The 144,179-nt window shown below is 41.8% G+C and overlaps 1 protein-coding gene and 1 long non-coding RNA gene across 6 annotated transcripts; one reads left to right on the top strand and one right to left on the bottom strand.

The window, feature by feature from the left end:
* Positions 1–2,594: 2,594 nt before the first annotated feature.
* Positions 2,595–60,224, bottom strand: RAI2 (retinoic acid induced 2). 5 transcript variants are annotated; one of them, XM_053306655.1, is made up of 2 exons: positions 59,190–60,224; positions 2,595–4,759 (listed from the first exon to the last, which is right to left on the bottom strand). In XM_053306655.1, the coding sequence occupies exon 2, from the start codon at positions 4,653–4,655 to the stop codon at positions 2,994–2,996; it is 1,662 nt and encodes a 553-aa protein (XP_053162630.1). In that variant the 5' UTR covers positions 4,656–4,759; positions 59,190–60,224; the 3' UTR covers positions 2,595–2,993. The 5 variants fall into 5 exon arrangements, with proteins under 5 accessions (XP_053162630.1, XP_053162633.1, XP_053162632.1 ...); XM_053306658.1 differs by lacking the exon at positions 59,190–60,224 and adding an exon at positions 58,884–59,020; XM_053306657.1 differs by lacking the exon at positions 59,190–60,224 and adding an exon at positions 58,774–58,893.
* On the top strand, positions 58,966–79,982 carry LOC128349758 (uncharacterized). The gene is made up of 2 exons (XR_008318975.1): positions 58,966–59,329; positions 78,256–79,982. It is a non-coding gene; the product is annotated as an uncharacterized LOC128349758 (long non-coding RNA).
* Positions 79,983–144,179: the final 64,197 nt, after the last annotated feature.

Below are 144,179 nucleotides of genomic sequence, written 5' to 3' on the forward strand. Positions count from 1 at the left end.
AGGTTGCTTATATGATTAAGTTGACTCTGACTACATGTATGCTCTGCAAGGACAACCTAAAATGCTGGAAGCCAACCATAGTGATGATACTGGCTTACATGATGCATAGCACTATGGGATGTAACACTGCACCCAGGGCTGTTGCAGACTCCTAGGGCAGCCGCAACATTGTTCAGAAGCAATGGTTCCACAAGCAGCACTACCACCGTTTTCCTGATGGCAGCAAATGGGAAACAGTTCTAGCACAGCTTGCAGAACTGTTGCTTCTGAACAGCACTGGGACTGCCTTAAGAGTCCACCCCATCCCTGGGCCACAGTGCTACAGAATCTTCATAACACTAAGCATAATGTAAGTCATTATCTCCAGTGGCTGAAGCCTAATTGTGATTATAGGCACAGAAATGGGGCCTGTTGCCACAATGAGAGTGTGACACTGATGCTTTTGTATTACATCAGTTTTATAATGTTAACAATTCCATTGACTCTGTCTAATCAATCCGTGGAACTATTACACCTAGAATGGAGGGTTCTGGATACAATGTTTGGACTATTATCTAGAACAGGCATGGGCAGACTACAGGCTTACATGAGTTTGTTTGTGTTCTACTAGAATGTGAAGGTTCACCAACAAGAACCAGAGCAAAGTAACGGCTTAGAGACAGATACAAATGTTAAGATAGTGGCTTAGGGGGCAGAGCCAATTACTGACAGCATCCCTTCAGCCATACACTGGGTTGACCTACATATGCAAGTACAAATGTACATATGAGTCCCAACATGTCACGGATTGTAAACAGCCTAATTCAGAAACAAAAAGCATTGTTGTTGATCTTGCAAAACAATGTGGAATCAGACACTTTTGCTGGAATATTATGTTTAGAACAGTGGCGAGTGGCACAGGGGTTGAGTGCAAGAGGTACCTTTAAAAGTCTTTACCAGCAATCCCACCAACACCTGGATGCTGTGGGGAGCAGTAGCGCCCCACCCGGCATCCCACGTGGCGGCTGCCCCACCTACGGCACTCACCTGGCTGCCATGCACAGTAGCTGGGTGAGTGCTATCTGTGGGGCATTCGACACACGGGTTGCCAGGTGGGGTGCTGCTCCAGGTGCTGGTGGTATCGCTAGTAAAGACTTCTAAAGGTACCTCTCCCTGCACTGCCCTGACTAGCCACCACTGATTCAGAATATATATATACACACACACATTCCTGTCAACAAAATTTTGCACAGCAAAAGAAATGAAAAAAATGGTTCCCTATCCCAAACAAGCACACAATCTAAAAAGAAACACAAGGGAGACAGCAGTACAACTTGGAAGTAATTTTTTTTAAATGTCAACCCACAGATGCTGCTGCTCCCTCACCTCCAGGAGTGAAAATAAAGTTCTGTGCTGTCTCCTTCTGGATTAGTAAGTAAAGGGATAGGGTGGGTAGTGATGAGCAGGGGAGGGGGGCCCAAAGCTTTGGTCCAATTTGAAGCAATACCATTGAATTGGGCTGAAGTGACGTGGATTGGACCCTCTCAAAGCACCAGACCGATTCAGGGGCCATCCAAAGCACCAGGATGGACCCCCAATCTAATTGGCAACAAACTGCACAACCCTATCGCTTAATAATCCACCATCACCTCTCAACCTACCTTCTTCCTGCTCATGGTCTAGTATACAAATGTAGCATTAGATAATACTTTGTTTAGTAGATTCCACTGTCAAGAGACGGTCCTAACTTTGACTTTGAAATGCAAGAACAATAAGTTTCAAAGTGTTTTAAAACATTTAAAAAGTTTTAAAACAATGTTTTAGAATGACTTTACAAGAGACTGGAAAGATGATGCATGAGTACAATTCAACAAAGAGGAGGGGACATTACCATTTTTAAGGTTTCAAAAGGATTAATCTGGTGCTATTGCAAGCTTGCAATGAGAACTGCTTAATGTTTCAGGCAAGCAACAAAGATGCCACACTTGAGTTTTCAGAGTTTACTGCTCTTAGCCCTACTAACAGCTGCATTGTAAGTTCTAGAAGGGAGAATTTCTCTCTCACATAAATACAAATGCTACCTAGCAGGCTCTTATTTTAAAATTTATAATGTTCCCCATTTATGTGAATGGTTTTCATACTGTGACATGGCATACTGTTCTTTTTCATGTGAATAAGATACTGAGAATTGACATTTAGTCTATATAACTATATTCCGAGTAGGCAGAAAGACTAAGATACTTTTTCTGACTCATAGTATGAAAACCCAGCTTAGAATTTCAAATCATCCTTTTAAACTAAATTTAGATGTCTTTTGTGGGACTGATTAAGACAGGGCTGATATTTGTTGCTGGTTGGACTATGTTAAATCTGCAATATCAATATAATTCATTTTGTTTCAGTAACACAGTGCAAAATGCATCATTACTAGGGATGCAGAGGAGAAGGGAGCCCAAAGATTCCAGTTGAGCAATAGGATGTCATTTTGCTTGGATTACTTTAACAGCTCAGGGATATGTCAGATAAATGTGTCGTTGCTCTACAGTTTTCAGATTTATACCCAGCCTTTCCAGCTGAGAGCAAATTATAAAGAGGAACAAAATACCACAACCAAATTAACACATACAAACATTTATTCTGAAAGATCCATTCTACCCACCATTGTTCAGAAATACATAATCAAAGCACTTTATGGCAGTGAAAATAGCTCTTACCCAGCTGACTCACTCATCCATTATATTCCATTAAAGCTGCAAAATGTGCAATCCACTTGAAAAATATGTTGCTTTTTCTTTACTTTTAATGAAAAGTTAGAACGCAATAAGATTTAAAAAAAAAAAAAGAGTATCTACTGGGAAGATATATTCAGTCCTCTCCTGCAGTTTTCCCCACCCACCCCACAGCTGTCCATCTCCAAATAACTTAAAAGATAGTTTAATGTTTTATATGTAATTTAAAAGGAAGTGCATCTCTTTATTAATAATTATACCTTCAACATTCTAAAAGCTCATAAATTACTTTCTTGGAAAAAAGGCCGCAAGCCGCTGCTTTTTGATTGGAAGAATATGTATTTCCTGCGAGTTCATTTTCTTTAACTTGACACTCCTGTTTTTGATGGGTTTCCTAAGAGCTTCTGCATTATCCCGGGCCTCTGGCTGGTTCTTCATGTCATAACACTGCAGCACTGAGTCCTGGGGCATGTCCCTTTTGAAGGAAAAGTTCTTTGTGGAAACCCCTGAGAGGCCTTTAATCTTACCACAGAAAATAGTAGGCACCGCATCTTTGACGGAGACGATCACTTTGGCCGTCTGTGAAGTGCTCACAATCTCAATGTTATTACCAGCTGAGGGCTCACAGGGTGCTATACTAGTCTGATCCACCAGCCACTTGGGCTGCTGCCTCAGGAGTTCAGATGAGCTGCTGCTAATCACTCTACTTTCAACCTTTGCAGGGGCTTCATGAGGTTTTGAAGGAACAAAGGGTGACACAGTACTAGAAAGTTTATCTGCTATAGAATGAGTAGCGCCATCCACCATGGATCCAGAGCGAATGGTACTTGTTAATTCTGTGCTGCTAGCCTTCCGACAGGAAGGAATTGAGAGGTCCAAAGCACCATCTTCAGGTGAGAGCTGGCAACTGTCCTCTATTTCCTTAAGCAAGGGTGCTGTTTTCATGGACAGATCAAGGACCTCATTCTCATTCCCCATCTTGATGACAGTGTGTCGATTCAGTTGGGAAAGCTCCCTGTGGTGAATGACATCAAATGGTTTTGTGTCTTCTTTCTCCAGGGGAGTCTGGGTGCCTTTGCAGGAGCGCAAGATACATGAAGCAGCTGGCTTAGGACAGTCCATGTAGGTCTTCGATTCAGCATTATGGGGGACTGGGATAGGGATGGGGATAGGGATAGGAACTGGGACTGGCAGAGGAACAATCACAGGATATGGTACCAAGAGGGTGGCTGGGGGAACCAATGGAGACAAAGGGGAACTGAAGGGCTGTGGGGGAACAGAAGAGCAGTCTGGTGTGGGTGGGTAGGGTGATGAACCTAAGGCGCCTTGTGTGGGAAAGAGGTCCTGCAGCACTGCAGCAAACCCTGGTGTCTGAAACACAGGAGGCAAGATGGGTTCCTGACTTGTGTTGGATGGTTTCTGATCTAGCAGCTGTGGCTGTCCAACTGGGGTAGAAGATCCTTGAAAGATGTTGCTGTGGATGGGGTTGGCAGCACAGGGAGAACTCTGAGGTAACACCAGTGGAGAATTCAAATGCTGAAATACATGTTGCTCTAAGAGGACAGGCAGTGGGACTGGTCCTTGAGTTGTCATGACATAGGGAGTATTAGTATTATTAGCAAGTTGAGGGGCAGTGCTTCCTGCTACTTGCAGATGGATTGGCAGAACCACAGGGCTGTCCCCTAAACAAATCGGCTGAAGCACTGTGGCAGCTACCTTGAGTGCAACCCCACTTTGAGATTCTGCCGGTGGGGCCAATATTGATGGAGCAGGGACAGTCACTAGTGGCGAAAGTGCTTTCTTCATCAAGTCTGCTGAATTGATATTCCATGCTTCTGCAGTTATCAGCTGGGCAACTCCATTTTCTAGCTTGTTGCTTGTTATAGCTGAAGGCGGGTTGGTAACATCCATGGGCAGGTTCTGTGTGTCCTTATACAGTTCCTCCATTTTACAGGATTTCTGAAGTGTTGCAGAATTGCAAGTTTACATAATTGTCACTGGCATCCACTTTTCTCTCCAGGCTGCCCAAAGCATCCACATCACTATAAGGCCTGCAAAACAGAGACACATTTTAAGCACTGCATAAATCTCTCACTAAAAATAATATTTGCAGCTTATTTTTAGAGCACCTATCACCAAAACAGCCATTAGTGTTTCCATTCTTTGGGGGCAACATACAGTGCCCTAGGTATATGTGTATAATCTATACGCATATACAGAACATACATCTCTGAGTGTTATATGAAGAGTCCCTCGGGAGACCTAGAGTTAGCCATAAACAAAGATAATTTAAGGACTAAAGCAGCAACAGTCAAATGGAAGACAAGAGCTAGAGTGCAGAACAAGAATTCAGGCTGTTCATTTTATATTTTTTAAACAAAGCTTCGTACAATGGCACCATGTAACACAGGGAAGCAGCTGCACTGTTTACACTCAACAAGAAGAGCCTCTGAAATGTCCTAAAAATAACCTGCAATTAAAAATGATGCATTCTGGAGTTGGAAAACTTTGCTTGCACTGGAAAAATCACACACTTTCTGCCTTTCTAACTCCTCAAACCTTCAAGTTTAAGCGTACTGCTTGTGAAACGTTTAAAGATTGCATTAAGCAGACATTACAGAGCCCTCTATAATTCAGCAATGCACACAAGCACTTTGTTCATTTTACAGGCTCTCCCCCCACCCCGCCATATTTGAAAAAGCAACTCTACCCAATGTCAGAAATATAAAGCAGAAATCTTGTTAATAGAGGCATAAAGAATTAAAATCAAAGCTGCTTTAGGTTTACTTTGATGGGCTAATCTTAACTGTGCAGACGTCAGAAAAAAGCAGATGCTCTTCTTCCTACTGTAAACCACAAGAGGTTGAGCGTATCTTTGAGAGCCCTGTCTTCTTGTGCCCCCAGCCAGTAAGCACAAACCATTTGCCCCATGAAAGCTTTCACACTCACAGTCTACTGTTCTCAGATGTCCCTTATTTGGAAGGATGTTTTTAATGCAGAACTTCAAAGACCCAAGTCCTAAAATGCAGAAGCATCACTAGTCATCTCCCCAACAAACTTGCATCTTTCTTTACATTCCACCTTCCTCTGTCCAGAGACTGAAACTGGTTTACCACCATCATGTCTGTGTTAATCTGCTCTAAGTCTTTAGAACAGGACAGTATGCAAGGCAAATCAATCACATTCTGCAGCACTACTCTATAGAACACCACTAAAATGACATACTGGTGGAAAAATACTCCATAGAAATCCCATTCTTGCTTTCTCACAGTGGAGAAAGACCGAGGCTGTTCTCATGCGCAGGCAAAACTTGGCTAGGGAAGCCCAGCCTGGTTTTGCCTGCATGTGAGAACTGCTGGGAGACACATGGCTCCCGGCAGTGTCATGGTAGGGAGCCCTGGCTGTTAGCCTGGGTTAAGGGCTAACCCTAACTTGCACCATTAGCCCAGGCTAACTGACTGTGTGTCGGTGCCGCATGGCTCCCTGTGGCATCCACGCACCAGAAGCCTCCCGGCCAACATCACAAAACTCCCCATAATGCACCATGCTCTTGTGCAGTGCTTTATGGGAGTTCCAGGGGCCTCCTGCCCCCCAAACCTCCCTGCTGCAGGCAGAAGCCAGCAGTCATTTGGGTGGGCAATCCATCCACCCAGCAATATGGAGAGGATTGTCTGTGGGGGAGGTAATTTTACGAGGCTTCCACCCCTCTCCCTTTCAAGCTTTTCTCATGGATCGTGACAAAGAGCTCACTATGTTTCACAGACAAGTTAACTCTGGATAGTTTCAGGCTGTTCGTAGTCTTTTCTCTTACAATTGGATGTCAGAGGTGGAATGGTCCTGTTAATGTTACAACAGCTATACAACAAACATTAGGTTTACAAAATCTGAGCACCAAAAATTCTAGAAGTACTCTAGCTCCATTATATTACACATTTTAAATCCAAACCCTGACAAACACAGAGTAACCCTTATAATTTCAATGACATTAGTCCATTTACAAATCCCATGACATTTTAAAATATTAGTACAGACTCTCACCCCATTCACATGTAACATGAAACTGGAAGGGGACAGAATTTGCCAAACATGTATGTCCAAATGCAGGACACCCCATCAAAATTCCACTTTGATGTAGAGAGTAGCCCAAAGTTTTGCTATCCAAACTCCAATTTGAACCCTCGGGGTTTTGCCGCTCCAACCACAGCCTGCATGACATGCACATGCAGAACTGCAGGCTTGGCTGTCTAGAACGAGAGTTGAAGGAAGAAGCTCCTCCCTCTCTCCGGCTATGATTGGCTGTGCAGTTCTGTATTACAGTCCATTAGACCCTCAGTTCTGTGTTACGTGCGAATGCATCCTCTGGTAACACTATACAGTGTTCCCTCGACTTATGAACTACTCAAAATAAGTATTTTTCGAGTTACAAACGGCAGTTTTAGATCCGGTTTTAGATGCGGTTTTTTCGACTTACAAATTTTTAGATGGGGTTTCCTCGACTTACGAATTTTACATGCGGTTTCCTTGACTTGCCTGCCTGTTTACTGCCTGTTTATTCTTGAAAAGAAATGTTCCTGTGCAGTTTGCAAGCCTTACTGGGGGTCTGGGTCTTTTTTCTAGGCTCCGGAACGCATTAATCCATTCCCAATGCATTCCTATGGGAAACCGCTTTTCTACTTACGAACTTTTCGACTTACAAATGTGCATTCGGAACGGATTAATTTCGTAAGTAGAGGGACCACTGTACAGTTGATTTGTTTCAGCTGAAACTGAACACTAAAGATGAATAATATGAATTTACTGTGTTCAACAATGAGTTTTTAAAAAAAAACACAGAACAGCCAGTGTGTCTATGGGTGGGGAGAAGAAATATAGATCTAGTTAAAATCACCACAATAGCTTCTTAAACAGAGAGAAAAATTAAGATCCCACAACTGAACAGGGAGTTCTTGGTATTTAAGCCTACTGATGTCAGCAGGCTTCAACACACCTATGTTGGATAGAGACTTAGGAGTGTTGCATTTAGTTCTAAAAGGACACCTGTTACATTGCAGTCATTGCTTCTTTGTCCCATTATTCCCTGATTCAACCTGTGATCTTGAACACTGGGCATAATCTGGCCTAATTTGTTTGCACAGAGTTTCCTCAGTTACTATTTTAAGACAGTAACATAACGCATGCTGGGCTTCCCTACCCTCTGTCAGCTCTTCCCTTCCCCCCTTTTTTCTTCTGTTGTTTAATATGAGTCCTGAAGAAGAGTTCCCTGAAACCATAAGCTAGTTCACTGATTTGTGATTAGGATTTCTGATCCTAATTAAAGAGAAATTGTCTGGATATCTTAGGTTCTCATGACCTGTGTGATACCTCCGAACCAGGAAATGGGAGATTCACGAGCCATGCTCCTGATTCCCAGACATATTTTTTCAGTCAGGTAGGGTTGGCACCACACCAGCCTGACATTTAACAGGGACAGCAACCTAGATCAAATCCTAGATCACTGAACCTGGTTAAGTGTCAGGTTGGTGTGGTGCCAGCCCTACACAACTGAAAAGCTATGACCAGGAATAGGGTTGTGAATCATCACCAAAAAAAATTATGTCCAGGAATAGGGAACATGGTTCGTGATGAATCATCACCAAAATTTTTCAGATCCTCACAACTGGAAATTGGGAGCAGACACAGCTCACAAATCTCCCATATCCTGCTTTAGAAACATTGCACAGATCGTGAGAACCCACCCATAGTCTGGATATTTTAGCACATATTTCCACCTGATTTACACAGATTGAAAAACACCACTTAGCATTTGTATAGCTCTTACAAGAGTGAGACATTATTTTGCTGTAATCCTTATAGCAACCACCCTGTTAGGTATATCTCATTATCCCCACATTACAGCTGGGGAGCTTTAGCTAAGCAAGACTGACTTGCCTAACACCTCCAAGGGACTTCAAGGCAGAGGCAATAGTCAAACTGGGGAAGTACCAATTTGCAGCTCAGTCTCTTGCACACTACACTACACCAGTACTCAGAACCAAATATTTTTAAATACAAAGTTAAAAGATGGGGGATAAGTGAGAACAGTGGCATAGCAGGAGGAGGGAAGGGGTCGTGTTTGCCCCTTTCCCCAGTGGTCCTTTGACCCTCTCCCAGGTGGTCCTTCATGCATGCCAGCAATGCCCCCTGCATGTGACATCACATGCAGAGGGTGTGGCTAGTCCCTGGAAGGGCCTGTGCAGCCCTCTTGAGTTCATTTCCCAGATGGCTTCTTTGTTGGCTGGGTGCTTTGTTCATTCTCTTGGAAAGAGGGACAGAACAACAACAACAAACCCCCAGCCAACAACGAAGCCAGCTGGGGGCAGCTGGAGCCTGATGGATTGAGGCAAGAGGCAAGCCAGGCAGTCTATGGAGCTGGGCAGCTTGGGTTCAATTATAGCTCTGCCCCTGCATGGGAGTCCTGTGACAACTGTTAAGAGTTGTACTATTTTATTCAGATTGGAAATCATGCAAGAAATTCATGCCTCAACTCTTACTGCAGTCTAAGCCTTGTTAAAATGTTATTTTTCTCTCTGAAGAATTATCCTTCAGTGGCAAGAGACTGTCTGATTAGGGCAATGTTAGCCTCTCTTCTGAGAACGCAAGTCAACAGCTCTGATCAGTTAGCAAAAACACAGCCCAAACACACAGATAAAGTCATCCTGGTACAAAAACCTGAATAGCTGACACATAACAAGGTAACATTATAATAGTAAGCCCATGTACCTGTCTGCCTTAAATAAATATCCATCCATCCATCCATCCATGTCTTCCACTAGGCTTTGGACCAGTCCTAGGGCATATACTGTCTACAGGTTCAATCATGTCATGAAGCTTGATATTATGCAGATACTGCAAATGTGCTACAGAGTTATTGTACTAGTGATAGGATGTTGCAGATGTTCAATGGACAGGCACTAAAATAGCCTAAGTAAAGGGTTCTATTTTCCTTCTAATAAATATGCAAGTCTATTCCTCTAATAAAACAAAAGAAAATTACAAGTGTATCAAGCATCTTGGTCTAAATTATAATGATAGTTTAAAATGATTATTTTCTTCATGCTTTGGGTTGTTTTATCTGTTGCTGCTTAATTAATAGTGATCTCTATTTTCATGGGAAACTAATGACCTTGTAGGACCCAAGAGACCTCCCATTCCCCTGCCTAATCCATTTAACTATGAAAAATAGAGAAATTATAATGAAAATGATACTACAAAGGAGACCCGTAAGGTAGGCTAAGGGGATTAGCATGCTGCACAGCACAACGGGGAAAACAGATAACTGAATGAGATCAAAGAAAAAAAATACAATAAGGACCACAACTCATTGGCTTGCTTCAAGGTTTGTGGTGCTGAAGATGAGTCAAATGATAGTTAGAGTAAGCAGATAAGAAGTTGTTTCATAGAGAAGCCCCTTGAAGAAAAGCTTCTAGGTTTTGCTTTCCTTTTAAACACAGTCAATATTTTGCTGAATCTATTTCTGGCACCGCTTTAAGTTTTGGTTGCTACGAACAGAAGAGAAGGATTTTAGAAGTAGAATGGGAAAATAGAGAAATTATCTACATTTTTAAAAAGTTAGTAGATAAACAACATAAACCTCTCCCTCCCTCCCTCCATGCGCATGTGTACATCCACAAACACAAGCATCCCTTTGTTGGCTCCATTGTTCTTATGGACTGAAATGAGAGTTTACAGAGCCCTGTGAGAAGCAGTTGGGTTGTTTTTCTGATTTCCTCCTTTCTAATCATGACTATCCTGTTTCCACAATGCAGTAGCTTTTTGAGGTGGAGAAATGGCCCCAACTGTGGCTCATCAAAGGCCTGTGAATTCAGACATGATACAGCCACACTTAGCAGAAGCTGCAATTTCACACTGTTGTTTCAGATATTGGTTGTTGCTCCCAAAGCAAAGTTTGTGGGCAGGCTCAGGTTCAGACCCAATGCAAAATCATGGCTATGTGTTATATTTGAACCAGCCAAACACAAACAACTGTATATGATGGTGCTTTTAATTATGACTTTTGGAAGGCAAAAATTGCAGCAACTAAACTCCCCAAAAGGACGCATTTGGAAGAAGCATGTTCAACTGGCAATAGTTTATTTTAGCTTTCTGTCATTTCTTATGTACAGATTAACACATTCTGCACTGGAAATACATCTGCTTGCATGTCATCCATGATTGCATTCTATGGTAGTAGCTCATTACTGTGTGATTGCAGGTGCTTGTATGTTACGGTTGTAGGTTAGTACATGGAGGATCTTGTTTTTGGATGGAGGGGTTTGATCTTCAACTCCTACCCAGCTTTTTGGTTCTATAATGCCCAGGAGAGACAGAGAAAGCATGCAAACATATGCCCCTTCAAAAGTGTCTCATAAGGATTACAAATCTACAGCATTTGGCGAGCAAGACTGAAAAAACGTTGACATGTAGAGAGGGCCATAGTGGGAAATGATGGAACTCTTCCCCTGTATTGTTGATAAAGCCTATAGTTCAACACAGCTGTTTCTGGTTTCTCATTTTACCCATCTTAAAATATACATGTTAAATCTGGAAGAAAAAAAAGAGTCATATTATTAGGTACTTGCAACGTAACAGTCAGAGACGCACAAGTTGTTTGAAAAGACTTAAACAAGCAACAAGCTACCTTTCCAAATACTCCACTCATCCCCACCCCCACTTACAAATCTGGTTAATGTTTAATTTCTTACAGCAAGGAAAATCCATAAATACTGCTAGTCTCCCAAAATGGCAGTGATAGGACAAGTGCATGGTTACTATTCAGTGATGAATGATATTTCATAGGAATACAAAATGGAAATACCGTTAAAGAAAGGGATGATTAATCCTATCTTGTGTTTAGTTCCTGATGATAGCTGTGCAATTAAGTCATGGAGCACAGTTATGTGCCATAAGGTCTAATCACAGGGTTCGAATCAGTAAAATCAGCAAGCATAAATACCCTTATTACTGTACATGCTCACAGACACTTCAGATGCTGCTTAATCCTCATTATTATTCATTTTGTAACTCATCTCTATGTCAGGCATTTCTGTACAAGACTCCTGCCCAAATGGTTAAGTTTTGATTATAACTCCTAACATTTTCACTTCTGCAAGTACAAATGCAAGATGTGTGTAAAAAAAGGCAGAGGGGTCTTAGAAAACAAAGATGACAGATGCAGAGAAAATAAAAACCAGTTCCCACCTTACAATAATGCTCACTAGGACAACTGGTATACCATAGTGGCTAAGAAACTTTGAGCTGCTGATCAGGGCTTCCCTCTGCCATGAAATCACTAGGTGGCTTTACACAAGCCACTCCCATCTCACATCCCCATTGCAATATGGGTATAATACTACTAACCTATCATAGAGGGTTGTTGTGAGCATTGCCTCAAAATAATGTGGAGTGCTTTGCATAGTGCCTAGAGATGTACATATCAGGCGGGATAAAATATGATAATAAATAAATAAATAAATAAATAAATAATATTCAAAAAGCACCAGACAAATGCTGTTCTTATCTCAGCCATTAAAAGAAAGGAAAAGGGGTAATATACAACAATTCTGGGCTTTTATTTAAACCATTTGTGCATCAAGACATCAACAAATGGCCATGCAGGCTGGGATGGGGAAGTGGAAACAGGATATAGATATAAAATACACTACTTTTCATAGGCAAATTTGTATTCCCCCCCCCCCCGGATAACTTTTAAAAGTGGAAGTCATGGCTATCATCCTGCCATGTGGCTACCATTCTAAGGCTACCATCCTGTTATCTCATATTGAAGAATAGTTGTGGAATAATCTCACAGACTAGAATGAGTAGTGCATGGAATGAACTGAAATTAAAAGCATGCAGCCGTAGTATCAGATGCCTCTTGGAATCCCAATAGCTTCATGAAATAGTCATTTGCAACTTGCTTTTCAAAATTATCACTACTGAGGTAAGGCACTGTAAAGCACTAGCCATAAATAAGGACTGTACAAATGCAATACACTTTATTTATTTGGATCCCCACTTGCTTCTCTCTAATGCTTAAGTGTCTTGGGTGTAAATGTGTATATTTTAAAGCACAAATGGTTCCCTTTAAGTCAGTCTTGCCCTCCTCCCCCACCACAAATAAACCACCTTGCCAAGAGAAATGCAAAACTCCACTCTGCTGGTGGCAGCTAGTTCAATGCTAGTTCAAAACAAACATGAAATTTAAAAAGTAGCATGACATATGGCACACCAATGATAAATCAAATCAAGCAAGCACACTATATTTCTTGTTAGCAGATTCTTGAAACCCTTGGCTTCCTTTCCATTAAGAATCTTGAGTCCACCAAAAAAAAAAAAAAGCCATAGAGTTGAATTGAAAATATTGTGTGAACATTTTGAACAAGATATTTTGTTTTGTTGATCTTCTATGGAAGATTCTGATTCACTGCAAAACTCATCATTTGGAACTGTTGGCTCTGCAAAAATAGTCACTGCAGTAGAACTTGTCTGTGGATTCAGGGTTCTGGATGGTTCTCTAGTGAGAAACTCTGAGAAACCTCAGACATTCACAGCCAACAGCTGTGGTTTTTCCTATATGTGTGAAAGTAAATTCTACCCACATCAAATTTCTACCCACATAGAAAAACCACCCATGTAGATTAATGACTGATACAGTCATTTCTAGTATCACACATAAGGATACCACACTGCACCACCAAAAGGTCTCTTCAGTGTTGCTTGTCAGTATATGGTGTTCCTATACTTTCTACAGAAAGTTACTCCTCTGAAAGGTAGCCCTACATGCATGGAATTCACATATTTAAACCTAGCTTCAAACCCCATATACTTTAAATACCCAATAAAACTAGTTATGAAGGTAGAATGCCAGCAGGGGATGGGCTGCTTCCCAGTGTATTGCACAGAATGTCACATGTATGACTATCTGCCTGAGGGGCAGAAGTCATGGGTGAGAGCTCTTGGCTCTCAGGGAACAGGTTTGTTTCCTTGAAGCCAAGGTGGCTGACCTGGAGAAGCTCAGGAAGGCAGAGAGGTTTGTGGATAAGACCCTCAGGGATGTGGTGAAGGCACCCCACTCCAAGGCTGAGAGCACTTCTGCTGTCATGGAGAATGAGGGTCTCAGGGAAGAAGGGACCCCTTCACTGGGTGATGCAACCATATCCTCTCGCACAGAGGATACTCTTCCAGGGGGTGGAGGCCTCTTAATAGTGGGTGGTTCAATCATTAGGGGCATAGAGAGATGGGTCTGTGACTCACGTTCAGACCACACAATTACTTGCCTGCCTGGTGCGAAGGTTGCAGCCATCATGCTGCATCTAGGTAAGTGGTTGGGCTGTGTTGGGGAGGAGTCAGCTGTCGTGGTGCACATTAGCACCAACGCTATTGGGAAATGCAGTCAGGAGGTCCTGGAAGCCAAATTTTGGCTGCTAGGTAGCATACTGAAGTCCAGGACCCTCAAGGTAGTATTCTCTGAAGTGCTACCTGTTCCACGTGCAGGGACAATGAGACAGGCAGAGCTGAGGGGGGTCAATGCCGGGAGGTGGGGTTTCGATTCATTAGGCACTGGGATACATTTTGGGGGAAGCAAAGCCTGTACAAAAGGGATGGGCTCCATTTGAACCAAAATGGAACCAGACTGTTGGCGATAAAAATCAAGAAGGTCGCAGAGCAGTTTTAAAATGACGCCTGGGGGATTGCCGGCAGGAACAGGTTGGTATCTGCTTCAGCCGGCAAAATCCCCTAAGGTGTGAGAGTGAACATGTTTTGGATAAACCAGAAAGGGACAGTACAGAGCCAGGAGTTGAGCAGAAGGGAACACAGGACAACTTGCCAAATAGGTCAAATGGTGGTAAGGGGGATAGCACACACCAACACCAGGTGAGAGACCTGGTGTATAGGTGTCTGTATACCAATGCCAGAAGCCTCTGGGCCAAGATGGGTGAGCTGGAGTACTTGGTTACTAATGAGAACATAGATATAGTGGGTGTGACAGAAACCTGGTGGAATGGTGAGAACCTGTGGGACACAATTATTCCTGGATATAAACTTTATAGAAGGGACAGGGAGGGTAGGGTTGGGGGAAGAGTGGCACTGTATCTCAAAGAAGGGGCAGAGATTCCAATAAGCTAGAAAACCCAGGTGGACCAGATTTCTCCACAGAATCATTATAGGTAACATTATGAGGACTGAAAGGAAATGTGTTACTAGGGACATGCTATTGCCCTCTGGATTAAAGCGCTGAGAGTGACCTGGAGTTGGAGAAACAAGAGAGGCATCAAAGAGAGACAAGGCAGTAATAATTAGTGACTTCAACTACCCACACACAGACTGGGTAAATTCACATTCAGGTAATGAGAGAGAATCCAAATTTCTAGATGTGCTAAATGACTGTGCCTTAGAACAGTTAGTTGCGGAACCAACCAAAGAGATGGTGTCTTTGGATTTAATCCTGTGTGGTACTCAGGACCTCGTGTAAGATGTCAGAGTTACAGAACCATTGGGTAGCAGTGATCATAGTGTGATCCAATTCAGTGTGTGTGTGTGTGTGTGTGTGTGTACACACACACACACATACGAGTGGAGAATTGTCAAGGAAATCCAACACAGATGCGTTGGACTTCAGAAAAGGAAACTTCTCAAAAATGAGGGGACTGGTAAGAAAGAAGCTGAAAGCGAAAGTCAGGAGGCTCAAATCACTCCAGAAAGAATGGAACTTATTTAAAACCACAGTACTAGAAGCAAAGTTGGAATGTATACCAAGACGGAGGAAAGGTACCACCAAGTTCAGGAGGATGCAAGCATGGCTAACAAGTAGAGTCATATAGCTATAAAAGGGAAGAAGACTTCCTTCAGAAAATGGAAGTCCTTCCCAAATGAAGAGAACAGGAAGGAACATAAACTCTGGCAAAAGAAATGCAAGGACACAATAAGGGATGCAAAGAGAGGGTTTGAGGAGCATATAGCTAGAAGTGTCAAGGGGAATAACAAACACTTCTTTAAATATATCAGAAGTAGAAAACCTGCCAGGGAGGTGGTTGGACCCTTAGGTGATGAGGGTGTGAAAGGGATTATTAAGGAGGATAAGGAGATTGCAGAGAAACTTAATGAGTTCTTTGCATCTGTCTTCACAGCAGAGGATACTGACCATATATCCTCTCCAGAACTGAGTTTTAGAGGCTGAGGAACTGGGTGAATTTTAGGTGACAAGGGAAGATGTCCTAAACTGTCTTGAAAAGCTAAAAATTAACAAATCGTCAGGGCCAGATGGCATCCACCCAAGAGTTCTGAAGGACCTCAAATGTGAAATTGCTGATCCCCTAGCAAAAATATATCACTTGTCCATAAATCAGGCACTGTAACAGAGGACTAGAAAGTAGCCAATGTGACTCCAATGAAGGTGATCTGTTTGACATAGTATACTTGGACTTCCAAGAAGCTGTTGATAAAGTTCCCCACCAAAGGCTCTTGAGTAAACTTAGCAGTCATGGAATAAGGGGACAGGTTCATGTGTGGATTGGTAACTGGTTGAAGGTCAGGAAACAGAGAGTAGGAATAAATGGACAGTTTTCATAATGGAGGTAGGTAGGAAGTGGGGTCCACCAGGGATCAGTACTAGGACCAGTGCTCTTTAACTTGTTCATAAATGATCTAGAAGTTGGGGTGACCAGCAAAGTGGCCAGATTTGCAGATGACACTAAATTATTTAGGGTAGTAAAATCCACATTGGATTGTAAGGAACTCCAAAAAGATCCCTCCAAACTCGGAGACTGGGTGACAGAATGGCAAATGCAGTTCAGTGTAAGCAAGTGTAAAGTGATGCACATTGGGGCAAAAACACCAACTTCACATAGATGGGATCTGAGCTGTTGGTGACTGACCAAGAGATAGATCTTAGGGTCATGTGGAGAGCTCATTAAAAGTGTCATCTCAGTGCGCGGCAGCTGTGAAAAAAGCAAATTCTATGCTAGGAATCATTAGTAGGGGGATTGATAATAAAAAATGCTACTATTATAATGCCCTTATACATAGCCACGGTGTGGCCACATCTGGAGTGCTGCATACAGCTTTGGTCACTGTATCTTAAGAAGGATATTGTAGAACTGGAAAAGGCGCAGAAGAGGGCAACCTCAATGATCAGGGGCCTGAAGCACCTTATGAAGCTAGGCTACAGCATCTGGAGCGCTTTACCTTGGAAAAGAGGCGACTAAGGGGAGACATGATCGAAGTGTATAAAATTATCCATGGAGTGGAGAGGGTGGACAGGGAGAAATTTTTCTCCCTCTCTCACAACACTAGAACCAGCAGTCACCCCATGAAATGGAAGGTTGGGAAATTTAGGACCAACAAGCAGAAGTACTTTTTCCACACAGCACATAATTAATTTATGGAATTCTTTGCCATGGGATGTGGTGATGGCCACCAGCTTGGTTGGCTTTAAAGGGGGCCTAGACAGATTCATGGAGGACAGGTCTATCAATGGCTACTAGTCTGGTGACAGAGGGCCATATACAGCCTCAGAGGCATGATGCCACTCAATACCAGTTGCAGGGGAGTAACAGCAGGTCAGAGAGGGCATGCACATACCTCTTGCCTGTGGGCTCCCCAGAGGCATCTGGTGGGCCACAGTGTGAAACTGGATGCTGGACTAGATGGGCCTTGTGCCTGATCCAGCAGGGCTGTTCTTATGTAATCCATTCCCCAATTCTTTTCAAAATAGATATGCCCCATGCCTGCAGTTCCCTGATAACTGCTGCTCCACCCCACCCTCACTAGAAATCTCAACTAAATTGTAGGATGTCAGTGTAAAGGGTCTCTGTACTTCTAGCACCACAATACACAGACCTTTCAAGAAAAGATGCCCCTGTGATAGTTCAGTTTTGATGTTTACTTTGGGAATGAGATTTCAGGAAATACATAGGACTAGGCTAGTATTAAAAGGCTTAATGCTGGAAATTTAAGAAGCATTATTTTCCTATGGGAAAATACATTTTAAACAAATTATGCTGTTAGTAATTAACGTTTCCCTGTTGACTGATTATTTAGTATCATTTTTCACTGTGATGATAGTCACTAGTAAAACAAAGAGAAATGAGCTGTTCTGAGAATACAGCCACTAAAAACAAAGATGGATTCTTTTAAAATATAACTCCTGAATTTTGTTTCCTTAGTAAGTTGATATCTTAACAAAAAGATAAAAGGATGCTATTCAAAATGCAAAAGAAGGGAAAACAGAACCTTTTTCTGAAGCTTTGATGGTTTTCTTGCAGTTCAGAGCTGCAAGAGGCCATTGGCAATAGTCTGCACTCCATAGAAATCAAGAGACCATTTATTCTAATGGTAGATAAAATGTAGTGGCTCAATCCAGTGTGGTGCAAGACATTCTCATGTAACTAGAGACATCTTGCAGGGCAATGCCTCAGAGGAAAAGATTCCAAAGACTAAGTATTGTCACAGCAGCTGGAAAGGATGGGATCGCATGACTAAATTAGAGGCTGTGCAGTTCTGTGCATAAATTTCTTTATTGTGGTGAACTTGGTAAAAGATAGAGATCTGTCCTGGCCAGCATTAGGAAAGTTCAGGTCCATTCGCTAAATATGTTCATTTTATTTTAAACTTTATTCTTTCATCTCTTTCAGTTTCATTCAGTGGAAAGAGTAAGTGACCTTTTCTCCTTGACACTGACATGTGTGAAATTCCAGCCTTCTGGTTCAGTTCAAGGTAGCAGCACAATAATATGCAACCCTTTGGTGTTGATATGATGAGAGTAGAAAGCATCCCAACTTTTCTCTAATGCAGCGCCTTTCAAGATTAAAACGTCACTGTCCTTGAGGTTCATACACTGAACTGTGAAGTATTTAAAGATATATGTAAGCCACAACAATGTATTTTTTTCTTTATTACAAGATACACCCTGATGAGTAGACTACCCTTGAGGTTTTTTTATCCTACAACTAAGCTAAACAGAACTGCATATGTTCATCCTAAATAGTCACATTATGCTACAGAGAGAGAGAGAGAGAGAGCGCGCGAGAGAGCGCGCAAAAGACTGGGATATATGAACATATCCTAGGAATTTGGGGACTCAATTGCTGTGGTTCAGTGTTCCATGGATCACAATGGCATAAAGAGTCAAAACTGAGCTGAGTTGTGAATGTGGCAGAGAAATGGGCTTGAAATAGCTGTAACCACATTTTTGGACAATGTTACACTTTTGTGTTAGGTTATGAATACATGATGTACACTGTATATATTATTCTGTCTCATCTTTAGAAAAGGAGGGTGCATCAGCAGAAACTGCACAAGAAGACCACAATTTCATTTTTCATAGATGTGGCTGCTACATTAATGGATCAATATAATCCATCATCATCAAGCCAAATTCCTACATCAGAAAGCCACACAATATCCTTTTAACAACAGGTTTTTTAATTTGACTTTTAGACTCATCTAGACAATTAACCACGTACGTAGTCAGAGAAGACTCAACATCTAGAGCGTCTTGTCCTAAAAAGAAGTTGTTGAAATAAATACTACTAAAAATATAATGTATATGAAATAGAAATATCAGGAAAAATGACAGAATGCTAATTATATGTAATGCCTACATCTTTTTTCACACAAATGTAAACTGGGAAAACTGACTATGGAAAAGCAACAGTATTAGTGTGTGTGTGTGTGTGTGTGTGTGTGTGTGTGTGTGTGTGTGTGTGTGTATGTAATTCTCTAAGGTGTACCCATGGCAAATCACGTGTGGCAGCTCTTGCAAGAGTTTGTGAACAGAAGCACCGTGGTGATTGGGCAGTTGAGATTCCATATGCAGATAGGGAGGGGGACCCTGTGATGGTTAAGGACAGGAATAGACAGACAGACAGACAGACAGGATAGTGGGCAGGGGTCTGCGAAGAGAGGAGGCTGCCGTTGTGTGAATTAGAAGAGGAAACAAAATGAACAAGAACTGTTACTGTAACTCAGGAAGAGAGAGAGAGAGAGAGAAAGAGAGAGAAAAGAAGGGAGGGGAAGAAAGACAGAGAGGAAGAGCAAGTGAAGGAGAGAGAAAGAGAGAAAAAGAAGGGAGGGGAAGAGAGAAAGAAGGAAGGGCGAGGGATGGGCCCAAGTGGGGAATGAACGGCCGTGGCGGCACCTACTGGCAGCAAGGAAGGGCCCAGTCAACCACTGCTGCTGTTTGGGGCTAACGAGGCCATTGGATGAGGAAGGCTGGCAGGCAAGGGTCAGTGGTCTGCAGAGAACGAACTGCCATAGCAGTGGCAGCAGCGAGGAAGGGCCTGGTCAACTGCTGCTGCTGCTCCTGTGGGGAACAGCAATGGGGCTCAGGTGAGGGTGGGGAGATCTCTGGGGATAGGGGGCTGCAGCTTAGCCAATAGGCGCTAGCAACGCTGCAGCCACAACCAAGAGGGGTGAGGGGGGTGGAGTAAAAGGATGGAGGAGGAGCAAAAGTGGGGCTCAGGTGAGGGTGGAGAGATAGAGATGGGGGAGAGATAGCTGAGTGCGGCTGTGGCAGGGGATGAGGGTAGCAATCAAGTACTAGCGCACAGATGCTCTGCGTGGGTTAAGCTAGTTAATAATTTGTTGAGTGTCTTTGGAATCTAAGATAAGTTGCTTTTAATTTATGCACAGAACCTGGTACGTATTAAATAGTTAATAAATGGTAAGTTTTGGCATGCAATTGTGCAGACATTATTTACACAGTATATTCAAGCATACAGAAAAATATTGAATTAAATGTGACTGTTTTGTCATTTTATTCATGAAGAACATATGGAGAGTTGTGTTAGATCCTGCCAAAGGGTCTAATTCCATGAGATCATCAGGGATTATGAGGTATTAAAGTTTTATTCATGGGGAGACGGACCTCTAGCTACTTTCTCTACAACATTATAGCTTTATAAACTTCTATCATATGTCCACCCACCCTTATTCATTATTTTTATAAATTAAACAAGCCTCAAACATAACCTTATCTTATAAGGAAGGTGCTTAGCCCCTAGATAATTTTGACTGCTCTTTTCTACAAAATTTTTGTTTAGCTGCAGTGATATAGTCTTCCAAATGTGGCTTTGTATAAGAACATCATGATATTTTATTTAAAATATTTATATGCTGCCATTCTTCATGAATGAATTCATGGTGGCTTACAACAAAATTCATTAAAAACCAGAGTAAAACAACTAAAATCATAGAAGTGCAGGATAAGACAGTCATTATAGCAAGGCAATCACAAAACTAGGGGGTAGGCCTGCTGAAATAAAAAAAGTTTTCAACTTTTGTTTAAAATTAAACAGAGAGGGGGGAAGGCTAAGATCAAGGGGCAAGGAGTTCCAGAGAGTCAGGGCCACTACTGAGAAGACTCACCCACATGTTGTGCTTCAGAACAGACAGTTGTGCTTCAGAAGGTGGCTTGAGGGGCAGTAGAGCCTCTCTGCATGATCTTACAGGCCAGGCAGAGCTATGTTGGGGTAGGCAGTCCTACAGGTATTGTGGCCCTAAGCCATCAAGGGCTCTAAAGCCATCAAGGGCTTTTTTACATGCTCCCCACCGCACGTTAAGGTCATCTGAGGAGGTCCGTCTCCAGTTACCACCGGTTCGTTTGGTGGCGACGCAGAGGTGGGCCTTCTCTGTGGCTGCTCCCAGGCTGTGGAATGCACTCCCAGCAGAAATTTGTAGTCTTAATTCCCTACTGACCTTCAAGAGAGCCCTAAAAAGCCATCTGTTTGGCCTGGCCTTTAAGGGTTTTAATTAGTTTTAATTGTTTTAACACTAACCTGATTTTCAGGGTTTTAATTGTTATGATAGTTTAATTGTTTTTAAAGATGTTTCTAATTGGTGTTAATATTTATATCTGTTTTAATTGTTATTGGTTTTAATGGTTTCTGTTTTTAATTGTAAACCGCCCTGAGCCTTTTCGGAAGGGCGGTATAAAAATCGAATGAATGAATGAATGAATGAATGAATGAATAATAAAGTTCAATATCAGCACTTTGAATTGCAACCAGAAAAACACTGGCGACCAGTGTAGCTGGTGCAGCAGCAGTGATATGAGCTGAGTATTTGGCCTCTGCCAGAACCCTTGCTCCTGCATTCTGCACCAACTGTAATTTCCAAAGGGTCTTGAAGGGCAACCTGACATAAAGCATGTTACAGTAGTCTAACTGTGAGGTGACACGGGCATGAATCATGTGGCAAGGTCAGCTTTATTAGCAGTTTTATTTCTGATTCGTTTCCTAATTCTCTGCACAATGGAATTCACTTTTTTTGGATCATAAGATTATCCAAATCAAATTTAAAAAACTATGTGAAAATTATCATTCATGATTTCCAATTTTACAAACATTTCTCCTAACAGTAGAACTTAAATGGTTACCACACTATTGCTGAGGACCTCTTATTTGAACACTTTGTACTCCATTTGTAAGCAATGATAACAAAACAGCTTACAATTAAGATGGCTATGTTAATAAGCAATACTAAAAACATCTGCTCTCATACTGCGCAGGTAAAGGCAAATGGGCGGAAGAGGCACCCACACTGCTCCAAGGCTCTCCCAAGCACGTCAGTGATGCTGCCTAGGCAGGCTGCTCTGTGCCTATTAAGTGCTGCTCAGTAGCAGTTGCATCACTACTCCCATTATTCCCAATGGAACATCATTCAGAACATTAAATCACAGAGGGGTTTTTTTTTTAAAAAGCCTTCCACAATAAGAACGCCTTGGGGCCAAACTAGACCAAATATGGGAGTTCTGCGATTGGAACCCCAGCTATCTTTTTCAGATAGCTGTGCCTGCCCTTGAATTGGATCAGGGCCACAGAGAGGCTTAACCCTTTGCCCCATGCCAAATATCCAATTTTAAATGGTTTCTCCAAAGCTAATTTGCTCCTCTTTCCAATCCAGATTGGGTGGGGGACGGGAGAGCCTGCAGCTGCTTCTTAACACAACAACAACAAATTAATAATGGGCACCTAGAGCTCCACTGGAACTCTATGTCACATCTAGTTTGGGCTCTAACTGGGAAATACAATGCCCCAAGAAATATTATTAGCAATCGAGTATTCAAATTCTAATTAAAACAAGCACTGATTCATCTTAATAGACCTGTGTTACTAGACTTCCCACTGGGAATGTAATTGTTATTGTTATTGCTTGCATCTCTAGCAATGGGGTTGTGGGGTTGGATGTAGGATCCAAGAACAAATCCTGGCTTCAAAAAAGAAAAATTCTTTTTTCACCAGTATATCTAAATAGCAATAGCACTTACATTTATATACCGCTTTATAGCCGGAGCTCTCTAAGCGGTTTACAATGATCTAGCATATTGCCCCCAACATTCTGGGTACTCATTTTACCGACCTCGGAAGGATGGAAGGCTGAGTCAACCTTGAGCCCCTGGTCAGGATCGAACTTGTAACCTTCTGGTTACAGGGCGGCAGTTTTTACCACTGCGCCACCAGGGGCTCTTTACTAAAGGCACCGATTAAAATATATGCATCATATATTGATGGCTACTTTAACCAAATTAGTTCTAGTGAGGGAGCTGAATAGAATTCCAGATGAATTTGGTCTGATCCTAATTAATCTAACATCAGTAAAAAAACAAATCAACCGATTAGTATTGAATCCATGTGTATAACAGTTTAACACAGATTGAGATTCATTTCCTCACAGAAAAAAAAAAATCAAAGCATTTTTACAAGAATACAATTCAGTCCTAAGCAGTATATCACCACAATACGTGCACCTGGGAGGCTTCTTGACCATTGTGTTTTGATATCAAAGACTGAAGTTATACTTGCATGGGAGAAGTTATACTTGAAGTTATACTTGCTGGGCTATTTTGGGTGGCATGGAGATTTAGAATCAGGATCCAGTGGTTCCTTTCATATTTATAAAGTTACAGCTTGTATTAATTATCTCAGTTTTCATGTGAAGGGTGATAATTCACAGTGCTGTAATTTAAATCCACAACAATCCACCATATTCATCAATTTCAGATAACAATGTTCCCTTAGACATTACCAAAGTGTAAAAATGTGTACCCTCAGAAATACCAAGGGAAAGGCTGTGTTTCTTTTTCATGTAATGCACATTATGAAGCTTGGGGGGATGGAGGCCTATTTTGATAACTCTGATCCTTCAAGATGTCTCTCTGTGTCAGCAGTTATGATATGCTGAGAAGAAAAAGTAGGGCAGATTAACACCCTTTTCAGCTGCTATCAGTGTACTTTCAGAATAGCTTAAAGGAGCCAGTTGAAACCAAAACCATTCTGGTCTGTAAAATAAAAGCATTTTATTAAAAAAAATTAAGAAATGTTTCTGTAACACAGAGCAAGCCTGAAGGCCAAATTAGAAGGTTATGCTCAACTGCATATCTGTTTACAACAGCACCAAAATGATGCAATATTTTCTCCTCATGCTAAACCACAGAACAGAGATTACTAATTTTCTGAGTAATAAATATCCATATACTCTTTTTTTAAAGTACATTTAGCTTTTGTTTCAGAATAAATCTGCTACAGTCATGCATTCCTCCAACATACATCCACCAATTTAGGAATAGTAAGCCTATCAAAAATATCTCCAATATGAAATGCTTTCATGGCACAGACTCCCATTATGTCCAAATGGCACAGTTTTACTTTTCTCACCAATTCATGTATTATGAACTTCCGGCCATTTATTTATCACATTTGTAAACCACCAAAAACATGAAGTCTTGTGGTGGTTTGCATCAACATGTAAACAAAATTATTATTGGGTTGTAAAACATACATGTTAGAGTACAAAAAGTAAATGATTATACTTTTATCTTCCTCTAAGAATTCAACTTCTCCTCCACCATTTTTTCCTCACAACAACCCTGTACAGTAGTTAGCTGAATGTTGATTACTGACCCAATACCATCCAATAAGCTTCATGGCTTTAAACCCACTATAGCACACGGATGTGAACAAGGATTGGGCCCCAACCACAGCGGGAAGGCTCGAAGGCGGCAGGGGTGCTGCTTTAAGAGCGGGGGAGGGTGCACATAACCTTCCCACCGCCTTTCCCCTACTGGTGTCCATTTTTGTAACAGCTAATTGGGGTGGCAATATAGCTCCCTGCCGCCCCATTGCCCCCGTTGGCTGGATATGGCCGGAAGTTCCAGACGCTCCTGCGCACGCCGCCCACATGCCCATGCACGTGCCGGCATGCACGTCTGGAACTTCCGGCCATATCCGACCAAGAGGGGCAATGGGGCGGCAGGGAGGTACGCTGCCACTCCGGTTAGCTCTTACAACCATGGACACCAGCAGGGGGAAAGCGGCAGCAGGCATAAGTGCACCCTCCCCCGCTCTTAAAGACAGGCCCCCGCTGCCGTCAAACTGGTGGAACCACCGGTTCTTCGAAACGTTTCAGAGGCCCATAAAGGGCCTCCGATCTGGTTCTGTGCACAACCCTAATTTTAAGCAGAAGTCTTTGCCAGCACTGAGAAGAATTAACTTCCCATTCAAATTAAAATACAGTTCCTTTGATAGAGTCTGGGTATTTACAATATATTGGTTGCAGTAGTACCATGTATTACCATATTTTCATTCCTCTATTGACAACTGTTATTGTTCATAGATAAAAATTCTAATTCTTTTAGGATTTATTAGCATTATAGCTAAGCACGAAGCATGGTTAAGTACTATCAGATAGTCATTATTTATTTCATTTCTATCTCACCTTTCTATACAAAAATATAAATACCCTGTTTGTTTAGTGAGTAGGTATTTTTGGCATAGTACAAAAAAAAAAGTAGCGGTCCAGGGATCCAAAAATTTAGGCTTAGGTCACTAGCCACTAATTGTGGTTTCGACCAATCCCCTTTCCCAGGTCTTCTGTCATTTGCACTGGGATATGCACTTCGTAAGTAACAGGGAAAGCTCTCCTATTGCTCAGAAAGGATTCCTGCTGTTTCTTACCTTCTCAAAAATGGCTGTGGAAATCAGACCTCTGGGGAGGAGATCTGGGTGGTGCTGAGTGTCCTGCTTGTCAGAGGGCTGCGAGCATTCACCACTGGCGAGCTGGCAAGTTGATTTGTAGATGCCTGAAGGGCACTAGTACAAGCACTACTAGGTAAAGTAAAGGGTGCCGTCAAGTCGATTTCGACTCCTGGCGCCCAAAGAGCCCCGTGGTTTTCTTTGGTAGAATACAGTAAAGGTATCTAAAAGGAGACTCAGCTACTGTTAGGACAATATGTGACAGGCTTTTGCCTGTAAGATCTAGAATTTTTGTCTTCCTCTCAACTGTTTCCATGGGATTACAATACTAAATTCTGACAAAAAGTTTGTGGAAGAGTATTTGTAGAGTTAAAAAAAGAACTTGAAGGAAATCAGACCTATTGAGTCATGAGCCTATGGAAGAGATGTGGGAGGGACAGGAAAGCCAGGATTATGTCCATACAAGCAGAGTAAAGTCAGAATGCACTGTTGCCAACATAGTGCAAATCCAGGCTGACTGATGAGGACAAGACATCGCCTCTCATCTCTGCTTTTCATAGCAAAGATTACTGCTGCTGTTAGGTAAAGGAATAGCAGTGCTTTTCTATTGCTAAACTACAATTATCTCAGAAACTGATGCTGAGACCATTGGAAGCCCTCACCCCTCCCTGACTTCAGCAGGAAGAGAGGAGAAAGTACTCAGCATTTTACAGGGTTGGTCCTGCCACTGCTGATGCAGAAAGCTTACAATTGCCCTGCAATTACTAGGATGTTCCTGTCACAAGAACACTAGGTTACAGAAGTTGTATTACTGTGATCTAGAGTTAATTACTTCCTTGCTTTAAGTATCAGCTGAATAAACTGGAAATGAATAGGAGTGAAATCGTTATTTAAGCCAATGAGTGAGCCCCCCCCCCAAAGCTGTGATAAATGTTATCTAGTGAATAAAGAAAGGGAAGACAATTCTCCCCCCAAAAAAAATTTCATGTTCCCTTTTTGGCAAAAGCATTTGATTATTTTAGAAATATAGTGCAGTTTGTCAGTCATATCATTTGTGACCCACTCTTCTGCTTTCTCCGCTAGTAAATTTGATACAGATTAAAACAGAGACAGGGTAATATTCTGCAAACCTTTGATACTGCATGTTTATGATTGATACACCTTTTCTTTGAAAGACTGTGCCTTTAAACAACTTGGCCGACAAGCAAAAAAATCAACATGGATAGTTTCCCTTGGCATATGGGTACAGTGCTGACAAGCACCTGATCAATTTCTACTATACCACAGGCATGAAGCAGGAAAAAGTGACAATCCTATGTGGTTGCTTTGGAGCTGGCAGCAGGAATATTGAACACCTCAGAAATATTTCTCATGTAATGCAGTTTCTACATTGACAATTATTTCAATGCAAGAAACAGCAAGAAAACCACATATAGATAGTCCATGTGCAGTCTCATGCATGTATTGCACTACATATATTTGAACAGGCTGAACTGGATTCCACAGTCACTGCAGAGTCTAACTGTGAAGGTGTCCATCAACTCCTCTTCTAGGATTAGATTGGATTGCTTTCCGTTTGTAACTCCTGAGGATGTGGAAAATCGGCTTTGGGCTGTGCATTCCTAAAACCTGTTCTCTTGACCATGACTTATCTGGCAATCCGAATCGTTTTATCAGAGAGGGTCTCTCTGAGAATACTATATATGAAGCAATATTATATATGCTTATCTGAGGGAGGGCAGGATGCCTCCTTGTCTTAAGGAGGCTATTGTTATACCTTATTTGAATAAATCTGCATTGGACCCCACAGAGTTGGCCAATTACAGACCCATTTCCAATCCTCCATGGTGGGGCAAGCTGACTTGAGCAGGTGGTGGCCTCTCAGCTTCAGGCAGTTTGGGATGAAGCAGATAATCTAGATCCATTTCAAACTGGCTTTTGAACAGCCTATGGGATTGAGACTGCCTTGGTTAGCCTGATGGATGATCTCCAATCGGCTACAGACAGAGGGAGTTAGACTCTGCTAATCCTTTTGGATCTCTTAGTGGTTTTTTATACGATCAACCATGGTATCCTTCTGGGTCGCCTGAGGGGGGTAGGATTGGGCGGCATGGTTTTACAGCGGTTCCGTTCCTACTTCTCTGGTTGATTCCAGATGGTGTTGCTTGGAGACTGCTGCTCTGCAAAGCGAGAACTAAAAGTATGGAAGTCCACAAGGCTCCACACTGTCTCCAATACTCTTTAACATTTACATGAAACTACTGGGGGAGATCATCAGGAGATATGGTGCAAGGTGATCAATATGTTGATGGCACTCAAATCTATTTTTCCATATCAATCTCATCAGGAAATGGCATAACTTCCCTAAATGCCTGCCTGGAGGTGGTAATCAGATGTATGAGGGAAAACAAACTGAAGTTGGATCGAAATGAGAAGGATTGTGGGACCCAAGGGATGATTTAGATATGTCTGTTCTGGATGGGGTTACACTCCCCTTGAAAGATCAGTAATGTGGCTTGGGAGTGTTCTTGGATCAAAACCTCACCCTGGTTTCTCAGGTTGAGGCAGTAGCCAGGAACACTTTTTATCAGCTTCGGCTGATACATCAGCTACGGCCATTTCTGGAAGTAAATGACTTTAAAACAATGGTGCATATGCTGGTAACCTCCACGCTTGACTACTCTAATGCATTCTACATGGGGCTGCCTTTGTATGTAGTTCAGAAACTACAGTTGGTAGAGAATGTGGCAACCAGTCTGGTCTCTGGTATCACCCCGAAGGGACCATATAACGCAATTTTAAAAGAATTATAGTGGCTGTGGATATGTTTCCAAGCAAAATAAAAAGTGCTGGTTATTGCCCATAGCCTTCAATGGCTTGGGTCCAGGACATTCTTTGTCATTAACCCTGCTGCCTATTAAGATCATCTGGGGAGGTCCTGTTATGGTTGCCACTGGCTCATTTGGTGGTGACTTGGGGCCGGACATTTTCTTTCGATGTCCCAGGCTTTGGAATATGCTCCCTGTCAAAATAAGAGCATCTCCATCTCTGATTGCTTTTAGGAAGACCCTCAAGACACATCTGTTTTCTCAGGCTTTTAACTGAAATTAATTTTAAACTGTTTTAATTTGTTTTTATCTCATGACATTGTTTTAGCTTTTTATTCTGTTAAATTGTTTTACTTGTTTTTACTCTGTTTTATATTCATTGTTTTAAATTGTGTACACTGCCTAGAGATATACATATCAGGCCGTATATAAATATAATAAATAAATAATAATGTATGGGATGTACATAAGCTGAGATACTATTTCTAATCAGAGGGCTTATTGGCACATGCACACAAAGTGAAGTATACATCTATGCAAATATCATGTACATGTATGCACACACAAAATAATCAACAGTCATGTTTCACACTATTTGAAGCTTAGGATATTGAAACAGATTGAGATAGAGGCACTTGCTCTTCGTGTGCATACTTTTTTTTTTTAAGCATATATACAGCAGCTGGCTAGGGCCATCCGTGAACTGGGACTGTGGTGTGCTGGAGTTTTTAACCCCTCTGATCCCTCTATGGTTCCAATTGCCTCTTCCTTATTGGTGCTATTTGCACGAAGAAGACACCTCCTAGTGGTGTAAGTGTGAGCTTTCCTTCTTATGAAAATAGCAGCCATGGGGGTGGTGATGATGGTAGCATGGCAATCTGGACCAGGACTGGGTGGGGACAGAAGATTAAAGCTTCCCTCGCTGCAGGGAAATGCTTGACTAACAAGCAGAAGGTTGCCAGCTCAAATCCCCACTGGTACTATATCAGGCAGCAGCAATATAGGAAGATGCTGAAAGGCATCATCTCATACCGTGTGGAAAGAAGCGATGGTAAACTCCTCCTGTATTCTACCAAAGAAAACCATAGGACTCTGTGGGAGCCAGGAGTGGAAATCGACTTGACAGCACACTTTACCTTCACCTCCCATGCCATGATCCTGTTCCACATGGTGCCCAAATGCAACTGCTGTTTAATATTAAAAAGAGTACACATCTGAAAAGCATGTGCTTAAACTAACACAGTAGTCCATCCTTATGGCCAAAACCTATTTCACACTATATGAGTTTTTTTTTCCCAACTAGAAAGCAATTGTGAGATTGCTTTGAATTGTAAATTCTAATCTAATTCACCTGCTCAGCACAGCATAGTATAACTGATGCCATCTAATCGGGTAAACAAGTGGTGATGTAAGAGTCTCCGCTTACCCATAAACTCTCTTCATTTTAAAATCATTTTCCTATACTTGTAGTACAAACTTGCCTATGTACAGAAACAAGGATAGATCAGATACAAGGAAACATTAACCAGATGATCTTTTCACCTTGTCTTAATCATCATTACCATCATGAGTACTAGTTGCTTTTATCAAAGACAGAGTTATGCCAGTTTGAACAAATGATGTTTGTTGTAATGTCCTTCCTTAGCCCCTTGAACCTTCTAGACAGTTTACTGGCACTGTCTCTCCAAGAAGACCGCCTTGGGGTTTTCTTTTAATGAAAGGCAGTATAGAAATGTAAAAATAAATAAAATAAATAAAAATATATACAGTATGCCCAGCTAGCATTAGCATGAGTGTTCTTTCTTGCACAAGCATACATGGCACTTCTGTCCTCTCTGTTTTATGTTTCCATATTACAGTTTAAATTAACATAACTACTACTGTGTATTTTGGACAACAGCCTGTGACATATAGAGTTTCTATACCTGCAAATTTAGTTGTTAAAGCTACATCTTTTTAAAATTAATCACTGCTTTATGCTAAATTAGTATATGCGATGCAATAAAATGACACTACCAAATAACTTTATGTAAACTGCATCATGCCCTTGTGATGGAAGTTTGATTGGACGGGTTTGATGTTGTTGTGTTTTCTTTTTCCTTAAATGACACTCAAGACTGATCAACAATAACTCAAATCTGAATATGAAACTGTGGCTCTGGCAATTCTCAAAAGTTTCACTGCAGTGTTCTACATCAGTGAGCCTCTCTATCAAGTGATGGACTCATTTTCATAGTTATGGTCAAATACACAGACATATAATTGGAAAAGCTGTAATCCTATTGTTTGCCAAAAAATATTTCCACTTGATGTTCTACATAACCTCAAAAACTACAGAAGACACAAGTGAACAGCCATATTAAAGCAGCAGCAGCAGCAGCAGCACAGCCATACTAAAATGTCAGAACCAACCAGTTGCAGTGAAACTAGTTAATCTGCCAATCTTGATGACTGCCATAATGTTAACCTGATTGCTGAAGAGAGAAGCTAATCTCCTAAGGATTACATCTATTTATGTACATTTCAACTGAAGGCACTTAAAGCAATTCCAGGAAAGGAAACCAGTTCCAGTATTTGATTCTCAGTGTCCTAGTGCACTTTAACCTCTTCTGATGAAGTTACCCCGGGTTTACACATATTGATAGGCTTAAAGGCACATCTCATTAAAAATATGTACCAACACCTCTCTTCTATTTTTTAGAGCTGGGTTTGTCTCTAACGTTCCAGAGCCGCATGATTTCCATTCATATACACATTTTCCTCTCTTTATAGTGGTTGTGTGCCAATCTGTTGATCATTAATTGTTGATCGTTTTGTAAATAGTTTTGTAAATCGTCCAGAGAACTTGCGTTTTGGGTGGTATAGAAATGTATTAAATAAGTAAATAAATTAAATTAAATTAAATTAAACAAAAATGTTAAATATACCCACAGATGTGCATTTTTATTTGCTGGCTTTGTGGAAAAGGTACATTTAGATATATTTTGTAGATTATCAATTAGCAAAGGATTATGAAAGATCAGGAGGGACCTCCCTCCTCCTGCCACCACAAAAAGCAGGAAACAAGATTTATTTCTGGTGCTTACTGGATAAGTGGGCACACATCACGTTTTGTGTGTGTGTGTGTGTGTGTGTATGTGTGTGTGTTTGGTGGGGTTTTTTTAATGGTGGATAATGGCTGGTCTTATTTCAGTACTTTTCAGATAACTACTGTATTTCTCATCCCCACACCCAACTTTGAATTAGCAACAAATACTAAGAGGATAATCTGAGGTTCCTTGGAACAGAATATTATGTTAGAGTAATTCTATAAGCATTTTATCAAACATAAACCTACCTAAATGTTGCTCTTTGACCAGTTTTGGATTAGGAATGAAAACTTTACAAAGCACATTTGAAGGAGGATTACATTATAATGACCACATCATCTTCTGCTACTTTTTATCACATCCCCATTATAATTCAATTTTCATGTTGGTGGCTACAGCACCAATGATTTTGATTTTTCTTGAACAACAGCTAATGCAGTCATCCTTATTGTTTTAGACTGGTGCTATTTTCCCCTTGCCAACATGAATTTAATATTTCATATTTTTGGCCATTCTCCTGGTATTACGAGATCAATCTGTAGGTTTTAAATAATATGGGCTTTCTAAAAATGCTGGATTTCATCGTTCCCACTCCCCATCCCCACCCCAAATGTGATTAATGGATATATGGGGGGGAAATGTCCTTGGACCATGTCCCTCTGTTTACCTCTCTTCACAGTGAGAGTTTACCATTTTTGATCCCTGACTTTTGATCCATTGCTGTTTGTCACAAAGGACATTAGCTTTTATGCCACAATGATGTTTCCTTGTGTACCTTTGATGAATAACCCAATCAAGGATTTTTGAAATCCAAGGGCATTTTAATGGACTTTTTGTTAAAAACCCATAGGTCTAGTTAAAAATTCACTTTAAATGCATCAACTTTTACCCATGGTTTTTGTGGAAATCAGGCATTACAAGCAAACTGGCTATTTGTCTGGCGTGTATCAACTTTCTAAGTTCACACATGACACTCTCTTGAACCATCAATATTATATAAGTGACCTTCAAATCCACTTAGAGAGAAAAACTCTCATATAGAAACTATTATATTTCAGACTAAGACAATAGCTCAGTGCTTCACATCCAGTTTTTATTTTTGTTTTTTGTAGAAGTCTTGGGTGAATACTATCTGGCATGACACTATCTGGCTTGATGACTCACTGGTAATCAATCTGCAAAAATGTTCTAAATAACTGCTATAACCATTTATTTTTCACTAGTTCCATTGCATTGTTATTCAAGAGTAATTTAGGCTGGCTCCTTAAAGACATTTTCAAAAGAAATTTTAGTATTTCTCTATAGAGTCACATCATCCACAAGTGCATTCCTATCCCCACAAGATGCTGTGAAGTGTAACAGCACGAGCCGTAGCAACAGAGAGGGAGAGAGCAGGCATGCACTCAGTTGCACACCTAGAGTCACAATAATCAGACCAGTTGACAGGAGGTCAGAGTGGGCTCATTAAAATGGCAGAGCCTGCCCCTTTTACCCCCCTTTTGGCCTGGCACAGCATGCAAGAAGAGGCAAAGCATGCGGTCAAGAGCACTGGGCAGCGTGGCAGTGGAGCCCGGGGTCAGGTGGGGGAATGGATCAACGCTACACACGGCAGAGAAAGGCCTTGCAAAAGGAGGCCGCCTGCTCCAAGTGACAGCCTACTCAGCGAGCTTGATCTCCCACCTCATTCCATCTTGGCCCACCTTAAAGCTGTTGTTGGGTAGGCCAGGGGCCAGCAAGTGGGCTATTTATGAAAGGGCAACAAGCAGTTCCCAAACATTCTGCATTGGAAGGTGACCAAAAAAGGAGTGTGCAGAAATCCAAATTCTTAAGTAGCTCTCCAACCACATTTGTGTGTTAGAAAAGAAGAGGGATAGGATGCAGTCTGACACTGCAACTGATCTGGTGGTACTACAGAAGGGAGTAAATTATGGTGCAGGCATAAATCCCTTTATACTTACACATCCCTCATTTTATTATTTTTAAAATACATCTTTTGGTGGGTGGAGTTCTGCGGGTTGCTAGTAGTTGTGGGCAGTGTTCCCTGTAACAGGGATTCCCAGATGTTGTTGACTACAGCTCCCATCACCCCCTGCCAAAAGTCTTGAAACCAGGGGTGATGGGAGCTGTATTAAAAAGGACCTGGGAATTCTAGTTACCGGGAACACTGCTTGTAGGCTGGAGCAACCTTGCTTCTTCCAGTGCTTTGGGGCAAGGGATTCCAGCAGCAGTGGCTCCTGCTAAGGGTAACCAGAAAAAAACACACATGAAAAAAGCCCACAAGAAAATCGCACACAGAAAAAAACCCCACTGTCATAAAAGCGCACAAGAAAAATGTGCACACGGAGCACTGCTCACACAGAGCATTGCTCACACAGGAAAATGCCCACATATATACTAGGCTCCAATGCAGGAATTTTTCTGTGTGGGCATTTTTCTGTGTGGGCATTTTTGACAGTGGGTTTTTTTTCTGTGCGCAATTTTCTTGTCGGCTTTTTTCATGTGCGTTTTTTTCACAGAACCTCTGCTAAGCAGACTCCCTTTTGGGCAGGCTGTGGTCAAGTATGTGGGGAGGGAAACAGAAGTCATCCGCCCCTTCACTATGGACTCTGCCCCACTTACATCTGCAGGTGTATAATTAGCTAGGGTCAGTAACACTGGGGCAGTGAGCCTTCTATATGGGGAAATTTCTATACCTCTTAGGAATCACCTTTTAAAAAGCAAGGAGGAGAAAAATTGGCAGAGACAATACATTGATGTTTTCTTGCCCCTCTTCAGAGAACCAGAGAAGCTGAATAGGCATTTAATTATTTCTGGGGGCCTGCAAGTTTTTTTTAAAAAATAATTGATTCCTCGGGTGTGTGTGTGTGTGTGTGTGTGTGTGTGTGTGTGTGTGTGCTCACGCTGCCTTGATAGTGCCGCCTAGAACAAAACTCATTCCACTCACTGGTGATAAAAATTAGAGGAACACTGTTTGGGCCTGAGTTCTGCAATAATCATGCTAATCAATGCATATCTATATTGTAACCTGAGTTGGCAAGGTTTATGTAACACTGAGATTCTGCCCACTTGACAAGATCATCGGAGGGGGCTCTGCTCCACGTGCCGACGGTGAGAGAGTCTCAGTTGTCAAGCATGCAGGGCAGGGCCTTCTCAGTCATTGCTCCCAGGCTTTGGAATGCTTTCCCAGCTGGCATCCACTTCTCAGTCTCCCTGACAGTTTTTAGGAAAAAAGTAAAGATGTTACTCTTCACCCAGGCTTTTGAATGAAAGTATTGTTTTTACTGCTGCTGCTCTGTGTTTTATGTATTATTTTTAATGGGTTTTTAAATTTGTAAATAGTTTATTTTTATATTTATATAATCTGTATGTTTGTATTCTAATTATGTATTGTTTTAATTGTATTGTAAACTGCTTTGAGATTATTTTAATGAAAAGCAGTATATAAATTGAATTAACTCTCTCTCTCTCTCTCTCTCTCTCTCTCTCTAATTTATATATGATGACTGTCAACAAGGATCAATAAGGTTATTTTGCATTTCTCAATTTCCCTTAGTCTCACTCCCTCACCCCATCTCTCATCTTTGGAGCTGCAAAAATTGTTGTACTTGAGTTACTCACAGAGAAACTTAGAGATAGCAAAATTTATGATATCTTGGCCGCAAGAAAAGACAATAGAGGCTGTATGAGGCTGGCAGAAGTGTGATACCTTTTGCAGTGATAAGACTGGTAAAGTCCTGTGTGAAAGACTTTTCCGAAGTGAGCAGCAGGACCAGTTTTTCACTGATACAGCATGAGGGAATTGGCTGAAAGGGGAGGCAGAGATTTTTGGAAAGAAGAAGAGATGTTTGGCTTTGACTTCTGGCTCTTTTGATTGGGTGCTGCGGAGCATGGTCCAAAAGGAGACAGTTGTGAGCCAGGTCTGATCCACAGCATGGAATCTCTGCTGAAGGGCAGAGTTCAGAGTACAGATTTTACCCTGTGTCTGATCCTGTGTTTTTCCCAGCCTATGCTGTCAAATAAGCTCTGAGACCTTCCAACATCCATGGCCAGCTTCCAACAAGACCAGCCTCAAGCCTGCCCCAGCTGCTGACTGAAGCCTGGTAATATGGAAAACTCAGCTCCACTCCCTCCCCTAATCCAAATCTTTCTATCACTCTCCACCTTTTCCCCACCTTCTTCCTTTAACTACAAAGTTAAGATGTTCTTCGTAGTTTTAATGGATTAGTTATTGCTAATTATTAAGGTAACATGCACACATACCACCCGCCAGCCGTTATTTCTCTGTAAAAGCTTCTATAGTTAAGTAAACATTTAAAAGACAGTTTGGGTGTCTATGTCTTTCTCATGTCTCTGGCATCTCGCTAGAGGACCAGAGAGTTCCCAGGGGGTAGTGTTCAGTTCCTATAGATCTGTGGTGCTTTAGAGCCTATGCAGAGTGCAAAGTGACTGAGAACCCAGCATCTGAGAGGTACTTTGTCTCAGACAATGTATGGACCCATAGTTGAAGACCTCAGACTGCATTCACTGGAATTGGACAGATCCTTGGAATAAGGCTCCTTGGAATAAGGCTGTACAAAAGGACTGGAAAGTAGCAAATGTAGCACTGATTTTCAAAAAGGGATCCGGGGGGGCGGGGGGGATCCAGGGAACTACAGCTGGTTAGCTTAATGTCTGTTCTGGGCAAACTGATGGAAAACATTCTCAAGGATAAAATGGTTAAGCATGTACAAGAACAGGCCCTGCTGAGGGAGAACCAGCATGGCTTCTGCGAAGGTAAATCTTGCCTTACCAACCTTTTGGAGTTCTTTGAGAGTGTCAACAGGTATGTTGATGGTGATCCAGTTGACATAGTATACCTGGGCTTCCAAAAAGCTTTTGACAAATTTCCTCATCAAAGACTCTTGAGAAAACTTAGCAGTCATGGGATAAGGAGACAGGTTCATGTGTGGATTGGGAAGTGGTTGAAGGACAGGGAACAGAGAGTAGGCACAAATGGAGAATTCTCTAAATGGAGGGAAGTAGGAAGTGGTGTCCCCCAGGGATCTGTACTGGGACTGGTGCTTTTTGATTTATTCATAAATGATCTAGAGGTTGGGATAAGCAGTGAGGTGGCCAAATTTGCAAATGACACCAAACTATTTAGAATAATAAAATCCAAAAGAGATTGTAGGAACTCCAAAAGGATCTCTTCAAACTGCGGGAGTGGGCGACAAAATGGCAAAGGCGGTTCAATGTTGGCAAGTTTAAAGTGATGCATATTGGGGCAAAGAACCCCAACTTCACATATACGCTGATGGGATCTGAGCTGTTAGTGACTGACCAGGAGAGGAATCTTGGGAGTTATGGTGGAAAGCTCATTGAAAGTGTCAACTCAATGTGAGGCCACTGTGAAAAAGGCCAACTTCATGCCTGGAATCATTAGGAAGTGAATTGTCCATATACAAAACTATGGTGTGGCCACATTTGGAGTACTGAGTGCAGTGCTGGCCACCAAATCTTAAGGAGGCCATTGTAGAACTGGAAAAGGTGAAGAAGACAGCAACCACAATGATCAGGGGCCTCCTTATTAGAGCATCTTCCTTATGAGGCAAAGCTACAATACCTGGGACTTTTTAATTAAAAAAAGAGACAACTGCAGAGAGACATGGTAGGAGTCTATAAAATCATGCGTGGTGTGGAGAAAGTTGATAGAAAGACATTTCTCTCCTTTTTACATAACACTAGAACCAGGGGTCATCCCATGAAACTGCCAAGAAGTTTAGGACTGACAAAAGGAAGTACTTTTTCCACACAACACATAACCTCTGGAATTCTCGGCCACAAGATGTGGTGACAGTCACCAACGTGGATGGCTTTAAGAGGGCTTTACAAAAGTTCATGGAGGAGAGGTCTATCACTGGCTACTAGTTTGAGGGTATAGGCCACCTCCAGCCTCAGAGGCAAAATGCTTCTAAATACCAGTTGCAGAGGAGTAACAGCAGGAGAGAGGGCATGCCCTCAGATCTCAGCTGTGCTTCCCAGGGGCATCTGGTGGGCCATGCAAAACAGGATGCAGGACTAGATGGGCCTTGGTCCTAATCCAGCAGGGCTGTTCTTAAGGAACTAAATTTGTGACACTGGAAATTGGTCTAGTCTGTCTTTGCTCTGACACAGAGAGATCGCAAATCAATCCTTGGAATTCAGATCAAGTATCTAACCTTTTGGGTTAAATATTTCAAATTCACCCTGATCTATTAGAAATCAATTGGACAAGACATTCAGTGAAAATTTCAAAGTGATAGGCACATTATTGACACTTAATGGCATAAGCATCACACACACACACACACACACACACACACACACACACACACACAGAGAGAGAGAGAGAGAGAGAGAGAGAGAGAGAGAAACAAGGTCTTCTGTGTCTGAAACTCATGACATTTATGGGAGTGGTCTTAAAAGCTTTGGTGGGGTCCAGTGTTCCCTCTAACAGGAATTCCCAGATGTTGTTGACTACAACTCCCAGCATCCCCAGCTGCTGCAGCCTTTGGCTGTGGATTATGGGAGCTGTAGTTAATAATATCTGGGAATCCCCATTAGAGGGAACACTGGTGGGATCTGGCCTTAGTTAAGTATCTTTACATTATTCACTGTGTTTTCAACTTTTGACATTAATTTGAATAGCCAAATGCTAGGGTTTTTTTTTCTTACATGTTGCCTTTTGTTTTATTGTAATTTGATTCTGTTTGTAATTGTATTTGGTTTTTTAAATACATTTTTAAAAATGGTGTGTTTACAGAACATACAGGCCAGGCCTAGTTATGATAAGACTTCTTGAAAAAGAACATTCTCCCAAGTTTAAATAAATAGAGATGAAAAAAAGTGATGGATTGGAGTCTGCTGCCACTGAACTTCCCTAGAACAATTACAGCAGTGTTCATGGCCACCTCCACAGATTAAAAAAAGAAAGAAAACATCTGTGATAGCTAGGCTATTATTTCATTTGTCTTGCCATCAAAGTAAATAGGTTATATCTGCTGGAAGCCAAAAATAGCAAGTGTATATTTAGGATTTATAAGCTATCTATACCTGATCAGGCTTCATCTACTTTGAAGGCATCAGGACATCCATTAGCAGTGGGGAAAGTATGGTTTCCCTTGGCAGGGGTTACATAATGGGCTTAGTTTAAGTTACTACAAGCTGCACAGGTCTGTTGCAAGACTGAGTGTTTGCATGGGCTGTAACACTGAATGTGAATTGTTTTCAGATGCAAGACTCATTGTGAATGCCCAAATGGGTGCTGGCTGGCACTACTACAGAATGGATTGTTGTGGACCAATTCACTAAGTCAACACCATTATCATACTGCACACTGCCTTGGCTGTGATGTTTCCAGAGCATAAGGGCTTACAAGGGATCACATCATTGAACATTGTGTTTTTCATGGTGCTTCCATCATTTTCTGTGCTTTCAGAGGGCTATGAGTATGCAACCAGCATTGGTTTGTTGCTCTGCACTGCTGCACCTCTTTTGATGGCTACTGAGCACCATCTCTCTCACCATAAAGTTCAAAGCTCCAGGCTGGAGTGGGCTGGTTCAGTAAACAATCTTATACTTGCAGATCCTTATGTTAATAAAGTGTCGTCTATTTTGGTTCCATCAGCTTGCTGCACACACATTTCACTCTTTCAGTGGCCTTTCTGATGCTATTACAGGCTTATGGTTTATAATACATTAACATTATTACAGTTTTAATCCTTCAGATATCCATTCCTTAGTATATCCCTTGGGCTTTAATGCAACCATACTAGATTGTTGATCTCATTTCATTGTGTCCATTACATGGCAAACCTCTGAATATCCGTTTTACATAAAAACTTCCCAGTCATCCAACTAGACTCATATTCTGAGACACAATATTCTATTCTTCAGCTTTAGAGTCCCTCCCTCAAATGATTTAACTACAATTCTCCCAAACAGAGGCGTAACTAGGGAAAACGGCGCCCGGGGCAAGCACTGAAATGGCGCCCCCCCACCGCGCCCCCCCACTGCTGCCCCACCATACTACATTATACATAGGTTTTTCCTCACAAGCGCCCGCCGCCGCTGCCGCGCCAGGCTACTGACTGGCCGCCAGGTGCCAGCAAAGCAATGGGGGGGGGCGCAGGCAGCGCAGAAGGGACCGCTCGTGGGGAAGGGGGCATCGACGCACTCCCTTGACTGCTGCAGTGCTGCTGCACTGAGCAGGAAACATTTGTATTAACAAAAAAAATTTTAAAATTAAAAAAAAAATTGGTCATGGCGGCGCCCCCCATGTGACCAGAAAAGATGGCGCCCGGGGCACGTGCCCCCCCCTGCCCCCCTATAGTTACGCCTCTGCTCCCAAACGTTTATCTCCACCACAGCGTTTAGTAGGCTTTGATTCTTCTGTTTATTTTATTGCCATGTTGGATCATTATCAGAATGAAGTTAAATATCTAATTCACTTGCCATCATTTTACTTCTGCAAAGTTAAGTATGATGACAGGGCAATTGTATTATGCCTCTAAATTCAATTCAACATTCGTTACTTCCTTCTTTGGTACATAGGTGCATTCTGTTCATTTGAGTATTAAAATTAAGTGGTTTATCAGACACTGGTAAAAGATGTCATGTATAGGACAATCTTCGCAAGCCATTCATGCAATCATTGCCACTTCCTTCCTCCCTTCTCAAAACTCACCTTATCTATGAAGCTTTGCCAAAAATCCCTGACCCCATACCCCACTGTAACCAAATCTGAGTATATGTAACTGAATTACATATACATATTATATTAATTGAAATATATGTCAGTTAAACATATTCATGTTCAGCCCTGTCTACATTTCCCTCACCTGCCTCTGTTTTCTCTTTTTATTTCTAGATTGTAAGCCCCTCATTCTAAGTACCATGTACATGGAAGGCATTATATAAATAAGAAAATTATCATTACTTGTAATGATACCACAGTTGTCAGCCACAGTAGTTCTCCACTACTCAAAGCCTGATGTTTTATACCTTTGAATCATCAAGCTCATATGTGCAAGGCATACATATTAACAGTTGGATATTATTGCGCTCAACAGCAGGAAATTCAGATTATTCCCTAATTCAAGACTATTTATGGGTGGCTACACTGAGAGTAATATTAGAAGCATGGGCAAAAATATAGATCTAAATTAGTGTACATGTATGGAAGTGTATGTATTACCTACATTTCATGAATAAGATTTTTACTAAGTTTCCAAAATAAGATGAAAAATTGATTCACAGGGCATATTTATTAGAATATTTGTATTTATTCATTTATGAGAATCAATTTCACATCAAAGAGCTACAAGTGCACTTTTGCACATGTGTGGGATATTGCCAGTCTTTGCGTTTATCTGCAGCCCCTTACACTGCGTTGGAGGCTGCACTGTAGAGCCCCCAGTCTACATAAATAGCTTGCAGAGAAGGAAAGCTCCAAAATCCCATTGCATGCATGGAAGAATCCTCATGGATATTAAACCCAATTTAGATTAATTTTCATTAACTTAAGTAATACATGCACCCCCATGCGGATCTTTTGCAGCGGGTACCATTGAACTCAGGGAGATTTCTTCTAAATACACATGCATAAGACTGGGTTATGGATTACTGAAATTTTAGTTATTAGAATCTTAAACAGTACTAGGAATGTGAATGGACAGTTTGGCTTGGTTCCGTCTGAATTCAAACTGATTTCAGTCTGAACTGCGGGTATGCAAACCAGTTTGGTTGAACTGACTGGCTAGCTGGCCAGTTCGGTGAACCAGCTTGAAGTGGTTCAAAGTGGGTCACGATCGAACCGCTCAAACTGGTCCAGTTCGCAGTGATCCAGTTCACAATCAAACTGGTTCTGCATATACCTGTTCAATACTCTGTTTAGCAACTATATGTTTTGCTATCCAGTAGGAGAAAAAGCGAAAAGACAGAAGAGAAGTGTGAAATTGAAGGAGAAGAGTTTGGCAAGAAATATTTGGCCATTGCTACTATAGAAATTTATTTATTTATTACATCCGTGCCATCACTCAATGAATCTCACGGTGGTTGAACAGAGGCATGAACAGAGTATTAACCCCTTCAACAATGAGCTCCTAAGTATATCTTGCCTTAATTTAATTATTTAATCCATCATTTACTTCAGAATTTGGGTGTGCTTCCACTAAAGATTTAAATGTAAAAGTCTAATATACAAAACCAATTAGCAAGGAAATGAAAGCCACTCATTGCAAGGATATTTAACTGTGTAATTGTAGTTGGGTCAAAAGGTCCAAGCAAAATGTCTTCATTTAATGGGATGTTTTAATGAATCTGTCTTTTGTGTGAGCATTTTGACTGCTGAATATACACCACTATAGAGTTCCAACAATTTCACACAGAGATTCACAATAGAGATTGATCTGCAGAAACAGAAAGAAAGCTCAAAATGGCCATGGGTACTAAATAATATTTATTGCCATGAATATGGTATGACATGACTTTGTGGGAGGACATTAGTAATGTTACATTACTAATGAGAGAACAATCAAGTGGCAATAAAAACTTTATGGCATTCCCACATCAAAACATATATTGTTCTTGTCATTTTATTGTGTTGCCTTTTGTCCTTTCCAGTACTCTTCACTGTTGCAAGTATGTAAGTTCTTCTAATTATCTCCTTCCCCATTACATTTTACTATTCATACATATTTTTCTCTCTCCCAGCCCTCTAATGCACAGCTTTAACAGCTTGCTCTTCATCTCTGTTTAATGTTGAAGGAGCTGAGTAGCATGCATTATGTGTTTTGTGTTATATATATTTGATGATACGGATTATCTAGACCCCTTTCAATCTGGCTTCCATTCTGGATATGGGACTGAAACTGCTTTGGTCGCTCTAGTGAATGAGCAACGCCGGGAACTTGACAGGGGGAGTGCATCCCTGTTAGTCTGATGGACCTCTCAGTGGCATTCGTTACCATCAACCATGGTAGCTTTCTGGACCACCTCTTGAATATAGGGATTGGAAGTACTGCTTTGGGGTGGCTTTGGTCATTTTTTGGGGGAAGGGTCCAGAAGGTGATGCTGGGGGACTACGGCTCGGCTCCTTGGCCACTGGGGTCCTGAGGAGTTCGGTTTTGTCCCCCATGGCTGCTTAACATCTACATGAAACTGCTGGGAGAGATGATCCAGGGACTTGGACTGAGTTGTCAGCAATATGCAGGTGACACTCAGCTCTCTCTCTCCTTTTCACCTGATCCTAGGGAGGCAATCGATGTCTGAATCAGGGTCTGGAGGCTGTGATGGGTTGGATGTGGACTGAATCCAGGCAAAACACAAGTGGTGTTGGTCAGTAGGAGAGCAAATTGGGATGAGGGGATGTGAGTAGTTCTGGGTGGGGTTGCACTCCCCTTGAAATAGCAGGTGGGCACTTTGGAGGTATTGCTGGACCTGCCTCTGCATTTGGAAGCTCAGGTGAAGGCGGTGGCCAGGGGTGACTTTGCATGGCTTCAGCTAGTGTGCCAGCTGCAACCCTTTCTAGAGAAGGCAGATCTGGCCTCCGCTTATTTAAGTGTTGTTTCTGTTACTGCTGCTTTTTATTTTATGGTAATATTGTGTGTGTTTTTTAAAATTTTAATTAGATTTATATTTTTATATTCCAATTTAATATTTTTATTGTGTAATATTTATAGTCTTATAAATGTTTTGTAAACCACCTTGGGATTGTTTTAATGAAAGGCAGTATAAAAATTTATTGACAGATAGATATTACATATTTATATTTATTCCAGTCCATGAATATTTTCTAAATATTTATTTCAGTCCGTGAATATTTTCTAAAGTGCTGAAGCTGATTTTCTTTGTAATTTGCTTCAAATATAACCACAAGAAAAGATAATGAACCAAAACTCTTGCTGGATTTGCAACATCTATTCTGTTGATAGATGTTTGCCTACTAGTCTACTTTGTTTCTATAAATCACATTCCTGGATATAGGCCAAATGCTGCCCTTGTTCACTGTGGCCAATTTCTGTTGGCAAGACATTAAGAACACCTCTACTACTGGAAGAGCACTGATGGGACAGATGATCATAAACATGCAAGCTGCTGAATTAGTAAGTCCACAGCACTGAATAATTCATTATTAAACTGCTGTGCAGACGCAGCAATATTATGACTAAAATTTCCACCCAGAGACGGACATTTGCTTCTCTGTACAAGTCCCAAGAAACATAATGGAAGACAGGAATGTGCATGCATGGATATGCAGTTCTTACACAACTGTAAAATCTCCCTAAGTGTTCTTTTCTGGCCTATAAATATGTAGCGTGTTACTAAAGGTCTTCAAGCCCCAGTCTGTTAGGTACCAGGAAGCTGCCTAGGACAGACAGCTCCTGAGTCCCTAAACTGCATAGACTGATTCAGCCAAGGAGAGGCTGAGGGAAAGGGTCATTGCTCAGTGGTAGAGCATACACTCTGCATATATAAAGGACCCAAGTTTAATCCTTGGCATCTCTGACTAAGATATCTCAAATAGTAAGCCCGGGAAATAGCTCTTTAGATGCCAGTCAAAGTAGAGCATAGGGCTAGATAGCCCAAAGATGTATCCGCTGATCCACTCAGTCCCTTACATATACCATTAGGTGCATACAGCCAATGGGTCAGTAACTCCTGTGCAAAGAGCACAAGTGGCAAAAACGTGGCAAGTGACTGGATTGACACCTATGTATATGTACGCCAAGGCTGTACCATTGTAGCCCTCCAGCTGTTGTTGGGCTACAATCCTCATCATCCCCAGTCACAGTGGCCAATAGTCAAGGATGATTGGAGTTGTAATCCAACATCTGCAAGAAGGCCAAAGTTGTGCAGCCCTGATGTACACACACATTCACACTAATTCAGGTTCCCAGATTAACCAGAGTTAGAAAGCATTGCCTGAGGTAGGTCTGTAACCCCTAGTTAAGAAGAAATCTTATTAGGACTAGCCATCTGCAACCCCAGTTAAGCTCAACAAGGGGAAATGAATGCCAAAGAGTGGTGGGAGAAGGAAGGGGGGGAAGTGCATTCCTCAAGCTGGTTCCCAGCATCAAAACCAAGCTTGCAGGGAGTCTCCACATCAAGCTTAATTTTGAAATGTCCCTCAAAACCTAAGCAGCACTATATTTAATTAAGAAACAGCTGTTAAGGGAAGCACCACATAAATAAACCTCTGCTGCAGCAATTTTGGTTGGAACAGGCACACTTCTTTGAGAACAGAGAGTAGAATGAAACTTGAGTGTCTTTGTTTCTTCATCATTTAGCTAACAAACACTAGACCATGTTCTGTATTCACATTTTTAGCCCTATTACTTGCTTTAAAACCTGACAGGTCAAATACCACAACACCGAAGTGTCATGAGCGAGATAAAATATTTCTGTCAGTAGGCACCTATCATTTCTCCAGTTTTAGCAATAGTAGGGATCAGCTATTCCTAATCATGCTAGCAAATCAATTTATTCACTAAAACTGCATAGCCAAGCTCAGTCAATGATGACCTTTTAACTGTACATACTTTACCTGCCCTATTGCAAACATCAAGAGAAAGACTAAAGAGGTGAAAGGATCCGCACCCCTCTGCCATGCACGTTCATGGCCTATGATGGGCTTCTAAAATATGTTAGTGATCATATAGTTATTTTGCCCAACTGTGAGGAATATGAAGCATGATAGACATGACAATGTACCATTACATATATTTTCATCCGAAATGATCAGGTGGCCAAAGTGGATACAATGCTGTGGAGGGAAATGTCTACAAGGAAGGGAAAGTGTTTTCAGATCATTATGGGTGAATATGGACACACGCAAGATACAGACGTCACTGAAGTCTGGTCTGGAAGCACACTAAACACATTGTTGACATATGTACTTACTCTCCTCTAATATTAAGCATGAGGGAAGCTGGTTTTGCAGCAGAAAGACAGCTGTGTATGAAAATGATTGGCTGGCAGCCAAAGTCCTCCTTCCCATTTTTCTCTTAGAGCGATTACAAATATCTCACAAATAGATTGTACTTCAGCAGAGAAATGCACAAATATTTATGTGACTTTAAAAAAATATATAAGTTGTACAATGTTGTAAACTATTGGTGGGGGGAAGACTATAGCTGACAGCCAATCAGAACCTCTGCACAGACAGAAGAACCAGCAAAGGCAGAGAAAGCTGGGTTCACCACGCAAGTAGAAAAGACTGTGGCAACAACTGTTTACAGCTACATCTTTACACAAAGCTTTTGAATTGAGCAAAGATTGCAAGATGTCAAACATAATGACATCTTGCTAAAAATAAAGACAAATATCTTGGAATCTTATTTACCAGTGGATAATCACAGTAAAATTGGAACAGAACTCAACTTCCACCCTCCACTATGCCCTAAACAAAGTAAAGGGAGGAGAGCTGGTCTTGTGGTAGCAAGCATGGATTGTCCTTTTTGCTAAGCAGGGTCCACCCTGGTTGCATTTGGATAGGGGACTACATGTGAGCCTTAGGGGATGGGGCTGCTCTGGGAAGAGAGCCTGCATGCTTGCATATAGATTGTTCCAAGTTCCTTCTTGGCATCACCAAGATAGGGCTGAGAGACTCCTGCCTGCAACCTTGGAGAAACCACTGTCAGTCTGTGAAGACAATACTGAGCTAGATGGACCAATGGTCTGACTCGGTATAAGGTAGCTTCCTGTGCCCAGAACAGAGCACTTGCTTCCCGTATTCCCTCTTTGCAGAAAGTGAGAGAGGGTAGCTGGAGTGAAATCATGCTCTGGCCTTGAGCAAGGCAGGGGAAGTAAGCATGTAGTTTCCTTCATCATTCTAAGATGAGATAAGATGATAAGAGCCCCTGGTGGCGCAGTGGTAAAACTGCCACCATGTAACCAGAAGGTTACAAGTTCGATCCTGACCAGGGGCTCAAGGTTGACTCAGCCTTCCATCCTTCCAAGGTCGGTAAAATGAGTACCCAGAATGTTGGGGGGCAATATGCTAAATCATTGTAAACTGCTTAGAGAGCTTCCAGCTATAGAGCGGTATATAAATGTAAGTGCTATTGCTATTGCTATTCTTGCCCCACCCCCACAACTAAGCTTTCATTTTGCTCTCTCCTTTGACAACACTATCTCAGCAGAGATCTCTTGTGGGGAAATGGGAGAGTATGTATGTATGTATATATTTTTATTTTATTTTATTACATTTATAGACCACCCCATCCAAAGGCTCTGGACCCAGGCTCTAGATCGAGGCCTTCACAACAAGTTTAAAAAGACATAAAAACAAACACCATTAAAAACACACTGCTTAAAACAATATAAAAACAATTTTAAAACAATTCAAAACCATTTAAAATCAATTAAAGTACTAAAAACAATTTCAAAACCTTGGAAGGCCCAGCCAAACAAGTAAGTTTTTAGGGCTCTCTTAAAGGCCAACAGCAAGTCTAAACTGCAGATATCTGCCGGGAGTGCATTCCATAGGCCAGGAGCAGCTACAGAGAAGGCCCGGTTCTGAGTCGCCACCAGACGTACTGGTGGTAACTGGAGACGAACCTCTCCAGATGACCTCAACGTGTGATGGGGATCATACAGAAGAAGGCGCTTTCTAAGGTAGCCCGGACCCAAGCCATTCAGGGCTTTAAAGGTAATATGCCAGCACTTTATATTTTGCCCGGAAACATATCAGCAGCCAGTGCTACTGTTTTAAAACAGGCATAATATGGTCTCTCCGGGTTGCCCCAGAGACCACTCTGAAATGAATGCCACATTTTGAACTAAATGAAGTTTCTGAACGATGTACAAAGGCAGCCCCACGTAGAGCGCGTTGCAATAGTCAAGCCTGGAGATTACCAGTTGATGCACCACTGTTTTGAGATTGTTATTTTCAAGGGATGGATGCAACTGTTGAATAAGCCGAAGTTGATGGAAAACACTCCTGGTCATAGCCTCCACATGAGATATCATGGTCAGGCTGAATCCAAGAGCACTCCCAAGTTGCGTACCTGTTTCTTCTGGGGGAGTGTAACCCCATCCAGAACAGGAAGATCTAACTCTTCCCTCAAATTCCGATCCCCCACAATGAGTACCTCTGTGTCCTGCTTGGATTCAGCTTCAATTTGTTATCCTTCATCCAGCCCATTACTGCTCATAGTGAATGCTATTTCCTGATGATGATGATGATGATAAATAGATTTGGGTGTCATCAGCATACTGATAACACCCTGCACCAATCTCATGATGACATCACCCAGTGATTTCATGTAGATGTTAAAAAGCATTAGTGACACAATTGTCCCTAAGGGACTCCATATAATAGTTCCCATTTCGAAGAGCAGCTGTCACCAAGCTCCACCATCTGGAATCTGCCTGAGAGATAGGAGCGGAACCACTGCAAAGCAGTGCCTTCTATCCCCAACTATGCCAGGTGATCCAGAAGGATACCATGGTCAATGATATTGAACACCGCAGAGAGATCCAAAAGAACCAACAGAGTCACACACCCTCTGTTGATGCCCTGGTGAAGTCATCCATCAGGCCAACCAAGGGAGAATCAACCCCATAGCCTGCTCTAAATCCAGTTTGAAATGGGTCTAGATAATCGCATTATCTAGGCATATTACTCCGTTTAACAAAAATGAGAGTGTCTTGGGGCATCTGAAAGACTTTTATAGGCTTTCACAGTCACAGCGATTTTGGTTAAAGAGTTAACCAGGATTGCTGAGCTTCAGGGAGCTAGTTGTGAGAAATTTTCCAGGCAATACTGGTCAAACTTGCTGTGGTTATACCACATTTAACTAGGACAGATAACTAGGATTTATCCTAGTTAAATGTGGTTTAACCACAGCAGTCTGACCAGGATTACCTAGGAAACCTGTGTTCTCATACAACCAGCTCCACAGGGCTCAGCAATCCTGATTAACTCTCAAACCAGGACTGGAATGAATGTGTGAGAACACATCCTGTTTTATTGTAGCATAAGCCTTTATGGACTACAGTTATCAATGCATGAAGTGTAATCCTTAGCTGGAAAGTTGACACATACACATAGTAGGGATGTGCACAGGACCAGTTTGGTGCTCCCTTTCTGGAGTGCTGAACCGGTTCCTTCCACCAGTGTTCAAACTGGTTCAGAGGGTGATGGTTGCTTTAAATGACAGGGAAGGTGCTGCCTATCCATCAGCCACCAGCCCGCCGCTCCCCCACCCCACCCCACCGTTGGTCTCCATAAAAGCGGGCGCCCTGGGTTGCAGTGTTCCTGCTTGCAGTCCCAGCAACATCACCACGCTCATGGCCAACATGCACGTGATGTTTCTGGAGAGCGCTAGCGGGGGGAAAGTGGCAGGGTGGGGGCTGACAGGCAGCGCCTTCCCTGTCATTTAAAGCAACCCCCCCCGCCCTCCTGAGAGTGCACGGACCAGTGCTGTGCACATCCCTAGCAAATTGGGGGCAGGATGACTGACATGATGAAGTCAATTACTCAGTCCTATTGAAAATGACAAGTTAGGTAAAGGACATTACCTAACTTGTCCTTTAATTTCAATGAGACTACTCTGAGTAATTTTTCTTATCATGTCAATCAATGTTAACAGATAGGTCAAATGACCGTGGAATGAAAGTAGCATAAGCCCTGTTTAGATGTCTTGCCTGGATGTGTGGAGAAGGCCAACAAGAGCATGCTGGCTAGCCACACTGCATCCACGCACTCAGCACTAATTTACTGCAAGCAGAGCCTTACTCTGTAGGATTCTAAACTGTACAAAGAACATCTTTACATGTTCAGTGCTTGCCTTTGTAGACAAGAACAAGTGCCCAGACAAGAAGAGCGCCCAGGTGGTATGGCTTGCCAGCACATTCTCATTTGCTCCTCCACAAATTTGTGAGGAGATGACAAGATGGCTGTTGTCTGTGACAATTCTATATAAAGTTTAAATATATATAAGTAAAATGACCACCTACAGCAGCAGTAATTGGTGATTATAAAATCTTTCTAAGTTGGTTAGTTAAGTAACACGTGCAGTGTGACAGGAAGCCATTATCTCAACTGAAGCCTGAATGGATAGAATCAAACCTCTCGATAAATTCGAATTCAGCAGTCTTACACTAGAGTCTCCCTTTGAAATTCCTTTTTGAAAATACTGACTAGCAAATCAGAAGCAGAGTGTTGTGGAAGACTCAAAAGTTCTCTCACTGATTTCTGAATGTTGCCATTTTTTACATCTGATTTTCATCCATGTATCCTTTTGTGTAGAGATTAACTTGTTTGTCCTACATAGACAGCAAAAAGGCACTATTAGCAGGTGACAGGATATATCACCCTGGAGGATGATCAAGTGAATGAACCCTTGATGATATGGCTGATGTTATCTGGTCCTATAACGCTGTTTCCCTGAGAGAAAGTTGAAATCTTCCTTATGGACAGTCCCCTTCAATCTTAAACAGCTACTCACTAGCAATAATTCACCACATAACAAATAAAGGGACCAGATCTTGCAGCAAACAGAGTGAGGAGTGAAACTGCTGTCTTAGAATCAAACTTCTTGATAAATTCTATCATTCAGGCTTGAATTGGAATAATGATTCTTGTCACATGTACAGGTATTAATAGCAAGTCTCAGAAGATTTTGTCATCACTAACTACTACTTTTTAGAATTGTCACTGTGCTTATCTCATACACATTTAAGCTTTACACATAACTAGCTTAATCTATGCAGAGCATCTGCGTGCTAGTACTTGATTGCTCCCCTCAGCCCCTCCCACAACCCCCTCACCTCAGAGATCTCTCCACCCTCACCTGAGCTGCATTCAGGTCCTCCATTATGTTGCTTTCATCCCCCTCACCCCTCTTGGTCGTAGCTGCAGTATTGCTAGCGCCTATTGGCCAAGCTGCAGCCTCATATCCCTAGAGACCTTCCCACCCTCACCCGTGCCTCGCTCCTGCTCCTCCCCACAGGAGAAGCAGCAGGAGCAGTTAACTGGGCCTGTCCCTTGCCTGCCTACTTGCCTCTGCCAATGGCCTCGGTAGCCCCAAACAGCAGCAGTGGTTGACTGGGCCTTTCCTTGCTGCCAATAGGCACCACCATGGCCGCTTGTTCCCCTCAGGCTGCTAACAGGCTCGGGCCCATCCCTTGCCCTTCCTTCTTTCTCTCTTCCCCTCCCTTCTTTTTTTCTTTCTCTCTCCTCCACTCACTCTTCCTCTCTATCTTTCTTCCCTCCTCTCTCTCCCTTCCTGAGTTAACAGATCTTGTTCATCTTGTTTCCTCTTCTAATTCACACAGTGGCAGTCTCCTTCTCCTGAAGTGGCTCCTTCCTCCCTCATGACCCCTCTTTGCAGACCCCTGCCCACTATCCTATGCCCACTATAGATAGATAGACAGATAGACAGACAGTCTATCTACAGTCAAGAACACTGTCACTATTAAGAACTGATACTGGTTCCAACCAGTAACAGTTGCATTCCAACTGTCCTTAACCATCACAGGCTCCTCCTCCCTATCTGCATATGGAATCTCCACTGCACAATCACCATGGTGCCACAGACTCCTCCTCCTTATCTGCATATGGAATCACCACTGCCCAATCACAATGGTGCTTCTGCTCTCATGGGCTCCTCCTCCCTATCTGCATATGGAATCTCCACTGCCCAATCACCATGGTGCTTCTGTTCGCGAACGCCCATGAGAGCTGCCACACACAGGATTAGCCATGGATACACCTTAGAGAATTTTATAGATAGATAGATAGTCACAGATTATACCTCTTGCATTTCACCTCTATTTTTATTTATTTTTCTCTATACTTATATGCATGTGATTATACGAGTATATCTCACAGACAGATTCAACTGGGAGAAAACAATGTGCATCTGGTGAACTGGACTACAGCCCACAAAAGTTATACTACAAGTAACTGGTTAGTCTTTAAGCTGCCACAAGACTCTTTGTTGTTGTGGGCGAGGTGACTGGATTGAGCCAAATCACCACTTTTACCACATCAGACAAAATAGTCATTCACCTCCGTCCAAAAGTGGGCAGCACAATCACAGTGTTGCTCTATTGATGGGTGGTTTGGAAGAATGCAACTGAAATGAGCCTAACTGCTAATTCCAAACCCACCCACCCCATCTGAAAGGATCATCTGGGGGCAGAAAGAGCATTTTCTTCCCTCAGCCACCACTGTTCCGATAGTGCTGCATCATTACTTCTGCGCCACCCCCCACAAACAGCACACAGCCTCTTCTTGTACTGACAGTTTGCAACTGCTGAACAGTTAGAATAGTCCATGACACAAAAGCAGTCAGCCAATTGTCAGGGAGCAGTCAGCCAATTGTCAAGGAGCAGTCTGCATTTATAACCAATATTAATATTAATATTAATATTAATATTAATAATAATAATAATAATAATAATAATTCGATTTCTATACCGCCCTTCCAAAAATGGCTCAGGGCGGTTTACAAAGAGAAATAACAAACAAAAAAGATGGCTCCCTGTCCCTAAAGGGCTCACATTCTAAAAAGAAACATAAGACACGCACCAGCAACAGTCACTGGAAGTACTGTGCTGGGGGTGGATAGGGCCAGTTACTCTCCCCCTGCTAAATAAAGAGAATCACCACGGTAAAAGGTGCCTCTTTGCTCAGTTACCAGGTGTGGCAAGAATACCAACACATCCACCAAAATGAAATCCACCAAAAGATTTCAACCCTATTCAAAACATATTTGAAATAAAGTAACAAAAGATTTATGGAAGGTGTTAAATTATTATATTTTTTCATTTTTATTATTTTCCATTAGGATAAAGGTTGTGAGCTTTTATCTTTCTAAGATACTTCCATCCATTCTAATTTTTAATCTATCCTCATGACCTTGCTATGACCTCCAGAAAACAGAAAGATACTTCTCCAGATGACATCTATGGAACTTTGCCATGGAAAGCATATTAGGGTGTTAGTATATACACTGCTATACTGCCAGGAAAAAGTACCACCCCTTCCTTCTCTTTCAAACCTTCAGGGTTAGGGCAGAATAAAACTGAGGCTGACTTTATGTTGTTGTTGTTAATTACTAATGCTGAATCTAGCTTTCTTAAACTAAAAAACAAGCAGGTATTTCATACATTTTGTTACAGAACAAAATAATTGAATACAAACCTTGGTTAAATTTCCAATGCAAGAACATAATTAGTTTCTTGCTGACTGAATGTATGTTTTAACAAGACAGCAACATATATACAGATTAAACATTTGTCTAATGAAAATTAGTAATTATGTTTTTTCATATATTTTTAAAAATATTGCCAGGGTTGTATGTATTCTGCACATACAGGCACAGAGCAGAAATTTACCTCTTGTAGAGAATCTGACTTTCTGAGAATCTGAATACTGAGGATCCAAGATCAAACTCCCATTCAGCCATGAAACTTACAGGTCAGTCACTTATCCGTCAGCCTGTCCTGCCTCATAGAGTTGTTGCAAGGATAAGCATAACCATGTACATTGCTCTGGGTTCCTTGGAGTAAAAGCAGGGTAAATATGTAACTAAAATACATAATGCTTCAAGCAATGATCTGAGAGGTGCTCCACTTGCAGTGCTTATGAGGCTGCAGGAGTTCAACTCTCAGGTTGTACACACAGCATGCTCAGCATCCCCTACAGCACAACAAAGGATCTTAGGGGCTCCTCTCTCAGGCCTCACAATGCTTCATTACCACCTCCAATCAGATGCATCTGTACAGCTTCTCATACACCACTGGTGTGAAACCTATCTCAATCAAGTAGTCACAGCAGTAGTAGATAGTCTGGCTGAAATGTAATATATATTTGTATTCTAAAGAGGTGAATAATCTTCACAGTGGAAATTGCTAAGGAATTGCTAAGGAAATTACCTCCCCCTTGCTGTTTTAAATTTTATCAGTTACTAACCAAAATGATGTTGCACCCAAACAAAACATTTCTACCAATATTTTTAAAGCTGAATGAGTAAAGAATAGGCCTGTGCAAATTCAGATTATATCCGAGATTGTCCAAAACGGGTCAGAGTCAGTAAATTCTGAATTCGATTTTTAGAATATCAGATCAGTAAAGTTGGAATTAATTCCAAAATAGCAAAATTAATTTCCGAAGTACTTTGGAATTTTGGAATTAGCAAAATGGAATAGGATTCTTTCCCCATAGAGATGAATGGGGAAATTAAAAAAGAAATCACTAAAAATCACCGGTTGGTCTTAGAGCACTTGTTCTTGACGTGGGATCTGCAAGATGTTGCTGACTACAACTCCCGATGCTGGGAGTTGTAGTTCAGCAACATCTGGTGGACCCCACATTAAGAATAACTATCCTAGAGCCTTGAAATTTGCCACCCATGTGGGGAAAGAGGTCAGGGCCCCCTGCAGCAAATTTGAAGATAATTGGTCAAATCCCTGATGTTGAGTTTTTGAAATTGTTGTTTACAATGGCTAAAAATGGTGAAATCTGGCTTGTTTCTCTGTACCTATGTATAAGTGACCTATATAGGTCAGGATAAGTAAAAGTACTTTGAATGTTTCTGTTTTTGTTCTTTTAATATCTTTAAAAGCTCTGCCTGTTCCTGCAATGAGGAAGAATAAAATTAATATAAAATTAAAGGAATGTCCTTTTTCCTCGGCATGGGGGTGGAATGATGGTCCAAGGAAGGGCTTCAGATCCAGAACCCTTTGTAAAGTTCTTGCTTGTTTCAAGCCAGATTTCACTATTTTTAGCCATTAAAAAAAATAATAATTAAAAAGTCACCAAAAATCAAAGCAGTGACCTACAGTAAGCATCGAAAGCCTTAATATCCTTAAATCTTAAACATGTTTATTTACATGCACATTACATTAACAGCAACTGAACATGTACTTGAGGGAGTATAGTGAGGTTTATAGTCTAGCATCCAGTTCTAAACAGATATACTTGGAAGATATACCCTTTGAGTTCTCTAGGATTTCCTTTCTACTTATTCATGTTCATTCATGTTAACAGCAATGCTTTCAATAGGACTGTGGATCAGACCTAGTACTAGCTGTCAATGTGACCACTTTGTTCCCTGTATCTCCTGGGCATTGGCCTCAGAGTGGTCGGAGGAGGATTACTTCACTCCATGCCTCCTAACTGCAAGGGGATTCTATAATTTTTTTACAATCTTTCACACCAGACCTCACTTTCCACTTTTCTGCCAGCTAGTCACTCCTACTAGGAGGGACCATGAGCAACACATGGCCCAGTCTAGTCTCATAATGCATCTTGTTATTTTCAGTCCTTCAAAGTTGAATGTTCAAGACCAACATATAAAATGGTCTAACAGAACAGGAAGCATATATGCATCATTATTTATTTATTATTTGGGTTTTCTCTCTTTTTTTTACTTAGTTTGGGAAGGTAGAAAGGATTGAGTTTCCACAAAATTTCAGAACACATTATGGGGTTCCTCAACCAAAAAAAGGGCTGAAAACCTTGAAAACCCTCACAGAATATGGCAGAACAAGCAGAAGGGTTAGGGAAGGAGCAGACAAGAGCCTTGAGACAGCAGACCTAGGGAAACAGAGTAAGTAAAATAAAGTTGTGTGGTCGAGCCAGTGTCAACTCCTGGTTACCACAGAGTGATGTGGTTTTCTTTGGTAGAATACAGGAGGGGTTTATCATTGCCATCTCCTGTGCAGGATGAGATGATGCCTTTCAGCATCTTCCTATATTGCTGCCACCCAATATAGGTGTTTCCCATAGTCTGGGAAACATACCAGTGGAGATTCGAACCAGCAATCTCTTGCTCCCTAGGCAAGTTACTAGCTCGCTGTGCCATTAGGTGGCAGAGTAGAAGAGCACAAAAAAGGGGTGGGGTGGGTGGGAGAAGAATTACCCAGAGAAATGAGGACGGCAAAAAGGGCTTAAGTTCTGAGTAAACGTATTTCACATTGTGCTGCGTGAAAAAGAAAGGTAAAGGTGAACATGTCCAGGAAATAAGTGCACATATTGGTTTGAAATAATCAGCTGCTATCTTTGCTTTGGGTCTCTTTTTAATACATGTAGCACCATGTGTGTGTAGCCCCTCCTGACACTCAGTCACATGATTTATGTAACAGTAATTGAGGTTAAATTATTTGCCACATAAAACTCCTTGCATCTAATCTCAGCTCTGCAACCTAGAAACATCTGAAATAAACAAACCCATATGCCATTTAACAGAGTCTGGGCAGCTGGGCCTAATTAGGGTCATTTTTATTTTCTTGCAGAAAATTTCTGCATTCAGCTCACTATCCTTTAGTCTTTAGCCAGCCTGGTTGGCTATCAATAGGGTGATTTTTGCAGGAGAAGGTTCACATGTTTCTGTCCCCTCCTTTACTGAAAGGAAACAGAAGGGTGACCATTTCTTTTGTCAATAATAAAAATAATTTTTATTCTCCTACAGCTAATTAAATTGGTGGCAGACTATAAATAAAACATAAGGAGTATGCATATTGCCAACCTTTCTATTAAAATGAAAATACAATATATGTTTAATCCAGAAAAAGGTCTATTGTAAATGTTTTTGCATTCTCATATGATCCTAAAATTCTATTGATGCTAAGTTTTCCTCCCATTCCCACAAACAAACAGGTTTTTCTGGTTGTGAAATAAGTTTAGCTTCCTCAAACAGAACTTTCATTATTTTACAAAAACATACCAAAGTCTCACCTTCTGTTACTTGGCAAATGTTTATCTTACATTTAAAATTTTAACTTTGGTCATGATAGGTGGGCTTGGCTGACTCAGTGAGGCCCCTAGTGGAGACCTCTGCCTATCACTGACAACTACTATACACTTGATGGAATAGTCAACAAAATATCAATGATATTAGAGGGAATACACTGAGTTAAGAAGTGTGGGTTTCTCGGAGACTCCACAGGAAATCTGGCAGAACACAATTCCTCTTATGTATACACTAATCATTCTTCTTCCATGAACAAGAACAAACCCTTCTCCTCATACCCGAATATGCAAAGATGGAGAAAAATTAAATATAAGCCTTTGTGAGGGGGAGGGAGGCATATTTTATCCAACATGATACTCTGAGGATGAGACCCTTCTATTAATCAACTAACAAGTCAGCATTGAACCATCCCCTCTCACTCTTATTTTAAGTTGTTCTATCAGAGAGAGAGGAGAGCGGAAGAGACCCTTTTGATTTGTATATATTGAAGTAGGATGGGAAATACAAAAAATAATTCACTAGAAGAACATACTGGAATTTTTACTTATCCAAAATTACTACCAAAAAAATCTCTTTTAACCTTTCTTTTCTCCCCCCCCCCGGTAAATAGTATTAATATAAAACAATAGCAAATAAATAAGCAAAATATGGCTTAAAAAGAAAAATGTTGCCACAAACATGTTCAGCCACATGTGTTTTAAAGAACTCTGCAAGTTAGCACTTTGGTTCATTTAGGTTCACTGAAATATTTACACATGCTTCAAGATGACAATTTACCTTCAAAGCCAAAAATATAGACAGGAGGACACAAACTTACAATTATCTTTTCCATAACAAACAAGAGGTGAAAAGAAGCAAGCGATTTTTTTTAATCGAGCAACCTTAGCCATGAATTATAATTATAAAAGAAATTTCTCATGAGAAAATGTTCCTACAATGATTACAAAAACTAATTTATTAGTTTGTTTATTTAATATCATTTACATTTTATTTCACACCAGCCCTTGGTGTGCACTGGAAAATATTCAAGCCAGTGTTGAAATATTGCTTACTAGTAAGGGCTGGGTTTTTCCTTTCTCCCCAAACCCATGATTTACCACAGCCTCCCCAAATTATTGTTTTTAAGAAGTTTAGAAGGGGCAGATCTATGCACCATAAATCTGCACTTGACCCTTGTCCCTCTCTTCCTTCATCGTTTACACACCATGTCATTCCCTATCCAAAACCTACTCCTGGGACCTCGGCAATTGAAACACAAAGCAGCAGCTGTTTGGCAACATTACTAACCCTAAACAGAAAATGCAATGAGATTTAATTTCACTAAACACGCAGACCTCCTTCAGTGCTGAGTGAAACAATAGCCACACTTTTATGGAAAAATTAAATACAAACACAAATACAAAATGTATTTGTTCCACTTAGCTCTTTACTCAAGGAGCAAAGGCATATGAAATATAGTCTATAAGCAAATTTTGTGCTATACATCAAATACCAAATAGGTATCTTCGTTGCACAGTACTGTTCTGATGACAGGGACGTAACTATAATAGGGCAAGGGGAGACAGTTGTCTGGGGGCCCACTGTCTTGCCCCCCCCAGAGGCAAGTCACATGACTGACTCCCCCAGCCGCGCACCCACTCGGGCTTCCTTCATTTGTATTCATCCTCTGAAACTGATGTGAGTGTTAAGACCTGGAGCTACCAGAACAGCATGTCTTTCTCTAGTAGCATTAAATGACTTGCATCGTCCACAATTTACAAAAGCTTTAAAAAATAATTTAGGATGATGTTCTTTTGTGGCACATAGGTTATATAGTATATTTTTATTTACTATTCTTTTTGTTACCACTGTTCAGCCTCATTTAAGATTTCTTTACTTCATGAGCTGAGCTTCGGGGGGGGGCATTTTAAAATCTTGTCTCTGGGCCCACTCCAACCTTGCTACGCCCCTGTCCGATGAAAACCATAGAATACCTGGTAAATTTGGCATTACCTCTTAGATTATCTCATCTTTCCCTGCACACCTTCCAACTGTTTCCCAGAATAAGAGGATGAGTCTCGTAAGGCCCAGCACATGAATACTGCAGGTCTAATTTGGGACCGATTGCAACATAAAGTCACAAAGAGGCGGATGCTGTCGAAGACACCAGCAGGATCCTTCCCCCCACTCTCATGATTTAGCAAAATACAACTTCACATTAAACCCTGCCCGTGAGAACCTTTGGGAAGCAGTCTTTGCATTTCCAAAGCAGCCCTTTAAAGAACCGATTCCTTCTGTGCAGCCAAACCCATTAGATGGCAAAATGGATGCTCCGCGACTACCTCAATTCTCCTCTTGTGTACCAAAGAGGATGGAAATCAGCCTAAACTACAGGGAAGGCGTCCTCCCCTCCCCGCACTTTCTGGACCAACCTCTATGGCGATACAGGGGGAAATCCCACTTTTGCGTTCCGATCTCTTTCCCTCCGCCGCATTAAAAGGGTTCATATTAAGCATCCTCAGAAAGAGGAGGAGAGAGCCACCTTCATCCCCATAGCTGGCATGCTCAGTGCTCCTTGGGATCAGTCAACCTGTCAGCCGGCTGCAGCACACGCCTCATCCCCGCCCTAAAAGGCTTTCCGGGTCCAGCGAAATCTCCCACCAAAGATCCAGCAGGCAAACCTGCGCTTCTCAACCCTCCCCCCACCGTTAACCTTCAGCTCTCGAACCCTCCTCCCTTCCACACGCTGGGCGAAGCGGGGAGGAGGCGGCGGCGGCTGCGTATCTCCCAGCGCTCTCCTCTGCTGATTGAGAGGTCCCCCATCTGCTTCCGATCTGCGAGCTTTTACCTCGGTCTCCTCGGCTTGCGTTGCGTCCATGAACCGGACAGGATCGGGGGCGGGGGTCGCCTTCCTTTCCTCCCTCTTCGTCCTGGCCACAGCAGCGACTCAAGGGAGGCGGGGGTCGCCCTCTCCTGCGTCCTTGTAGCGTAAGTATCTGTCAGGCTGTGCTGCTGCTCCTGCCTCCGCCCGACTGGCAAGGAGGATCCGGCTGTACGTTCCGCTATAACGCCCCCTTCCCTTCTGCCGCTGTCTAGCGTCTGGGTATCCCTGGCATGTATGCATGCATGTATGTGTATGTGTTGCGTGCGTGTATGTCTCTTTCCCTCACACTCGCTTGCTCCGGGGAGGGATGGAGGGGAGGGGCAGGAGGAAGCCGAGCTGCGCCCGCCTCCAGGGCGCGCGGAGCAGCGGGGAGGGTCACAGCTCCCGCCCCTTTCCAAATTGCTGCTGGGTGGCCACGGCGCATGCCCGCCACCAAGAGGCGAGGCGAATGCAGTGCGCCTCGGCGAAACCAAAGCTGGCACGCGCCACGGCAATCTGCTGCACAGCGGCGCAACTGTACTGCCGCGCGCGCAGGGACCAGGCAGCCGCCGCTGCTGCGGTGACTCGGGGGAGAAAGAACTAAAGGGGGGGGGGCGATTGCGCCTGCCTGGTTTCCTGAGTACAGCTGATCTCCCGGGGAGAGACTGCGAAGAAGCCCTGGCGAGGGGGGCAAAGGAGCCGAGCCGACCCGAAGACGGGGACATAGCCGCCGGGCCAACTGGGGAGAGGAGAGATGGCTGGAGAGCGCAAGCCAGCAAGAGTCCGTGCTCAGGGCTACAGCCCAGAGGGCGCATATGTGGGGCGCGGGGCAAGTCCGTTGAAGTCTGCGGCACTAAGTAAACGTGACGTGCCGTACGATCGGGACGCACGGTTGTTTGAATTCGCATCCTCTCTGGCCTGGCTGGCAGCTCTCGCCCTTAATCCCCGATCGTGAGCTGTGAGCAGGCCGTGGGAAAGAAAGGGCACGTTGCGCATGTGTGTCTGTGGCTGTCATCTCTCTCTTCTTGTCTGACGTGTGGCGAGCCTGTTTCTGGAGCTAAGGGGCTCCTGCTGCTGCCGCCAAAAGCACTGGGCGGGGAGCGGAGAAATGGAGCATGCAGCAAGCGCGAGGGAAACTTCCGGTAAATGCCGCCGCTCATAGAGGTCACGAACTTGCTGATTTTAAAATAGCTACCGCAAAGTGCTACCACACCACGCATGTCCAGTCCTCTCAAGAGGCACCTTCCTTGGCACTCCTTCGAGTCACTTCATGGGAAAGCTGGCACAGGCAGGTTTTCTGCTTGTGGGGAGACTGTCAAGCTTCAGGGAATGAAGTAAGAGGGGCTGCATCCTAGTCTGCCTGTTTGTTTATGTGCACCGCCCCAAACTCACATCTCTGGGCAGTTTACAACAGACATAAAACAAATTAAAATAGAAATTAAAACAGTTTACAACTGCAGTTTTCACAAAATGATATAGGGCTGAGAGAACTACATTTGCCTATCCTTTTTGGAACAGATAAGATACCCCTCTGCCTTAGGATATGACCCCTAGTACCTGCAGTACCTGTGTCTGTTTTGTAGACATTGCTGTTCAATGCTGCTTATCAAGAAAAACAATATCAAAGGAGTGGGTGGTGCAATTGGACCTTGAAAGATGTGAAGCAGGATGCCCTTGCAGGTATGATTATATATCTATATTAAATAAGTTAACTATGCAACTTATTTAACAATTAGTTACAATGAATTGTTACATAAGATGTAAATAATTGCCAGAAGGATGGGCTGTGTTCAGTTTTCTCCACATTAGCTTTGAGGGTCACTGCTCCATAGAATACCCTAAATGCTGCTCATGAAGAAAAGAAACCTAATACACACTTGGAATATGCCAGAAATAATAAAATCTAGTTATGGCCTAAGGGACCATGACCTTAATTTAAAATCAATCAAAAAGCCTTCTGTTGAGAGCGGCTGGTTGCCCCATTCACATGTCTGATGCTGATGTTCTCACAAACCTGCCATGGTCAATTTCATTAAAAAGTTGGGCTGGATGACTGGTGTGTCACTTTACTGCATGTCTCTTGAGGAAAAAGAGATATCCTGGCCTTGAGCATATAATGGAGGCAGAGAGCTGAATTATTACTGTTATGTAGTTGTTCATGGGCTCCATAGGTGTTCACCATCACATTTATCTCATGTCTGTCTGGGGTATTTATTATTATACCCAGGAATTCTTAAATTGAATTTTAATAACCCTAAATTCAACTTTCACAAAACACAGTTTGTGTAATTGAAATTAATTATGAAAATTGGGAAACACTGCATTCATACATTTATTCTTCCCATGAAGTATGAAAAGTACTTACATATGGAATTAGCTGCAGGTCTTTGAAACTTCTGAAGTGCTAACTGCATCTTTTCCTGACTGCCACTTTAGAATTGTTTCAAAAAGAAATGTGCCTATTCTACATGTTCATGTCCCTCACACATGCATATGTATTTTGAATTTGGGTATTGTTGTGAGTAAAGATATTTTTCTTAGGGCATTCTCTTCCCTTTTAAGATTTCCTGTGTGAGTTTACCAACTAGATGAGCAATATGGAAACCATTTTAAAGTACATCAACCTTCATAGTTCAGTGGTAGAGCAGCTGTTCTTCATGCAAATGGTCCCAGGTTCAATCCCTGGCATCTCCAGGTAGGGTTGGGAAAGATTCCTGCCTGAAACCTTGGAGAGCCATTACCAGTCAGTGTAGACAGTACTGGGCTAGATGGACCAGTGGTATGACCTGATATAAGACAGCTACCTGTGTTCCTATAATCCTTAAAAAACCACACACAGAGAGATTAAAATCCTGCCAATCAGCTGTTTGGCTGGGAAGGGTAAGAAGGGTGAATTTCATCTCTTAAACATAAACATGATGGAAGTAATGGACTCTCTCCACATGTAGCCCAGATGTTTGGTTGCAGGGAGTGGAGATGGTAATTGCATTCTCCATCTGGCTAGGGGTATGTCTGTGGCAGTTTTCCCTTACATATATAGTGGCCCATGCTGGATCTGACAGACTTTTGTACAGGTTATAAAAGCAAACTGTGCAGCAAATCAAAAGACAAAAGATACACCACTTGCCCTCATAACTCTCCAAACCTGTAAGTACTTACTGGGCAGGGAGTGAGAGATAGGTTACAGATAGTTTGTCTTGCTCCCAGGAGTGAGGAACCTCAGTGTTGGCTTGAGATTGAAAATGGCTTTCGGCCCGGTTTCCTTTGAAGTCCTAGAAATGGTGTGGGTGCTGCTGGAATAGCTGCTATGGTGCTGACAATTGCCCTATGGCAACGGATGTATGTTAGGTGACACAACAGTCATGCAAAATGGTCACACTGTTTGGCTGGTGTCGACTGTATGCTGCTTGCATACTTCCTGGAAAATCTTGGAAACATTGGTTACTCCAGAAGTCACACAACATTCAATATACCAAAGTTCAGTGAAAAAATCTGAAAAATCTAGCACAAAATTGCATGAAGCTATTGATTGATTGACTGATTGCTTAAGTGCTGTCAAGTCGGTATCGACTCTTAACGACCACATAAATAGATTCTCTCCAGGATGATCTGTCTTCAACTTGGCCTTCAAGGTCTCTCAGTGGTGCATTCATTGCTGCCCTAATTGAGTCCATCCACCTTGCTGCTGGTCACCCTCTTCTTCTCTTTCCTTCAACTTTTCCCAGCATTATGGACTTAAGGGAGCTGGGTCTTCCGCATAATATGTCCAAAGTATGATCGTTTGAGCCTGGTCATTTGTGCCTCTAGTGAAAATTCTGGATTGATTTGTTCTATGATCCATTTCTTACTTTTCCTGGCTGTCCATAGTATCCTCAAAAGTCTTCTCCAGCACCAAAGTTCAAAAGTGTCAATGCTATTTCTATCTTGCTGCTTCAAAGTCCAGCTTTCGCACCCATAGAGTCTCACAGGAAAAACCATTGTCCAAACGATTCTAATCTTAGTAGGTATAGAGACGTCACGGCATCTAAATATCCTTTCCAAGGGCTTCATTGTAACCCTACCAAGTGCTATTAAGATCTGTAATTATATACAGAAATATTCAGAAGTATGTTCCACTTCCTTATAGGCTAGTCCAAAAATCATTTGTGCCAGCACACTTTGCTTTTAAATTGGTTTAATCCCAATGGCTTCAAATCCAGCTGTTCTGATTTAACTGCTTTGCACAATAACCTTGATTTCTGGGAAGCTGACTACTTCTATGATCCCACATCCTACCAGATTGTTTTTAAGTAGAAAGAAGGCATAGCCTAGATCAGGGGCCTGCAACCTCCCCCCTCCTTTTTTTTTGGTCTTTTACCAAAATATTTCAAGAGCTGCCACGTATGCAAACACAATTAATCAATATTTATTGTGATTGATGTAAGAAAAGAGAAAAATGTAGAGAATCAAATGCAGCTCACAATAAATTCTTTCCATTCTATATTACCAAAAAGGTTTATAACTATATGCGTGATGTTGTTGTTTGTTACTTCCAACACCTTTCAGTGTGACTTCTGTTCTTGGGTGTCTTTAGAGAGTTTTTCAGCATTGGTGAATACGGTGTGCTTTTCAATTTCAGGCAGTATTCAAGTGTCACATCTTGACTTTTTATTCTCGATAAGTCATAGTAACAAAGTACAACATGTATATACAGATAACATGTGACTTAAGAGTGGCAGGTTTTAGACTCCTGACCTAGAAAAACTGAATTTGTTGCAGAAACAACATACATAACTAAAATGGCAAAGGTGAAATTGATACAGTACTCCAACTGCATAGTTGCAAAAAAAAAAAAAAAAGTAGGAAAGATTATCCAATAAACTTGATAATGAGAGGTAACTACTATCAGATCATAGGTCTGTGACAGTGCATATTCAGAAAATTTGAGCCTATCTGAATTTGACAATATCCAATTCAGACTCTATGGGTTCTGACAATGTTCGATATTGGATTAGATTTGGAATTTGAATTCGAATTCCAACTTCAATTTGGATTTCCCCTCATAGGGAAAAATTTTAAATCACCAAAAATATCCGGTTGATTTTAGAGGCAAATGTAAACTTGCCACACATGTGGAGAAGGATGTCAGAGTCCCCTGTAGTGAATCTTAAGAGAATTGGTCAATCCAATTATTATAGATGATTTTTTTTAAAAAGGGCTGGGGGGAAATGGGCATTCTGTTACTCCTTTTCATGAAGGCAAGGGGTAGATTCCTCCACATGCTTGAGGAATGATGGTCCAAGGAGGGTCTTAAGTTTCAGAAGTTTTTTGTAAAGTTCTGGCTTGAAACAAGCCAGATTTCACAATGTTTAGCCATTTTAAACAAACATTTCAAAAATTCACCAAAAATCAGAGGTTTGACTAATTACCTTCAAATTCACTACAAGGAGCCCTAACCCCCTTTCCCACATGTCTCACAAATTTTAAGGCTCTAGGGCCAACTGATTATCTTTAGTGATGTATTTATTTATTTCCCTTTTCATCTCTATGGGGGAAGTCCTATTCAATTTTGCTAATTCTGAAATTCTGAATTTTCTGAAATTAATCTTGATATTTAAGAATTAATTCCAACTTTACTGATCCAATTTTTAATAACAGATTTGGATTTTACCAGTTTTTAGCAATTTGGGGCAATTTCGGATAAAATCTGGATTTTTAAATGCACAAGGCTATCAAATCACCTAATGGCACAGTGGGGAAGTAAGCGGGGAAGTGCCTAGTGAGCAAGAGGTTGCTGGTTCGAATCCCCGCTGGTACGTTTCCCAGACTGTGGGAAACATCTCTATCGGGCAGCAGTGATATAGGGTGATGTTGAAAGGCATCATCTCATACTGTGTGGGAGATTGCAATGGTAAACCCCTCCTGTATTCTACCGAAGACAACCACAGGGCCCTGTGGTCGCCACGCCAGGAGTTGACACTGACTCGAAGGCACAACTTTACTTTATCAGATCACTCCATTGCTCCTTCCTTGTCCCACCTCCATTTCTTTGTTTATGGTGCTACCACTGAATCCTGCTGAAATATTGCTTGCAGAATCATTGCACTTACCCAGGATTCTGAGCTTACACAATTTGGGCCAAAGCCAGGTCACATTTATAGGTCATTCATGACAGGATGAAATTGTTATAAATTCCTGTTGTATAACTTACAAATTTATTTAATGCAAATACCTCAATTCGGGTACAGAACATTTGCAGCAGCAGACTGCAAACAGACCTATCTGCTAACTGGGCAAAGAGGCACCTTTTACCGTGGTGATAATCTTTATTTAGCAGGGGGAGAGTAAATGGCCCTATCCACCCCCAGGACAGTACTTCCAGTGACTGTTGCTGGTGTCTATCTTATGTTTCTTTTTAGAATGTGAGCCCTTTGGGGACAGGGTTCCATCTTATTTGTTTGTTATTTCTCTATGTAAACCGCCCTGAGCCATTTTTGGAAGGGCGGTATAGAAATTGAATTATTATTATTATTTATTTATTTATTTATTTATTATTATTTCTTGTTTACACAGTCAGACAGGTGTTATTGACTGGTTTGTTTTATCCAGACATCGAGTCCTTCCCAAGGACCTGGGATGCCAGAATTTTATTGTCAATGGTTATAGATATCGTCACAGAATATAGGCTGTTCCCAGTAAAGCTGCTTTTTGTAATTGGCTGATGGTGATTTCTGTGGCCCCTATGGTGTTGAGGTGCTCTTCAAGGTCTTTTGGAACTGCACCCAGGGCGCCAATTACCACTGGGATTATTTTGGTCTTCTTCTGCCACAGCCTTGTCCCAGTGTATCATCCCTGCTACCTTGTCATGCCTTTGTTTGTAGTCAGTCTGTGCGATCTTCTTATAACAGCTGATCAGGTGGTCCACTGTTTCATCTGCTTCTTTACAAAGGCGGCGCTTGCTGTTTGTGGTGGATTTTTCGACTTTTGCTCTTATTGCATTTGTTCTTAGTGCCTGTTCTTGCGCAGCCAGTATTAAACCCTCTGTTTCTTTCTTCAAGTTGCCATTCTTAAGCCATTGCCAGGTCTTGGTGATGTCTGATTTTCCACTTATATTATGTAAATATTGACCATGCTGTGGCTTATTTTTCCATTTTTCTGCTTGGTTCTTGACTTGTTCTTTCTCGTAGGCCTGTTTTGTTTCATTGGTGTTGAATAGTTTCGCGTTCTTGACCATTTGAAGTGCATCTTCTTCACTGTCCCTTATATATTCTTCAAGGCCTCTTTTCTCCACCTCTACTGTTTGATGGACTTGCAGCATTCCTCTTCCACCTGAGCTGCAAGGGAGGTATAGCCTATCTACATCACTGCGGGGGTGCAGAGCATGATTGATGGTCATGATTTTCCTGGTCTTATGATCTAGCGTCTCTAGCTCTGCCTGGGTCCAGTCTATTGTTCCTGCAGTGTATCTAATAACAGGTATAGCCCAGGTGTTTATGGCTTGTATGATGTTCCTGCCATTGAGTTTGGACTTGAGGATTTTTCTTACTCTCCTGATGTATTCACTTCCAATTTTTCTTTTAACTTCAGTGTGTGCGATGTTATCAGCCTGGAGAATGCCCAAGTATTTGTAAGGTTCTTTCTCTTCCAGGTTCTTGATCTTGCTTCCATTGGGCAGTTCTGTTCCTTCTGTTTTTGTTATTTTCCCTCTGTTCATTATTAATGCAGCACACTTCTCTAGTCCAAACTCCATTGCTATATCACTACTGAATATACGGACAGTGTTTAGCAGTGATTCGATTTCTGACTGGGACTTTCCATACAACTTCAGATCGTCCATGTACAGCAGATGGTTGATTTGACTTGATGTTTTAGATGTTTGGTATCCGAGGCTTGTTTTGTTTAGTATTTGTGAAAGTGGGGTCATGGTGATTACAAACAATAGAGGGGATAGTGAGTCCCCTTGGAAAATGCCTCTTCTAATGCTAACCTGTCCAAGTGCCTCGCCATTGATTGTTAACTGTGTACTCCACATGCTCATTGCTTTTTTAATAAATATCTGAATGTTTTTGCTGACACCAGTTGTTTCTAAACATTTTAGTATCCATGTGTGAGGCAATGAATCAAAGGCTTTCTTGTAGTCAATCCATGCAACACTTAGATTTGTTTTTCTTCTCTTGCAGTTTTCTAAAATCATTTTGTCAATCAGCAGCTGGTCTTTTGTGCCTCTGGTGTTCGGGCCATTTCCTTTCTGTTCAACTGGAAGCTGTTTGTTAGTTAATAAGTGTTGCATCACTTCATCTGGTATTATTCTAGTTAATAATTTGAACATGGTTGGCAGGCAGGTTATCGGTCTATAATTACTTGGAACTGCACCTTTTGCTGGGTCTTTCATGATGAGATGAGTTTTCCCAGTTGTTAGCCATTGTTCAATATCACCGCCTTTCATAATGTGATTGAACTGTTTTGATAGTTGTTTATGAAGGCTTGTTAGGTGTTTAAGCCAGAAGCCATGCAGTTCATTGTCGCCTGGGGCAGTCCAATTTTTAATTTTCTTTGCTCTTTCACTTATTAATTCTGGTGTTATTATTAGATCTTGCATTTGTTGGTTACATTTTTTGACCTCTTTCATCCAGCCTGCTTTTTTATTATAATCTATTGGATTGTCCCATAATTTCCGCCAGAATTGCACTGTTTCTTCTTTATTTGGTGTTTCTACGTTTCTTGCAGTTTCTCCTTCTATGCTTTGGTAGAAATGTCTCTGATTCGACTGGAATTGGAGATTCTGCCTGTGTTGTGTAATTCTGGCTTCATATCTGCTAATCTTCTTTGACACTGCTGTTATTTGCTGCTTTATTATTTCCAGGACTTCTCTAATTTTCCTTGAATCTAGGTGGTATTTTTGGATCAGATACTGTTTGGTGTTTTTATTCTTCAGCTTCTTGTCTCTCATATTTTTCAATTTACTAGCATCTGATCTAAGCCTGGAGATTTTATTTTCTAATCAAATCTTCCATTTAGGTGATGTACTGCTTTCTTTTTTTACAGGTCCACTGATCTTATATCCGAGCTTTTATGTTGTTATTGTTGCTGCACTGTACATTAGTTGGTTTGTTTCTTGCAAATTATTGGTTGTTATTTCTGCAAGTGCAGCATTGACATCTTTTAATGCCTGAGCGAGTTGTTTTTTGGCAACTGTTTTTAGCGCGGGAAGTCGAACCCTGGTGGTTGTTTGGTTCATGTGCTCAGTTATTTTTTGCTTTAGCTCTTGTTGATTTTCTGTTAAATGGCATTTGGGTTTTTGAGGTGAAGGCAAGGGGGAGGTTGCCTGGTTTTGATTTTGAAACAGTTCAGCAACGGTGGTATTCTCTATTTCCAACACCTCCTCCACCTGCGCCTGAGCAACTGCTTCAGTTGGTGGTAATTCTTCTTCCATATCTTGAGGCTGTGTTGCTCTTTGCAGTTCTTCCATCTCAACTCCTGTGAATACTTTATTTCTTATTATGAATCTTCTCTGGTCTGCTAGCCTTTGTTCTGTTATTTCTGTATCTGGATGCTTCTCTTTCCAAATTTGGTACATTCTTTTTAAATAACCTCTTCTAGTTGGACTAGACTTGTAATAGCAGATCATTATTTCCTTGTTGGCATTTTTTGTATATATTTTTTCGGTTAAGCGACGTTTCTTCCAGTAGCTTTGCTGTCTCCAGCCCTGGTTGCTCAACTGAAAATCCCGAGTCCTGTAGCCCACTTGCCACCAGATGTCCAGGGACTATAGCACCTGGCGCGGTCCTTGTTGACCCGGGCGACGACCGATCCGGTATAGATTTATTAAAGTTACGTCTCACCATATTGTTGATGGGAGAGACACTCTTTGTCTGGCTCCTCTGGTGAGACCTGTCCAGTATGGTTGGACCTCTGGCATAGCTCTCACCTTCCTCAGAGCACACAAGCCCCACAACCACGTCAAGGTAGTGCCTCACTGGGGGTTAATAATAATAATAATAATAATAATAATAATAATAATAATAATTATTATTATTATTATTATTATTATTATTAATCTTGTCCCAGTGAGGAAGAGGAAGTCTGTTTACCATTTTTAGATGGGTGCCAAAATCTGGGATAGTCTACATTTCAAATGGCAAATAGGAGCTTGAAGTGAAAACTATGTAACACTGTGTAACAGAATTCTATTTCCTGACAATGTTGGTAATCTTGCCCCAAACTTAACTATGTATAACTAAGGCAATCATCTCTGTGGATAATTGGAATTATCCCAGTACTTATTTGAGAGGCTCTGTCTTTTCCCACATATGGGGAATGTGTATTCTGGCAAAAATGCTGCTGAAAGCAGTAGTTTGTTGAAGTGATAAAGATCTTCACGAAGGCAAACAGAACAGCCTACTATACCTTTGAAGATGCAGATTCATCTGAAACTGACAGCTCAGGAGCCACTTCTGCAGTCTGCTTGCTCAATGGGGCTTAAGAAAATATCTAGTGTTATCTGGGACTTTTACACACAGCAGGCTTTACTGAACGTTTACTGGGAGGATTTACTGTGAACTCGAAGTTGTCCCCACAAAATGATGCAAAAAGTGTGCGTGTGTGTGTGGGGGTGTTTACCCCAGATATAAGTCAGGCTACACTCGTAACACGCAGTGGAAAACCCGAATTGTGTGTGAACTGCTCCCCGATAATTCACAGGGACTTAGGGGTGAATCTGGCCAATATGTGAACACACCCTCACACCCCTCCATGAGAGCCAGCATGGTGTAGTGGTTAGAGTGCTGGACTAGGACCGGGGAGACCCAAGTTCAAATCCCCATTCAGCCATGAAAACTAGCTGGGTGACCCTGGGCCAGTCACTTCTCTCTCAGCCTAACCTACTTCACAAGGTTGTTGTGAAAGAGAAACTCATGTAGTACACTGCTCTGAGCTCCTTGGAGGAAGAGTGGGATATAAATGTAATAATAATAATAATAATTCTGGAGGAGATGCGAGTTAAAGGGCTTTACACTTCCTAGCCCTCACTAGCATGCTTCTGAGGTTGGGCTATGTCTCCCCATGGCGTTTTTCATACAGGACCTTTAGCTCGCATCTCCTCCAGAATGGAGGGTGTTTATTCACATATCTGCCAGATTTACCCTGAAGTCCCTGCAAGCTATTGGGGAGCACTCCACACACGATTCAGGGTCTTTATTGCACATTAGAGTGTAGCCCAATTTATATCCAGGGTAAAAAATATCCACTTTTTGCGTCGGGTTTTTTGGGGGGGCGGGGGGGCAACTTCAAACTTGCAATGAAGCCTCTCAATAAGCTTGTGGTAAAGCCTGCTGTGTGAAAAATGCCCATGACTACTGCAGAAAACTTTACAGAGCTTTAAACATCAAAATGGAAGCAGCAGTAGCAGTACAGACACCTAAGAACAGCTATATAATCATTCTCAGTGCCCTCTTCAGTCACCAGTGCCTTCTTTTTGCTTTAATCATGATAATTTGATGGAAATGGAAAATGACCTGATAATTTGCAATGACGAGCCTGGGTGTTTTAGTGAAAATATAGTTTACATGTTAATAACTGCAAAGTTATGAAAATAGTTTTATAAACTATCTGGGCCATGTAGATGCTAATGTGCACTCATGAGGGGTTTTATATTATACTAGTATTTTTAAGCCCGTTAAAATAACGGGCGCTAGTTGGGGACGGTGGCGATGGCCAGGCGCCCAGAGCAGCAGCAGCAACCACGGCTCGCCCTGCTGAGCTGCTGCCTGCACCTCCCTCCCTGGGCTGGGCTTGAGGAGGAGCTGTAGCTGCTGCCAGGGGCGGGTGGGCGGAGGTCTTCTCCTCTGGGAGCTGCTGGTCCCCGCTTCTGCCTGCTGGCGCTCGGCAGGCTGCTGCCAGCGGCTCTTCCCGGGGGGACGACAACGCTGTCCTGGGAACCACCCGAGGGCCGGCTGCCGCCGAGCAGGAGGAGGAGGAGGCGGCTCCGCGCAAGCCCCCCCCACCGCCCGTCCGGCTTCTGCTGCTGCTCTCCTGGAGCCGCCCCCCCGCCAACATGGCTTTGCAGCCACCAGCCAGCCGGACCGCCCAAGGGACAGTCGCTGCCCCTGTTCTTTTCGGCAGGTGGGCCAGACCCGCCGCCGCCTCTCCTATCCCTGTGGCCAGGCTGGACCCGCCGCCGCCGCCACCTCTGCCCTCCCAGTGGCCGCGCTGCTGTCTTTTCTCCACGCCGCCGCTGCCTCGTATGTTCCAGCGGCAGGGCCGGTCCTGCTGCTGCCCTCCCCGTATTCCGTTCTCGGCCCGCCGCTCTCCTCATTATGGCTGCCTGGTGCCTGCAGCCGTATCTTCCTCGGACATTCTGGGCATGCGCTCCACGCATGCCCAGAACGGCCAAGGAAGACACAGGCGCAGAGACACGGGCGCACACACAGGCTCTTTATTATAGAGGATGTTCATAATGGCAAAGCTATGAATACAGTTTTAGATGCTAACATGCATTCATGAATTGTGCAGATGATCTGTAACACTTTAGACGTTGATGGTTCTTTGTGCAAACTGAGCACTCGTGGTTTGTATAAATTGTTCACACATAATGTAGCACTTTTGTTACACATTGTCATGTTTGAATAATAGACCAAGGGAAAAATACATTCTTAGAAAACACGGCGGGAAAAGGAAGCTATGTAAGCCTGAAACGAATCAGAAAGCTGGACAGCTCAGACTGATATGGAGTACAGAAGATAGATACAGCTGTCAAATAGCCATAGAGAAGTCAGCTGTAGTTTTTCTTTTTCTTTTTCTTTTTCTAAGCACATAGGTGTATCCATTAAAAGGCTTTGTCAAATACTCATAGCACAAAACACATATTTTTAGGAAGTTGCTCTGGGCGGAACTTGAGCAGCAGACTGTGTAGGCCAAGAAGCTTGCTTTGCCAATTAGGAATACAGTAAAAGAGCTCAGAGTTGGATTCTAGTTCAGGTATCAACCAGCCTGCCTGCAGCAATGGCAACTCTGCATGGCTGAGGCCATGTGCTCAGGTGGTCTTTTTGAATGGAGCTGCTATGTACTGAATCTGTTGATTGAAGTGAACAGTAAGAAATAAAAAGCAATTTAATTGTCACTTGAGAAAGCAGCTTTATTTGTCAGTGGAACTTGGCCATTTGGCAGTTGCTGTTGCAAAGGGGAATCACAGGCCTTTTTAAAAACTAGGAATACATGAAATATTGTACTTATGCCAATGAGATGTTTTCTAAGCAGTCTTACTTGGTCCCTCTTTAGGAATACGAATACAACAAATAATTATATCCCACTTTTCAACAAAAGTTTCCAAAGCAGTTTACAGAGAAGTAAGTAAGTAAAATAAAATAAAATAATATGGCTCCCTGTTCCCAAAGGACTCAGAATCTGACTGGAGAGATGCTGTGCTGGGGATGGATAGAGCCAGTTGCCCTCCTCCTGCTCAGTAAAGAGAAATGCTTTTTAAAAGGTGTCTCTTCGCTCAGTTAGCAGAATGCTTGAAACATTCTCAAGACCGCTCTAATGAAACAATTGCAGTTATTTGAATGTTCGTTTCTCAATTCTGATTTTTTCAGGGTTTTTTTTAATCTTGCAAATTGTTGGGAGAGATTTGAGGCACTATGCTAGTTTACTACTACTACTACTACTACTACTACTACTACTACTACTAAAACTTCAAACAATTATATACTACTTTTTAACAAAGGTTCTCAAAGCAGTTTGCATAGAAAAATAAATAATAAATAAATAAGATGGTCCTCTGTCCCAAAGGGCTCACAGTCTAAAAGAAACATAAGGTATACACCAGTAATAGTCATTACAGGGATGCTGTCCTGGGTTTGGTTAGGGTCAGTTGCTCTCCTCTGCTTGTATTTACAAGAGAATCACCCCTTTGAAAGGTTCCTCTTTGCTCAGTTAGCAGGGATTCTTCTAGATTATCTGGATATTATCTGGATATTTAATACAGCAGTGGGGACAATGATTTTAAATAAAGTGCTGAATCAATTCATTTTCTACTGTTAATTTTTTGTTAATTTTTAATTTTGTTAATTTTTAATTTTTCCAGGCAGTTTAGAACATTGTCTCTCATCACCTTTATCTGACTCAGTTCTTTAGCCTCTGCCCCTGAGAAGCTCGGTTTAGGCACAGGTACTGAGCATATGCTCAGTATGCTCTGCCATGAAGACAGGTACAAAGACTTGTTTAGCTTTTCTGCAATCTCCATATCCTCCTTAATAATCCCTTTCACTCTTTCATCATCTAACAGTCCAACCACCTTACTGGCAGGTTTCCTGCTTCTGATGTACTTAAAGATGTTTTTGTTATCCTCCTTGATGCTTCTAGCTAAATGTTCCTCAAATTCTCTTCTCGCCTCCCTTATTGGCTCCTTGCATTTCTTTTGCCAGAGTTTGTGTTCCTCTCTTCTTCATTTGGGCAGGCCTTCCAATTTTGGAAAAAAGTCTTCTTCCCCTTTATAACTTTACTTGTTAGCCATGCTGGCATCCTCCCAGATTTGGTGGAACCTTTCCTCCTTTTTGGTATGCATTTTAACTGGGCTTCCATTATTGTGGTTTTGTTTAAACTCCATGCATTCTGGAGTGAAGTAACTCTCCTGATTTCCCCTTTCAGTTTTCTTTACACCAAACACCTCATTTTAGAGAGGTTTCCTTTTCTGAAATTCAAAGTGTCTGTGTTAGATTTTCTTGGCGATTTTCTCCTTGCATGTATGCTGAAATTGATCAGACCATGGCCACTGTTCCCTAAATGTTCCACAACACTCACATTTCATACCAAGTCCTGTACACCACTCAGGATTAAGTCCAAGATTGCCTTCTCTCTGGTTGGTTCCATGACCAAATGTTCTAGGGCACAGTCATTCAGCATGTCTAGAAATGTAGCCTCTTTGTCCTTAGCTGACCGAATTTACCCAGTCTATGTGTGGGTAATTGAAGTCATCCATTATTACAGCTCTGTCTTTCTTTGGCACCTCACTGATTTCCTTCTGCAACTCCCTGTCACTGTCAGCATTTTGATCAGGAGGGCGATAGCACATCCCTAGTAGCACATTTCCTTTCAGGCCTTTTATTGTCACCCACTTCCTAGGTTTTCTAGCTTGTGAGATTCCAGCCCTTCTTTAATATACAATGCTAAAGGTAAAGTGTGCCATCAAGCCAATTTCGACTCCTGGTGCTCACAGAACCCTGTGGTTCTTTGGTGGAATACAGGAGGGCTTTACCATTGCCTCCTCCTGTGCAGTATGAGACAGTGCCTTTCAGCATCTTCCTATATAGTTGCTGCCTGATATAGTACCAGCAGGGATTCGAACCGGCAGCCTTCTGCTTGTTGGTCAAGCATTTCCCTGCTGTGCCACTTAAGGTTCTGCTCCACTCCCAATTCACCTCTCCCTGTCCTTTTTATAGAGTTTCCATCCAGGAATAACTGTGTCCCACACTTTCTCACTGTTCCACCATATTTCCATTATGCCCACTATATCTATATTTTCGTTAGCAAACAAACACTCCAGCTTGTCCATCTTGGTCTCAGAAGTTTCTGGCATTGGCATATCAGTAGCTATATGCTGAATCTCTTACCTGATATGTGCTATCTTTCTTTTGCCATTTGATCTCTCTGACCGTCTAGCACATCCTTCTGTCTACTTTTTATCTGATTCTGTTCTGTCCCCTTTAGGTTTATATGAAGGATTTACAGCCCAACACCTTAAGGGATGGCATTTGCCAAACCAGATACTGGCCAGCTCCTGTCAGCTATCCCCCAGGTGTCATTTTAAAAGCTGCTCTACAAACTTTTTGATTTTTTAAGTGCCAGCCATCTGGTTCTATCTTGGTTCAAGTGGAGCCTGTCCCTTTTGTACAGGCTCGTCTTGTACCCAAATGTATCCCAATACCTAACAAATCTAATCCCATCTTCCTGGCACCACCATCTCATCCATGCATTGAGACCCCTCAGCTCTGTCTGTCTCACTGGCCCTGAACATGGAAAAGGTAGCATTTCTGAGAATGCTACCTTGGAGGTCCTGTGGAACAGTAATTGCACGCACAACTTGTCAACAGCTTATGCTAGTGCAAGAACTAATCTCCCTATGAATATTCCTTTCTTTACACTACAACATCATTGTGCTATGTCCTTAAGCTAGCACAACAGCATTACACTAGTGCAACACTGGTCTAGAATGCAAGATCCCAATGTAGCATAATTTGCTTGTACAACTTTCTTGCAGAAACATAATATCTGGAAAATGGTTTTCTCTTATTGGCTTAATTTGATTTTTCACCCTATGGATACTGGAGGATGGTTTTATGACCCACTGAAAAAAGGATATCAATGCAATGTTAGCATCCTTGGGTTTTCCCCTGCCCCTGATTAGAACTTTGGGCCACAGCAAAGCCAAAATTGCCATAACCCAATGTATCTGGGACATGACAAACAGGGGGATGTTGCCCAAATAGGTCCTGGCCTGTTCCTAGGAGACCAAATCAGTAGCCATTTCCCCGCTGAATATTTACTTAGGATATCTAATGGGGATCATCGTAGGGCTCTTTCAGTGGCTAGACTTAACGCCCTTCATACGGCAGTATTGGAAGGACGTTTTGGGAAGGTGCCCTATGATCAAAGATTATTCCCCTGCCAGAACGGTGAAGTGGAGACTATGGAACATCTGATGCTGAAGTGCAGATTTTATACCGAATTAAGGGGAAAGCTTCTCTCCCCACTGCTAACTCATTACAATTCTAATTGCCCTTCTGGCAAGGACAAGGTTCTTTTCCTGGTTGCTGCTAAGTCAGAGTATGCTTACAGGAGGGTAGCAAAATTTTTATTCATAGCAAGCAAGATTTGGTTTAGAATGATTGAGGCACGAGATGCCGGGTTGTGTACTTCAGATTAACCAGTTCTATTTGAATGAAATTAGCTATGTATACGGTATCTGAAGGTATTAATGTTTTATGTATTTTATGTTTTATGTATTTTATCTATTCTGTGTATTTACTCCTGTTGTTTCTTTTTCCTTTGGTATTTATGCTGGCCTTGGGCCAAAATAAACCAATACATACATACATACATACATACATCAGGATGTCAGCCACTAAGAGTTTTGCAAATTTCTTAATGGGACGTGGATAGCACACAGTGTTGATTTCAGTGTCTAAACTGAAATCCTTTGCATACTATTTGGGGAATAAATTCTACTGAACCCAAATTTAGTTACTTATAAATAAACAAGCTATGAGCAGACTGTGTTTTTAAACTGCTGCTACTTTATATTTAGGAAAGTTATTTCTTAGCAATAATTTTTCTAATGTCATTATTATACTCAGTACATTACAAGATATGTTGGATAAATGGTTCAATGTGCAAATCTTACATTAAATTAATGAGAGTTCCACTTCATGGACTAGATTTGGATTAGTCCATCATTTTATTATTTTTGCCATATAAAATCCTTCAAAACCAGTGCTTAAAATCTCAGACTATGCTGGTACTAGTGAGCTGTTCTGTGACAGCTTCTACAATCAGCAGTCTCCAAATGAGTAATATTCATTGCACCTAGCAGCTAATGTCATGGTGATGGCACATGACATTATATTATGATGCAAATACAGAGTGATCCAAATAGCTCATAATTTATCAAACGTGTAATGTATGTAAAAACGATCCCAGTAGCACATGATATAAATAAATTTGTTATGACTGAAATGATATACAATTTAAATGTCACATCAATTCCTGAAAAATTGAGGCTAGAAGACTGCGACCTTTTGCATGGTGCCCCAATCATCCCTAGGCACATCATATCTTTATGAATTTATTACCCTCTTGCATTATAGTACATCACCCGAGAAACAGAATCAAGTGACCCATGAGTTAAATTTCTCTTTTTAATAATAATATTAAAAAATACAGCAATATCAATATTTTATTGCAAAGGCATTATGATGGCAATCCATGCACAACTTACTCTGAAATCCCATTCAAATCTGTGTGATTACTCCAGCAAATCAATTGGTGGCTTGCCACCTTTATAATTACAAATGCTGTTTGCTAACATGGTAGATAGATTCTAATCAAAGGAGACTATAGCAAAAGAAAGATAAGAAATAGGTCGAAAGCTAAATCTTCATTTATATACCAGTATGTTCCACATACACAGTACATGACAAAGAAGAAAAGCGCACAGCTATCAAATCACAAGAAGTTTCCAAAATGATGTGGGCATGATGGGGCAGGTTGTAGTGTGACATCATTCATAATGGCTGTATTCTCGGAATCACAGCAGTCCTGGTTAAAGAGTTAACTGGAATTGCTGAGCCCCACGGAGATGGTTGTGCGAATGCAGATTTTCAGAGCAATCCTGGTCAAATCACTGTTGTTAAACTACTGCTGCTGCTGCTGCTGCTACTGCTATGTACTACTATTCAGTCCTTACAGTAGGTATTTAGGGCAGGGCAAGCAGGGTGACTGCCCTGTACCCTGTTCTTTTAACTATCATTAAAATTAACTGGGGCCCTACACTGGCTGATTTGCCTCAGGCCTGGCACCCTGCAGGCTTTCTAAAAAACAGCCTTGCTACTACTATGCTTTCTAACCAAAGATTCCAAAGCGGTTTACACAGAAAAATAAACAAATAAGATGGTTAAATTGCATTTAACCATACTTAAAGCAGTTGAAGTTAAACTTAAAGTAAACTGCATTTAACTGTATTTTTTACTTTACAAGAACTAAAATAAATAGTGTGAATTAAGGAGGTTATGCATTGTTCCGTTTTATTAACTAGAACCTTCTTAAGCATGAGAGGCAATTTCCTGCTGACTTTTCCTGAGTCATTTACTACCACTGTGATATCAAAGAAATCTAAGAGACAACTGGAGGGTATTTTTAGACTGGCTCCCAGTCAATATAGCTGAAATTTACAGGTTAGGCTTACAATGTTTAGCTGTTTCCTTTCATATAATCTCTTCTTTAATGTGGCCTTTTTAAGTAATCATTGTACATCACAAACAAGATAACAATATATGTTCTTTCCATCATTTATTCCAATCAGAAGCGACATTGTTAAATGAAGAGAAAGAGAAAACCCATCAACAACTGAGGACTCAAATCCTTTGGAGACAAAAGACTGGAAAAGCCAGAGGAAACAACCCTGCTTTTGTTTGTTTTGCTGGTGTGTTAAATCTGTTGTAAATGGAGCATAAAGCTTGTCATATTACCTTAAAATGAACAGGTTTCATTTTAAAAAAAGAGAAGAAAAGAAACAGCTTTGAAGTACACTAGCCCTGTGCTGCCTTTAACAGCATAACAAGAATAAGCAAATTCATTAAAAATATTAACATCAGATACATCTAAATCATTTATTAAATCCACAGCCTGATCCTAGCCACAGTTGTTGTCATGCAGCCACCATGGATACCTGATCTGTGCCCTCATTGGAAAAACTGGTGCATGGATCATCATCATCATGATGATGATGATCATCATGATGACCATCAATCATGCTTTGCACCCCCGCAATGATGTCGATAGGCTATACCTCCCTCGCAGCTCAGGTGGAAGAGGAATGCTGCAAGTCCATCAAACAGTAGAGGAGGAGAAAAGAGGCCTTGAAGAATATATCAAGGACAGTGAAGAAGATGCACTTCAAATGGTCAATAATGAGAAACTATTCAACACCAATGAAAGAAAGCAGGCTTACAAGAAAGAACAAGTCAAGAACCAAGCAGAAAAATAAGCCACTGCATGGTCAATATTTGCACAATATAAGTGGAAAATCAGACATCACCAAGGCCTCCAGTGAGGCCAATTAGGCTCTATGGAAGATAAATTAATTTTACTTCCAGTAAAAGTGTATTTGAGAGTTATTTATCTTGTAATATAGACATGTGTCTTAACTTTAAAGTGAGCCTTCAAAGAACTTGTAAATTTAAGAAGAGGGAGTTGACTGGAAAAGGGATTAGTTTTCAAAGAGGAACATTTTTGGTAAAAGAAAAAGACTTGCGCCACTCACAGGCTTTCCATAAGGATAGACTGAAATAAGCTCTAAATAAATGTGTGGATTTCTGTTCTGTGGCAGCTGCTGAACTACACAGTGGAGAATTCAAGTCTAAGCAGAGAACTCAGTTTGAGACCTATGGAAGAGACTGAGACATGAAGCTGCCTCGCTGATCCCTGAGACTACCTTTGTGTCCATAGCCTTTGAGAGGGGATGGCAGAGTGGCTCTCTAGGGGCAAACCCAGATAGAAGAAGGTCTATGGAGGGCAGTTTGCCAAGGTTCCCCTAAAACCTGCTGTTTCCACAAGAGATACCTACTTGCTGCAGCAGGGGAGGAAAGGATAAACAATGGAACTGAAGAAGGACTGAGGCAGCAGTAGCCATGGCTACCTATTCATAATTTTTATGGACAGTTCATATTTGGGGATTCTGTCTACAAGAAACAGAAGGCTCTATTATCAATTAATATTTCCTGCAAAATTACCTAAATAGGCTTCAATTAGTAGACTTAACTACTACTACTACTACTACTACTACTACTACTACTTCTTCTTCTTCTTCTTCTTCTTCTTCTTCTTCTTCTTCTTCTTCTTCTTCTTCTTCTGTGTTTGAGTGGGGAAAGAGCTTCTGGAGAAAGCCAAAATAAATACTAAGTATGGTAGCTTTTTTTAAAAAGGGACTAACAAGTAGTTTGTTTTGTGAAACAAAATGGATTGTGATATGATTTTGTTTGTCATTGTCCCCCCTGAATTTAGCATGGGATAATAAAGGACTAAAATGACCATTCAGTATTAGTGACCTGTTTTTAACCTTGTACTTATTAAAATATATCAATGTTTCATTAATATACTTTTTCATTAATTTAATATAAACTACATCAAAGCTTCATTAATATACTTGGTCACAATTTATTTGATGCATACCAATTCTTGACTTCCCAATGTAGTAAATGACTAGATTTTCCATAATTTGCACCCTCAGAAGGCACCATTACTGCATTGCCTTTCAACATCAAACTAAATAGGTGTTCTCTGGAACCAGGGTTCCCAACCTTGTGTCTTCATACGTTGTCAGACAACAACTCCCATCATCCCCAGCCACAATGGCCATGATGGGAGTTGTTGTTCAACAACATCTGGGGACCCAAGTTTGGGAACCCTTGCTCTAGATATGACTTGGCAACCCTGAAAGAGAAACATGAAAATCTTAACAGAGAAGCAGTAGGCTTCTAAATACCAATTGCAGGAAAGCAACAGCAGGAGTAGGAGTTCATCTCCTGTTTGTGGGCTTCCCAGAGGCATCTAGCTGGCCACTGCAGGCAATAGGGAATGGATAGATCTTGGCCTGATCCAGCAGGCCTCTTTTTATATATGTACTCTTATATGTGTTCAAAGTGGACAACCTTAAATTTGAAGTGCAGTGGCCTAAAAGCACTGCTCTGTTGGCCAGACAAAGGCAGAAGGCAAAATTCTAATATTTATATCAGGGCTAGCTAATTTAGAGGCCTCATTCTGCCTGCCCATTGCAGGAGCGGATGTTGCATCCACTCTGTTCATTGCCCTTTTGCATTCCCCTGTGCTGGAGGAAAACAATACTGAGGTCTGAGGGCCTCAGATAGTTCTAGGAGCTCACTTCACTTGGCCTTGTACACTCCCCCTTGTACAAAGCATGTGGGTCTCCTTTTTAAAATCTCAGCACTTGTCTTAACATAATTATGCCAAGCAGATTCCTGTTCATTCAAATTTATTATGTGGGGCTGGCATTAAAAATTTGAGATCTGACTATTACATATTGATTTTATTGACATTTTGATTGTAGTCAAGTTCCATCAAAATCAATATGAAGAATTCCATCATTTCATGAGATTGGATTCCTCTAAAATCTGTATAAATTTGCAGAAATTGAGACTGAGAGATTATATATCTAACAGAAGTTGTAACTGTTGACTTTGGCTAAGATTGTCCCGTGGTTCTCAATGATAAAACTGAAATATGGGCTGGAGAATTATCCCCATAATCATGTTTCCTGTGAAGAAAGCCTTTGTACTTCTCAGACTTCAACTAATGCCATCTGCAGTTTTAGTTGGCAAATTCTACAACATATGACAGAACAACCCTGTTCAGATGCAGAATGTTCCGCTGTTCCAGATGTCCAGTGAAGAGCCTTATGGCAGTACAGGCGGCATGCATGAAGTACTTTTAAAAGTTGTTATTACCAATAATAGTCCAAGAAGCGGTTAGGAGCGGTGCCGTGCCGGCATCCCGCACGGCAGAGGCCCCTGAACCTATGCAGAGTTTCTACTGATTTCAATTGACTAGGATTCAATAGAGTTAGCTGTTCCCAAGGGTATAGTATTAGACTAAAGGACCATAAACAAATATTAAGTAATACATGAGAATAATTTTTGTGTGAGTTGTTCATTTTTTACTTTATGACCAGATTAAACTTAAATTAAATAAAGGTAAAGATACACCCAGTACTATCAGTATTCATAATCTGTATTCATATTCAGAAGGAAATTCTTTGAAATAAACTTGAAACTTGAACTTGAAAGTAGGTGGCTTTATGCATATAGCAGGTCTGCCCCAGATAAAGAAATTATGGAAATAAGTTTTAGATATAAGTAGAGATGAATAGGGTACTGTTGTTGTGCCTATGAATCCAGCTGTTGTCTTGGTAGGCTATTTGAGGGGGATAAAAAATAAGCTTGGAAGTTGCTAACAGAAAGAGAGCCCTCTAATTTTACTTCAGTTATATAAAATTTGGGAGAATCTCAGATTAATTTATGATTTGTATATATTTCATACAAGGTAGAGTACTGGATTATTGGTCCAAATTGATCAAATTTGTTCTCTGTTATAATAATAAGAGATGCCAAATGATACTGACTGACAGGATGAGGAAATTTACTTAGTCTCATTGAAATTAAAAGAACGTTAGGCATTGCCTAATTTCAATGGGACTACTTTCTACATCATATCAGCCACTGAGTTTATGTTGATTAAGATGCCTTTTGACTGAAGTTTTCATTCTTGAATGCATAAATATTCTAAAAAGATGAAAGGTAGTTTAAGAACCAACAGACTTCCTGCAATCAATCTCTCTCTCTCTCTCTCTTATATACAGATATGCTTCATTTCTTAGACTGGCTGGCTAAGTGAGCATCCTTATTTCTAAGGAGACCCCCTTCCTTTCCTCCCTTCCTTTCTCCCTCCTATGGATGTAACATCTTCCATGTAAGAAAGACCTCAACATTTCACAAGCAAGTGTGAATGTAACAGTGGGAGGTGAGCAGGATGCATGCTCTCTTCCAGCATGAAGTAGCATGGTTCTTTTATTTAATTAACTTGCACCTGCTATCTTGTTTCCGGGGGGGTGGCTGTGCCTATTTGTGCTTTAGACCAATAGGAAGACAGCAAGGTCACACTGCAATAGCACACTCCTATCAAAGAAATTTGGCAAAGCTTGTCTTTCCAGGTCCTGCCACAGGCATTGCTCATAATTTATTTTAAAGAAGCAAATAGAAAGGAAGGCTCAGATCTTCCAGATCTGGGATGCAGTTGTTACATTAGAGTGTTTTAATCATATCACTGCAGATATCTAAACTAGATTAACCCTAGGATGTGCATAGATTCAGATTTGTTTAAAAATAAGGGTCTTACTAAAGTTATAGCATAGTGTCCTAAGGGCTTCACAGTCTTTATCTACTCAATCTTTGCACCATCACCCTTACAGCTTAACCACATATTAAATGTGAATGTGTGCAACTGAACCCCCACAGCCTCTGCTTCCCCCACACAAAGCTGTTTTGGCAATGTGGCAGCCTGCAAAAATAAATACATAGGGTTAATGTGGCAACAGGTGAGTATGGTGGCAACACATGCTGAATCCTAAGGAAAGACAAAACTCTATAGACATCCAGGGCTGGCACAACCATGCAGGCAGACTACATACAGGAGGCCTGCCATGCCACACAAGGCCTGTGAATTTCTGGCTCTGTAATGTTGCAGAGAGGCTGGGTTACACTTTCATGTTGTGCGGGAAAAGCCTTATCGTGGCCTTGCCTTTCATAGAGCAGCAAACAAAAAACAAAAAAACCACCCCTGAACTGGGAGTATGTCATCACTGCGAACACATCCTTGTGTTGCACAGAGTGGGCCATTTTGCAGTAACTGCAAAAAGGGTGGTGACATAAGGTTTGGATAAAGAGGCTGTTCTTAACTATGACTCTTTGTTTTAGCGTCCTGTGTATTGATGCTAATCCTCATACCTTCCTTTTTATTTGTAGAATGAGTGTCTTATCATAATGGTCTATGGCTAAATGCAATAGAAGTTAGTTGGCTTGAGGATGTAGTCTACATACTTCTGTGCCTCTCTTAACTTCTCCAGGTCAGCCACCTGAATTCAGGGGAATAATTCCCTAATAGCCTGTAGCTCAATTAATCAAACAAACACACAAAGGACACATTCGCACGTAACATTCCCCACCCCACCCCTGCTTTCATGTCTGCAGAGAGGTGGGGGAAATGGCTTTACAGGCTTCGTTTTTGCATGAAGTACAGCCTGCACAGCCAATCACAGCCAGAAAAAGGGAGGAGCTTCTTCCCTCAATTTGAGTTCAGCCAGCCCAGCCTGCAGTTCCACATTCAGATGTACCAGGTGGCTGGAAACCTCAAGTATGAATGGCAAAACTCACTACAACCCAAGGTTTCACTTAGGAGTTTAGTGAGCAAAACCTCAGGTTGCTTTCCATACAGGACCAGAGTTTTATGCATTCAGACGTTCAGGTTTGGCAACCCCTGGCCTCTTTAACTCCAGTTTCCTGTAATGTGAGAAAGGGGCCAAACTCAATTTCTCCTCAGCAATCAGAGGTCAGTGCAAAACACTGGCTAGCCCACACACCTCTGCTGGATTTTTTCTCACCCAATTTTTTAATTGGTGTCCTCTTGAAGGCTTTTATACATGGAAAACATATGGAATCTTCAGTAAACAAGTTGTTTTTTCTGAGTTTGAAATCTGAAAGTCAGTCCACATTTCCCAGTTGATTCCATTCTCTGGTAATGACTGACAGGTATGGCTGAGAGGCCAGGGTAGTATCAGTTCTTTGGTGAAGGTACATGTGACAAAGAATTTTATAGACACAAAAATTATAGACAAATGATTTCCCACAATCCAGATCACTCTTTGTTCCCTAATAGTGGTTCTGGAAGACGACAACTATGATTCTTCTGACATAATCGACATTTCCATCCAGGTGTTTGGTTCCCTTTCTTCAGGAAACATATGAAAAGGACATATATGAATTACTCTCAAACAGCAGCATAACTAGAATTACAGAGCCATAGAATTTCTGAGTTGCAAGGGACCTTGGAATTCTTCTAGTCCTATTCCCTACTCAGGCAAGAAATAGCTGCAGCATCCCATTCAGCTGGCCATCCTGCCTCTGCTTGAAAACCTCCATTGAAAGTGAGCCTACGCCTGAACAAGGCAGGCTCTTCCAGTGCCAAACACAGTTAGGAAATTCTTCCTAATGCCTTGCCTAAATTTCCTTCCTAATACTTTCAAGGAAAATCCCATTGGTTTTAGTCCTGCCCTCAGGAACAACAGAAATCAAGTCTGCTCCTTTTTCTGTGTGGCAGCCCTTCAGATATTTGAGGACTGCTGTCAAGATGTCTCCTGTTAGTCTTCTCTTGCCAGGCTAAACATACCCAGCTCCTTCAACCGTTCCTTACCGGACTTGCTTCCCAAACCTCACCATTTTTGTTGTCCTCCTCTGAACCCGTTCCATTTTACTAGTATTCTTCTTAAAGTGAAGAACATAATTGTTTTCGAATGGGTAACGCAGCCAATTGCAAAAAGGTTTCGTAAAGCAAAGTTATAGCCAAGCTACCTTGCAATCAATTATTAGCCATTCTTCATATACACAGGAGAGGAAAAGAATGAAATAGCAGAGGATGTGCTAGTGACAGTTAATAACATTATGAAAATTATTATAAATATCTTTTGAAATCATATCAAATACAAAGCAGCAATGCTTTCCATGCCAGGGGGAGAAGAAGAAAAACAGCCCTATGGATGTGTGATACTGTGAAATTGTATTTGCATAATAGAAAGTGAATGTTTGTTTCCAGAGCTTAATAGTAAAATCTTCATACATACTCTCTGGACAATAATGCCTTCTGAACAGAATTTAGTCGATGCTTTGGTGATGCTCCCTTTTCTGTTACTGATTATTAGCACTGCATGGACAATTTACAATTACACATTTATTTAATCATTTTATTTACCAATCTCCATGAGATGTTGATGAGAACAAGTCTTGTTTTGCCTACCCTTCTATTTTACACAGTGATGGGCCAAAAACTGAAATTGTGGGGCTCAGGCGTCTGATTTCTGAGTCTGCTTATTGATCCATTTGGGATTGGTTGTAGAATTGCTTCTTGCTTCCTTAAATTAGGGACTGATCCAAAATGGGATCATTTTCATTCTGCCCTGTCTCAGATTCTGAGACTGCCACACATTCTGCTCTGCCACACCTCCGTGCCTCTTCTCTATATATGTGGTTAGTCACAACTACTCAGTACAACAACAACAACAACAACAACTGGACCGGTTTCCAGAGTATCACCTGGTCCAGTTTTGCTGGAAGAGTTTCAGTTGCCCAAGGATGTTGGCAAGGTGTTCAGTCAATTTCAGTCAACCCTGTGCATGCTTAACTCTTGCCCTTCATGCTTATTAAATCTAGTAGGGAAGGAATTTTTGGCTGGGCCTGGGTGTAGCAGGTTCTAAATGCCTCATTGAGAGAGGGAGTGGTCCCAGCTTTGTTAAATGAAGCTATTATTGAATCACTCCTTAAGAAACCCAGTTTGGACCCAGAGGATGTAAACAACTACAGGTCTGTGGCTAATATTCCCTTCCTGGGCAAGGTACATGAGTGTGTAGTGGCTGACCAGCTCCAGACACTCTTGGAGGAAATGAATTATCTAGATCCATTTCAATCAGGCTTCAGGCCTGGCTTTGGAACAGAAACTGCTTTGGTCACCCTGTGGGATGACCTGTGCACAGAGAGTGAGAAAGACAGGGGAAATGCAATCCTGTTAATTCTTTTTGATCTCTCAGTGGCTTTCAATACCATTGGCCATAATGGTATCTTGGATAGGCTGGCCAAGTTGGGTGTTGGAAGCACTGTTTGGAGGTGGTCAGAGGCGTAACTAGGGAAAACGGCGCCCGGGGCAAGCACTGAAATTGCGCCCCCCCCCCCACTCTCCTTCCCCCTGGCTGCCCCCGGAAATATGGAAATGTGTCACAGTCATAGTCAAATGTGGGTTGTGGGCTGCATCCGTTCAAGTATACTGGGACAGGAAAAAGGAAACATGAGGCTACAAGGCTCTTTAGAAATATATATTTTAAAGAAATGTCTTGCATACTAACAGCCTAAGTTTGCAGTCCTCATGGCCAGAAAATAAATGCTTTTAAACATAGTAATAGGTTTTGTGTCCCAAAATGGAAAAGACAAGACAGGTATTCTAGTCTTTTCCATCATAGATATTCTAGTCTATTCAAGATTTATGCTTATATTATAATAGAAACTTAAATTATAATAGACATATATTCTAGTCTATCATAGATATTCTATGTTTATTAATTCTATAATAATGTCTATTTGTAGCACACTTTACGTTGGTTGTATTCCTGGGAAACTCAATGGCCACATTCAGCCACCATTATTTGAGCCATGATCTCCTCCTCTTTCTGCTTCCCTCTCATACACAGTCTTAATAAATAACCTCCTGGTTTAATTAAATCACCGTTTGCCTATGCACCTGAACAGCAAAACTGAGGTTTGGGCCCTTCATATACCAGAATTGCAAACCACACTCTGTGATCCTAGTTTGGAGGGCTTACTCAGCAGTTTATTGGATGTAAGCTGTGAATATGAATGCATCCAACTGGATTGAACGTAAGGGCAAGTTATGGTTTGATTACGTAGGAAGCTGTCTACAGAGTCAGATATTGGTCCACCTAGCTCACTATTGCCCACACTGACTGGCAGCAGCTCTCCAAGGTTTCAGGCAGGAGTTTCTCCCAGCCCTACCTGGAGGTAGGGATTGAACCTGGGATCTTCTGCATGTTATTTGCAATTACATCTGACTTCCTTGAAATTACACAGGCAAATCAAAAAGATCATGAATAAGTAGGGGTGAGATTTTTCTTTGTTTTAAAAAAGCCTTCCCAATTTCCTCTTATTTTTAAAACTCTCTCAAAGGAAAATATAAGTTTAATATGTAAAACAAAATACACATTGAATGAAAAACCGTGATTAACTTTTAAAAAACTATTAAGTATGTAATTAGAAGAATTCCATTACATTAAGATACCAATTTCTTTAAAGCCAGAAATAATACCTACTGAAACTTTAATTATTTAAACAAGGAGAGAAAAAGGCATGTTATCTTCCCTAACAAAGATTAAAATCAATTTAATTGGTTCTCCACTGCCTTGACATGATTCTCGCTGTGAGTCAAGCAACCAAAAAGGGAAATTAATATCGCAGCTGTTAATCAAGTGATATTTGTGCACTCTATCTTATTAAAGCTACAGGGGCAGAAAGAAAAACTTCCCATTGCTACTTTTTGGACCAATTTGTTCACACTGTATTAAATGGGATTCCCCCCCCCCTTCAAAAATATAGATGCTGTACTTATGTTTTGGAGACAGAACATCTACAATATGCACCAAATGAACAAGGCTGAAAATGTTGTAGACTGTATGTTGCTAATAAAAATCTGCTATAAAGAATAAACCTAGTATTAATCCAGACAGACTGAACATTATTCAAAAATTATATTAATGAGTTCCAAATTAAATTGCCACCCCACCCCCCATGCTAAGGGATGATCCAGAAGTTGTAAATACTAGCAGAGCTGCAAAGATCTTGTGTACTAGTACTACTAGTTTCCTTTTGCAATCCCACCTCTGCAAAAGGAAACTCATGCATGCAAGCCAGGAGAGTGACTTGTGGCTCCACTTGCATTGCATGAGTTTCCTTTTGCAGAGGTGGGATTGCAAAAGGAAACTCGGGCAATGCAAGTGGAGCCACAAGTCGCTCTCCTGGCTTGCATTGCGTGAGTTTCCTTTTGCAATCCCACCGGGACTCACACAGTGCAAGCCAGAAACACAATGCAAGCCAGAAACACAATGCAAGCCAGAAACTCACACAATGCAAGCCAGGAGAGCGCCACTGGCTCCACTTGCAGGCAGCTACCCTCGGATTAGGGTGGGGGGGGAGGTGAAGCCTGCTATGCAAAGCACAGAAGAGCTAAAAGGAGGACGTTATGCAAGGGAGTAGGGGCATTCTCTCACACACAACACACACAGGGGAGAGAGAGAGATTTGAGCAATGAAACTTACTTAGTTAATGCAGAACAGAAGAATAAAATGTAGCCAGAGGGCAGTGTGGTGGGCAAACGGCAGGCAGGCAGAGTCAAGGAACGTCCCCAGCAGCAGCAGCTCTCGCAAGCTACTCCGCTCCACTCCTCCTGCGTGCAGCAAGCAGGGAGGGAGGAACTGAGACAACCAGCATTGTGGTCATGTGTTCTCCGGCAGCCAATGGGAGCTCCCGCCCACCGGAGATCTCCGTAATGACCAAAAAAAAAAAAAAATCACACAATTTTTTTTTTGCCAAAAGCAGGGGACTGGCAGGGGCACTTTTTGGCGCCCCCTCCCAAGTGGCGCCTGGGGCACGTTCCCCCCCTGCCCCCCCTATCGTTACGCCCCTGGAGGTGGTTCTATTCCTACCTGGAAGCTGTTTCCAAAAGGTGGTGCTGGGAGATCACTGCTCAACCCCTTGGCAGGGGTTATGCTTTGGGGTTCTGCTGAGTTCTGTTCTTTCCTCGATGCTGTTTAACATCTACATGAAACCACTGGATGAGGTCATCTGGAGATTTGGCATGAGGTGTTATCAGTATGTGGATGACACTCAGTTGTATCTCTCTTTTTCATCAGATGCAGGTGAGGCAGTGACTGTCCTGAATCAGTGCAGGAATGGGCTGGATGAGGGTGAACAAGTTGAGACTCAATACAGAAAAGACAGAAGAATGGTTGGTTAGTGGGTTCATCTGTCCAGATGATGAATGATGTTCAGCCTATTCTAGATGGAGTTGCAGTCTCCCTGAAAGACCAGGTTGACAGTCAGGGGGTACTCATCGATCCAGTACTGTCACTAGAGGCTCAAGTGGCCTTTGTGACTTGGAGTGCCTTTTAACAGCTCCGGCTGTTACTCCAGCTGTGACCTTACCTGGATAGAGATAGCTTGGCCACAGTTACTCATGCTCTGGTATCCTCCCACTTAGATTACTGCAATGCATTGTACATGGGGCTGCCTTTGAAAATAGTCTGGAAACTGTAGCTGGTACATAATAGGCTGCAAGATTATTAACTGGGGCTGGGCATTTTGATCATACCATACTAGTACCTCTTCAGTTGCACTGACTCTCAGTCCATTTCTGGGCCCAATTCAAAGTGCTGGTTTTAATCTTTAAAGCCCTGAGCAGCTTGGGACCAGGTTACCTGAGAGAGTACTTTGTCCCATATGTCCCAACTTGGACCTTAAAATCCTCTTCAGAGGCCCTGCTCCAAGTGCCCCTGCCAAACTAAGTGAGGCGGATGGCTACTAGGGAGAGGGCCTCTGTGGTGGTGGCACCCCATATATGGGATCACATCCCCAGTGAGGATCTCATGGCACCATCATTTTATTCTTTTAGATAACAGGTGAAGATCTTTCTGTTCATTCAGGTTTTTTAGAACAGATTTTTAAAACTGATTTTTTAAAAAGGTTTTAAAAATGTTTTGTATTGTATTTTGTAGTTTTTTAATTTGTATTGTGTGTGCATTGTTTGACATGTATGTATTTTTATTGAATGTATTTTAACATCATGTTGTTTGTTGTTGTTGTTTTGTGAGTTGCCCAGAGAACAATTTGTTATGGTGCTATCCCAGTGGCCCTGCATATTGAGGCAGTGTCCAAGCATTCCAGCGATCATTGGAACTACCATTTCAATGGCTCCCAGTACACGTTGTTTATTATTTATTTATTTATTTATTTATTTTACACAGTCAGACAGGTGTTATTGACTGGTTTGTTTTATCCAGACATCAACTCCTTCCCAAGGACCTGGGATGCCAGAATTTTATTGTCAATGTTGTTGCTGTTGTTATAGATATCGTCGCAGAATATAGGCTGTTCCCAGTAAAGCTGCTTTTTGTAATTGGCTGGTGGTGATTTCTGTGGCCCCTATGGTGTTGAGGTGCTCTTCAAGGTCTTTTGGAACTGCACCCAGGGCGCCAACGACCACTGGGATTATTTTGGTCTTTTTCTGCCACAGCCTTTCAATTTCAATTTGTAGATCTTTGTATTTTCTTTTTCTTCTATTCTGCTATCCCCTGGTATTGCTATGTTGATTATTTTGACTTGTTTTTCTTTCTTCTCAACTACAGTGATATCTGGTGTATTGTGTGGCAGATGTTTGTCTGTTTGTAGTCAGAAGTCCCATAATATTTTTACATCTTCATTTGCTACCACTTTTTCAATTTTATGGTCCCACCAATTTTTGGCTACAGGTAGCTTGTATTTTTTGCAGATGTTCCAGTGTATCATCCCTGCTACTTTGTCATGCCTTTGTTTGTAGTCAGTCTGTGCGATCATTTTACAACAGCTGATTAGGTGGTCCACTGTTTCATCTGCTTCTTTACAAAGGCGTTACTTGCTGTTTGTGGTGGATTTTTCGACTTTTGCTCTTATTGCATTTGTTCTTAGTGCCTGTTCTAGTGCAGCCAGTATTAAAGCCCTCTGTTTCTTTCTTCAAGTTGCCATTCTTAAGCCATTGCCAGGTCTTGGTGATGTCTGATTTTCCACTTATATTGTGCAAATATTGACCATGCGGGGGCTTATTTTTCCATTTTTCTGCTCGGTTCTTGACTTGTTCTTTCTTGTAGGCCTGCTTTCTTTCATTGGTGTCGAATAGTTTCGCATTATTGACAATTTGAAGTGCATCTTCTTCACTGTCCTTTATATATTCTTCAAGTCCTCTTTTCTCCTCCTCTACTGTTTGATGGACTTGCAGCATTCCTCTTCCACCTGAGCTGCGAGGGAGGTATAGCCTATCGACATCACTGCGGGGGTGCAGAGCATGATTGATGGTCATGATTTTCCTGGTCTTACGATATAGCGTCTCTAGCTCTGCCTGGGTCCAGTCTAGTATTCCTGCAGTGTATCTGATAACAGGAATAGCCCAGGTGTTTATGGCTTGTATGGTGTTCCTGCCATTGAGTTTGGACTTGAGGATTTTTCTAACTCTCCTGATGTATTCACTTCCAATTTTTCTTTTAACTTCAGTGTGTGTGATGTTATCAGCCTGGAGAATGCCCAACTATTTGTAAGGTTCTTTCTCTTCCAGGTTCTTGATCTTGCTTCCATTGGGCAGTTCTATTCCTTCTGTTTTTGATATTTTCCCTCTGTTCATTATTAATGCAGCACACTTCTCTAGTCCAAATTCCATTGCTATATCACTACTGAATATACGGACAGTGTTTAGCAGTGATTCGATTTCTGACTGGGACTTTCCATACAACTTCAGATCGTCCATGTACAGCAGATGGTTGATTTGACTTGATGTTTTAGATGTTTGGTATCCGAGGCCTGTTTTGTTTAGTATTTGTGAAAGTGGAGTCATGGCGATTACAAACAACAGAGGGGATAGTGAGTCCCCTTGGAAAATGCCTCTTCTAATGCTAACCTGTCCAAGTGTCTCCCCATTGATTGTTAACTGTGTACTCCACATGCTCATTGCTTTTTAAATAAATATCTGAATGATTTTGCTGACACCAGTTGTTTCTAAACATTTTAGTATCCATGTGTGAGGCAATGAATCGAAGGCTTTCTTGTAGTCAATCCATGCAACACTTAGATTGGTTTTTCTTCTCTTGCAATTTTCTATAATCATTTTGTCAATCAGCAGCTGGTCTTTTGCACCTCTGGTGTTCGGGCAATTTCCTTTCTGTTCAACTGGAAGCTGTTTGTTAGTTAATAAGTGTTGCATCACTTCATCTGCATTATTCCAGTTAATAATTTGAACATGGTTGGCAGACAGGTTATCAGTCTATAATTACTTGGAACTGCACCTTTTGCTGGGTCTTTCATGATGAGATGAGTTTTCCCAGTTGTTAGCCATTGTTCAATATCACCTCCTTGCAAAATGTTATTGAATTGTTTTGATAGTTGTTTATGAAGGCTTTTTAGGTGTTTAAGCCAAAAGCCATGCAGTTCATCATCGCCTGGAGCAGTCCAATTTTTAATTTTCTTTGCTCTTTCACTTATTAATTCTGGTGTTATTATTAGATCTTGCATTTGTTGCTTACATTTTTCAACCTCTTTCATCCAGCCTGCTTTTTTATTATAATCTATTGGATTGTCCCATAATTTCCCCCAGAATTGCACTGTTTCTTTTTTATTTGGTGTTTCCATGTTTCTTGCAGTTTCTCCTTCTATGCTTTGGTAGAAACGTCTCTGATTTGACTGGAATTGGAGATTCTGCCTGTGTTGTGTAGTTCTGGCTTCATATCTGCTTCATATCTTCTTTGACACTGCTGTTATTTGCTGCTTTATTATTTCCAGGACTTCTATAATTTTCCTTGAATCTTGGTGGTATTTTTGGATCAGATACTGTTTGGTGTTTTCATTCTTCAGCTTCTTGTCTTTCACATCTTTCAATTTACTAGCATCTGATCTAAGCCTGGAGTTTTTATTTTCTAATCTAATCTTCCATTTAGGTGATGTACTACTTTCTTTTTTTACAGGTCCATTGATCTTATATCCGAGCTCCTGTGTTGTTATTGTTGCTGCACTGTACATTAGTTGGTTTGTTTCTTGCAAATTATTGGTTGTTATTTCTGCAAGTGCAGCATTGACATCTTTTAATACCTGAGCAAGTTGTTTTTTGGCAACTGTTTTTAGAGCTGGAAGTTGAACCCTGGTGGTTGTTTGGTTCATGTGCTCAGTTATTTTTTGCTTTAGCTCTTGTTGCTTTTCTGTTAAATGGCATTTGGGTTTTTGAGGTGAAGGCAAGGGGAGGTTGCCTGGTTTTGATTTTGAAACAGTTCAGCAACGGTGGTATCCTCTATTTCCAACACCTCCTCCACCTGCGCCTGAGCAACTGCTTCAGTTGGTGGTAATTCTTCTTCCATATCTTGAGCCTGTGTTGCTCTTTGCAGTTCTTCCAGCTCAACTCCTGTGAATACTTTATTTCTTATTATGAATCTTCTCTGGTCTGCTAGCCTGTGTTCTGTTATTTCTGTATCTGGATGCTTCTCTTTCCAAATTTGGTACATTCTTTTTAAATAACCTCTTCTAGTTGGACTAGACTTGTAATAGCAGATCATTATTTCCTTGTTGGCATTTTTTGTATATATTTTTCGGTTAAGCGGCGTTTCTTCCAGTAACTTTGCTGTCTTCAGCCCTGGTTGCTCAACTGAAGATCCTGAGTCCTGTATCCCACTTGCCACCAGATGTCCAGGGACTCCAGCACCTGGCGCGGTCCTTGTTGACCCGGGTGATGACCGATCCGGTATAGATTTATTAAAGTTACGTCTCACCATATTGTTGATGGGAGAGGCACTCTTTGTCTGGCTCCTCTGGTGAGACCTGTCCAGTATGGTTGGACCTCTGGCATAGCTCTCACCTTCCTTGGAGCACGCAAGCCCCACAACCATGCCAAGGTAGTGCCTCACTGGGGGTTGTTGTTGTTATTCTTATTATTATTATTTCAATTTCTATACCGCCCTTCCAAAATGGTTCAGGGCGGTTTACACTGAGAAATAATAAATAAATAAGATGGATGGATCCCTGTCCCCAAAGGGCTCACAATCTAAAAAGAAATACAAGATAGACCCCAGCAACAGTCACTGGAGGTACTGTGCTGGGGGTCGATAGGGCCAGTTACTCTCCCCCTGCTAAATAAAGAGAATCACCACGGTAAAAGGTGCCTCTTTGCCCAGTTAGCAGGGGACACGTTTGCTGTGCCTGTTTATGGCAGTGCCGAATACCTGAAGCTTGAGGTTCTTCTGTGGTCACAAGCCTCCCTGCCATCCTCTCACCTTAGTAAATTTGAGAAAATGGAAGTGGATGATATTATACAGTGGCCCTTTGTGAGATGTGCCTGTGCTGTGAATACGTTACAGACTGACACAGCACCAGCAGTTGTGTGTGTGTGTGTGTGTGTGTGTGTGTGTGTGTGTGTGTGTGTGTGTGAAATTTGCTTACCTTCCCTGCCAACAGGAGTCCTCTGTGTCACCTAAACATATGCCCCTAAGGGCTGTGCAACCCTCAGGGATATATTTTTGGGTATCAGAGAGGATTCTAAGGGAAAGGAAGGTCATTGAAATTCCTCTTCCTCCAGCAACTGCTGGTGCTGAGTTAGCCGATCTTATCCCTAGCACTAGTGCATCTCATAGAGCACCAGTGCTTCGTTAGGATGTTGACCAATATATTTCTGATGTTATGTTTTTAATGCACACAGTGATGGTTTTATGGTGAGCACAGCTCAGCAAGTATTCTAGAATTGCTTGAATAACTCAATGGATAGTCTGCCCATTCAAACTAAACTATTAATTTAAGTTTTTCAAACAAATTAAATAATGACTAGGCCAGGGCTGTCATAATCTGCAGTAGCAGGGGTGATCGCAGGCTCTCCAGCTGTTGTTGAACCAAGCTTCCATCATCCCCAGATGCTGGGGGCGATGGGAGTTGTAGTTAGCAACAGCTGGAGAGCCTCCAGTTTGTCATCCCTGCCCTACAGCAACTATGGTAAGGGGTAGTTTTCCAGATTTCAGTTTAGAATCCTGATAGTATCCAATTATATTAATCAAAAATGAAATCCAGAGGCAGGCCTTTGTACTGAAGATCTCAGGCCAAAAATGGCCAAGGAGAAAGAGGAACTGGTATATACAATGGCAAGGGCAGGGTGGGGGGATGCTAGAGAATACGTCTGCAAGATCTAGATCTGGTAGTGTTCCCCAGTCCTTTAATGGGGCAGTTAGTAGATTCTGCAGTTGTAGTATCTCAGGATATATGGAATACCTGAAAAAAAGAGTGTGGCAATCACTTTCCCCTTAAAATTGTAAACATACTACGGATATAAGAGGCAGTGCAAAAACCACTGCATTAAGCTTTCCTATAGGCCTTTTGAACAACAGCTTTTGAAAAAGTGCCGACATGTTCCGCAAAGAAAACGGAAATGAATAACGATCCCAACAAATTGAATTATTAATGCAGTTAAGGGGACACTTTGAAAGAGATTAGACTGAACAGTTGATCCATTCTAACCTGGTTAAATTTAGCAATGAATACTGTTTAGAAATCACATCCATCTTTGTTTCTGCAGCTTGCTAGGACTCTTGATATGTGATGAGTACATTTAGTTTAAAAAAGAATCAAACTTCATACATCCCAGTGCAGAGCCCTGGGTTTATGTGGATGTGCATACAAAATCTTGGTGGAGGCTGCCCCATTCATCTTAATGGAAGCAGCGGCTCTATGATTACCAAGGAATCCACACATAAGTCTGGTGACTCCATTGAAACAATCCTATGCAGCTCTATTGCTGATGTGAGAGAAACATATGTGACCAGAAGGGTTTTTCAGATAATGGAAGAGAAGTGACCTGCTTTTCCATTTAAAACTGACTTGCCTGTTTAACTGGGTGAATAGCTGCAGTAAACACTTTCAAAACACCTTTAGCTGTACGTGCTTCTTTCCACAGCTGTCACATTGTGGGCAAGGGACCTCCTACAGCCAAGGAATATGTTAGATCCAAGAAACTGTTTCTAAACAGTTCTAACAAACTACAGCTAATTTGTTGCAGGAGAGCAAGCATCTGTAGAGCTGCTGGCCTGTGTGTGAGATAAACTGGTGGCATTGACATTGCTGATTGTGGGTTTATTGCAATGAGATTACAATGAAGGTTGGGATGTAATAGACACAATTTTCCATTTTAAACGTGGGCATCCTGCACCCATTCTGACAGGAAGGAGGAAAGATACACAATGCCTTCAGATGTGATTTTGAATGATAACTGGGTTGTACATTCAGGCCACAATTTCAAATTTGAACCCAGGCTCAGCAGCTATACCCATTTTCACGGTTAGGAAAGATGCAAAATGCATTGTTGCTCAATCTACAAGGCAAGGGAACACGAATATTGGCAGACATGAGGCACTGTCTCCTGCTGTTGATGGCAAGGACCCACCAGGACTGCAGCACAACCTAAAAGGCAGTCCCAGCAGTGTAGCAATGGGGCTGCTCATGCAGAATTACTTTCAACAGCTTCCAGACAGCAGCACAGTGCTCCTTCCATTGTTTCTGGAAGGCATGCTGCTCTCTGCCTAGAAAGGGTTTAAAGTAATTCCATAGCAGTCCCATCACTACCCCATCAGGGCTGCCTTTGAAGTAATGCAACCGCCCTGGCAGGTCCTTACCACTGAGAGGAGACTGTGCATTATATCCGCCACTGTGTTTAACTAGTTAATGTATATGCCTTTTACTGGTTACACAGCTTCTTTCTCAACTTCTCTTATTTCTTTGCCTCAAGTACACTGCACAAGATATCAACATGTTAATCAAGATATTAGATTTGCTTCACTTTTTAAAAAAATCTCTCTTTATTATATTCCTCTTTTTCATTCTGGTGTGGTACGAAGGTCATCCACTCTCTAGCAGGCTTCCGAATTCTGATAATAAGGATCTGTAAATCAATATTTATTTGATGTTGCACAGATTTCCTCTTAGGCCACTTCCTTGGCATTATGTCCATGCTATTAATCCTTATTGACATTTTTGTTACAGTAAGGGCTTGTTTACATGGGAGTCATGTGTAATTAGTGCCGCTACAAATGTAGCCATCAGTGATAAAAGGTCATTACATATTCAGCCAGAACTCTGAGCCCTGGGAAGAATGAAGACAACCCATTTTGTTGGAATTCTATAATATTTGGCAGGTACTCCATAACTGTTTCCACTCTGTTTCCCCACTGGTAGTCCAATGAGTAGAAAGAACTAGTGAGATAGTGACTGAAGTGTTGGACTAGGGAGATCTAGGTTCAAATCTTCATTCACCCACAATGTTCACAGGGTGATCTTCAGCTAATCACAATCTCTTGCCTTCATCTACCTTTCAGGATTGTTGTGAAGATAAAATGGCGATGGGGAGAACCATGCATGCTGCCCTGAGCTCTTTGCAGCAAGGGCAGAATAAAAATGTAAGCAGTAATATACATACTTAGGTCACCTCCAGAGCCAGTTACAGGTAAAGGGACGACTTAAGATTCTCAAGAGGCCTGTGTGAAATTCACTAGCAGACATGGCCAAAGTAGCAAGAGCCAGGCTGATTACTGGGTGTAAGACCTAGTCAGGTCAATTTTATATTGAATAAGTGCTTGGACAAGTTAGCCATATTGCTTGACATGAGTCTGCTTGCTTGAGACAGTTTAGCTCTCGACCTTGAGCCAATGCTGTCATAAAAGGTGGATTCTCAAGTCCCACACCATGTGTCCAAATTAGATATCCTCTTCTCGGTTCCATACACATACTCCTACTTCGGTGGAGTCCCGTTCTCCCACGATTGGCCCAAATTAGACATCCTTGACCATGCCAAAACCCCCCCGCTCCAGCAAATCTTCCATTCTGTCAACAGCAGCCCCCATCTAGAGCTTTTGTCTAAAATTAGAGAAAGTGGCCTGTCAGCTCAGGCAAACTTCCTCATTTTTCAATACCTCAGAACGAAAGTGCGCCAAGACTCGGTGTTCCATTTGAAAGGGGGTCGCTTGGCCCATGCCTTGTTCCTCTTTCACAGCCAATAGTATTAAATGTCAAAAGGGACAGGTTAACTGAGGGTCATGGATGGTCAAGACCCCTTCTTTATCCAATCACTATTGATGTGTAGGTGTGGAAGGTGAGGGTACTTAAAACCCTAATCTGGGGTAAAAGGTGTTTGGTGGGACCAGTGAAGATAGAAGGTGAGAAGGATAGAGGAAGAAGGGGAAGGATCGATCGCCCAACCTGACACACCCGACATCTTGCAAAGAAGGAAACACCAGTTTCCTTTTGGTAAGCTCAGGGGAATTGAATAAGTCACAAAGAGTGAGTGAAAGTTCTGACAATCTATTGGGTGTCAGCTTCATATTGTTTAATTGCTGTGAGGGAGAGAGAGGTGTTGTGCTTGCTACTGCGTTTCATCTGAATATTGGTAAGAAAATAAATTTGTTTTGGTTAAATATAATCCCTTCATTCTCCTCGTGTCTTCTTGAGTCTTGGGATTCTTGACAACCAGGATAATAAAAAAGAACCCACAGTCTCTATTAGTGTGAGGTTTTTTGGAGCCCTCAATTATTCCTGGTTGCAGGGATTTGGGGGTGTCAAAAATCTCTTACATCTGCCCCGAGGCTTAAGACCTGACTGTTCCTTGCCACAGATGGAATCCATTCCCATGTTTACAGATTAGTCAAATCCTCTGTGTCATTCTGCCAAGATGCAAAGAGTGAAGAGGAGCACTCTAATTTTGATTTGCTTGCCATTGTTGCTAAGAGAACATTCAGAGCTGGGGTTTGATCACACCTGGAAGGGGTTCTACATGACCCCTGTCATTGCAGGATGTGGGATGGTTTTGCCAACCAGTGGTGAACATGGGCAGTATTTCACACAGAACAATTACAGACATCAGGCTGGACTGGAGGGAGAAAATATTGTATTCTGGTCTGATGCTTGGGTCTTACAAATCTGCCCTCAACATGCTGCAGAAAGGGAAGAGGCTACTTCTTCAGTCTTCCTGCCCAAGGTTTTATGATCCCTATGATCTCTTGCCCAATGTAAGCATTCCCTGCTTACACTTGAACCACAATTCATACATTTATCTGGGGTGGTCTTATTCCACTAGGCACTCTTGTGGAGAGCCCAGATGACACTGAAGACTACCTGCATGTGAGGGGCTTGTGCTCTTCTTGCATCATGCGGTTTCAGCAACACCTTGGCTGAATGTATTACCCAGTGTTGACTCTCCTTACTCTGATCCATTCTTCATGATATACAATGCTGATTCTAGATGCAAGGGTACTCTTGGAGGGTCCCCTTCAACCTGGTTGCCCCCCTCCTAAGACTTGTAAAGGCTCACTTTGTGAATATAAGGGAGATTTGTCTTAGGCTGAACTCTGACAAAGTCATTCCTAGAGATTCTTTTCCCAATAGTTTTCACAAGATCAAGCTCTTAAAATCTCCAGAATCACTTTCAATAATCACCTGGAGTTTGATGCCAGTTCCTGGAGACCCCAGACCAGTCCTGCAAGTTGAACCCTAGTTGGTGTGTTTGAGGAGGCAATGATAGAGCTCCATTGACACCTTCTTTAGGCCCCCTCTCCATGTTTTCTCCCCGAGGTCCCTATAATAAAACAGGGACTCCTAGAGAAAAGCTCTGCATTTTAGATGAGATGCAAGAGAAGAAGTGGTGTTGAAATGACAGTTTTCACCAACAGAGTTGTTCCATCATCACCACAGATGCTCTTGGCAGTGGACTCTCTCCTGAGTGCATGTGGCTCTCAGAGGTTGCCCAAAGATGCCAGCCTCTGACCCTGGCCTTGATGATACAAGCAATAACAGCCAGGAATGCAGAACCAGCAAAACATTAGTGAATTCCAGAGCAATATTTTGCCCATATTCATAACTGAGCTAAGACTACCAGAAAAAAATGCTATGGGAGTTGAAGAACGTGGAACTTCTTTAATCACAGCTGTTCAACCTCTCTGAATGAGTGACAGATAGCCTGAGTGACAGATAGCCTATCTATTTTACAAATGATGTACCTCTCAGAGGTACATCTTTTCCATTTCAAACTCTAATCCCCTGATCAGCTGGATCTTCACTGAAATCTACTCCCTAGTTTTATTTATATTAACACTGTCTATAGAATGAATTAACTGAATCAAAGCAAATCTCTTTATATCGCAGTTCTTTAGCGCTTGCAAAACACTCTGAAGATGTGTTGTACAATGCATTGCAACGTGTAGTGCATATTTGTAAAGCAAGTCCTTTCTCACAGTGCAGTGCAATCCAACCCCTGTTTATCTGGAAGAAGCGCAATTGTTTCAGTGGGATATACTCCCATGTAAGTGTGCTTAGGGTTGTTTTTGCACACAATAACTCCTGCAGAACCAGATTGCTAGATTCCTTACCTGGCCTTAGTTACTTTTCAACTCAGTTCAGGCAAATTGTACAACACCTAGACATGTGTACATATCAGGCAGAATAGAAATATTAGATAGATAGATAGATTGATTGATTAGATTTGGCTAAATCTAACCTGCTGAGTAGCTCAAATGTGAAGTCTTGAAAGCAGATCTTGAGGCAGGAGATCCCTTGCTTTGAGGTCTATCGAAGGATATGGGGCCTTGCTTCAAAGTCAATATGATAGGATAAAGGTGCTAGGCTGGTTTGTACTTTTTCCAGCTATGGCTAACAAAAGAATACAAGCCTTTTGTTCTTGCCCATGCCTATCTACTCTCAATGATTATATAATACTTATTAAATATGCAGATATTTATGCTTGTTCTGAATGGAATTAATGATCACCTTTGACAACAGTGTAAGTGGCTTGTGCATTGCAGCAACCTATATAAATAACCAAATGTTATCTCAGTGTCGAGGCATGGAGGGTATGTTAACCTTGCAGCTTTGGGGCCCTCTTTTAACAGCTCCTGTTTTAATTAACAAATTTAATTTCAAACTAATAGGCAGTGCAGGAATAAAATAGACGACTGTGAGCCTTATTACATCTTATTGTTATCAGTGGCCCAGCAGGACTCCACTCAGCATTAAATATGAACAATGGATAAGTTACAGGAGCCATTCGCTGTGCTCAGTCAAAAGGCACGTATTTTGCTTTTACCTGATATGGAAATGGGAGGAGGGGGAATCCTTTGCAACCTCTCCAAAGTGCAGAGAAACGTATGAAGTAAACCGCACTGATTACCAGGCTCAAAAAAAGGCTAACATGTAATTTGTGTTCTTTTTATGTAGATTAAATACATTCCCTACAGATCATAAAGCTCAGATTCTCAGCAGGAATTCATGGGGTTGAGTATCAGTCAGCCACAGTCAGCCGTTGAACCGCAGGGTGGCAAAATCTGCTATTGTGCATTAGAAATTGTCACTTAATCTATCTTAATGGGTGAGAAGCCCATGGGACAAGTGTGCATTAAAGCCAGCAAGTTAGTTGTGACATTTAAGAAAAGCTGTAAATATTTTTTTGAGATAACACTTTGAAAGGTTATTAATGAGTCTGAAATCCTCTCAACGGTCTCTTTAAAATGTAGCAGCTAGGCATTTGCCTGCACGCCCTCTCAGCCAGGAAATGCACTGGCACTAAAACATCCAGCATAAGGCTGAACATGAAATAAACAAAGCAAGAATTAAACAACCTTTCATCTGGCAAACAGGGAGGAATTGCAATCCAGTTTCAGAGCAGTGCACAATATGTGCTGCTGGTAATTCTCAGTTAAATATTGCTAAAGAAATACAAATAAGTATGTGCATATGAACATTGACTACGTTGACATAATGGGTTATTAAAGTTAATGAGGAATGCCCAAGAGCACAGTTTTGTATACTAGTTCTAACTTTGGTTCAATCCAGCAAGGATGCTTATTCTCATACAGTGGGGCAGAGGCTAGCCCGATTTTTGTTGACCGTAAGAACCACCGGGCTTGCAGCTGAGCCGGGGGGTCTCACCACCCGGCCGGGGGTCTCCCCAGTATGCCCTGCACACTCGCGCAGGGCATGGGCTTGCAGGGGCTGCACGGCCCCCGCTCCCCCCCCCCGCTGGCTCCCCCCCCCGCCAGCTCCCTGCCCGCTCACTGCCCCAAAATGGGTCTCACTGATCGTGAGACATAGTCCAGTATGTTCTAAATGAGGTACAGCCTATCTTTAGGGGAAAGAACAGAACTGGAGTTTGGTGTGTGAAAACAGATTACGGAATGAGGTCTGAGTGCACTGTCTCCTCACATATTCTTTTGTTGCAGATCAATGTACAAAATGTCAGACTGGACATGCACTTAAACAGGGGCAATCTGAGACATTCTGCTGTCTGACACGAAGAACAATATCCTGGGTGCCCAGCATTGTAAGGCCATGTTGTTGAGGCAGCAACACTCTCAGCAACACTGTGAACACTCTCAGACTATGTCATCCATCCAAGAGTCCTCAAAGAACTCAAATGTGAAATTGCCAGCCTCCTTGCTAAAATATATAAATTATCCCTGCAATCAGGCTCTGTACCGGAGGACTGGAAAGTAGCAAATGTAACACCAATTTTCAAAAAGGGATCCAGGGGTGATCTGGGAAATTACAGGCTGGTTAGCTTAATGTCTGTTCCAGGCAAATCGATGGAAAGCATCCTCAAGGACAAAATTGTAAAGCACATAGAACAATAGGCTCTGCTGGGAGAGAACCAGCATGGCTTCCGCAAAGGTAAATCTTACCTCACTCAACCTTTTGGAGTTCTTTGAGAGTGTCAACGTGTGTGTGTGTGTGTGTGTGTGTGTGTGTGTGGATAAGGGTGATCCAGTTGACATAGTATACCTGGACTTCCAAAAAGCTTTCGACAAAGTTCCTCATCAAAGACTCTTGAGGAAACTTAGCAGTCATGGGATAAGGGAACAAGTACATATGTGGATTGCTAACTGGTTGAAAGTCAGGAAACAGGGGGTAGGTATAAATGGAGAGTTTTCACAATGGAGAGAAGTAAGTATTAGGGTCTCCCAGGGATCTGTACTGGGACCAGTGCTTTTTAATTTATTCATAAATGATCTAGAAGTAGGGGTAAGCAGTGAAGTGGCCAAATTTGCAGATCATACCAAATTCTTTCCGGTAGTGAAATCCAAAACAGATTGTGAGGAGCTCCAAAAGGATCTCTCCAAACTGGGAGAGTGGGCGACGAAATGGCATATGTGCTTCAATGTTGGCAAGTGTAAATTGATGCACATTGGGACGAAAAACCCCAATTTCAAGTATACGTTGATGGGATCTGAGCTGTTGGTGACTGATCAAGAGAGGTATCTTGGGGTCGCGGTGGACAGCTTGTTGAAAGTGTCAATTCAATGTGCGGCAGCTATGAAAAAGGCCAATTCCATGCTAGGCATCATTAGGAAGGGAACTGAAAATAAAACTGCTAATATTATAATGCCCTTATACAAAACTATGGTGTGGCCACACCTGGAGTACTGTGTACAATTGTGGACATCACATCTAAAAAGGACATTGTAGGATTGGAAAAGGTGCAGAATTCGGCAACCAAGATGATCAGGGGCCTAGAGCACCTTTCTTATGAGGCAAGAATACAACACCTGGGGCTGTTTAGTTTAGAAAAAAGGCTATTGCAGGGAGACATGATAGAGTTCTATAGAATCATGCATGGTGTGGAGAAAGTGGATAGAGAGAAATTCTTCTCCCTTTCACATAACACTAGAACCAGGGGTCATCCCATCAAATTGATTGCTGGGAAATTTAGGACCAGCAAACGGAAGTATTTTTTCACACAACACATAATCAACTTGTGGAATTCTCTGCCACAAGATGTGGTGACAGTCAGCAACCTGGATGGGCTTGGATAACTTCGTGGAGGAGAGGTCTATCAATGGCTTCTAGTTGGAGGGCCACCTCCAGCATCAAAGGCAGGATGCTTCTGAGTACCAGTTGCAGGGAGTAACAGCAGGAGAGAGGGCATGCCCTCAGCTCCTGCTGTAGGCTTCCAGTGGCATCTGGTCGGCCACTGTGTGAAACAGGATGCTGGACTAGATGAGCCTTGGGCTTGATCCAGCATTGCTGTTCTTATGTCCTTATGTCAGAATACCAGATTGTGGCAACTCATGAATGGAGAGAAGAAGGGGAAGAAGAGGCACACCCCAGCATGCTGAGATGGGGAAAATGAACAGCATGCCCCAGTGCAGTGATGGAGGAAAGTGGCAGTGGATGGCAGGGAGGCCCATGGATAGGGTGACCAGATCCAGATGACAAAATCAGTGGAAATTCATCCCCCAAAAGTGGAAATAGTGGATGCTTTTTGCAAAACATGTCTCCAAAAAGCCTCTTTTTGGTACAGTGTTAAACTAATACACAATGTTTGCATTTCAAGTACATTTTTAGTTATTTGAAAGATGATGGGGAAAGGGCAATTGGTGATTCCTTATCCTCTTGCAAAGTAAGGGCTGTTTGGATTTCTCACATATTTCAAATTCCTGGTATGTAAGAAACCATTTTTATTGTCCTTTCCCAATTTGCCTGAAGCAATCAACATGGGAAACCTGTGAAACAATAATTTGCTGTGTCTCTTCCAGTTCATTGAAACACCTTTGAATATAGCCCTGAGTCTTCTGACATTAAGTGCTTGTTATTATGCCACCATTTTTTTTGGAGGGTGAAGGAGCTACTGTTTAAATAGCTAGTATTCTTCCCAATCATAGGCCACTGTGTACAAAGGCTTACACTTTCAAATTCCTCTCCATTCTTGCCTAATCCACCATATATCATTATGATGGAAGCATCTGAAGAGCTTGATGGCATCCTCTTCTTTCCTTAGTTAATTAATTCAACGTGGGTGGTTGTTATTAAAAATTATAGTATTCTTTCCTTCAAAGAACTCAGAGTGACTTATATAGTGTTCCTACATAGTCCACCATTCAGATACTGACCAGGCTGAGTCCTGCTTAGCTTTAACAATTAACAGAATGATGTATCCTCAGACTGTTGTAATAACAAGCAGGTGTGTGTGTGTGTGTGTGTGTGTGTTTTCAGGGGGGCTTTTGTATGTGGTTCTAAAAAGATAGGGTTTGTTGGACTGTCCCTCTCTCAAAATGAAAGGAATTATTTTGTTATGAAGGGTTTGGATATTTTAATTTTAATTAAAAAAACAACAACAAAAAACATAGAGCATGGATGTGGCTTATCCCCAACCTTATCACATGTGCCGGACAGCACTCTTCCAAACTGTACCATAGATAGCTTTTTGCTGAAGATAGCATGTCATAGTTAATGATGTGCACCTTTATTGATGTTGGCATTGCAGACTTTTGATATTCTTCAGATTCTACAAAGCTTATTTAACCAGAGGTAAAAGGATGACAAAAGAACACAGAAGAAAAAATGTCTGTATTACATCTGTCTCCATCCACCGTTCTATGTGACTTCCCACCAATGAAAACTGACTTCTAATAACAGAAACAACAGTTGTGTGAATCAACTGTCAGATTCCATTGAGATGAATTCACTACCATTTAGGAGCTCAATTTAATATTTAAGGACTACATCCTTATTTCACCTCACGCCATCTTACTCCACCATTCCAATGAGATTAAAATGAAATTTGCATTGTTCAGCAATGCAAAAAAAAAATGCAGAGGATGAAATTAATTTCAGCTGATAGACCAGTTTAGTATGAGAAAAATTGTGTAGATTCTGGATGGGGTCACACTTCCCCAGAAGGAACAGGTACACAGTCTGGGAGTGCTTCTGGATCCAAACCTCTCCCTGGTGTCTCAGGTTGAGGCAGTGGCCAGAAGTGTTTTCTATCTGCTTCTGATGATACACCAGCCACATCTGTTTCTTGATATAAACAACCTCAGAACAGTGTTACATATGCTAGTAACCCCTAGTCTTGATTACTACAATGTGCTGTATGTGGGGCTTCCTTTGTACGTCATCTGGAAACTGCAGTTGGTACAGAATGTGGCATCTAGGTTGTCTCTAGGTCATACCGGAGATACCATATTACTCCTATGTTAAAGAAACTACACTGGCTACCAATAAATTTTCAGGCAAAATACAAGGTGCTGGTTATAATCGATAAAGCCCTAAACAGCTTAGGCCCAAGGTATTTAAGAGAATATCTTCTTCACTATGAGCCATGACCCATTGAGATAATTGCCCATTGAGATCATCAACCCCATTGCCCATTAAGATTGTCTGCAGTTGCCACCAGCTCCTTTGGTCGCTACACAGGGATAGCAATAGCAATAGCACTTACATTTATATACCGCTCTATAGCCGGAGCTCTCTAAGCGGTTTACAATGATTTAGCATATTGCCCCCAACATTCTGGGTACTCATTTTACCGACCTCGGAAGGATGGAAGGCTGAGTCAACCTTGAGCCCCTGGTCAGGATCGAACTTGTAACCTTTTGGTTACAGGGCGGCAGTTTTACCACTGCGCCACCAGGGGCATGGCAACAAAAAAGGATGGGCCTTTTTTGTTGCCATCCCAGGACTCTGGAATGTGCTCCCTACTGCAATAAGATCCACCCCATCTCTGACAACTTTTAAAAAGCCTTTAAAGATGCATTTATTCACCCAAACCTTTTAACTAGACTTGTGGTTTTAAATTGTTTTAAGGTTTTAATTTCTGTTTTAATTTGTTTATGTTACTGTAAACTGCCCAGAGACAGAGGTTTGGGGCAGTGTACAAATATAACAACCAACCAACCAACCAACCAACCAACCAAACAAACAAACAAACAAATGTCTTTTTTTGCTTTAAGAAAACATTTAAAGGCAGAGACGCTTTCTGAAAGAGAACCTAAAAAACAGTTACTCCAAAAGAAGGTCTGTTTTCAAGTGTGTTGGACTTCTAAAAAAGATGTCATTTTTCCAGAACAGATCAGTTTTAGCACCAGTTTGAATGACTTCTGTCTTCGTCTTTTACCTTTTGGGTGCTAGTTTCTTTTTAGTCGTACCTGAAAAGGAAGCACCAGACACATTTGAGAAATTTAGTCATTCATTCACATCCTCTGTCTAATGTAAACTGGAATAATCCTCCCTCAATTTCTGATCAAGTAGGTATAGCTTATCTCTGCTAGATAATATTGCTGTGTGATACAAAGATTGTATACATATATTACTGTAATGGAGACACATATGGAGGTGAGCATGCAGATGCAATGGTGGCCTCCACAAAGATACTCAGTGATGTAGTTTTCACATATTTTCCTAATTAACATGTAGTTTTGGACATTAATGTAGAAAAGAAGTATTGAAGTCCAGGTGTGTGCAAACATTCATTGTCTTATTGCTTACAGAAATGGTTTCATAAGGCAAAAGATAACCAATCTATGTTTGAATCCCAAATGTATTATCTGTAATTTACAACTGATTTAAATGGCATTAGCAGCTACCTCCTTATGGGAATTTGCATTTGCATTCTGCCACTGAATTAAATAGCAATTGAATTTTTTCTGTAGAGGATATAATGCTCCTTGAAGCTTGTTTTGAATAATAAAGTGTCTATTCATGAACATGGGGGCAATGTGGGTCCTGAATCTAATTGAACTAAAATGTGAGTTAAAGTGATATTTTTCGTTGCTTGATGTTTGCTGATCAGTATTTCCATACTTCACCATTTTGTTGAAAGGAATCTCTCTCTCTTACAATGGAATCTTAATCACTCAGAAGAAGATTTCCTGAAAGTAGTCAGGAGAGACAAATAGGGAGCCAAGTTCTCCTTCTTCTCAAACAAAAGGCAGACAAACGCCTGGAAAAAACATTATGTTCTGACCGGTTGGAGAATGTCATTGCAAAACACGTTACTCCTTAGTAACTCATGCCAGTCAATAAAACTCTAAATAAATAAATAAATAAATTAAAATAAATTAAAACAAAACAAAACAGGTGGGACAAATTAAAACAAAACACATTAGATAAAAGTAACTGTGTTGGCCCCTTTGCCCCCTCATTGGTGTAGAATTAAAAATTGATTCTGGAAAGCCAGGTTTGTTCTGGTTAGTACTTACAGGTAAAAGACTTTTAAAGACAGGAAATTCCATTTAGAGGTTAACCACCACATCTCCCTTCACCTGCAGGGGCATAGTGACTATTGAGCAAGGGGAGACAATTTTCCCCAGGCCCCAAGGATCTGGGGGCCCTCCAAGGCTTCCCCTTGCCCTTGGCCAGGGCTCCCCCTTGCCCCTTCCCATACACAGTCAGCAAGCAAAGTGCTCACTGGCTGGGAGCACGAGGAATGCTCCTCTCTTCTCCAGCCATTTTTTCATGATGGCTGAGAAGGGATGGACTCTCCTCTCCCTCTGGGTAATGGCCACTCCCCTGCATCTGACATCAGAAACAAGGAGGGCAGGGCCAGTGCAGAGAATGAGGTTGTCACTGCTAGCATTCCCAACAGTCCTATATTACATGGGAAGTCCTGGATCTGAAGCAAAAATCTCTTTCTGGGTGAAGTCCATATTATAATGTAAAAGAAACAACAAAGTTCACAAAAGAAGGCCCAATTGCTCTGCAAACTCGCAGGAGCAATTACCTGGCTTTATTTACACCTTGCAAGTTGCTAATTGTTTACTTATCAAATGTAAATAGACCTACAGACTCCTGCTAACCGACTCATCACTTCTGGCAGACAAAAAAGCCTTTCAGTGAGGCTTTCAGTGGGGAAAGTGCAGGGATGTAGTGTGTGTATAAACTTGGGGGGTTCTCTTAATTTTTCACCTGATATTTTCTCTATGTCTATGTGGGATGGTCTGTGTGTACAAGAAGCTTTGTGAAATCATGGGGCTTGTTTTGTTCTTGTTTTTACAAATGCATTGCTAGTCAGGCTTCTAGGATGAGCCCACCCACAGATGACCCTGCCCCCAAGACACCCATCCCCCCCCCGCTCTTGTATCCCATATTCAGGCAATAGAATGTTGGCAACCCTAGTCACAGTCCCAGCATAATTTCATTTTTCTCATTTCCGCTGTCAGCGGTTGGTGGAATGGTTGAAAGGGAACTCCTTTCCAGGGAAAGGAATAGCCTTTCAGCAATTCCACCAGCTACTAACAGCGGAAATGAAACTATGCCTGGGCTGTGACAGCCCTTTTCTTTGCACTGGCCCCACCCCCTTTGATGTAAGATGCAGGAGGCGTAGCTTGGGGCATGTGCATGCAAGGGTCACGTGCGCAAGAGACACCCAGGGGGCAGGGGAGCCACTGATCAGACTTTGTCCCCCAGCCCCCACAAAGCTTCCTATACCCCTGTTCAGCTGCCTGTTTTTATTGATGGTATCAATTTCCAGACATTTGACAATAACATTTGGAAGCCAGATTCAGAACATTTGTATACTACTACTACTTATATACCACTTTTCAACAGAAGTTTCCAAAGTGGTTTACATAGAAAAATAAATAAATAAGATGATTCCGTGCTCCCAAAGGGCTCACAGTCTAACAAGAAACTTAAGATAGACACCAGCAACAGCCACTGGAGGGATGCTGTGCTGGGGTTGAATAGGGCCAGTTGCAATCCCCCTGCTACATATAAGAGAATCACCAATTTAAAAGATGCAGAGTTGCTCAGTTAGCAGGGATAGCTATATGGAAATAGATTCCATTATATCAATAAATAACAATATTCCTTTCTAAAGATTGGCTCTTGATCCATATTTGTTCTTGCTCAACACAAACCATTCATCAGTATTAATATATCTCATGATATGTTGGAAACCATTTAACAGATCTGTTGAAAAGCAGGGTTTACATTTTTAAAATAATAAAGAAATGTTATTAAGCGCATCATTGGAGATATCGGATGCTTGCTTCTGCTTCATCTGGACTCCTCTTGCCACTGTACAGGACCTTGGAAAACAAACTGCCCTGTGAGGGAGAAGAAACTAGACTTCTCCTGCTTTTGCTGTAAGCCCTATTTACACATTATATTAAACACAGGTACAATCTGTGTGCAGTACATACATGACAGACCTGAATTCACATACAGGCACTCACACACTATGTTTAACACATGAACAGTAGCACACTTCCTGTGAGTCTCCTGCATCTGAGAGGGCCACTGCCCTGGTTCACTTTGAAACTGAATGCATGTATGCTTGCTCATTCACACAAAAACACTTATACTCATGTACTACATAACATCTGCATAAAGCTTTAGTGTTGCTGTTATGTGTATTTTACCTTTTAAAAATTTGAATTATTAGCTGCCATGTTAGAATAGAATTCTAGTAGCCATTTTCCTGGCTGTTTTTGGCCTTTTGTCTGATAAAAACCTTTCGCTTTAAACAGGCATTTGATTGCCGACTGTTGCCATTATGGACTCTTGTGTTTGGTGCTAGCTTGGTTTTTATTTGGAATCCAACTTTCAAACACTGAGGCTATTCTCACGATGGGGGGGAAATCTAGTCTTCTTGACTTGACGTCCTTTCTTGGTAACAGAGGGTGCTTTCAGATGTTAGAGGATGGGAGAGAGGAAGAACAAATTATATTGCATGTTCTCTGTGCTTCTTTGTAATGTCTGAAACAGAACTCATATCTCTGCATCTGGACCACACCCATCTTGCTCCAGGTGGTGATACATGAGCTAGCTATGGAAGTAACAAAGAACTGCAGATGCCAGAAAGCATTCACACTTTTTGTTGTCCTTCAGAATGTAATGTCTACAGCTACTCTTCTGTGTGTTCTACAGTCTAGAACATTATGGGCCGGTTCCCATGGTCAATGTAATGTTAGTGTGATGGAAATTTGAAGTTCCTGTGGCGTGACTGCTTCTGAGGAGCATGTCATGTGAACTGAAGAAAATATTTGTGACCTTTACTTGGCAATGCACCAACCTGAGATTGTCAAGCTATCCCAGATTGTGATTATGAATGTCAGCTTGATCTCAGGTTAGCACATTGCTATATGGAGGTGCTGCCATTCCCCCCAGTTCACATGACATGCTCTGTGGGAATGCACACACATAAGGAATCTCAGTTTCCTGTCAAACTAGCATTGCATTGATTGTGAAAACCAGCTGTATATGAATCACCCTCTGCTTTTTAATGAAGTATTAGGGCAAAGTATATATTCTTTGCACACTACGGCATATTTTCTGTACATTTATGAAAATCATAGATGACAATGACATTCTGGTCACTTAATATCAAGTAGTTAGAAGCAGAAGATGAACTCCAACCAACCCTCTTGCTTTCTTGTGGGCCTTGGCAATGTGAGTTATTTAAAAGGGGCAAGGAGAGACAAAGGTGATGAGGCAGAGTCAAGCATCTCTGTTACCATAGCAACAGCCGCCTTGCTCTTACACAGCAGTAGATTTTAGAAAATCTGGCACAAATAAGCTTCAAGTTAGGAAATAGAGATTCAGATCCTTTCCTCCAGTTAGATTGCAAACAATGTAAATAACAAAATGCAAATGTGGGACTCACTAGTGACTCATTGCTACTTACAAATGTACTTACTACCAATCCATAATTTTAATGGCTTTATTTCTTTGATTATACAAAGCAAAAGAGAAAAACTGCCATATCTTATTCACACAAGCAGTAAGTACAGGATATAGTTTATTACTCCCTGTATAGAACACTAGAGTGTTAATGAAACAATAACTAAGGAAATGCAGTTATCTAAAGCTAGAAGTGTTGCATTCTTGCTTTGCATTAATAATACAGATAGATTTTGCAATTTACATTACTCTGGACTTAATGTTCCACAAAACTGTGCATATTTCAAATGTATATAATTCATGTATGAATTTAAAATATCTATTTAAAAAATAATATAATGCATTGCCAAGTGTCCTCTATGCAAATGCATCAGCTAATGTTGGGCATTCCGTAGCCAACCACCTTGGAGATCCTCCATATTATGGATTACCCCTGCCCCTAATTCTAGTGCTGGAGGAAGACCAATGTTTCATGAAGTGTAAGATATTGATATGGATATATTTTGAAAAATATGGTGTTTAAATTCCTCTTATTTCCTGATAGCAACAATAGAGACATACCTCACTGTTTTAATGTACAGATGGCAGACAGAAACATTTGAAAGACTTCCCTGTAATTCCATTTGCCTTCACACAATGTGTTGCTTTTGGCTCCAGATCCTAACTTCCCCTCTTTCTGGGGATGCTTCACACATTATGTGGATGTTGTGAAGGAACCCTGTGTATGACGGGTGTTAGTCTCCATTATCCTAAAAGCGAGAGCACCACGTTTACAGCATCCACTGGACCTGCCCTTTATCAATTCCCCAATACATGCTGGTCACTGACCGAAATAAAGAGATTATTATTATTATTATTAATTCCCTAATCCTGTCTAGCACAGGAGGAATGAATACTTTGCACCCCAACTATCCTGTGGGGATGGTCACTGGAAAACTCTTTGAACTATGGACAGATGGCAGTCTCAGAGTCGCCTCTGCCCACCAGGGTGTCTCATCCTCTCATTGGCTGAGGAGCTGTCAACCGGAGCCCTCGTGGCCTACCTCTGATTGGTGGAAGGTGTGCAGTGCTGCCCCTCCAGGTGTTTACCTAAGAAACTCATTAAAAGTTGTGTGTTGCTTTTGTAAAGTCATCAGCAACTTTCCATCTATTTGCTGAACCACCCCTCACCAAGATATGTAAGTGCTTTGCTTAGACTTTAAAATGTGTTAGGAGCTAGAAATGACTTTTGTTTTATTTTACTGCTACCTACCTACCCCTCTACCCACCTTGGTTCCTGTAATTTAACAAAGTAATCTTTTAGAGAGAACTATCTCGCCTCTTGTGTATGAGTCCTCAGAGACTCTGGAGTAACCGCTCAGCATGAACTGACCGCTTGGTTGAGCTACTTAAAAGGGAAACTTATCTAAAGGGGGGGGGATTAAGCCTGGCTCCTGCTCATAGAGGACGGAGGAAACCCAGGAAAGGTTGATTCAGCCCAGACTTGAGTTCTCTCTGGAAGCAGAGAATGGTGGCAGTTACTACCAGACCTGCACTGGAGCAGGGGTGAGTGAGTAAAACTACCTAAACTCCAGTGGGGTCACCTTTACAGATGTGCTTGCTACATGGGTGTACAGAAACAGAAACTGCAGTTAATCCTGGCTCCCTGAAACATATATCTGCATAGTAAATACAGCTGTGAAAACATTCATATGTCATGTACAGATGCCACACTTTTATGCATAGTGGCCCATAGACTATGGGCATCCCATGGGCATTTTGTCAACTTCAGGAGCTGTTGTGTGTTTCTAACACATTGTCCATGCAGGTCAGAAACTGCATGAACACAGATACAAGGAGTATTTATACCACTTCAATCAAAGTTCCCAAAGTAGTTTACATACAGAAATTAATTAATTAATTAATTAATTAATTAATTAATTAGCTGCCTGTCCCCAAAGGGCTCACAGTCTAAAAAAGAAACATAAGTAAGCCACCAACAACAGCCACAGGAGGGATGCTGTGCTGGGGTTGGATAGGGCCAGTTGCTCTACCTCTGCTAAATAAAGAGAATCACCACTTTTAAAAGGTGCCTCTTTGCTCAGTTAGCAGGGGTGATGTATGCCATCAGATGTATGATGGTATTGGGGAAAATGGCCAAACTATTTGCACAGTCACATTGGTGCAATTTCTGATATTCACGCAAGAGTGCTCTTGTGCAACTACATGGATGATGTGTTATGAAGACGCAGCAGTTCCTGCACTGTGCAAAATGTCTATGCGATGCTGTTCAGTATATGGGCCAATAGGTTGAAAAGTGAAGCAACTGAGAAGTATGAAAATGAATTTTAATAATGAAAAGAATAATGAATTTTTGTATTGATGTTTTAATTATAATGTTAGTTTGTTCATATTAAGATGGTTTTCTCATTCTCAAAGACTAAAAAATAGGTGGAATAGGTAGAATAGATGGTTGGAACAGGTATTATGTATTCCTAAATTATCACCAAGTTTCATTTAAAGTGAAATGTTGAAGCAAATTTTGAGGTTCCTCTGTAGTAGAAGCAGTTGAAAAACATTGTTTGAGAAAGACTAGGAATTATCAGGGGAATCACACACATCCCTATTAAAAAGTACACCAAGAAAAGTAATGTGTGTGAAGTAGTCCTTCCACTCTTTGGCATCTCAGAGCTTTCTCCAAAGCCACTGAAACTGTAGTTGAGTTTAAATGGTCTGTTTAGTTTTATTTTCACTTTCATTGGGCATCCAGACCAGCGCTCCACCAGCAGAAAGCTGTTCCCTTCTTTTAATCCCTCCTCCCCCTGCACCCACCCAAGCTACATCTCATGTCCAGAGTTCTGCTACATAATTTTGGACCCTGTACCTAATAAGCTTACCGGGCAGGGGGGAGGCTGCAAAGTAAGCATCCTTTCCGTATATATACATTTCACCATTTTAAAGTAAAGTTGTGTTGTCGAGTTGGTGTTGGGGGGAAGAAAGACTACGCAACCTCAAAAGGATCTGATGTATTGGGGTAGCCTTGACCCAATAGGGGAGGTTCGTTCCTGGGCAGATGGAGTCCAATAATCAGCCCAGACGAGAGGACTTGCAATCAAAGCTTTATTATGCTCTTAAGTAGCATAGGCACTGCTGGCTCGTGCTCAGAGCAGGACAAAGGACCATACAGAAAGCAACACATTTATAGTCAAAAGTATTCTTCAAAATGCAGCTGCATAGCAATCTCATCATCATAATTGGCCAAGGTTAGGGAACGTGTGCAGACTTCCAGCCAGTTCATTTCAGCCTTATCTTTCAGTGGGTTACTTTGACCTTAAGAGAAGGAAAAGTACCAGTAAACAGTTTCAAGGACTACTGACAAGGCTCTTCTCGCAAAGCCTTGAGCTTAGTGAAACATAATGGCGTTGCTTATGTCAAGCTGTGCACTTCTATATCTAATTTGCCATACATCAGATCCATAAATCTTTTTGATCATTCACCACAAAGCTACAGATCTGGGCCACAGCAAATTTAACAAAAAACAAAAAACAACCCCCCCACACACAAAAACCCCCAAAGACTAGAGCACCAATGGATTCACACAGCTTCATGGCCATTCACAAATTAACTGGGATGCAACACGTGTCCCTTGCTCCACAGTTCAAACACAAAACCAACTTGGATATATAGTGCATTCATAAGGAATATAAATTAAAACCACAACACATGCCCCTTGCTTCACAATTCTCATGCTTCGCAATTCTCAGACATTTTGGATCACAAACTGACTTGAGCATAGTGCATATGTTTTAAAAAGTTGTTTGTTTATTTGGATTGAATAATTAGTTCCTACTCTATGCATAGAGAACTCTTTCTGGCAGCTTTACTGCAGTTGGGAAAAATGCATTAAAATCACAAAATTGACCAATTTCTCTGAAATAAAAATATACACTGTCCTGCCACCTTGGGCTACATGTGTGCCTAATTTCAGAACTTTAAGCCCAGCCATTCTCAAAATGTAAAGGGTTGGGCAAAAGAGGGGATGTTGCACATTTTTATAAAAACAAAGGCCAGAATCCTTCACATGCAGGTGGAATGATGGTACGGGGGAATTCTAGACATTTTTTGTAATTTCCTACCATGAAACAAGCCACTTATAGGACTTTTTTGAAGTTTTTTTAAAATCAGAAAATAATTAAAAATCAATGGATTGCCTGATCTTCAAGATCAATATATAAAGTCCTATTAACCTGTCCTACATCTGTGCCCAATTTCAGCACCCTAGGCCAAACCATAATGGAACTGTAAAGGACTGGGCAAAAGTGGGGGCATGTTGCACTTTTTTATGAAGGAAATGGGCAGATTCCTCCACATGGAGGTGGGATGATCCAAGGGGTGGCTTCAGTTTTTGTAATTTTCTGCCTTGAAACAAGACACTTATAGGACTTTTTATTTTTAATCAAAAAAATCATTAAAAAATCAACAAGTTAACCAATCTGCTTTGAAATCAATTCACAATAGTCCTGAATATAACCTGTTCTACATCGGTGCCAATTTTCAGAACACTAGGCCAAGTGATTCTGGAAATATAAAAGGGAACCTCTTTTCCCTTGGGGAACATCATGGGGCCCTCTAAGACCCAAGTCCATGCCTAATGGTGCCCCTGCTCATGTTGTTGTCATGCCAAGGATCCCTCCACTCTCAAATATGACCTTTCTGGAAACTCTGGAGGCTGCAGTGAAGAGGAGAAGGGGTGTGTGTGTGTGTGACTTCTGCTTATGCAACAGTGTGAGCATTTTTCTGGATGCTAGCCATTATTAGTGAAAAGCATGTGTTCTAAGTGCCCTCAAAATGGTATCTGTTTTTCATAGAAGTGCTGGACACAAATGATAGGAAGAACTATAGAAATGTTTCCAAAGACTGATTTGTAAGTCTCCAAAGAAATGTGCATCCCCAAGCGAATCCACAGAACACTGCTCAGCTAAACTCCCGAGTCTTGAGAATAAGAGAGCTGTGCAATCCTTAAATTTGTCTGACTAAGAAAACTGGACTAAAATATAAGCAGAGTCCTTTTATAATGTACTTTCTGAATCTGTAATCCCCACCAGGCCATGTGACTGTACACAGGGCTGAGTACAAGGAGAGCCGTAGCTAGCCTGATGGGCTATAGAGAAGGGAATACAGAGGACAATCATGACAAAGCTCAGTTGAAATCAGTGATACAAGTTAGTCATGATGACCCACTTTCTTTTCTATGGGATTTAGTCATGACAAGTTTAGCTTGGATCGTATCCGGAGTTTATGAAGGGATTCTGCCTAAGATTGAGCTCAGTTAGGTTGGGGAGCTTCTTCAAGCTTCTTCGTCTGCCCTCCACTACACAGTGCTCCGTCCCTGTGCGTCTGCCCTCCGCTGCACAGCTGACCTCAAAGCTGAGGAGCTTTTGACACAATAATTGAAACTCCCCAAAATTTGGAATTGCTCTTATCAGGTGTCCTGTGCCTCCTTTTTCTTTTTTAATTCAGACACTTTTAAAATATCATTTCAAGTCTGAAAAACAAAAAAATAATAATGTGATGTTATTCTGCCTTTAAAGTATCTGAGAGTGCATTCCTCAAAGGTAAGCCGTATTTCTCAAAGGCAAACTTCCCTCAAAGGCAAATCTTTAGGACTGCTTCTAGAACATGATGGTAACCCTGGTTAACATAGAGATGAGGGATATCTATGGTGGAAATATTTATGGATAGTGAATTTCATCCTTATAACACCCAAATTTTGGCTATTTCATTTCTTCCATCTACTATAGCTTTGTCACACAGAGACTACCATTGTTGCAGCTTAAACCAATCAAAATGATCAGGATGCAAGATTATTCTCACATAACACATTACTATAAAGCAATAAAAACATTCCATTAGCTAAGGACTATTTAAAAATTAAGATTTGCCATAAAAATACTGAAAAAGGCAAGCTATAATCAAAAATTAAATTAAAAACAAACAAACCGGAGTTTATGAGCTGCAATACCTAATCTATACTCAAAAAAATCAAACAGCACCTCACTGAAATAAAAGTAAAGTGTGCAGGGACCAATAACAAAGAGTATGGGGAAATGGTTGTATAAACACTGTGAGATGAACTACAGCCAGTCTTAATAGTCTTATAATATGAATATACTGGGTATCAATGGGGTTAATGCAGAAATGACATAACCCAGTAGGGAGTCTTCTTGGATGGTGTTCATTGTGCATACTAATTAAAGGACACAGAATACCAATTAATGGCTGAGAGATTGATGTGTGGTATTTTCCCTCTCTCTATGTTGTGCCAGAGATTAACAGCCTCACAGCAGATGAAAATTTAACCAGAATCAAATACACATGAGGAAAGTTGCTTGTGGATATCTCATCACTAGTCAGTTGAATCAAAGCAAAACATATGAATGAATTCTAATTCTAGTTTATTGTAATACATTGGAAGAAATCTTTGCAAGGTAATATCATAAGGGATTCGTCAAATAGACCCTTTTAATCTCCCAGAAGAGCTTTTCAATACTATTTGAAGCCCTGTTTCTGATGTTATTAATAAACACTCATTTCCCTGCTATATCTGAAGTGCAGATGTTAAACTTTAAGAACCAGAACATAACTTAGAGGCTGAAATAGAATGTTGCTTTCTCGGCTTCTTCTTTATTATCCAATTTCAGGAAAATGTAGAAAAAAAGTCACATAATGGGTCAAGTGATTATTAGGTTAATGGGAACAGGTGCACACCCCAGCATAGTAATTTGGGAGTGTGTTCCATTAAATGTTCCCAGTTCAGAGCTCTGTGGGGACTTCCACGCAAGAGGAAATAACTGTATCCCAACAGCATTAAAAAAAAATCATTTAAAAAACCTTATAGAATTTAGTTAAAAGCTTTAAGAAAAGAGGGGGCTAGGTGAATATCCCTGAGAAAAGAATTCCATGATTATGGAAAGAGTTTTGTAACTATGGAGAAAGCCCTGTAACTCACCAGATGGATATCAGGTACTGGCGGACCAGAAAGCAGGGCTTGCAAGGATTGTCTTAAAGTCAGAGTTGGGATGCAAATGGTCTTTAAAGTATTCTGCTCCCAGGTAGAATAGGGCTTTAAATACTAAAACCAGCACTTTAAATTGAGCCTGAAGCAAACTTGTAAAAAGTGTTGTTCATTCAGGTCTGGATGATGGCATACTGTCCATGTGCAGCAATGTCCCTTCAGTTCATATCAGCATATAGATTTTCTCCCAAGAAGCTACAACGTCTGCATGATCCATTTACAGATCTGAGTACAGATGGTTTTTCAGAACTGGAGATAGTAATGTAGAGTTGTACATATTTTTTACCTACCCCATCATGGTCCGTGAACAACCTGATTTTGTAGTGTTTACTGCAGTGTTTCAAATAGCAATTTGCAAAAGCTGGTGCTGTCTAGCTTCCAGCAATGCAACAAAAATTGCTACAATACAACTGTGTAAATTTTAGTGCTGAGCTGAATGTTAGAATAGTATTTTCAGAGGCATGAAATGTCTCTGCAAAGGTACCTCTCTATGCATGTGTTCATACCAGGTTGTAGCCACTGTGTTCCCCTTTCCACTGTTTTTTCCTTCCTATTCTTGTCTGTCAGACCTGATCCCAGCCAGTCAGGAATTATCTAGTGAGTATGATGTCAGTATGTCAGCTATTCAAATTTGGCTGCTGATCTCACATGATGATCCTACAAAGCAAATTCAGTGTGAGAACAATCCTTGCAATTCTCAGTCTGAATTGGCTTCGCGATGATGCCACATAGCCAGTCAGATTTGACTATGATAGAATGATGTCACAAAGGCAGTTTTGAGTGAAGCAAGTCAAGGAATGATTGGGGCATTGCAAAGGTCTCGTTCTGAAGGAGTTTTGGGGAGGAAGAAGCTTGGCTTCCATATGGCAAATATTTTGGCTTCCATTCACAGCCTTCTGGAAAGAATCACTTTGTAGCTCAGCCCTGGTATATGTTGGTGTTAGTATTAGCTCCATTTTCAGTACTCATGAAAATAAATCTTCTTCCCAGTTCATGCTTACAGTAGTTTTAGAACTTTTTAAAAAAGATTGCTCAAAAATATTTTTCAAGTACATACACAATTGGTACTTGTCAACACATACAGTCATTTTAAAATATCCACAGTGCAATGCACAAAGCAAGGCTACCTCTGCCTGTAAGCAACTGAACCTTTATTTAGATATTACATGAACATGTGTACAGGTGTCTCCATACATGTACATGTTGTCATGTGAATAACTGTACATGCATTTACTTTAAAATATGAACCTGGGTACTGGCTTCCTCAAATGCATAGCCAGCGTGCTGTAGTGGTTAGAGTGCTGGATTAGGACTGGGGAGACCTGAATTCACATCCCCATTCAGCCATGATACTAGCTGAGTGACTCTGGGCCAGTCACTTCTCTCTGAGCCTAGCCTACTTCACAGGGTTGTTGTGAAAGAGAAACTTAAGTATGTAGTACACCGCTCTGGGTTCCTTGGAGGAAGAGCGGGATATAAATGTTGTAATAATAATAATAATAATAATAATAATAATAATAATAAAGAAAGAAATAATAAAGAAAGAACAAGTGAAGAACCGAGCAGAAAAATGGAAAAATAAGCCACTGCATGGTCAATATTTGCACAATATAAGTGGAAAATCAGACATCACCAAGACCTGGCAATGGCTTAAGAATGGCAACTTGAAGAAAGAAACAGAGGGCTTAATACTGGCTGCACAAGAACAGGAGCTAAGAACAAATGCAATAAGAGCAAAAGTCGAAAAATCCACAACAAACAGCAAGTGCCGCCTTTGTAAAGAAGCAGATGAAACAGTGGACCACCTAATCAGCTGTTGTAAAAAGATCGCCCAGACTGACTACAAATAAAGGCATGACAAAGTAGCAGGGATGATACACTGGAACATCTGCAAAAAATACAAACTACCTGTAGCCAAAAATTGGTGGGACCATAGAATTGAAAAAGAAGTAGAAAATGAAGATGCAAAAATATTATGGGACTTCCAACTACAAACAGACAAACATCTGCCACACAATACACCAGATATAAGTGTAGTCGGGAAGAAAGAAAAACAAGTCAAAATAATTGACATAGCAATACCAGGGGATAGCAGAATAGAAGAAAAAGAAATAGAAAAAAATCACCAAATACAAAGATCTACAAGTCGAAATTGAAAGGCTGTGGCAGAAAAAGACCAAAATAATCCCAGTGGTAATTGGTGCCCTAGATGCAATTCCAAAACAACTTGAAGAGCACCTCAAGACCATAGGGGCCACAGAAATCACCATCAGCCAATTACAAAAAGCAACTTTACTAGGAACAGCATATATTTTGCGACGATGTCTATAATAACCAACGGTATAGATGATAAAATTCAGCCATCTCAGGTCCTTGGGAAGGACTCGATGTCTGGATAAAACAAACCAGTCAATAACACCTGTCTGACTGTGTAAACAAGAAATAATAAAGGAAGTGTATTACTGTATGTACGCTGAACATAATGTGTGAATGGTATATGCGTACAGATCTGCGCATGTGTACACTGTACATAGATTATACATGTATTGAACATAGCATTTGAATAGGGCCTGATTTTCATGCCTTTATGTATTTCATTAGTTTCTCCTATAAGTGAAATTGGCCAGAGTAATGGGATTTGATCTAGCAAATTCACTAACACATTCCCTTATAGGGGACATGAGGAAATGGCTGGAATTTAGCATCCACATCGAAAGTAAGGCTCTTTCCTCTGCCACACCCAGTAAGGCTCCCACTCTCTCCCATTATGTTGCCACATTTTGTTTGTTTGGGGGCTACTGTCATAGTTGCGTTAAAGGAAATTTGCTCTCCTTGCTCCTCCATATGTATATAGAATTGACCTCAAACTTCATATTATCCTGAGGACAAAAATCAGCAGGGCTCTTTGAGTGTTCTTTTACCATTCATATGCCTTAGTCAGCCCAGCTATTACTGTATAAGAGCAGCATCTTTCTAAGAAATATAGCGTACTGATGAACCATTTAGAGAAAAATTAAACTTAAAAACCTTGCACATGCCATTTTTTCCTCAATGTCAACATTATCTTTAAAACACTGAAAGGATCACACATTATTATCTTGCATAATTAAGGGACATCTCTGAAATTCAGCAGCTGGAAAGGTTGTGTGCATGCCTTGGGGCAATGGGATGTCTTTCAAGAGTGAAATCTCATGTTTACAATATTAGAGCCTCCCTGGAAAAGTGTGTGTGTGTGTGTGTGTGTGTGTGTGTGTGAGAGAGAGAGAGAGCGAGAGAGAGAGAGAGAGAGAGATGCAGCAGTAATCTTCAGTTTCTGAACAACTATAGGATTTTCTGATACATGACAATAACTTGCAACTATATGGAAGTCTACACCCCAACTTTCCCTTACAGAGGAATGCTGTATTCTGCCCAGTAATCTTTTTTAGTTTGTTTGGACATTTGTCCCGGGGGGATCCTATAGAGAGTGTGGGGGAGGGGCCAGAAAGAAAAAGGGAGGGAAAGGAGAAGGAGAAAATGGAATTGTTGCTGAAGAAACCTTTAGTTAATCTACATAAGGAGGCTCTACACATGATCCGTGTGTAGAGCCTAACCGGGCTCTGTGGGGAGAGCGGGCTTAGCCTGCTCTCCCCACACACATGAGCAGGCTGAGCAGGCACTCAGCCCTGGGTGGCCGGATTGACTGCCCACATGATTACTTGCTCCATCATGGAGCCAGTAGGGGTGGGGTGGGGGAACAGGGACCGTCTGGCCCCCGGAAGTCCAAGGATGCCCTGTGCAAGTGCACAGGGCATTCTGGGGAGACCCCTGAGGCCAGGAGGCTTATTGTAGCCTCCCAGTAGCGGGTCTACTTGTGAGTCACTGCAGTGCGGAGCCATGCCACCCGTCTCACAATCTTGCAAATGGAGTTAGCTGAATGCTTGCTCCGCTAACTTCATTTAAGTGGATAGATATTTAGGCACGCTAGCCACCACTGGACTACTGGGCTCCCTTAGCCTGCTTTCCCCCCCATCATGAGAATAGCCTCAAAATATCCTTGTGTGTATGAGGGAAGCAGCTATAAAACAAGGAACAATCTCAGTTGACTGGCTTCTTAGCTTAGCAGAGGACAAGCAAATTTTCCTCCCATGAACATGTGACTTTCCAGATTTAATTCTAGACCTAACAGCTCGTAATCTAAATGTAGAAATATAGTTATGATGCCACAGAATGGTCAAATTATAAATCTCATCAAAACCACTAATAAAACCTCCTTAACCTTTATCTAAGAATGTCTCCTGATCTGAGATGCTGTGATGTTACTGCTATGGGATTTTACCCTTTGAAGACCTTTCATTGCTTCGAGACATGTACACAACCTTTCCATCTCTGGGATCTCCACTGATCTGAGAAACATTACACATGAAGTAGTCAGATGCTATAACCCAGAGAACGCAGTGATTCATTTGGGTGCCCAGTGGGGCTTTAGATTTGTCATTTCTGCTCTACTCACATGGCAAAGTACTTTGAAACTCAGAGTTTCAAAGCAAATTCGTGGTTTGGCATGGATTGGTGTACTGCAGTTCTTGTGAATATTGATTCATATCAATTCTGAAAGTAGTTATGAAACAGTATTTCAGTTGTCTTCTGGCCCATTTTGATGCTTTATTGCGAAGCTGGAAGTTCAAGTGACTTTCCCAAAACAGTAGGTACAATGTGATAGATATTATGCTTTAAGACATGCTGTGTTATGTAGATAACACAGACCACAGCATCACTTGCTACTAGATATTAAATAATCTTCATGCTTGATTGATCACAGATACAGCATTCAATGTATATATTAAGTTTTCCATCTCTCCCCTCTACAATTTAACTCTAATCCCCCAAATTACGTAAAAAGGGAAAAAAATCCCACTTATTTAAAGGAACGAGATATCAGGCAACACAGCTTTAAATATATTCTAACATCAAGGAAAATAAGTTACATATGTGGATGTTGGGACTGGCTCCATAGTTAAGGCATGTTAGATTATCTGACAAAACCACACAAATTCTGTTCCTTATAATATTTAGATAGTTTGTTCTATCACTGTGAAATTTGAATGAGGAATACTAATTACAGCTAAAAAATAAAGGCGGAGTTATAGTAGTTCAAAAACCGGCTGCAGGATGGTCTTCTGCCAAATAGAGAAATATATTTTAAATGTATCTGTCTGGAAGTGTAATTGTACTAAAATTCAAGTGCCATCCAAGTGCGCCTTTCACTAAGTTTTTGAAAATTCAGTTTGTTCAGATAATTTATGATTACAGTCATTACTGGCGGAGGGGAACAGTCATCCAAGACTCCCCCTCCATTGACTCCAATGAGAATGATCCAAGGACATAGCTAGGGTAGAGGAGGCCCGTGTTCACCCCTCTTTCTGGTGGCCCCTCAGAGTGAGGGAGATAATGAAGAAAATAGGGAGGGGTGGAGCTGGCAAGCCCTCAGAAGCTGGTGAGCCCTCAGGAACTGGGGACCCAGGGTCCTTGAACCCTTTCGCTCAATTATAGCTACACCCTTGGAATGATCTAATGCAAGGGTTCCCAACCTGTGATCCTCCAGATGTTGCTAAACTACCATCATCCCCAGCCACAATTTATTATGGCTGGGAATGATGGAAGTTGTAATTCAACAACATCTGGAAAACCATAGGCAGGGAATCTCTGATCTAATGTACATCTCTTTCCTAAGTGTTATGCTGCACGGTCACTGAATATGAGGACAGTCTCTTAGAGAGCAGAGGATTCTGACTAACTTCTACTCCTTTTCCATTACACACACAGCTTTCTTCAGTTCTCTCCCTTGTACTGCCAGAGTCTTCCAGCATGAGGGTTATCCTGTCCTGGTCTCACACAAGGCCCTAAATATTTATAAATGTAAGGAAATTAATAGTAACTAATATTTACTTTTTAAAAGAAGCTTGCTTGCTTAATAAAATATTTTCTTATAATATTCAGAAAATGGGCCAGATTCCTCTTAGAAAATACAGAGCTCTTTCTCATGATCAGTGAGAAGGGCTTGAGGGCAGGTGGCAGAGCAGGCTTTGCAAACTTACCTTCCCTGCAGGCGATTGCCTAGTCCTTGTTGGATGCACAATTGCGCACCCAGGTGCTCACTAGCTGCCTCTGGCAGCACATAGGTTGGGGGGCCGGGAAGTGTCATTCTGGCCCTCGAAAATCCCATAATGCATCGCACAAGTGTGCAGTGCATTGTGGGGATCCCCACAGAGACAGGCGGGCACCCTACAGATGAGCAAACAAATTGGGCTAAGGGAGAGCTTGCTCCCTCAACCCAGTTTTAGAAGCAGGCTCCACAGATGGGTTTGCCCCATGGCGCTGCCAGGAGCTACTTGCCTCCCGCTGCTTCTCACATGCAGCCAAGACTGGGCTTGGCTGCCTTGCCTGTGCAGGAGAACAGCCTCACTGTATTTTTGTATTAGACCAAATCTTACAGTCTGCTTTCCAGGCGAGTTTTCTCTTCCTGTCTAAGACCATGTGGCAGGAAAGGTGCGGGGAGAGGTCAGTGCCAGGCCAGATGGAATCTGCAGAGGAGATAATAATGCACCCTCCCTGCACACACAGCGGCTCTCCACATGAGCAGTGTGGAGAGCCTTACCGGGCTCTGCGGGGAGAGCGGGCTTAGCCTGCTGTCACTCGTTGCTGGGCAGCCGGATCAGCCACCCACATGGCTAATGGCTCCGTGACTGAGAGCTCCGAGAGTGTCTGGGAGGCTTGTTTTTGCTTCCCGGTGGGGGTCTCCTCACCACTCACCATGATGTGGAGCTGCACCGTGGTGACTCACGATTGGGAAAATGGGGTTAACCCCATTTAAGGGGAGGGCTTCTTTGGCAGGCTAGCCACTAGAGAATCCCTGGGCTCACCCGTGAGCCCAGTAGTTCTCACGATGGGGGGAAACTGGGCTGGGCTCCTTTAGCCCGGTTTCCCCCCATCGTGAGAATAGCCTCAAGGTCTCACCCAGCCCAGTTCCTGGCTAGGAAGGAAGCTAAGGGGTTGGCCTGATTCCTGGGAGGCTAGAGAGAGTGTCCTAACCAGTTGGCTGCACTGGGTTCTGCTCCTTGTCCTGGGGGAGAGGAGCAAGTGAATGAGCCGTTAAAAAGAATTAATTCAAGCTACAGGACCATAATACTGTATTATAGGACACTTTGCTATACAGTTCCAGCCTAGTGAAAGGGAAAATGGGATATATTTTGGGAGGAGCCTCCACTGTCCTTGGAAGAATTCCTGACCAGTCTGTAGGACCTCAGAGAGCTCCAAGAGAACAAACTGATGCTGGAGTCCCAGTTTGAACTGAGCTCTTTTATATCTCTGGCCCTGAGTGCCTCTCTCAGCTTCTGCCTTTCTGCTGCAGAGTGTGGAAGAGCAAACCCTCCCCACCGCCCCCAGGCCTAGAACTGAATGCCATCTCTCAGCCTCCTCTTGCCTGATATATTTCCGTGTGGTGGACACTGAAGGGCATGAGGTTTTTGGCATGTCTGGTTTCATGAATTTGGTTCAGGGGCATCATTTCTGGGAGCTCAGGATTGGGTTCCTCGGGCTCCTTGCCACCAGGGTCTGGATCCTGAACCTTGGTGTTGGTGATGGGGATTTGCTCAACTCTTCCTCATCAGAATCTGAGTCCTGGCTGTCTTTTGAGGCTATGATCATGATAGTAACTTCCTCTTCCCTGCACAAGAGTGTCATTACTCTAGTGTACATTTTTCACTTGTGTAGCATTGAACTCCAGCAGCACCCAGGGCAAATCCTATCCTATCTACCAGGCTTAAGAGAGGGAGAGGATGAATTAGACTTGCAGTACAACTCTTTCCGTCTATACAAAGTATATCTGTTGATTTTCATTGAAAAATAAATTGAGAGAAGTGATATAATACATAATCCAGTCACTGCAGAGAAACTAATGACAAAACACAGTTAACATATGAGATCATGCAAATATTAGTATTAACATTGGGTATTGATTTAAAAAGGACTTTTTTTTACACTTGCCTTTACTCAGATTGACTGGATATGGAGGAAAAATAATGGTCTTGCATTCTGTTCTAACAGTTTCCTGCTGCAGGAACTATGTCAGGATTCCCACTGTGTTTTTGATTAATGACCTACCTGTGACTTTTGCAGAGCTGAGCTGGCTTCTTTCCTGCAGGCAAAAGGGAGGGGGATGAAGAGAGAAGCACCTGATACCCTGGTCACATGGTTTGATTTCAGTTTGACAAGACTAAACATTGAATTAATTGCAAAGCCATTCAAAAGCTATTTCTAAAACTAGGTATACGAACATAAGAACAGCCCTGCTGGATCAGGCCCAAGGCCCATCTAGTTCAGCATCATGTTTCACACAGTGGCCCACCAGATGCCTCTGGGGAGCCCACAGGCAGGAGTTGAGGGCATGTCCTCTCTCCTGCAGTTACTCCCCTGCAACTGGTATTCAGAGGCATCCTGCCTTTGAGGCTGGACATGGCCTATAGCCCTCCAACTTGTAGCCATTGATAGACCTCTCCTCCATGAAGTAAACCCCTCTTAAAGCCATCCAGGTTGTTGGCTGTCACCACATCTTGTGGCAGAGAGTTCCACAAGTTGATTATGGGTTGTGTGAAAAAGTACTTCTGTTTGTTGGTCCTAGATTTCCTGGCAATCAAGGCAATCAATTTCATGTGATGACCCCTGGCTCTAGGGTTATGTGAAAGGGAGAAAAATTTATCTCTATCCACTTTCTCCACACCATGCATTATTTTATAGACTTCTATCCTGTCTCCCTGCAGTCGTCTTTTTTCTAAACTAAAAAGTCCCAGGTGTTGTAGCCTTGCCTCATAAGAAAGGTGCTCTAGGCCCCTGATCATCTTGGTTGCCCCCTTCTGTACCTTTCCCAGTTCTACAATGTCCTTCTTTAGATGTGATCTCCACAATTGTACACAGTACTCCAAGTGTGGCCACACCATCGTTTTGTATAAGGGCATTATGATATTAGCAGTTTTATTTTCAGTCAGCATGGAATTGGCCTTTTTCACAGCTGCTGCACATGGAGTCGACATTTTCAACGAACTGTCCACCACGACCCCAAGTTCCCTCTCCTGGTCAGCCACTGACAGCTCAGACCCCATCAGTGTATATGAGAAGTTGGGGGTTTTCCTCCCAATGTGCAATCACTTTACATTTGCCAACACTGAATCACATTTGCCATTTTGTTGCCCACTCACCCAGTTAGGACAGATCCTTTTGGAGCTACTCACAATCTCTTTTAGTCCTCCAGCACAGAGCCGGATTGTAGGGATAAGTTATATATTTCTGCAAGTAGGTTGGCAATTTCACATTCCAGTTCTTTAAGGACTCTTGCATGGATGCCATCTAGCCCTGGCAATTTGCTGGTTTTTAATTTTAATTTTTAATTTTTCTCCGGAACGTCCCATAAAGAACATATTACTCTGATTCTAAAAGATCGCTGGCTACCAATAGGTTTCCTGGCAAAATACAACGTGCTGGCTATTACCTATAAAGGTCTTAATGGCTTGGGCCCAGGATATTTAAGAGAACGCCTTCTTTGTTATGAACCCTGCAGCCTGCCTATTAAGATCTTCAGGGGAGGTTTGTCTGGTGATGACTCAAAGGAGAGCCTTCTCTGTGGTTGTCCTGGGACGGTGGAATGCACTTCCTGCTGAGATTAGAGTTGCTCCATTCCTGTTGACATTTAGAAAACAACCAAGCTTTTTAGTTAGTTGGTGTTTTTATTGATATTTTGATCTCATTTTATGTTTTAACTGTTGAATTCTTGGTTTGTTTTATTCTTCATTTGTTTTATGATGTAAACTGCCTAGCGACTTCGGTAGTGGTCAGTATACAAATTAATTAAACAAACAAACAAACCATGGCTCTGGGTCTGTACAACATGCAGAGCTGTGGTTTAATGAGCCCAGATTCCTTTGCATATGAGGTGAGGAGGAAAGGGGAGGAAGGAGGACGTAGCTCAGTGCTTCTTCAGTTTGTGCTCTCAATCCATGGTTTCCTGGATCATCTGAACCAAGCCAAAGTATAATTAAGCCAGCTTCATATGCAATATTCAACAAGGGTGTGAAACATTGATTTGAAAAATCTTGCCATTGGAAAAATCGTATATACTGTTTATATTTAAAATAATTTGAATTAATGTACTTTTAACAATGGCATATTTATTATCCTAAATTTGTGCAAAACATGACATGCATATTCTTGTTGCCTATCCCTTCTCTTTTCCCTGTAATGTTTCAATGGCAGAAACTCATATGTCTGCTAACCCAGGGGGTTGAATTAGGGAGATCTTGCCACACTGTGTATACAAATGTGCCTCTAATCTTCAAATACCACAGGGCTTCCTGTGAAACACACAGTATACACAGGGAAAATAGATGTGGCATGTAAAATGAGAAACAGCCTCTGGACTACATACTGCTCAGGGTCTGAGAGGTGGGTGGGGGAGCAATACCAGCAAGACACTGTAAATCTCTCTAGCTGTTTGCTGCAAAGGGTGAGATGGGGCATATTACTGGGATGAATCTGGTGGGCTTAATTCTTAGTCTGTTACTTACTATCTGCAGAACGATAATTTTAGCCAGTACAGACACAGTCATGGAATGAAAGAAAAGTAGTGGGAGGGAACAAGAGATGATTTCCAAGGTGCTCTATTTAAAGTCTGTGCTATTAAAACTCTAACATCATTTCAAATAGTTGTGTCACAAATATTTAAAGGCTAGACGTCATGTGACCTCATCCCCTGCTGTTTCAAAGGCAGACTTTCAGCCCTATCTTCATTCTTCAATGGAAGCAGTTACAACATGATATGAAATGGAAGAAATTGGGCGCTCTGAAAGAAAGGACTGAAACTCATCAGGAGATAATCTGCTTGAATTACTGAAGAGCACAGGATTTAGCCTACTTTTAAAAAATGTTTTTCTGTTTGTATTATAAAATAGCCAAAGATCTCCCAAGTTGTTTATAAGGCACCATGTTTTTCATTTTAACACTCCCAGAGGACTGCACTAGGAGGACTGTTCTTTCTGAAATGAATTGTGCAGACGTAATGAAAGTGAGTGGCAAATTTCAAGCAAGCAGCTGTTACTCTTCACTTTCCCTAGCAAAAAAGGAGTTATTGCCTAATCCACCCCCACCCCCTTGTATAATGTATGGTCAAATGTTGGGGTGTCTGCTGGTATATGCCAGACTATGACATAAGAAATGCAGAAAGAAACTTTACATCTAAAAGTATTCTATGCTTATTTACCTGAAGAGTATGCAGCAGATCTACAAGCAAAGTTATTCATTTACATACCATATCAGTGTTTGGTTTGTTAATTTGGTGGTGGTGGTAGTGATTTTCATTTCTTTTCCCTGCAGAATGTTTTCCTTGTATTTATAGAGCTGTATAAGTTTTTTAAAAGGGTAAAATTGAACAGGGGGTTATATTTTATCCTGATATGAAGGATGAAGCATTTCTATATATCTCATAATACATATAGGCTAGGATCCTTATTTTTTATGTAAACCACTTGGAGCACTTTGTTGAAAAGTGGTGTATACATATTTGTAGTACTAGTACAATACAAAGAACTTTGCAACAAATTTAACTGAAGGCCGAGCTGAAATCCCCTCCCATTTTGCCACCATGTTAGCAGGTGGCAAGTTAGCAGAGGTCTTTTCTGGGATTTTTAGGGGGCAAAAGCCAGACACTTTATTTATTTATTTATTTAATTAATTAACACATTTTATACCATCCCATAGGCAAGTCCTTGGGTGGTTCACAATTTAAAAACACAACAATTAACACATTAACACAATCAAAACAGTCTGAAATACAGATAAAAATTCTAAAACCTAAACTTTAAAAGTATAAACAAAAAGTCTGATTATTGATAATTTAATATGGACATATGACAGAGCAGTCCCTCACCAAGGAACCTAGATTTAAGATGATTTAGCCACAATAAACAGGACTTCAGCTATGTTAGGGATTACTGGTGTGTGTGTGTTTTTAGCGCTCACTTTTCCTTGGCTGTTCTTCCCATGTAGAGTTACCAATCAGCCAGAAAAAGCCTGCTCCTCTCATTTTAACACAGGTTTGCTTGAGTGTTCCTTCTGGTATGTTGACATAGCATTGTGTTGAGGAGGTTTCTGAGTGAAAAGAAAGGCAGCCACCAACAGTTTGAACATCACTGCAAAACATGGTGGCTAAACAAGATGAGGTGAGAGCTATTTGGGGCAACTTTTGTCCCCACTTACTCCTCAAATTTTGATTGGAGGTTTGTTGTTCTTGTTGTTTTGTTTTTGGTAAAACCTTTTGTCTTAACCCTATAATCAGCATGTTCATTTTGTGTTTTTTGAACAGTAGGCTCTCATGCCACATGTCAAAGTGCCTTTTAAACTGAGAGGAGTTTCCAAATCTCTACATGATATAACATGGGGGTGGCCTGTTCAAAGGAAATGTCAAAAATCCCACAAAGCATGCCCAAGTCCTTTGGCATGTCTAAAGTAGCTTTTTGGATCTCAGCTACTGTGTGCACTAATAATATATATACTGAAAATAAGGAACAAAGGTTAACATTATTGCCATCATTTTCTGTTCCAATAAGATGCCAATGAAGACCACTGTTCTGAAAATATATTAATCACTCGCATACATAGCTGTATCCAAGGTCAATGCAAATGTTCAGGTTTGGGCTGAATAGTGTGGGAAGTGACCACAACAGTAGTTCTGGGCTCTAGGCAGGTGCAACACTGGTGAAGGTGCTTCTGAATTCTTCTGACTCAGTTTGATGGATCCACATGGGAGGTGCATCTGGACATTTTCACAGCTGTGTGGTGCCCTGATTGTATGACTGCAGATTAAAATCATCCACATGACTCAGTGGATTATGAGTGGTCAGTGGATATTAATTTAGTACTGGAGGAAAGTGCTTTGCTTTTTTGAACTTTGGTGCTGGAGAAGAATTTTGAGGATACCATGGACAGGCAGGAAAACAAACAAATGGATCACAGAACATGGGAGAGGAGAGCTGGTCTTGTGGTAGCAAGCATGACTTGTCCCCATAGCTAAGCAGGGTCTGCCCTGGTTGCATCTGAATGGGAGACTTGATGTGTGAGCACTGCAAAATATTCCCCTCAGGGGATGAAGCTGCTCTGGGAAGAGCAGAAGGTTTCAAGTTCCCTCCCTGGCTTCTCCAAGATAGGGCTGAGAGAGATTCTTGCCTGCAACCTTGGAGAAGCCGCTGCCAGTCTGTGAAGACAATACTGAGCTAGATAGACCAATGGCCTGACTCAGTATATGGCAGTTTCCTATGTTCCTATGTTCCTAACAAATCAATCCAGAATTTTCACTTGAGGCACAATTGACCAGGCTCAAACTATCATACTTTGGACACATTATGTGAAGACCCAGCTCCCTTGAGATGTCCATAATGCTGGGGAAAGTTGAAGGAAAGAGAAGAAGAGGATGACCAGCAGCAAGGTGGATGGACTCAATTATGAGAGCAATGAATGCACCACTCGAATACCTTAAAGGCCAAGTTGAAGACAGATCATCCTGGAGAGAACCTATCTATGTGGTCGCTAAGACTCGACACCAACTTGACGGCACTTAACCAATCAATCAATCAAATCAAATTAGAGGATTTTTTAAAAAACCATAATCATGTATTTTAATTAATTATAATATAATAATTTACAACTTAATGAAAAATTTAATGAATCGTCTGGATTCCTTTACATTGCCTGAAAATTTTATGAAGTCCAATTCTAATTCCTTCAAATATAAACAAAATACGGAAGGATTTTTATATGCTTGTGAATTTTTTCTACCTTAATAAAAAAGGTTTAATTCCTTGTTGTTGAAGGTTCATTTGCTAGTTCTGAATGGGCAGAATTACATGTGCTACAGTTCTTCAAGGCACTACAGTTTCTTCAAGGTCACTTTTAATGCAACATCTTATTCCCTAAATACAGTTTCATTTCAAATGCATGCACAGTCTCCTTAAATGTTTATATGAGCAGGATTCAATTCATACAAGACTGTAAAAAGCAAACATCAAAAGGCTGATGTAGCTTTTTCAAAGGACTGTTTGCAGATGTATGCACTACTTGCCAACCTCTATATAATAAAAAATTGAATAAATCTATTACTTTTAGCAACAACTGGTATTTATTGGCTGCTGAAGGAAACATCATTGACAGCTCAGTCCTATGACTCGCTACACCATTTATGTGGATGAACTTTAATGAGCTGTATAACTTCTTCCTGTCACTACTGCTATGCTCTCACACAGTTCTTGGAAAGCCAATCAAAAACAATCCTAAACTCAAGCAAGAAGAGAATGGGTAAAAACTGATCCAGGATTCTTCTCTGCTTGAGACAATGAGGCTATTCTCACGATCAGCCAAAAGTGGGCTAAGGGAGCCTAGCTCACTTTTGGGTGAGCAGGAGAACCACCAGGCTCGCAGGCGAGCCCAGTTTCCTCAAAGCAGTTAACCCGCTCAAGTAGCCCTCACCTAAAATGAGGTTAATGGAGTGAGCGTTCCATTAACCACATTTTTTGATTGTGTATTGCCATGTCAACACACGAGGAGACCCCCCACCGGGAGGCTGCAAGCATCCTCCTGAACACAGGGGTCTCTTCAGCATGCCCCACTCACTCGCGTGAGGCATCCTGGAACTTCCAGGGGCCATGCGGCCCCCGGTCCCCGCAGCCCCCGCCGGCTCTGTGACGCAGCTGGCAGTTGTGTGGGCAGCTGATCCAGCCGCCTAGGGCTGCTGCCTTGATTGTCTGCAGGGAGAGTGTACTAAGCCCGCTCTCCCCACAAACCCCCTTCCGGCGAGTCTCACTGATCATGAGGCTTGCCTCAATGACCACTATGAGCCCTCCAAAAACAATGTGCAACATAGATATTCTTTTTTCTTCTCAGTGACTCTTTCCTCCATCATCATAGCTGAAATTATAGGCAAACCTCATTATACGTGGAACCACTATTCACAGTTACTATTCACCATTCACAGTTCCAAGAGTGTCAAATAGAAACACGAACCCTTATCCATGGAAATGAAAGGGTTAAAACCCATGTATCCGTGGTTCCTAGAAGGCTGGAAATGATTGTGTGTGGGAGCCATTTGTGGCTCATTTCAGGGGGAAATCCATGATTTTTGGAGACCAATTGAGAGTTGGAGGGGGGGTGGTTGGCACTGCTGGATGCCAGGAGACCCGCAGATCATGTTAGGGCACTTTATTTGATCCATTTCCACAATTTGGGGGTGATATTTTTTGGTGGGTTGAGTCTGGGAACCCAACCCCCCACATTCCCATAGACTCAATTACTCATTATCTGCTGTTTCATTACCCACTGTAATTTGTGGGAATGGAACGCCTCTGGATAATGCGGTCCACCTGTATACCAATAAATAGTGTGGACAAGATAATATAAGAAATTCAGTGACAAAGTTGACTCCCTAGCTCATACCTTTCAGATGAATTACAACCCTTTATGGGATTTTATCGTGTTTCCAGTTTGCCACTTTAGCATCCAACCAGACAATTTGGAGGAGTATCCATTAACTATGATAGCATGGAATAAACAGTAAGGCTCATCACAAGAGCAGCCTCTTCCAGGCTAGGGCAGCCCAGACTGGGCTAGGCTGCTTGTGTGCAGCGCTGGGATCTGCACAGATCCCAGTGCTGCCCACCCACCTAACCTTGCTTTTAACTCTAGCCTTTAGCCAGGGTTAATAGTGAGAGCCCCTGCCTTAACCCCTGCGCTGGGGTCATGTGGGTGCTCAGGCTGCTTGCAGCCAGAGCATGCACAGAGTAGGGTGCCTGCAGCGTCCAACTCCTGGGGGATTTCTCCAATACACTGCACTCATCGCACAGTGCATTGTGAGATATCTGGAGGCTGGGATGTAGTGTCCCGGCCTCTGGAGATCCATGCTGTTCCAAGCAGCACAGATTGTGTGGGAACAATCCACACTCCCACCACTGAGGATGGATCATCTGGGGGAAAGGTGTGTTCCGCACAGCCTTCCCCCACCCCTTTCCTGCCTGATTGTGTGCATAGCCTTATTGTGTTGTAGATTGCTCAGACATTGATGCCTGCATGGACCCTGCTGTTGTCTCCATTTGCCAAACACATAAGTGGATTGCCTGCCCCATCTGAATGCCTGCAGGAGCAAGGCCTGCAAGATCAGTTCCTGATAAAGATGTGGCCTAAGCAGAGGTGAACATGGGGAAAAATTGACACACACAATTATGTTTAATGCAAACATACAATCTGTGTACTGTATATGCACATACAGCTCTTCAATCCATCCATCCATCCATCCATCCATCAATTAATCCCTTTATTATGATCACAGACCAGCACAATTACAAACAGAAGCCCGACAACGCCCCCCCCAAAAACCCCCACAGCTCTTCAAAGATTATGTTCAATGCATATGTGATAGTATGCTTTCTAACAACACTATTTCTATCTTCAGATGCTGCAGGGATATTGGCTACTGGCTACAATGATGGTTTAAGACTGTTACCCCATGTTTAGGGAATGCTATCTTATTTGGGCTTTGAGTCAGGCAAGTCATAAAAATAACTTTCTTCAGAGCGTTCCTGTACATTTATGTGCATTTTGATAGGCATTCAGAGACACCTGAAAAGGATATTTGCAAAGTGACCTTATAGTCTTTGACCTGAAGTGCACACAATAAATCTGCCAGCATAACTATTGCCAGGTCTTTTGAAAAACTGCCTGTGTTATAAAGGCAGATGTGTAAAACTAGAGAGCTGTAGATCACATCAGATCTCATTCCTAAAATTAACATTCATTTTTAACCTATGAACAACCATCCATCCATCCATCCATCCATTCGCTGCTTCTCATGCTTATCCCTTTGAAGCTGAAGCCCTGGCTCTTGAATCAAGGTTTTACCAATAGCTGAATCAGAGGGGAAATGTTGCCCTGCATTTATAAGAAACTGGCATTTCCTAAATATAACTGAATCAGGTTATTGCTTCTACAGACTGCAGGATATGACACTGGTTATTGATTATAGGTAGTTATCTAACAGGAAAGAATAAAATATCTATTCCAAGTAAGACAGAGTTTAGTAAGACAGTAGCTTCATGGTCCTCTTAAGTATTTCTAAAGGTATTTTATTCCCTATGGGGGATATATATATATCTCCAGAACAGCCAGACTTGTGAATTTTCTCATCTCTGTGTCAAGTCTCTCCTTACAGAATGACTGAATCAGCAAATACCTACTTAATGATTTAATGAAAATTCAGTAAAAGCTTTCAGGAAAATACAGCAAATCCCATGTGTATGAATTCTCAAATAGGAAGCTAGGTTTAAGCTTAACTTTATATACTGTGAATGAAATTATTTTAATACTAATCCTACCATTCAAGAAGACAATGGGGTGAACCCACTCCATACTGTCAAAATCCAGTCATTTAAAGACAAAGAATACTTCCATAATATATTTGGGCTTTGATTAGCATATACCTTTAGTTGGGGAACTCTCATAATTATGAAGCAGTTATCATTATACCTGGCTGTATCAGAGGGAAAGGTGGGACAAGGAGGCCGTTTCTCTCAGTCTGGCAGGGATCATTTGCTATCTTCACCACCAACACTACCCTTCAATGAGCTCAGGGGGATGTACACAGTTCTTTCCCATCCTACATTCTCCTGAAACAATCTTGTGTGGTAGCCACACACAGTGACTGGCCCAAAGTCACCCAATGTTTCATAGCATTGAGGGATGATTTGAACCTGGTTCTCCTTGGTCATAGTCCAACAGTCTACGGTAGCTACTACACCACACTGGCTATTTGGGCTTTTCCTCTCCCAGAACAATCTCATGCAGCAGCTATTCAACTTGGTTATTATGTAACAGCATTATGTAACTAAACCAGGTCCATTGACTCTGATAAATTATTACCATACCAAACCACTATGTGACATTGCACAATGTCACATAGTGACATAGCACTTATTTTACTCTTCCTTTTTCATCCTTTCTTCCTTTTTATGATGCCTGCTAGATTGTATGCCATTATGGCTAGGACCTGTTGATTCTACTCTAATAAAATAAAAATAAAAATTAATAAAATCCCAAATGCCACCCCTTGGTCTAGGCATGAGCACACTTTCAGTTGAACTTAAAGATCACATTGGAGTAATATGCAATAGAGCCTTTTGATTACTAGCCATCATGAAGACAAGACAGAAGATGTTTGTGAGAAAGAATGAAATAAAATGCCTTCAAAGCATATAACCTGGATATCTGCAAACATTAGTTAGCATAAATTGGTTTAAATGAATGCATGACCTGCTTAGCCAATCTTATTCTCTAGCATCAAAAATATATTGATATTCTGTAGCCAAAGCTACAGTTAGTTGTGCTGTTGTGTGAGTGTGTGATAATCAAGCACAACTTCAAGAATGAGGAGTTTAGAGTGAGAAGACACAGCGATGCTGCTTTTTTCTTTTACATTTTTTTTCTGGTATGCTTGTCGTAATCCACAAAGTGAATATGCAGAATGGCATATGCACATGCAATTTTGGCTTCCCTCAGCAACAAAGTTGTTGGTTTTTTAATGGTTGTTTGGTTTTTTGAACAGTTTGTTTTTTAAAGTTGTTTGGTTTTTTTAAACCAAAGTTGTTGGTTCTTTAGGGTTTCTGAGGGTACAATACCTGCTCCCCCCCCCCTTTTTTTTTTTTTGCATGCAGGAACTGCAGATCAAGCAGCTAGGCTGTGAAATAGGCACCTACTTCTCATAAGCATCATTGTTACTGTTAATGCTGGGGACTGAAGTCGTCACCATGCCCTGTTTGTGAATCAGCCTGAGGCATCCAACTAAGCCTGTGTTGAAACAATGAATTCAGCGGCCAACATCCTGACTAAAGCTGTGCACATGAAACACCCCTCTTGTGAAGACACTACTCAGAGTGCTTCTGGGGGAAGGAGAGATTGGCAAAAATGAAAATTAAAATGCCTCTATGTGCTTCAGAAGTGGGGGGTAGTAAACATACTTTTTTTTTTTTGGCTGTGCATGCACATCTTTAGTCAGGATGTGAATTAGTACTGTTTTCTTCCCTTTCATGAAAAATGAACTAAAATATGGAAATACTGGGTAACTAGCTGTATTTGTGCAAGATTATTGTGTACACAGGGATGCTCAAAAATGTGATCTTGCACAAAAGCTCTCTGCAAAACATATGAGGTGCCACAGATTGCACACCTTGTTGAGCATGTGCAATACGTTTGCACAAACACATTGTTAGTCTGGATGTACACCACAAACAAGGGCTCCAGCGTTTCAAATACAAGGCAGGCAAAACTGTGTATGTTCTAAACACAGAGCAAGATATATGCATTATAATTTAGGATCAGCCCAGGAGGTTGTCATGTTCTGAAATAAAAGATATTCTTTCCACATAAGGGGCATCTGGAAATCCTGAATTGAGCTGGAAGCAATTGATCCTGCTCTAATCCACTCACTGTTTCTTGTGATCTCTGCTGCTCTGCCTTGTTTAGCTCCTAAACAGTTTGTAAGTGTCAAGATGATGCTTGTTTTTGCCATCCTGCTGTTGGCATTCCTTATGCAAATATGGATTTCTACCTTAACTGTATTTTTCGTCTCTCTGCCTACTGGAAGGAGTAACTAACTAACTAATGCAAAGACTCCCAGTCTCTCCCTCTCGAGAGGCTTCATATAGACGTATTTTGCAATTCCTTTTAAAAGTAGAAACAAAAAAAATCACATTGAAATACACTTTGAAAGCATTCTGAGGGCTTATTCCCCAATTGACAGACAATAACTGCTTTAATATGTCTTACGGAAAAGCCCCTTCCAAATGAAATTTCAAACTGTTGCAAACTGCTTTATCATGAAATTTAAAGGTCCTTTCTGTTACTCTACTTCACAATTAAAACCTACTTTTAGATAGGTTTATTGGAAATAATGGGCTTACTCTTGTGTAGGCTCATTTGCACAATTTTCGCATCTGCATAACTTGCACCCATGCAATGTTACTAGATTGGCATCATAGCGTTGAGCAGTATGTCAGCCAGTGAATTCCACAGATTAATGATCTGCTCTCTGATAAAGTACTTCCTTTTGTCTGTCCTGAATCTCCTGCCAATAAGTCTCATTGGATGAACCTGGCTTCTATGTTATGAGACGGAAAGAAAAAGTTTACTAGTCTAGTTTTACCACAGTACCATTAGTATTGGTCCCTCATTTTTTGGAAGTACTGTGGAGCACCCATCTTTGTCCCTCCTGCTCCAACCTGTTAACACAACCCCCTTTTTGCAGGAAAGCTCTCTACAAAACTATATCTCAAGTTATTCCAGCTGTATCATTTCAGAATCAATCTGGAAAGCTACTCTTAGACTAAACACTCTGTAAAAAGCAGCTACTGCTTTACTGGTTGATGAGGGCCCAAGGTGTCACTTTGCATAGGAATTATCCCATTCCATGGCCAACTTGGCTGCTTCTCAAAAAGTCCAAAAGCAAGCATCTTTTAACCAACAGTATTGTGTCCAAATGGACACCTAGTCCTAGCTAGTGGACACCCAGTAAACATGATTTGGACACATAGTATACATACAATGAAATGGGGGAAAGTAATGATATGCATTGTGAATAATATGAAATGAATTGTAATACAGGAGACCCTTGTTTTCCATGGGTTCTCACATTGTGGGGGTAATTCCACGTATTTGCAGTTTTCTGCCCTCACGATAACTGAAGAGCTGTCTCTTTCAGAGCTGCTCACTGCCCGGCTGGTGTGCAAGGAGGCTTAAAGAGGGGCGTGAATAACCCAGTGCCTCCCTTGCTGCCTCTCTAAACCTTCTGGGGCTTCGAGAGGTGGCAAGGAAGGCTGCTGGCCACTTGGGCCACTTCTTAAAGCCTCCCAGCTTGCACAGGGAGACTTGAAGAAGCAGTGTGACAGAACAGGTGTCTTCCTTGCCATCTTCTTATAAGTGCCTTCTAAGCCTTCTGGGGCTTAGTGAAGTGGCGAGGAAGCCCCCCCGCCCCCAGCCACTCGTGCCACCTTCTTAATGCCTCCCTGCTCACATGGGAGACTTTAAGAAGCTGCGCGAGTGAGAGGGAGCCTTCCTCACTGCTCCTCTAAGCCTTTAGAGAGGTGGTGAGGAAGGCTCTTAGCCACTCTCACCGCCTCTTTAAGCCTCCCTCCAGGCCACTGGGCAATGAGGAGAGCGGCCATTTAGATGATCTGCAGGAAATCAAACTTTTATATTCTATTATATGTGCAGCATAAATGGACTTCTAGAATATCCTCCGCCTCATCTCTGCCTAGCTTATTTCTTTTTCACTCTTAAGGTACATTCATTCCTTTAAAAAGAGAGACTAATTTGGCTGTGTGCTGCCATTAGGTAGGGCTGCTCGTGTGAACAGGCTTAGAGTAAGCTATATGGGAATGATGATGATGATGATGATCAGCAATACTCATATAGCTTACTCTAAGGCTGTTCACATGAGCAGCCCTACCGGGGTTTGCACAGCCCTGCCAGGGTAGGGCTGCTCGTATGAAGTGCCAGGTTCAGGGCTGATCCCAGCACTTGCCCTTCTGGGTAGCCCAAGGTTCCCCCCGGCTTTACCCAGGTAGAAGGGTGCAAGTGCACTCTTCTCCCTGGGCTCCCAGTTGTGTGTCTGCTCAGGCTGCAGGCAACGCGAGCAGCAGACACACAACTGGGCACCAAGAGTGCCCTGCTTGCGGGGAACTTGCCCAATGCAGCATGCTCCTTGTGCAGTGCATTGAGGTGATCGTTAAGTGCATTGAGGCCATTACAGCACCGATCATGCGCGCAGCAGAGCAGCACAGCACAAGGATCCCAGAGATCACGTGGGGGAAGGTAGTTATACTCCTGCCTTTCCCCCCCAGCCCTCCCTAGCCACCAGGCATTTGGATCATGTGACTGATCTTTCTGTCTCTTTGTCTACATTAATACAGACACACAGAGAGGGTCAGACGCAGAGAGAATTAGGTACACTTCATCCATTCCATTAATTCTACACCTGAAATCTGCAGTGCTATAAAGAACACAGTCATTCTGATCCTCATGTTGGACAGGTTTCAGCATTTTAAGTTTTTCCAAGACTAGCAACATGGTCACAGCAACCTCAGCACGTCATTAACAAACATATTCTAACAGAAAGAGAACTTGTAACAATATATGCACCATTTCCTCATAGAGAGACTCACGGAGAGTTACACTATGCCAGGGACCCTATGCAGATAGCCCTCATTATCGGTGGGGGGTCTGTTCTCAGCTACAACTGTGGATAATAGGGATGTGCACAAATCATGATTCGAACAGCAATTCATAGCACATTCCTGGCACCTTTAAAGGGGAGGAGTGCAGGTTCATACCTGCTCCTCCACCATTCATTGCCACTTCCTGTTTCATGCATGCGTGGAGGCCATGTGCATGCTGCTGTTGCACAAGGGCAGCTAGAGGAAGCGCCACCAGTGCGTGATGATAGCTGGGGGGGGGCAGTACCACCAAACAGGAAGTGGTGGTGAGCAGCAGAGGAGCAGGTGTGGACCTGCTCTCCTCCCTTTTAAAGGTGCTGGGGATGTGCTGTGAATCCCTGTTTAAATCATGATTCATGCACATCCCTAGTGGATAACAAAACCATGGATAACGACACCTTATGTCAATGGGAATTTGGGTGTTAGGTTCCTGGAGGTCAAAAAAGGACAAAAAAGCAATAAAAAGCAGAAATAAGTGAAATAAAGAACTATGCCATGCCTTCCAAGTGTCCAGCAATGCCCCCCCCCAACCCAAATTCCACCAGTTTTCTGCAAAATACTGTGGGAATTTTTTTTTAAACTAAGAGCCACAAAATGGCTTCTTTCAGCAAAATGGTTGCTGGAAATGACTTTGGAGGTTGTTTCTGGCCACCCAGGGACCGTGAATAGGTGAATTTTAACGATTTCTGTACCCATGAATGAGGTTGGGTCTCCATTGCCTGACGACGGATATACGAAACCATGGGCCAAATAATTACGGCCACCTGTAAATATATAGAAAATATACTTAGCCCTACCAGGGCCTACCCATAGGAATGCCACTGCTGCTATCTGCTATTGGAGTCACTGCCCACCACCCAGTAAACCTACCACTGCTGCCTGCCACTGCCATTATCAGATAAGCCCATCAGGACTCAACCACATTAAGAGACTGGTGGAAGGCACTTTACCCTGAGACCTCTCAAACCAAGAGTCAGTCCTGCTTGCCCAGATGGATCCCTAGAGGCTTAGCTATGTCAGACCAGAGTTCTTGTCAACCAGCCTTTGTCTCAGTATTTAGTTGCAGGATGAAGGCTGGGTACCTGGGCTGTCTAGTGGCCCCTCCAGGGCTGGAGAAGTCTGTCCAAGTAGAGACAATAAGTCTGGATCACTGGACCACCCCAAAAGGGCTGGCTGAGGCTATGATAGCCAGAAGAAGGTAGTAGCCAGTCTCTCTCTCTCTCTCTCTCTCTCTCTCTCTCTCTCTCTCTCTCTCTCTCTCCACTCCCTTTTGTTCTGCTGCTCTCCTCCTCCCTGCCTTCTCAAATTAGACACCACAAGTGTGAATGCTTGTTGGAGCCTGAGCGCGCGCACACAGAGACGGGCACCTAGAGAGCCTGTCTCGCAAAAGGTACCCCCCAATGCTCTGTGTTAATTGCACAGTGCATTGTGGGATACATGGAGGCCGGGACACATTGTCCCAACCTCCAAAGGTCCGCGCTGTGTTTGTGAATTGTGTGGGACTCCCCACCAATGTAGAGGAATATTCTGGGCAGGGAAAAGATACATTTAATGCAGCCTTCCCCCCATCCTCCCACCCTCCCTGACTCCCAGTCATGTGAATACCGTTAAGTGTGTTTCTCTTGGGCATCATTTGGACCCTTATTTATTTCTAGAGCATCCTTTCCAAGAATCAAGCAAGGAAAGGATGTACTGTATATGTTCTTCTGGCTTGGTTAAGTTCATTCACACATCTGTAACACCATGACTATTTCCATGACAACCAATTTTGGTTGACACATTTTGTGATGGCAGAGGAATATATAAATCAAGGACTTATTGTCTGATTATTCTTAAGCGATGCATCAGCTTAGACAGACAAACCCTCCTTTTCTGAAATAATTCAAATTGCTGTCTGTCAGGAGAACTGGCACCTCGCAAAATCTCATGCTTAGCATTCATAGCAACGTTGTTCTCCCTACCAGCGCCTACACACATTTGATCTTTGTTAAATGGTAAGCTGTTAAAATGCAACACATATCAATCACCATTGTTCCTGCATTTTTACTTTGCTACATTTAGTTGGGCTAGGTCATTTGGTGGCTTAGACTGTATTTGAAAAACAACTTTGATTTCAGAAAGCAAATTTAAAGTTGCTAAAACAGTTAGAAAAGTTAGCAATTTCAATCTGACACTGGAAGTCTGTAGAAAAGTGGAGAACTTCTTATTTATCATTGACAGAATTGGCCTTCCAAAATCAGCAATATTTAATCATACTGTTAAAATGCAATAGGTCCAACTTTGAAGAATTGTCAACATAACCTGAACAGTTTCATCTTTCAAGGCCTAAACTCCCACTCTGAGCAGTCTGTCTGCTGTTATATATTTGTGAATATTTGGACAGTTTTATAGTTGCTGCCATCAACTTGGGTGCTCAGGTCCACAAACTCACCAAAAATTGGTAGAAATGGTTACCATTATCATCTCAGGCGTTCAAGCCTCAAATTCGATGCCTCAAATTCTCTTATTAAAACACACATATCCAGATATTACATATCAGTATCAGATAGCACAACCAAAACTTTTAGACACGGGTAGGCAGAGATTGAATACAGTACTGTATTTTGGTTTCCAACATTCTACCTCCTCCGGTGGGGAAACAAACCCACTTTAACCTTGAGTTTCTGCGACACAACTAGAGGAAGAAGGGAGAAGATCCCTTTCATCACTTCCTCAAATATCTGTACACTATATCTGCATTCATTACATCTTTGCACACCCCTGCCAACTCTATGGTCTGCACTAAGGCTATTTCCCCTCAGGTAGATCTCCAGGCAAGAGATAGTTCTATGTTAATTTTAGCAAAATCAGTTATTTGATTACACCTTGATCCTTGTGCATGGGGCCAGTCCTAGCCTAAGTGCAGCTAGTTTTTCCTGGTCAGAATAGAAAAATGAGACTCAACAGAACTTTCCAGGTGCTAAGAAATTAGGAATCTGGTCCATTTTAAAAATGAATAAATAATCTTCACACTTCCTGGTCTGTTCACAAAAAAAATGAAGCCCAAAATGAAGCTTTTACGTCAGAGGGTTGAAACACACATGTCGTGGGGGTGCTGCTGAAAACAGCATCTCTATAGTGAACAATCCCTGTCCCAACTGTGAAGTAGTATTTCTTACCTCAGGAATTATCACCATCATGAGTCCCTGCCATGCCTTTTCAATGGCTGCCCAAACAGAACATCTCCATTTTTTATAAAGCAAACAAGCTGTTTCCAATATTTAATCTAAAAACACTACTATAAATACTAATTAGTATTTAT

Source organism: Hemicordylus capensis, chromosome 3 (assembly GCF_027244095.1).
Source record: "Hemicordylus capensis ecotype Gifberg chromosome 3, rHemCap1.1.pri, whole genome shotgun sequence".
In the NCBI taxonomy this organism is placed as follows: domain Eukaryota; kingdom Metazoa; phylum Chordata; class Lepidosauria; order Squamata; family Cordylidae; genus Hemicordylus; species Hemicordylus capensis.

Coding starts and splice junctions, on each gene's coding strand:
- RAI2 (XM_053306655.1), bottom strand. CDS start 4,655: ATGGAGGAACTGTATAAGGACACACAGAACCTGCCCATGGATGTTACC.